General features: G+C 41.2%; 1 protein-coding gene across 1 annotated transcript; it reads right to left on the reverse strand.

Moving 5' to 3' along the window:
* Positions 1-519: 519 nt before the first annotated feature.
* abhd3 (abhydrolase domain containing 3, phospholipase) lies at positions 520-108,821 on the reverse strand. Its single transcript, XM_060824037.1, has 9 exons — positions 108,660-108,821; positions 63,846-64,009; positions 56,552-56,734; positions 48,608-48,653; positions 37,012-37,124; positions 35,984-36,157; positions 27,567-27,615; positions 27,296-27,461; positions 520-698 (listed from the first exon to the last, which is right to left on the reverse strand). The coding sequence occupies exons 1-9, from the start codon at positions 108,819-108,821 to the stop codon at positions 520-522; spliced, it is 1,236 nt and encodes a 411-aa protein (XP_060680020.1).
* Between the last annotated feature and the right edge of the window lie 5,852 nt (positions 108,822-114,673).

Consider the following 114,673-nt stretch of genomic DNA (forward strand, 5'->3'; position numbering starts at 1 on the left):
AGATGTTAAATTTATGTGCAAATGCATTCTCTTCTCAACAATTCAATTATGTTATGAATTGCAAGTACATTGAGAAAAAAATTAACTTAAAGCACTGGACCATTAGTTAAATAATAGCCCTAAGGATTTCAATTTACCATCAATAATGTGGTAATTGTAGAAGTCCTGTGTCAACTGAGTGTACAAAAATGAAGAAATACAATTAAGATGAAGCAATAGATAGAAATTGATATAAAACTAAAACCTGAATATTTCAAATTAACAAAAACATTCACATGAAAGGAAGTAATCCAAGTATAAATTGAGATTTAGTCTGGATACAGTAAATAGTCTTCGCTATGCTATTCAACCTTTTCTTAACTTCTGGACAAAACCAAATGACAGATAGTCAGTTTTAAATGTGTGATGACACAGTAAATGTGTTTTTTACAATATGCTCAAATATATACTTATTATTGAGATATTCCATAGTTTAGACAGTAAATTTGTGAAACAATTGACACAGATGAATTTCAAACTTTATGTATTTTTCAGCTCATCTCTATGCTCAAAGACAGCTTGTGTAAACTGTTTGAAGACTCTGTCCATATAAGTGGCCCATCGAGGAAATATCCCCTCCAGGAAGCCGATGTGACCACCATGTGCAGTTAGTAATAATGCAACATTGGGATTCTGTTTGGCAGATTGCATAGGTATGGCTGAAAGAAATACAAATGTCAGAATAGTCATGCATGAAAGTAATGCAATCAATTCAACAAATGAGACAATCATGAATAGTGAAACCCACTGAAGTGGTCTGCTCATGGGCTCAAATTTAATGTAATAACAAATAATTTCCACATACATGACTGTTTTAAATCACTGCATTGAAATTTAATGGAAATAAATCCTAAAATTAATAGCTCTGCAAATTAAATACATACTTAAAGTTGATTTTGCTTCAGTTCTTTGAATACCATTGAACTACTGAAATTCTTCCATGAGCTAATGAGTATGTAGAAATTTGGTAAATTTTTCATTACTTCCCATCCCTGATATTTTATCTAAAATTAATCTGTTGAAATAAATGAGTTAACTCCTTAATTCTAAAGAATGGGGAAGTAAAATTTCAGATTAATGTATTATTTGTGAACTATTACGTCACAATGCAATCGCAGAACCTAATTGCCCTGAAGTTACTCTCCTCAAGAATAGTTTTGATGGCTATTGGCTTTGGTTGATGCTGTTCCATTTGTCGCCCTCACCAGGACTTAGCCGGTAACTCCACTGTTGGAGGCATCTGCCTTTTTTAAAGACCATGTCATTGGTGAGCAATATCAAGAAATGTGACTGAGCTTCCACATCTGTTTTATAACAATTGGGTCTGTTGAACCTGCCTGAAGTCTACTGAGACACATTTTCAGACTGGAGGCCTGTGACCCGTGGTTTATCATAAGTATTGGTGCTAGGTCCACTTCTTTTCAGTCTTTTATACAATGATTTGGATGTGAACATAGGAGGTACAGTTAGTAAGTTTGCAGATGACTCAAAAATTGAAGGTGTAGTGGACAGTGAAGAAAATTACATCAGAGTACAATCTGCAACAATTTGGGCCAGTGGGCTGAGGAGTGGTAGGTGGAGTTTAATTTAGATAAATGTGAGGTGCTGCATTTTGGAAGGGCAAGTCAGAGCAGGGCTTATACATTAGTGGTAAGGTCTTGGAAAATGCTGCTGAACAGGGACCTTGGAGTGCAGATTCATAGTTCCTTGACAATGGAGTCGCAGGTAGCTAGGATAGTAAAGAAGGCATTTGGTATGCTTTTTTTTATTGGAAAGAGCACTGAGCATAGGAGTTGAGAGGTCATGTTGCGGCTGTACAGGACATTGGTTGGCCATTTTGGAATACTGTGTGCCATTCTGGTCTCCTTCCTGTAAGAAGGATGTTGTGAAACTTGAAAGCGTTCAGAATAGATTTACAAGGATGTTGCCAGGATTGGAGGATTTGAGCCACAGGAAAAGACTGAATAGGCTGGGGCTGTTTTCCCTGGAGTTTTGGAGGCTGAGGGGTGACCTTACAGATGTTTATAAAATCATGAGGGGCATGATTAGGATAAATAGACAATGTCTCTTCCCTGGGGTGGGGAGTCTAGAACTTGAAGACATAAGTTCAGGGTAAGAGGGGAAAAATTTAAAAGGGACCTATGGGGCAACTGTTTCATGCAGAGGGTGGTGCACATATGGAATGAGCTGCCAGAGGAAGTGGTAGAGGCTGGTACAATTACAACATTTAAAGCGTATCTGGATAGGTATATAAATTAAAAGCATTTAGAGGGATATGGGCCAATGCTGGCAAATGGGACTAGATTAGGTTGGGATATCTGGTCGTCATGGACAAGTTGGACTGAAGGGTCTGTTTCTGTGCTGTACATCTCTATGACTCTAATTTAACAAAATGCGCCACTCCTGAATTAATTACCAGATTCTTGGTGACTATCTTATTTATGGCCATGAATTTCTGATTCCTCCACAAGTGAAAACATTTTCTTTACATCTTCTATATTGCAGCACTAAATAATCTTAAAGATATCTGAGGTATACCTCAGATTTCTCCTTTTTTGGAGAAGATAGCCCTTGGGTTGGTCAATTTTTCATCACAGATATAGCCTCCCAGTTCATTTATTGGCATTGTAAATCTCTTTGCACCTTCTCCAGAGCCTCTATATCTATATGTCAAGAACAGAACTGAGTGCAGGATTTAATGTGAGGTCTAGGCCGGGCTTCATGTAAGTTTAACAGAACTTAACTGACTTTGAATTCCATTCCTCTGGAAATGAATCCTAGTTCTTTCCCAGTGAGTGGCTTGGGAAAGTCATGAGTAAAGTCAAGCATTCAGTAAACCGGGATTCAGTAAACCAACATCTTTCTGCCTAACTCCAGGTCACTTGGGGATAATTATCAGTGTGCTTCGGAACATGTGGCCGAAAAAGCATACCAAATCAAAACAGTTAAGAAGCCAGCAAAGAATAATTTTGCGCATGAGATGGAGTTTTCTCACTATGGAATGCTGTATCCCTATGGCTCACTGTGTCAGAAAAACAACAAATTAAGAAAGATGAATGCACCAAGGAAGTATTGAAATCTCATTCCAGCAGTAAAGTGTATTAAACTGAAAAACTATGGGCTAGCCATAGTATAAGGCTAGCACTGCCTTAGACCAACCTAATGAAGCAACACTTTGAATAATTTGCAACAAGCGGAATTTGGTATTATTCCTTTGAGACCAATTGGAAGCTATATAGCTGTATTGACCTTTAATCCAGTGACCTGTGTTGAATTTGATGTGTGGAATTTGTGCTCAAGATTCAGCACTCACAGCATTGTAGTGCGGCACGGTGGCACAGTGGTTCGCACTGCTGCCTCATGGTCCCAGGTTTGATTCCAGCTTTGGGTGACTGTCTATGTGGAGTTTGCACATTCTCCCTGTGTCTGCATGGGTTTCCTCCGGGTGCTCTGGTTTCCTCCCACAATCCAAAGATGTGCAGGTCAGGTGAATTGGCCATGCTAAATTGCCCATAGTGTTAGGTGCATTAGTCAAAGGGAAATGAGTCTGGGTGGATTACTCTTCAGAGTGTCAGTGTGGACTGGTTGGGCTGAAGGGCCTTTTTCCACGCTGTAAGGAATCTAATCTTAAGGAACAGGTAGGTCCAAGGGTTTGCAAATTTGCTTGTTCCAAAATATTTGTTACATTCAGTATTGCCCTGGAACAAGGGAGTTGCTTGTTGCATGGTTTTCAATTGGTCATCTAAACAGTTCAAAGGTTAATGATGACCCATTCTCGAGCTACAACAGGTTGGTATTTGGGGCACACAGATTTCATGCAAAAAGGAGTTGTTGAGCTGTGCTACTGAGGTGACTTTGGACCACTGCTCCTGTGCAGTCAGAATTCAGGAAGAAGTTTGCATCTGTACTTTAATTTGTATGGATTCTCATCTTGCAATGAGAAAATTTAAAAAGTGAGGACTCTTTCTTTGTCAGTCCTTGCTTAGGACATAGGCATGACAATTTAGGATGGTCAGTGATATGGGGATTGTTAGGTCAACACATTGAGGGGGAATGTCATAGTTGTGTGTGATGTCAAAGAATTAAGTCAGAGCCAGGGCACTTATTTGAATGCATCATTACCAAAAGAGTGCTTCAAAGAATGTGTGTGTTGGAGAGGCTGCATGGCACTCACCGTGCCAGATACCAAGAGATCATTTAAGCATTTCCTGCACTAGATCTATGTCCACCACACTATACTCAAGCAACTTAACTCTTCTGTAACCTCCCACCAGAAATGAGTGGTGAAGTTAAATGGCCTCTTTTAGTAATTACCTAGAAAGTAAGCCTGCCTCAGTGCTTTCACCATGAGCCCAAGTCACATGCCTGTGAATTATGAGGCTACTGTTCTCCTTCTGGCATCCACTTTCCTCCTGCTTTTTTATCAGCAAATTAGCAATCCACAATACACTGCACTGCCACCATGAGTGCTGTTGGTGTTTCTTTAAATAATCAGTTCTGATTCAGATTTCTGATGTGTAATACTACCTATTGATTGGCTGCCAATCCTAAACGAAACCTCTTAATTTGCCACACTGGTAAGTTCACCATGAAGGCCAGGTTTGCTGACCTGGAAATAGTCCAGTCAAAATGTAAATTGATAAGATTTCACACTTTCCTCCAGGTGTAAGCGATTCCTCCGAACAAAATGGACTTCCTCACATTTAATCAATATTGACATGTATTTTCCATCCAGGTACCCATTATACACGTTTGTTAATGTCTTCTTACATTTTATCGTAGTATGCATTCTAAAACCCTGCTCTACTTCATTTAATGTTGACCACAAGTTTTGGTATGGCACTTTCCATTCTTATATATTTTCAGGGTCTAAGCAAAACAGAATAAATTATGTGGCTGTTTCTCAGATAATTGTTAGTACTTCATGTCACCTAGCAAAAACTTTACTTTTGTCTTTCTCTATTTTGACATTGACAATAGGAGCTAAGTTACATTCAGCCAGTGACTTTCCTAGCTTGTGCTTTTGAAACAAAATTAATTAATGCCCTGCTTTGCACAAGTGTTGACTGGATATTCTAGAATGTAGTTCTGATTATCAAGTAGCAGTGATCTGTGTACACATTTACAAACTAGAATTGCTTATAACACCACAGTGCAGTTCGTCACCACTAACACTGATAATAAAAACATAGAGTCCAACAGAAAAACAGACAGAGGAAGGCAGAAAAAGTTTTGGGATGGGAGGGTTGGAGGGGGAGGTGGTGGTTACTGGGTGGAGACCAATCTGTTCAGAAGTGACACATTGGTCAATAAATATTTTTAAGGCAGCTATGGAGCTCTATGTTACTAGGACTTTAGTATTTAGTCAATGAAGGATAGTCCAGGAAATCCAGTAGGTAGAAAATGCTGAGAAAGTTCTTGTCCATGAGTTGAATATTTGTAGACATGAAAAGTAGGAGGAAGCAAGAGGGTTTCCTCAGTCCCAACATGCTTATTTCTCTACAGGTCCATTCCCTGGAATCTATGAGTCTCTTCACCTTCTAAGACTCTGTTATCCTCAAATCTCCTGTCTCACCTCCACAATCAACCTATGACTTTCATGACTTCTCTCACAACCTTCGTCTGAAAAGCTTAACCTAGATCGGCTCTCTCCTCAGGGTTTTCACACATTGTACCAAGATCCCTCTCTCTCCCTGCTGCCCTGCTTTCTCTGGCTCAGGAATTGTCCATAGGATGGAGGAAACCCAATTATTGTCCATCACTACTTACCCAGATGCAATTGAGAGTCAGTTATATGTTTTGGGCATGGAGTCATGTGTAGACAAGAACAAGTAAGGAGGGCAGATTTCCTTTCCTAAAGGAGATGAGTGAACTAGATGAGTTTTTATTCAAAACTCACCATCTGGTATAGAGGCATTCGAACCTGTCTCTCTCAAACATTACCCTTGCATTCTGTCTTACTTACATGGTGACATTACCACTGTGTCATCACTGCTCCAAATAGTAATCAATTTAATAGCAATTTATTTAATAACAATCTGATTAAATGATAATCTATTCATTTCAAACTGCTTATATAAAAAATGTGCCTTGCAGTAGTTGCCTAGTGCTGTCTATTTTCTAGCATCTCACTTGTCTTTTTTTTAACTCAGTCATGTGATAGGGGCATCATTGACAATGCCAGTGTTTATCAGCCATCCCAAATTGCCCTTGAGTAGTTGGTGGCAAGCAGTTGTCTTGAACTGCACATTGTGTACACCCATGGTGTTCACATGGAGGGACCTCCAGGATCTCAACACAGTGATAGTGAAGTAAAAGCAATGCATTTCAAATTCAGAATAGTTTGTGACTTGGAGCAGAACTTCAAGTTGATGGTGTTGCCATGCACCTGATGTGCTTGTCCTGCTAACTCATGGAGATGGGGGTTTGGAAGGTGCTAGTAAAGAAGTCTTGGAACTTTGGCTGTTGATGTTCCTTTTGCCGTTCCTCTTGCTGATAATCAGAGGTCAAAGATAAGACTGCATGATTTGCTGATAGGAAACATATGCAAATCAAATTCGAAATCCAAGATAGATGAAATGACTTTCAAGATATTGGCAATCACCTGTAACATCTTGGAGCCCCTAAAGAAGTATGTGTATATGAACTAATGGAATGATGGTAATTTCTCAAAATATGCATCCTCCTGTGAGGACTCAGCAGACTCTGTCTGCTCCAACTCTTCTGTCAGGTTTGATGAATCTGTGGGAGAATAGGCTTTAAAAGCGATGTCAGGACACTGATACCCAGATGAAAACAAATTCCTCACTCAATTAATGGCACTGAACATCACCAGGGTATAAGAGCTGCCTGTGTGGAACAAAGTCAGGCAAAACTATATTGAAAGCTGCTGCTGACAACAGCAGGTGTCTCATGAAAGTACAAGAAAGATAAACACAGAGAATGAAGTGATCATGGATGACAAAATTCAGATTCAGCACCTGACCCAGTACAAATAGACCTTTCAGACGTAACAAAGAAACATTAGAACAAAATTTATTTTGCATCCCAGCAACCCTTACAGTTATACACTAACACCTAGAACATTGTTCAGCTTTGTCCAAACATAAGATTAAAAACCACATTCTTTTTCAGACAGACAACCTCTTAACAAGATCCTTAAGGAACTTGAAGTGCATTCATTGATGGGTTTCCTGGTCCCACCCTCCTGCAGGACCTTTGAAAATTACATCATATTCCAAAGTTGACAGGATCCATAAATACAATTTTCAAATTATGCATACATATGCTCCTGTCCCAGCAGCAATTGAGCATCCAACCCTTGACATTGTGCTTGAATATATGTTTGGGACAGTCTTGCCTTCTGTGTTAGGTGAAAATAGCATGAAATATTTATTTGGTGGCCGGGTTTTCTGTGCCTCCCCTTGAACAGACAGTAGGGATTGACAGCTTCACAGCCAATTACTCCTCCAACTAGGCTACCAAACATCTTCCCACAACCACCAAAATTCCCTCATCCTTGAAACTTACTCCTGGCTTCCAAATTGAGGCCAGGATGGGAAGTGGCAGTCTTATGAAGTTTAGGGTATGTTTTGGGATGAGAGCATGTGAGACCTTACCTGATTCCAAAAAATTGCAGTCACACAGGGAGGGGCTACTCAAGTAAATTTCATAAGCTCCTCTGCCTGAAAACTTGCTGGAAAGACTCCTAAAATTCTGCTGAAATATGCATGACAGATTGCAAATAATTAGTGGAAGAAAAGCACACTATATTGGAAACAACTCAGCTCCATGGAGATTTCAAACTTTAACCCTCCTATTCTTTGCCAATAGTTTTTGGGACACCCTCTTTGAAGGAACTAGGAATTTAATACTATGGGAATCTGCATCTGTAGGTCTGTTTGCTCCTGCCTTATTTATGCACCTCCTTGTTTGCAACCTGCAAAAATGAGTTGGAATTTTGAAACAATCAAAAGAATAAGACCCAAGAAACTACAGATCATAATAACTGATTACATATATGGACATCTTTGAAATTTTACTAAAAGGATTCTTTGAAAAAGAGTATTGATTTGGCAAGATTTATAGGTATAGGTTGCGCATTTCGAATGGATGCGCATTGTAAGCACAGTTGTAAGATAGTCTGAGTAGAAGGAATGAATCTGTGACAGCATACATTGTGTGTCTACTTTGTATTTGGTAATGGGGAATATTTTTACCATGGCAGGTTTTGTGAGATCTTTATGTGGTATTTTCCCTAATGACCAGTCCTGGTATCTTTTGGTATTTACCAAGTCTACCAGCAGGTTGTGCTAGGTAAGGATTGTTTAGGTATTTCAGTGCCACTAGTCCTCCTTGACTTTGTCTTATCTTGGGTCTATCAGTGGTAGAGAATATATCATAGTAGAATACTACAGACGAGGTACTGTTCTTATATATCAATCTGAGATAGACAAAAGTTTGTTAAACAAAGGTAGGTGTATGTTATTAATCCACAACTCAGTAATTACCTCATTAATGCTTGAACAATCTTGAGGAGTTGAATGGCCTACTCCTGTTCATGTGTTCCTATTTAACAAGATGGTTTGTTGCATGACAGCAACTACATTTGGTCAGACATAATTACTAGACCCTTAAGGGGCTAGTACAGCTCCTTAAGGAGCTGCTCCCTCCAAAAGCTACATTAGAACTCCTTGCCTCCACCCGCAGACTGTGTGTCATATCAGTAGAATGCGTGGAGCCAGTATCTTACCTTCAGTACCATTATCTTATACATCTCCACCTAAGAATTTTTTGCCATAGATAATGCATTAAACAATTATGGTATAACTATTTTGCATTTAGAACTACACCATCTAGTAGCACAGTGTCACAGTGATTAACACTACTGCCTCAAAATGCCAGGGAACCAGGCTTGCATGACTGTCTGCACATTCTCCCCATATCTGTGTGAGTTTCCTCCGGGTAATCCAGCTTCCTCCCATAGTCCAATGACATGCAGATGAGGTGGATTGGCCATACTAAATTGCCCGATAATATCTAGGGAGTGTACAGACTAGATGGCTTAGCCCTGGTAAATGCAGGTTTACAGAGGCAGGAGGCTGGGTCAAGGTGGAATGGTCTTTGGAGAATTATGCAGACGTGATGGGCCAAATGGCCTCTTTCTGCAGTGTAGGGACTCTATGATCTCCTCCCAAGTCTGACTTCTCAAATGCAGATGGTCTGAACATTTTACACATTTCTCAGAATGCGCTCTGTTTGAACTTGGAAAAAAATGTTAAGTTACTCTCTTGACATTGGTTCTGATCTGTTGGTCATTTCTCCTCTGAAGGATTTTTCAGCTCTCGGCTATCATTCACAGAGGATGCCTTTATTTGTTAACATTGTTGTGGGTCAGTTACCTTATCTGGAGGACATAGTCTCAATTAATTTCCTTTTTAGAAGACAGCTGCTGTGTTGGAGTAAGTATTTTCTTCCTTTTGGAATCCTGGATTTCTGGATCAGGCAATCAAGCAACTTTTTCAGACTCTTAGTTGTGTTACTGAAAGTTTGCTGCTTACTCAACACTAACTCTGTCACTGGCATTGACTTCTGTTGTATCAATTTGTTCACCAGACTGTTCTGCCGTCTTAACAATATTAATGAAAGATTTCCAAATAAGCTCATTTGAGTTGTGCCGATCATTCCTGCTTTCAGTACTTGCTTCTTGCATACTTTGCTAAGTTTTTTTATGTTCTGTTCTGACTTTGGTGATCACAGGTGTATGCTTTCTAGAAGCCCTACAGTGTTAAGTAAGAGAAATGTTTCAAATAGCTAAGAAGAACTGGTGGCCAGCAAGCCAAAAGAGGCTCAACCAAATTTGACAAGAGCATGGACAACACCTCCACACCAACCCTCTAAAGAGTAACCTACCCAGACGCATTCCATACCCTATTATCTTATATTTACCCCTGAATAATGCACCAAACCTACATATCCTTGGACACTATGGGCAATTTAACATAGCCAATTCACCTAACCTGCACATCTTTGGATTGTGGGAGGAAACCGGAGCACCCAGAGGAAAACCACACAGACATGGGCAGAATGTGCAAATTCCACACAGACAGTCAGCCAACAGTAGAATCGAACCCAGGTCCCTGCCACTGTGAGGCAACAGTGCTAACCACTGAGCCGCCATGATGCCCTCAATCTTAACAATCCTGTGTAACCAAATTTCACAATGAAGTATGAAATCTTTAACCTCTCTTGCGATTTCAAATCACCACTCCACTGAGTAAGCCCTGGCTACACACCTGACACCCAAGTGTCCCCACTCTATCTATTCCAATGTATCTTTCTGAAAGTCTTCAGTTATATAGTAGTAAATCATTCATGATCTTGAAATGGTTTTTATGCTCAACATATGCCTTTTTGGTCCACTCACTGGAATTTTAGTCAATCCATCCTTCAACTCAATCCTCATGAATGTTAGTACAACTTTGCTCACTCTCTTGTCCATGTTCTTGTCAAAATTGGTTGAGCCTCTTTTTGGCTTGCTGGCCACCATTTCTTCTTAGCCATTTGAAACATTTCTCTTAGGTCTTCATTTATGATCTTAACATTTTTCCATTTTTGAGTCCACCATGGATCTAGCAAACCCCAAAAAATCTTTTACTGGTTGTCTCCCTGACCAGTTGGTCAAACATGGTCTGTTTCTGGGCCAGCATTTGAGCAAATATTTGCTTCTGCACCAGTGGTTCGTTTTGAATTATTGGACTTCAGATTTAAGGAAGTTGAGGTCCAAACATGATCAAAAGTGAGGAGTGTTGATTGTGACTATGGAGTAATTTTTAATCCACTTATGCTCCTTGTGTTGCAGTGTAAGTCATAGCATCCTGTTTCTCTTGACATTTAGTTTGACCGTATCATATACAGTTTTATTACTGTAGGCTGTAACCTCTGATTCTTCAGCCTTGGTAACTGGTTTGATTGGACAATAACAATTGCTCCTGTATTTCGCACAAAATCACAGGATGTTCATTGACACCAAATGAAAGTATCTTATCTGATGGTGGTGTGCATTCTACCATGTACAGTGCTTGACATATGTGGTTGTAAGTACTTCTCTTGCTTTGAAATTGTGTCTTACTTCTGGATATGTTAAGTAACCTACACTTTTGAAATAGCATTCCTTAGTGGTGGAAGGATATTGCCAATACCAGTGACCCTTATTGTACTGGTAACTGACACTGGAATTTAATGTAAGGTTTTTGGTTTGCTTTCTGCAGAAACTTGTCATGTGCCTCTCTAGAGTGTCCATATCTTGTGAAGTGAATAGGCTCTGTTGGCCTCTTGAGGTAGTGTGATTGTCTCTTCTCATGATCTGAGAATGAGTCTTTCTGGTTTCAACTTCCAGCACGATTTGAATAGTTTTCTCCAAAGTCCAATCTTCTTTGGATAATAAGAAATCTGACAACTCTTCATCTACTATTCCAGCAACAATCCAATCTAGACTTTTTATGAGTGTTGATTTCAAAGCTTGATATTCACTATGTTCCACGAATCTGCAAAGGTCATTAATGAAATTATTTGCAGATTCTTTGGAAGCAAAATTGTTCTGTGAAATTTGATTTATTCCCAAATTGAAGTAGTCATCAAAAGTTTTCATACATGTTCAAAAATGTTGTACTCTCTTTGACATCTGTTAGTCACATTATTCACAGTTGGATTTATTGAATATGCAGTTAATTATCCTATAACGCGGTTTTCGTAAACGCTATTTGGCTGAATCCAATTTGTGAATTGCGGAATTTTTTAAATAAAGTGAACTCCTGTTCACTGTTACGCGATTCCATCCCTTGTATTACCAGCTGGCTTGATTTACTCTGCTGACGCATCTGTTGCAACAGGCTGTCCTCTGGTTTTTGTTTGCTTCTATATGCAGCTAAGGTAGGGGAAGTAAACATTGGAATATTTTGCTGGAATGCTTATGCATGAAGTGGGGAGTGTGGTGAGAGCCGAGGAGTGGGGAGAGTGAGATAGGGAATGAAAGAAGATGCAAATACAGCGATTTCCAATGAATGTTAGACAGTAAGTAGGGCCTTTTGTTAAGCAAAGGCTCAGTTGCTGCCTATCTGAAGCTTCAACACATGGCGACTTTACAAGAGAGAGTGCATGTGTTTGGTTGGGTGGGGAGGGAGTGTGCAACTAAGGACAGATCACTGGCGACCCTCATCTCTCCCCATCTCACCCAGCCCCAAGTTAACACCTGATCCAAGTTCATCAAGTCTCCGTTTGACAGTGTAGAGGGGAGGATCTGAGAGTTTCAGCCCTTCATTTTCTCTGAAACCTGAGACCCATCAAAATCTCTCGCCATTCAGAGCATACCAGCCATTTAGCCACCCCCTAAAAAAACAACTTCTGGAAGTTTCACAAAGTTTAATGGCAGAGAGCAGGGTTCGGGATAAACTCCACCCCACAGGGAACTGGGAATACAACAATACATTGTGTAATTTCACTTGTAACAACTTGGCAATTCTGTTACTGACCAGAAATGGACAGGTTTGCTGAAGTAGAGTCCCTAATGCTGTTTTTCCCATAGGGCCCATTACTTCTTTCGCACAACATCACACAGGAACACAACTACTGCGTTATAGGAAAACTACCTGTAATAGTCTATGAATTTGCTCAGCTTCAATTTTGGTGTTTAATTTTGAGACAATGCTATATTTTATCCAATTTTGTGTTTGATATGCTCTGACATTTAATTGGCTAGGATGCATTTTTTTCCATTTCTTCTCAATCTGCATATTAATCTTATTACTGTGAAAGTGATATAGCTTTTTAAATCTGTATCATTTTAATGTTGCTTGTATTCTGCTATTATTTATGCTCATATTTTTATATTCACTAATAAATTGCTGTCGAACTTGCTAGGCTGTATTGAGCATTTCCTTTGTTCTAGATTTATAAACCTTGTAATTCCGTAATGCTGTATTGAATTCTTCAGTAAAGCTTTAAATTGTAGTAGTGGCTGTTTTACTACTTTCAACTTTTAAAATTATGTTTCTTTCTAACACTACATACATAGAAACATAGATATTTACACACAGAAGCATATCACTTGACACACTGTGTCTATTCCAGTCAACAAAGATCTGACTACACTAATCCCATTTTCCAGCTTTTAGCCCACAACCCTGGAAGTTATGGCATCACAAATGAACATCTAAATACTGCTTAAATGTTACTAGCGTTTCTGACTCTAAAACCGAGAGTTCTAGACTGTAAGTGGAAAAAAAATGTCTTCACCTCTCCTCTGAGCCCTATTTCTGTGCTGTATGCTGGGTTTTCTGACATTTTCACAGTTTTCTCACCTTTTCCCTTTGAGATCTCTAACTTTACCTGTTGAAGCCTTCCCATGCTCCCTACAGAGTCTCTTTCTCTAAGGCCTCTGTATTTTCTAATAATATCTGGCTTTTCCTCCTTCTCCTAGCCAACACACTTTTGCTCCAGTGCTTCTTATCAACTTTTGACTTTGAAATGTTGAGGAGATTAATTTTGCTGCTTCCATACTGCTCTGTCTCTCTCTCTCTCTCTCTGTCAGTAACTGTGTTTCAGCTTTTGACTGCCTACCTGTGTCTTCTTAAAGTGGTAATGCTTTTAAAAATCATTATCACTTTCTTCTCTTTTGATCCTCTGGATGACTTCTTCTTGGAATGGGGGTCAGATCTACACTGCTGTAACCACGTGGTATTCTTACAGGTGATCACTCCTGGACCTTATAATATTTACCACTCCTACCAGTATGTGGTACTGAGTATGGTTTGTTTGAGGTAGTTGACTTTCACCAATGATGCATTGTCTGTTTGTTTACTTTGTCAATAATCTATTGTTCATTGATAAAGGATGCACTTAGAGCATCTGCAAAAAAGGCACTGTTCTAAGATGACAATAAGATTTATTACATTTTAGGAATAAATATAACAACATTTGGTTAAGCATAATTACTAGTGCCTTTCCTCTGAAAGCTAGAATAGATCTCATTTGTTTCCATTCACAGACTCTAACATCAGTATAACAAGTGAAGTCAATGTAACAGGGACATTTCTCTCTTCTTTCACACTTTAAACATATTATGAAGTTTCTGTGACATCTGTTGGTTGCTGGCAATACTATTTGCGATGCATAACACTGTTGCTCTGTAACAGGGTGACCTGGAGGATTATACCTGTAACTCTCCTCCAGCATATTTCTATCTGTACTTCTGCTTTTGCTGCATCTCCAACTTATGCAGCAATTGCCTACATCCTAGGTATAACTTATATCTTAAATGTGCTGACCATAAAAAAATTCATTTAAGCTATTCATGCAGATCATTAAGTCTCTGCACCAGCACTGAATAATCTCCTAACCTCCTGATTACCAGCCTGTCACATAAAGGGAGTTTATAATGCATCGATAATATGGCCTGACTCTCTCAGAAATCACTGAGACAAAAATTCTCAGTGTAATGTTTCTGCTATATCCAACTGATCAGTGGAAAATAGTTGCTCAATTTTATTTTTTCATATGCATATATTGTTGATTCATATACAAGTTTTAAATAGATAAATTATAAGAAACAGTCCATTGACTTTTTGAACATTAATATATGTTGCCAGATATTTGAAAAGCTCAAGAAATACATTAACATGTTTCATCATTTAACAACAGGAAGAAAAAAAAGCAATGCGAGGCACTTTTCAACAATAGTAGACCTTCAGAGAAAGACAATCTTTTCATATAGTGATTCGACTTGTTAGGGAGTCAAGGCAAGCAAGTTAATTTTTGTTCTACATCAGCAAGAATAATAAGTCATATCATATCCTGCTGCATCTATCACATCTAACATTCTGTATTTTCAGTTTTAAAGGCTAGAATTCTTTTTCTAGGTAATTAATACAAAAATTTGCAGATTCATATAACAGGCTTTTCAAACATATGTTAAAAATCTAAATGAAAAATATAAAAGAAAAAGTGCTGAAACCGCAAAGAGATTGATACTAGGCAATTGAAGAGCAGTGTCACATGAGTATGTCACTGTTGAGAATAGGTATAGATCCCATTTTGGGTCAATAATAGCCTAAATACCTGTACAACCAAAGGTTTAATAGTGTTAGAGAGAGGTTCCTTCACCAGACTATGCCTCTTGTAATGTTTTAAATGCTGAAGGATGCTGTTCTGCATTTTCATTGTTTGAGTGGGTATATATGTTGTGGCACTATAGGCATAGGCAGAAACCTTTAATATTGACAACGTTCAGGCATTTTTGTTAGGGCTACCATTGGGGCATGGTACTTGGTAGGTCGCGGTTTCTTCCAACTGCATGTCCAGGAGTGTTACAACTTCTGAATTTAAATGTTTATTCAGCTTTTAAAAAAGAGGTAATTAGGATATGTACTGCCTCCAGGGATCTTTGCTACTGTAATTCAAATAAATTTCCATAATAGGTACATATGAAAAGAAGCTGTGATTAAATCCTCTACTTGTATCCATTCTTTGTACTGAACCAGCCAATAATCTGCAATTGGTAACATTTATGGAACAAACAGTTCCAAGAAATGCTAAATGGGAAAATTCAATTCTGCTCAATAACTGAGCATCTGTATCTCTGTGGAATAGGGAATCTTTCCCCAACCTAGCAAGCATGTGAGGATGAATCTCCTGGAACCCAAGAATGCAGAATGCATCTACTCAACTAGAGAACTTCACCCTCCCAAATTTGGCTGTGGTTGCTTGCTGTCACAAGCGAGCTGTCCAGCTAACTGAGCTAAGGACTTTACTAAACCAGGTTTTTTTTTCAATGATCGATGCTAGATTAATGGTCATCATTACTGAGACTAGATTTTCAACTCTAGATTATTAGTTGAATTTAAATTCAACTGGCTGCCATAATAGGATTAGAATTAATGTCACTAGACTATAGTCTAGGGTTCTGGATTGATAAACCAGTGATATTATCATGATACCATCATGTCTCCCTAAATGCGATTCCTGCTTATTGGTTAGCTATTCTGACCTCCTTGCACTTAGAAGTAGATTGATACTTTACAGTATAACTATTCTCAACCTAATACCTGTAACATCTTCCTGGGATGTTGGATGTCTTAAGAGTGTATTTATTGGAAACTCGGAGTGCTGACATTATCTCCATGTGTCAATACTTTGTAGCTTCTTAATAAAACAAACAAACAGCCTTTCAAACACGCAAGTTAGGAGCAGGAGTACCTTGAGCTGACTCCATCATTCATTAAATCATGGCATCACACACCTGTTTATCAATAATAACCTTGATTTATCAAGAATTAATCTATCTCTGCCTTATAATTAAACAAAAGGATTGCGTCCACTGGCCTTTTGGGAGGAGATGCAGTCAGATCCTGCTCCTCACCGAACGAGTTAGGGAACTGGAACTGAAGTTGGATGAACTGAGGATTATTCGAGAGGCTGAGAGGGTGATTGATAGAAGCTACAGGGACATAGTTACGCCGGAGAACAGAGGTAGCTGGGTAACAGTTAGAGGTGGGAAGGGGAAGAAACAGGCAGTGCAGGGTTCCCCTGTGGTCGTTCCCCTAAACAATAAGTATACAGCTTTGGAAACTGTTGGGGGGGACAGCCTTGCAGGTGTAAGCTGCAGAGACGGGGTCTGTGGCGTGAGGTCTGGCTCTGAGACTCAGAAGGGAAAGGGGGAGAGGAGGAGAGCGCTAGTTATAGGAGACTCTCTAGTTAGAGGGACGGACAGGCAGTTCTGTGGACATGGACGAGACTCTCAGATGGTTTGTTGCCTCCCGGGTGCCAGGGTCCGAGACGTCTCAGACCGTGTCTTCAGAATCCTTAAGGGGGTGGGTGTGCAGCCAGAAGTCATGGTACACATTGGCACCAACGACATAGGTAGGAAGAGGGGTGGGGAGGTCATTCAAGAGCTCAGGGAGTTAGGCTGGAAGCTAAAAGCAAGGACAGACAGAGTCGTCAACTCTGGGTTGTTGCTGGTGCCACGTGACAGTGAGGCAAGGAATAGGGAGAGAGTGCAGTTGAACACGTGGCTGCAAGGATGGTGTAGGAGGGAGGGCTTCAGGTATTTGGACAATTGGACTGCATTCTGGGGAAGGTGGGACCTGTACAAACAGGATGGGTTGCACCTGAACCAGAAGGGCACCAATATCCGGGGGGTAGGTTTGCTAGCACTCTTGAGGGGGGGGGGTTTAAACTAATTTGGCAGGGGGATGGGATCCGGACTTATAGTCCAGCAAGTAAGCTAGCTGTTTGTCAGGATGTCCAAGAATGTAGGGAGGCTGTGGAGAAGGTAGCACTGACAGGGAATACTTGCAGACACAGAGATGGGCTCAAGTGCGTATACTTCAACGCAAGGAGTATCAGAAGTAAGGTGGGTGAACTTAAGGTGTGGATCGGTACCTGGGACTACGATGTTGTGGCCATCACGGAAACGTGGATAGATGAGGGACAGGAATGGTTGTTGGAGGTTCCTGGTTACAGATGCTTCAGTAAGATTAGGGAGGGTGGTAAAAAAGGAGGGGGGGGTGGCATTGCTAATTAGAAATGGTATAATGGCTGCAGAAAGGAAGTTTGAGGGGGATCTGCCTTTGGAGGTAGTATGGGCTGAAGTCAGAAATAGGAAAGGTGCAATCACCTTGTTGGGTGTTTACTATAGGCCCCCCAATAGCAGCAGAGATGTGGAGAAACAGATTGGGAAACAGATTTTGGAAAGGTGCAGAAGCCACAGGGTCGTAGTCATGGGCGACTTCAACTTCCCAAATATTGATTGGAAGCTCTTTAGATCAAGTAGATTGGATGGGGCGGTGTTTGTGCAGTGTGTCCAGGAGGCTTTTCTAACTCAGTTTTTAGATTGTCCAACCAGAGGGGAGGCCATATTGGATTTGGTACTCGGTAATGAACCTGGGCAAGTGATGGGCTTGTTAGTGGGTGAACATTTTGGTGATGGTGACCACAATTCTGTGACTTTCACCTTAGTTATGGAGAGAGATAGGTGCGCACAACAGGGTAGATTTTACAATTGGGGGAAGGGAAGTTACGATGCTGTAAGACAGGATTTGAGGAGCATAAGTTGGGAGCATAGGCTGTCAGGGAAGGGTGTGGTGGAAATGTGGAACTTTTTCAAGGAGCAGATACCGCGTGTCCTTGATATGTATGTACCTATCAGGCAGGAAAGTAATGGTCGTGAGAGGGAGCCTTGGTTGACGAGGGAGGTTGAATGTCTAGTAAAGAGGAAGAAGGGGGCTTACATAAGGTTGAGGAAAGGGTTCAGACAGAGCAGTGGAGGGATACAGGATAGCCAGAAGGGACCTGAGGAAAGGGATTAGGAGAGCAAAGAGAGGGCATGAAAAATCCTTGGTGGATAGGATCAAGGATAACCCCAAGGCATTTTATGCGTATGCGAGAAACATGAGAATGACGAGAACGAGTGTAGGTCCGATCAAGTACAGTAGTGGGAGATTGTGTATTGAGTCGGAAGAGATAGGAGAGGTCTTGAATGAGTACTTTTCTTCAGTATTTACGAACGAGAGGGACCGTATTGTTGAAGAGGAGAGTGTGAAACGGACTGGTAAGCTAGAAGAGATACTTGTTAGGAAGGAAGATGTGTTGGACATTTTGAACAACTTGAGGATAGACAAGTCCCCCGGGCCTGACGGGATATATCCTAGGATTATGTGGGAAGCAAGAGAGGAAATTGCAGTACCATTGGCAATGATCTTTTCGTCTTCACTGTCAACGGGGGTGGTACCAGGGGACTGGAGAGTAGCGAATGTTGTGCCCCTGTTCAAAAAAGGCAACAGGGATAACCCCGGGAATTACAGGCCAGTTAGTCTTACTTCTGTGGTAGGCAAAGTAATGGAAAGGGTACTGAGGGATAGGATTTATGAGTATCTGGAAAGACACAGTTTGATTAGGGACAGCCAGCACGGATTTGTGAAGGGTAGGTCTTGCCTTACAAGTCTTATTGAATTCTTTGTGGAGGTGACCAAGCATGTGGATGAGGGTAGAGCAGTGGATGAGGTGTACATGGATTTTTGTAAGGCATTTGATAAGGTTCCCCATGGTAGGCTTATGTGGAAAGTCAGGAGGCATGGGATAGAGGGAAATTTGGCCAATTGGATAGAAAACTGGCTAACCGGTCGAAGTCAGAGAGTGGTGGCAGATGGTAAAAATTCAGCCTGGAGCCCAGTTACAAGTGGAGTTCCGCAGGGATCAGTTCTGGGTCCTCTGCTGTTTGTAATTTTTATTAATGACTTGGATGAGGGAGTCGAAGGGTGGGTCAGTAAATTTGCAGAGGATACGAAGATTGGTGGAGTTGTGGACTGTGAGGAGGGCTGTTGTTGGCTGCAAAGGGACTTAGATATGATGCAGAGCTGGGCTGAGGAGTGACGGATGGAGTTCAACCCTGCCAAGTGTGAGGTTGTCCATTTTGGAAGAACAAATAAGAATGCGGAATACAGGGTTAACGGTACGGTTCTTAGTCAGGTGGAGGAACAGAGGGATCTTGGGGTCTATATACATAGATCTTTGAAAGTTGCCACTCAGGTGGATAGAGCTTGTAAGAAGGCCTATGGTGTATTAGCGTTCATTAGCAGAGGGATTGAATTCAAGAGTCGTGAAGTGATGTTGCAGCTGTACAGGACTTTGGTTAGGCCACATTTGGAGTACTGTGTGCAGTTCTGGTCGCCTCACTTTAGGAAAGATGTGGAAGCTTTGGAGAGGGTGCAGAGAAGATTTACCAGGATGTTGCCTGGAATGGAGAATAGTTCATACGAGGATAGGTTGAGAGTTCTCAGCCTTTCCTCGTTGGAACGGCGAAGGATGAGGGGTGACTTGATAGAGGTTTATAAGATGATCAGAGGAATAGATTGAGTAGACAGCCAGAAACATTTTCCCCGGGTACAACAGAGTGTTACAAGGGGACATAAATTTAAGGTGAAGGGTGGAAGGTATAGGGGAGATGTCAGGGGTGGGTTCTTTACCCAGAGAGTGGTGGGGACATGGAATGCGCTGCCCGTGGGAGTGGTAGAGTCAGAATCATTGGCGACCTTTAAGCGGCAATTGGATAGGTACATGGATGGGTGCTTAATCTAGGTTAGATGTTCGGAACAACATCGTGGGCCGAAGGGCCTGTTCTGTGCTGTATTGTTCTATGTTCTATGTTCTATGAGAGTTCCAACTCCCTGAAATTTCTACTGCTAGTTTCTCACAAAAGAGGAAACCTGTCAAGACCCTGCAGAATTTTATAGGTTTCAATCATGTAAGCTGTTACTCTTCTGAACTCCAATGGATATAAACCTAGCCTGTCTAATCTTCTCACACCGCAGAACCCAAAGGTTCTGAATGGTAGTCCAGTAAACCTTGTCTGAATTCATCCAACACATTTGTATACTTCCTTAAATAAGAAGGCCAAATCTGCACATAATACTCCAAAATGGGGTCACACTAGTGATTCTGCTTAATTAAAGCACATCCTCCCTACTTTTATATCCACTTCCACTCACCATCAGTGGAACGTTCTATTAGCTTTCCTAATCACATGTTGGTATTTGTGTCTTAACTTGTGGCTTTTCATGTATGAGAACATTCAGAATCCTCTGCATGTCAAAGCTTTGCAAACTGTCACCAATTAGATAATAATGCTAGTTTTTATTCTTCCTGTCAAAATGGACAATTTCATGTTTCCCCACATTGTTCTCTGTTTGCCATATTTTTACACACTCAATTAACCTGTATGTACCCATTTGTAGCCTCTTATTGTCTTCTTCCTAAATTATTCTCTTGCTGGTGTTGTATTACCAGAAAATATAACTATATTTTCTGGTAATACAACACCTTCTGATTTATAGCTAATACTGAAATGGATTTGAAATTCTCTACAATGAAAACCAAAGCAAAATATTTGTTCATTCATTTGTATTTCCTTGTTATTTTCCCCACACTCCAAAGAACCAACACTCACTTTATTTCTCCAGAAAATGTGAGAGGAACTGAACAGGTCAAGCAGTATCTGGGGAGTGAGATGCAGAGTTAATGTTTCAAATTGGCTGTGACTTTCATTCAGAACTGAAAGGGGCTGGAAAATGATGGTTTTTTTATGTTGATGATGGAGAAGGCAAAGGAGCGAGTGAAACACATGGTGACGGTAAGCAGAACAAAAGACAAAAAGCACCTAATTGTGCTAAAGAAGTGATAGAAATGTAAGATAGGTATAATTGGCAGACAGGAAAAGAAGAAAATGAGTCCTCTCTGCTGAAAGCAAAGACAAGACAAAGCTGAAACATTTTCGACAGTCATCAGCCAACCTGCTGAGGGGATGATCCTTCTCTAATTCCCCCGAAGTCTCCAGCATCATAAATGCCAGTCTTCAGCCAATTTGATTCACTCTACATGATATCAAGAAATAGTTGATTACTGGATACTGCAAAGGCAATTCTGAAGATTTTTGCTCATGAACTTGCTGCATCCCTAGTGAGCTGTTCCAATCCATCTATAACACTGACATCTACCCGACATCTTGCAAAATTGCCCAAACATGTCCTGCATATAAAAACTAGGATAAATCCAGCCCATCCAATTACTGCCCCATCAATCTATCCTCGATCATCAGTAAAGTCATGGAAGTGCCATCAACAGTTGTCAAGCAGCACTTGTATTGCATTACTTGCTGACGTCCAGTTTGGGATCCGCCAGGGCCACTCAACTCCTGATCTCATTACAGCCTCAAGGACAAAACAGCTGAATTGCAGAGCTGAGATGAGAGTGACTGCCCTTGACTTCAAAGCCACATTTGACTTGATGCGGCATCAAGGACAATGAGTACAACCGAAGTTAATTGGGAATCAGAGAAAAGACTCCACTGGTTAGAGTGCATATAAGGTACATGGGAAAATAGTTGTGGTTGTTGGAGGTCATCCCAGCTCCAAGATATCTTTTCAGGAGTTCCTCAGGATAGTGTTTAGCCCAACCAACATCAGCTGATTCATCAATGACCTTTCTTCCATTATAAGGTCAGACGTGGGGAAGTTCCCTGATGATTGTACAATGTTCAGCACCATTCATGATTCCTCAGATACTAATGTACCCAAATCCGGACAAATCCAGCTTGGGCTGGTAACTGACAAATAACATTTGAACCATACAAATGTCAAACAGTGACCATCTCTAACAAGAGATGATCCACCCACCAGCCCTTGAAATTCACTGATTCATTGAATCCCCCACAATCAACATCCTAGGGTTCATCATTGACCAGAAGCTCAATTGGACTAGCCAAATTGATACACTGGCTACAACAATAGATCAGATACTAGGAATACTGCAGGGAGTAACTCACCTCTTGACCCCCAAAGCCTGTCCACCATTTTCAAGGGGGAAAGTTGAACTCGGGAGATCAGAGTTGAAGAATGTGGTTCTGGAAAAGCACAGCTGGTCAGTCAGCATCTGAGGTGCAGGAGAGTCAATATTTCAAGCATGAGCTCTTCATGAAGAATAAGGGGATCGCTGAGTGGGCTAAGAGATAAATGAGAGGGAGGTGGGGCTGGGGGCAAGGCAGCTAAGGAGGTAATAGGTTGATGAAGTTGGGAGTGAAGGGTTATAAGTTGGAGAGGAGGGTGGAGTGGGTAGGTAGGATGGAAGATGGACAGATAGGACAGGTCAAGAGAGTGGTGCCAAGTTGTAAGGTTAGATCTGGGATAAGGTGGAGGAAGGGGAAATGAGGAAACTGGTGAAGTCCACATTGATCCCGTGTGGTTGGAGAGTTTCAAGGTGGAAGATGAGGCATTCTTCCTCCAGGCGTCAGGTGGCTAGAGTTTGGTGATGGAGGAGGCCCAGGACCTGCATGTTGTTGGTGAAGTGGCAAAGAGAGTTAAAGTGTTCGACCACAGGATGGTGGGGTTGTTTTGTGCGTGTGTCCAAGAGGTGTTCTCTGACAAGGCACAAGTCAGAAGTGTGATGTAATACTCCCTACTTGCCTGGATAGATGGAGTTCCAACAAAATTCTAGAAGCTTGATGTTATCAAGCGGAAAGTAGCTTATTTGATTGGCACCACATCCACAAACATTCACTTCCTCCAACAGTGATGTCAGTGTCTACTACCTACGAGATGCACTGCAGAAATTCATTAATGCTTCTTAAACAGCACCTTCCAAAGCAATAACCTCTACCATCTAAAAGAAAATGGCAGCAGATACATGGGAATGTCACTACCTGCAATTCCCCTCCAAGCCATTCATCACGAGCCTAATTCACACATCCAACGAAAAAATTCAGAAAAAGACATCTCAAGTAACATATGACTCCTTTGAATCAAAGTATTACCAAATTCAATGGTGGTATTAGGAGTGTTAGGAACAAAACTGTTGAAACCTATGGTATGTTAGTTTGGAGAGAAACGACAATTTAATCAAAACTTAGGTTGGAGAACTGTATGTCAACCCATTGTGCAATAGTATCCAATATTTTGATTGTAAGCAGGCTCATTGTGAATTAGTGTGCACATTTGAGTTCTGTATTTGCTGTTGGTGATTTCTTTTGCGCTTTACCATAAAAGAGATCCCTGGTATACTTCCATAGGTGGGTATATATATGGAGAACCCTGAATTCAAGGCACAGTGAATCACAGAACTGAGGGCCAGAAACTTGGCATGTATCTTCACTGTTTCTCCCAGTCATCAGAGCTTATATAATTGGGATATTTTAAAACTCTTTTACATTTGGCACATGCATAACTCCAACAAAAGGTGACTGCATTTGTGAGTGGATTTCTCAAAAGAATTGCACCTCTCACAGTGTTCCAAAAAACATTACAGCTAATGAAGTAGGAAACATAGCAGCTAATTTGCTCACAGGATGTTCCACAAATAGCAATCTGATAATGTGTAACATTTGTTCCAGATAGTGCAAGGAGATCCTTGAGAAAGCAGATAGAGGTTGAACGTTTTATGCAAAATACGGTGACATAGCAGTAATCCCTCAGTATCACACAGGAATGTCAGGCATTCATTTTATACCCTTCTCCTGAAGTCTCAAACTTTGGACTCAACAGCTGGATAGTGAACTCATGTAAGCATTGATGAAATGTATTTTGGAGTATCCGTGGAGTAAATTAATCAATGTCTTCCGCTCATTGCATCTGCACAGTGCCATGGATGAAAACATGGATTCAGTGGCAATGAAATGATGGATGTAGTTATAAAATCCTTAGTCCTATGATACAAAAATTTTATGTTCATACATTTTTAATGGTGTAGCATCAACCCAATTATTTAACTGCTCTGTTCGTTTCTTGTTTTGTTGATTACTGATATGGTGTTTTGTGTGATGGCATGAAAAATCTTTTCCTTGGGGTCGGGGAGTTCAAAACTTGACGGCATAATTTTAGAAAATTTTAGAAAAAAACTTTGAAAGGGACCTGAGAAAGTGGTTCATATGTAGAATGATCTACCTCAGGAAGTGGTAGATACAGGTCAGTTACATTTAAAAGCCATTTGGACAGATGAATGAAGAGGAAAGGTTTGGATTGATATGGGCCAAACACGGGCAAATAGGACGAGTTTAGTTTGGTAAACTTGATCAGCATGGACAAGTTGCACTGAAGGGTCTGTTTCTGTGATGTATGACTTCATGACTTGGGAATATGTCACTGTTCCTCAGTATCACTTTGTCAAAACCCTGGAATCCCCTCCCTATGAGTTTACCTCCAGCAGTTCAAGAAGCCAGCACATTACCACCACTTCAAGGGCAACTAGGATGGCCAATAAATCCTGATCCAGTAAGCAATGACCATGGCCTGTGAGTGAATTAAAAAAAAGACATACAGCCTAAAAATGACCCTGAACTTCTGGTTTGCTCACCATTTCAATAAACCATCCTATTCCTATGCTAACATTTCCATCCTGAGCCTGCTACAGCATTCCAACAAAGCTCAATGCAACAACAACACCTCATGTTCTCCCCAGGACTTTATAGCCCTCAGGAATAAAGTTCACCAACCTCAGAGCATGATCCCTGTCCTCCATCTTGAATAAGTGCAGGTTGGGAAGTGAGTAAGTAGGCAGCACATAGGTTAGTTGTGTTAGGGGCTTGGGTTGGTGAGAGCAAATGGAAAATATGTTGCAGGCAGTAGTAACTGTGATAGAGCGTGATTCTTTGTGGGAGGTGGATAGAACAGGAGAGATAGAGTGAGTGCGAAATAATGGAGAAAAGATGGTGGAGTGGAGAAGGACATTTACCTTCTTTCTAGAACGCTGGGCATTTCTCCAGAAGGCTGAGGCTGCTTTAACCTAGGTTGCAACCTTGGGTTAGGCTGGAATGGTCTGATGTCATAGCCTCCACATTTGGCCCTGGGTGGTGGTGGTGGGATGGGTGGGGGGGGGGGGGGGGTGTGTGAAGGAAGCTCTGTTTTTGTACCACCCAAAATGGTTGTATTTTTAGATCCCTGCTTGCACAGTGGTGATGGGTCATTGAAACATAGCCAACAGAAGTCTGGATTAGGTTAAGTTTAGATTTATGAAAAGTTTGTAAAGACCACTTCTTTCTATTGTGTTCTTTGAATTGATAATTGTGAAATGGACACAACTTTGAAAATAAGGCATTTAAGGTGTTCGTTTGCAACTTGGAAAAACAAGAGAAGCCATATGCCTGTGAGACAATGTTACTTTCTACAAAGACTTCAGGAAAATCAGTTGCAGGTTCAGGAGGACTCAGAATAGTAACTGCTAGTCCAATAGCAGTTTTAAACAGAACTTTGAGTGAAATGCAAACAGAAGCCTCTGGAAGATTCAACAATATCTCTCTTGTCCCCTTTTGTCATGTGCTGTCCCCCACTTTTTCCAAAGTAGGAAAACCTACATTCAGAGACACTGAAAGAAAGAATTTTAAAACATAAAGTATAAGGAAAGACCCTGGGTCCAATCAATCATTCAGTGAAATAAAGAATTCTTCATTTTCAGACATTTTCTGATAATTGATAGAAGTCAAGAGGATTGTAAGAACACCTCATTTTTCTTTTGTGAACTGGACTTGAGATGCAGAACTGAGCTTTCCTTGGTTATAATGTTCTCCCCCTATCCATAACACTTGTGTCAAACTGTCTGCCTTTTGTTTTTTTCATGAACAAGTGCATATTTGGGGTAACAGGATAGAAGTTTAGTTTAGTAATAGTTGTATGATTGACTTGCCTGGACAGCATTTTGATTGAAACCCCTTGCTCACCCGTTATTTTCCACTGTTCTCTCTCCTTCAGAAGCAACTAGAATACAAATGCTCCAACCACAATCTGTGTGTCACATGTGGCCATAAAATGCAAGCTACTCCATTCTCCCTGCTGGTTTTTCCTGTCAGAATATTTTAAACCTGAGTGTTTGAAGATGACTGTTTTTAGCACTGTTCCTCATTAATGGATTATAAAACAAAACTACAGTCCAAAAAGAGGCCATTTGGCCCAGTCACTCCTTGCTTATGCACCACTTGAACCTCACCAATCCTCTTTTTTCCAACTTTAGTCAATATAACTCTTTATTCCCTCCTTCCTTAGATGCCCATCAAAATTTTCTTTAAAATGTATCTGTACTATTTGCTTCAATGACTACCTGTGAAGGTGAGTTCCACATTCTTACTGCTGTCTAGCTAAAGATGCTTCTTCTGAATTCCCAATTTTATTCCTTGTTTGCTAAGCTGTATTGATGGCCTCTATTTTTGATCTTTCTCACAACTGGAAATATTCTCTCACTGTCTATCCTATCAAAACGTTTCACAGTTTTCAAGTCTCCCATTCCAAAAATCTAGCCTGTTCATCCTTTCCTGCAAAGTAGAATATTGCAGTTCTAATATCGTCCTTGTAGACATTGTTGCACTCCCCAGTCCCTGCATTTTCTTTTCATAATATCTTACCTAGCCTTGCACCCAACACTTCAAGTGTGGTCTCAGCAAGTTTAATACAAGTTCCTGGGAAAAAAAAGTCAAGGTGAAGTTCTTGTTGTAAAGAGTCAGAGGTGGGATTTTCTGGTGATCATCTTTCCAGCAAAACCATTCACCTTATCAATGAGCCCTCAAAGTCAAATTACAAGCAAAGATATATAAATTTTAGAAATTCTTGACTGAGGAAAACCTGAATGTGAAAATAAGTGAAGGATCGAATTTGGGTAAAACATTCCTGGTCGTCAGCCTAAAACTAGCATGAAAGGTTCATCACTCTTGAAATATAAAATGTAAACTTACCATGGCTTGGTGAAAAGACATCATCTAAAGCATTCAAGCACAAGACAGGAATTTCAATGGACTTTAGTTTGAGGTAAGGACTGGCATCTCTATAATAATCAGCAATTGTTTGGTAACCAAACATCACTGATGTAAACCGTTCATCAAATTCTCGGATAGTTTTTGCCTGTATAAAAATCAATCATGTAAGAATCAAGTGGAAGCAAAAAGCTTTTACTATATCCAATCAGTATTTCTAAAATGTACAGAAAGAAATAAGGAAGCCATTTACCTTCAGGACATAATCTATGTCAAATGATTTTTCCAAAATTGGCCTGTGCCTATAATGCAAAAAGAAATTATTGGATTGTGTGATACTCAAAAATTTTAAAATAGACATAAAAAATACCAAGTAAAAATTGAATTAGAGTAAGTAAGAGAAGGCGTAGTAAGAAAGATGATCAGCCAACATTCCAGCTCCTGAGCTCTGTTAGAATGCATGTCAAGTGTGAATACATGTCAGGCACATTAGAATGAATGTCATGTAAGATTGGATTTAGATTAGATTAGATTAGATTACTTACAGTGTGGAAACAGGCCCTTCGGCCCAACAAGATCACACCGACCCGCCGAAGCGCAACCCACCCATTCCCCTAGATTTAGCTTCAATTTTTCTTCAGTCAAGTAGGTCATTGCTACTCACCATCTGGGTGTTCAAATGATGAATAACCGCTTGGATAAGGTATTGATGATTAGTACCATTGAACGGTATTTCAGTACAAACAACTACTTTTAGAAGCGATGGCATAAATCACAAATAAAAGTGTTAAAAATTATCTAGAGTTTAGAGGTTATAAAACAATTTGTGAACACTTGATCACGACGCTCATATTATAGAAGCACGTAGGCAATTACGAACCTCTTTACTGATTAATAAAAATTACGCTTTGGACCCACATTGACTTAAGTGTTCAGATACAGGCAAAAAAAACACAGACACTTTGCACAGGATCTCCCTGCAGCTACCATGGGGCAATTTACTTACTTTAAATAAAGGCTTTCCATTCAGAGTCAGCTGTTTGTTGAGGTGTTAGTTTCTCAGTAAACATTCTATCTAATACAGAGAATATATGAGCGCCATGTGCATTAAAATCTGAAAATTGTTTCATTATCCTCAGCACATTAGAGATCATACATTTACAAATTAGTTACAGCACTGAATGAGGCCATTCAGCCTATTATGTCCAGAATGATTCTCTTCAAGTGCAACTCTGCTGGTTCCGCTCTTCTGTCTTTTTCCCATAGTTCTGCAAGTTATTATTTCTTTTGCAAGTTCCCTTTTGAAAGTCATAATTGAATCTGCCTCTGCTACAGTCACAGGCAGTGCATTGCAGGTACTAACCACTCATGAGAATGTATTAGAAATGGAAGCAGGAGTAGACCATATGACAAGTTCAGCTCACACTGCCATTCAGAAATAATAATGTGTACTCTTCAGCTTCAAGTCTGCTTTCCCACCTGATACTCATATCACACAATTTCCTGAGAGACCAAAATTCTATCTCAGCTGTAAATATATTCTAGATTCCCAGGCAGGAGAAAATATCACTTGGAAAGATACCCTAACATATCCCTTCAGAATCTTGTATGTTTTATTTAAACTTCAGAAAGTTTGGAGCCATTTAGTCAGTTTCTCATCTTAGGATAATCATCTTACACGAGGGATCAAGCCAATGAAAATTGCAGGAGTACCAATATTGCCTTCTCTCTGCCGAATTGCCCTCCATGCTTTAACAGTATTGGTAACTATTGGGTTATGGCAATATTTCTTAACTGTCCTCATTTTGTTTAAAATAGCAAGCTAGTAAGGGGGCACTTTGCTTGAGAGATTTTGATATCTAACCATATGAAAGAGGATCCCCATAAGCCCAATCACTCACTTAAGATAAAAGCGAGCTTAGTTGATAGTTTTGAATGTCCAGGAGATCCGGGTCACTCACAATGCCAAATAAAAGAGCTGAACCAAATGTTCAATCTCCTGAACATTTGCTTATCGACTATCAGGGGGAGCATTCATATAGGGTACATCAAACAGGGAAAAATATTCATCTTAATAAGAGCTATCTGACCTAAACAGAAGCGATTCCTATCTTTGAAGGTTGTGTTTGATTTTATTGAATAAAATTAGTTTTAAACAACTGATCAAAAACTGGAGTGATGAATATGCCCAAAGCATAAAATCCCATTGTGACCACTTAAATGGGAATCGAGATTCGTCCTCAAGACCTAACATCTTCGTCAAGACCACCCATAGGCATAAGTTCTGACTTTGCAAAATTAATCTTGCACCCCAAAAAAGTGCCAAATCAGCAGTTGCACCGAAAGTGCTGAATTTGACAAAGAAAATTGAGGACATCATTTGTGTACAACAAAATCTTAGGTAATTTTAACCCCACTTCTGGAGGTGATACATTGGGATCCCTCCAAATGGCCTTTGCCAATGGTTCAATCACCAATGTAAAAAGCAATGGCAAAAGGGTCAGCCTTGTCGCCTGCCCCTAAAAATACTAAAATTGCTTGATCGTACCCCATTGGTGATGACCGCAGTGAGAGGATCACAGTGGAGAACCTTTATTGATCTTACAAAGGCTTCGCCCAAGCCAAACCGCTCTACTGTATAAAAAAGGTACGGCCATTCAACTCGGTCAAATGCCTTCTCTGCATCTAGAGAAATCACCAATCTCTATATTGACTGTTGTTGACAGGCTTGAATTACATTAAGCAACCTCCTAACATTATTAGAGGATCTGCAGCCCTTTATGAAGCCTGTCTGGTTCTCTTTAACAATAAAAGGTAACAATTTCCACTCTTAATGCAAGAGTGTTAGAGAGGATTTTAAAGTCAACATTTAAGAGCAAAATGGGCCTGTAAGGACCACAGTCCGCCTTAAGAATAAGCGAAATATTGGCCTCTCTCAGAGATGGCAGGAGACAATCAAGACTGTATGAGTCATTGAACGTGTTGGGCAATGGGCCTGACAATATGCTTATACATTCCTTATAAAATTCACTGGGAAGTCCATAGGGCTGGACTCCTTTCCATGCTGAAGCTACTTCACAGCCTCCTGCACCTCTTGTTCTGATAAGGGGGCATTGAGAAAAGACTCTTGTTCGGGGGTCACACCCGGAACCTCCAGATCGTTGAAAAAGCATTCCATCTTGGCCTGCCTCTCCTCACAACCCTCAGTTTGGTATAATTCAGAGTAAAATCTCTGAAATGCTTCATTAATCTTTTTTGAATCACATGTTAGATTCCCAGTAATGGCTTTAGGGGCACTCTTTTCCTGGCGAGAAAAGATAGGTATTTGCCTAGTTTGTCACCATGCTCATACAACCTTTGTTTTGCGAAAGTGAACTCCTTCTTTGCTGTCTGCATGAGCACGGAATTCAATGCAGACAGCAGTGTCGTAATCCTCTGTAACTTGGCCAATGAGGGCCCATCAAAGTAAGCCTTCTCAGCTGCCTTCAACATGCTACAAGAAGATGTTGCTGCTCACCTTTCTGCCACTTCCTGCTGCCAGAGTAGGAGATAAATAACCCCCGGAATAGGCTTTGGCAGTTTCCCAAAGGACGGATGGGCTACTAACTGAGCCTGAATTAAGTGTCTAGGAACACCCTAAATTCCTTAGAGAAGAACTCCACAAACGTATTATCCTTAAGGATAAAATGATCCATTCGCCAGTGCCTCAGGCCCACTATAAGATCCTTAATCTTAACCAACAGGTACACTGGAGCGTAATTGAAGATGATAATATTGCCAATCATACAAGATGCACCAAGTCCAGGGTTGCTACCCGGAGTCAGAATAATATCAATCCTGACGTGACATCTGTGTGGATTGGAAAAAAAAATGTAAAATCCCTGCCTATAGTGTGGAGATGCCTCCAAGTGTCCACCTCCCCTAACTCCACACACAGATCCACTGATGGTTTAGTTTGTATAGAGGGTATCAGGGTGCCTTTGGGTGACCTGTCTACTGTGGGATCCATAAGATAATTCAAATCTCCCCCTATGATGATATGTCAAGACTTGAGACTGATTAATTTAGAGAACGCATCTACCAGAAACTTGAGGGGATGGGCCGGAGGGCTGTAAACATTTAAAACATCATATTCTTCCCCGCTTATCAGGTCTTTAAGGAATACAAGCCTCCCGTGTGCATCTTTAACACACTTTCATAACTTAAATGGAAGATTCCTCCTAACCAAAAAGCCACTCCTCTACTTCTGGTATGAAAAGATGAAAAGTAAACCCGATCAAAGCCATTCTGCTGTAGTTTTGCATGCTCCCTATCATCCAAGTGTGTCTCCTGTAATAAAACAATATCCACCTTCTCCTTTCTAAGGCTCAAAGTACTTTTTTCCTCTTCATTGCTGAGTGATTGCCCTTGATGTTCCAGGTACACCATTTAATCAAGTCATTAGCCATAACCTTCTGCAGTAGCATTTAGATTCCAGAGAGGAGGAACTCAAATTACAAATCACTGAGCCTTAGTGTTGCAAGAGTCATCTAAAACCACTACAGTTAACTTACCTACAAAGCCATCAAAGACTATGTACAAAAACCAAAAAACAAAACCAACATATAAAGCGCCGATGGCTTTATATAGGGGAACTCACCTCTGACCAAAGTGGGCATCTACACATCCGAAAACCCAACTTCCCACCCCACTGCCAATACAGCAGCCAGAGCATTTAAATATCTGAACCAGGCATAAACTGCCCATAAGTAAGCACCAATTCACCCCAACCATGTTCTCTGCTCCTGGCTAGAGCTGCACCACAAACACAAGAGCAAAGAAAGAAAATACATCATGGAATAACAATGTGAACAAAGAAATTTTGAAAAAAAGTAAGTATCACATCCATCCTTTGGTATTATTTAACTTAGAAATTGAAAGTTAACATCCCAGCTGCCCCCTAGCATACCTGATTATTATGAATTTTAAAAAAAGGAAAAGAAAGCACCAACCGCATTTACTTTTTTTAAAGATAAGTAGGGACATACCCAAACAACACTACTATTTGTGCATACTAAATTGTTCAGGTTAGGTTAATTTGTCCACAAAGTCTCTTGCTTCTTGGACATATCAAGGAGATATACAGATCCATTTAAGGTGATCTGAAGTACCGCTAGATACCTCAGAGAGTACTGGATCCTGAGCTCCCTCAGTTTTCTCCTGATGCCATCATAGGATTTTTCTTTTGCGGATCACCGCTGTTGAGAAGTCCTGGAAGAACATGATCTTAGAGCCTTCATAAACTAGAGCCTCCGGATCCTATCCTGGATTCTGGAAGCTTCCATGATTCTCTCCTTATCTCTATAGTAATGAAACCGCACCAACATAGGAAGAGGACGTAGGTCCAGACCTAACCTCCACACCATGAACAGTGAGCCCTCTCAATTTTCAAATTTCCCATTCCAGCTTCCAAGTTAAGGAATTTCGGCAACCAGTTCTCAATAAATTCCACCGTCGCCCACCTTCCTTATCCTCTGGCAGACCGACAATCTGAATATATTTTCTCCTGCCCCTGTTCTCGAGGTCATCAACCTGGTCAAGCAAATTACCGACCTGCGTCTCCAGGGCCGGAATCCTATCTTTGGAGGAATCAGTACCAGCGTCCACCACCGTGACTCTGCGTTCTACCTCATCCATCCTTTTCTCAAGGTCTCTCAGCTGATGTTCATGCTTCTGCAGCATGATAAAGATTGGTGCCAGCTTCTCCTCTATCTGCTTTCCCAACATCTCGTGAGATTTCACGAACTCCTTTACCAGGACTTGATAGGAAATTAGACGTAACTGCTCCCTTCTTCGTCATCCCTGAATGGCAAAAACTGTTGTAAGATGTTGTCTAACAGTTTCCTGGGACACTATGACCTTTCCTCAGTCCCAGGATATCGTGATGGTCCAGGTCGTGTGAATTAGGACTTCGTCCCACTTGCGATGTGGTGCGGACCTCCACAACGCGATCTTTTTAGATTGCCGCCATCTTGGATCCCCCTAACAATTATATTTAGGAGAGTTAAGTGTTTGACGATTGCACCATTTAACTTTATGAATAAATTGATACACAGAACATACCGTTTCATTTTTCTGTATTTTTGATTATGGACTGAAATGGGAAAAGGAATGTTTAGAACCAAAAAAGCAAGGCACTGCTACCCATTTTAAAAGCAATCACCAATGTTTATTGTAAGTGCTGTTGACACTGTTACTTACTCAAGCAGTGGGGGAAAGTTAGTCGCAGATAAGCTGACAGCAGGATACATGTATATTCTAAGATTCAGCCACCAATAAGTAGCTCATTGGTCTAAACTAATGACCATTTCTTGATGTCAAAGGCCTTCTGCTTTCCAAAAAGTAGACGACTGGTTTCTGGGTGGCTGAACAGCACTTGAACAATATAGCAGAAGCCTTCAGACTTTCTCTCAATGTCACACTCAGCAGTAAAGAATATCTAATACCTGAAGAAAACTAGCTTATTTTCCCTTGCCAGTTGCAGTAAGCAGTGGCTTTTAACTAGTAAATAAGAGACTTCTCAATTTGTGAATCAATCGTTCCTGCAAGAAAGTGAAAATTCCTTAGAGAAGAGAGAGCTATGAACAGAGTCTTGATAAACGAAAGGATCACCTTAGTGAACACTGTGGATGGGGGCCATTGAACTGCTTTCCTGGTTTTTTCTCTTCACCTTAAACAGCAATATGTTTTGGCCTGTCTGTATCTATGTAGGTGGCATTTTAGAAGGAGGTTAGTGTTTTAACTAGTCAAGATACATGTTGGCAATTCATAGTTGTTTCGATAAAATATGGAGCTGGAAAAAGCACAGCATATCAAACAGCATCAGAGGAGCAGGGGAGTTGATGTTTTGGGCAGGACCCTTCATCTGTCCTGAAACGTCGACTCCCCTGCTCCTCTGATGCTGCTTGACCTATTGTTTTTTCCAGCTCCACATTTTATTGATTTTACTTTCCAGCTTCTGCAATCCTCACTATCTCCACATCATAGTTGTTTACCCATAGCTATCATCTATTTATTTGTAATAGCTAGTAATTCCTACTAAGTACAGAAACTAGCAGTATAGCTATTAGGTTCAAGAACTGCAGCCAGCACATTGTCGAAAGCAGGCGATTACATGAAATTATGAAATGCCTCTGAAATGTGAAGACTGTATATCTTGGAGGAGCAAAGCTGACTAGTTCTGTATTAAACTGGCCCTTAACATGGGTGTAAGAAAACAGACAAGTTGAGGAATTTCATGTCATCTGATAACATTTTTAACCTTTGTGGATTCATGGAATAACTAGGCTTGATTTCCAGCACACTACCCCAGTGAGGCCTGATATCTAAAATTAAATAAAGATGAACTTCTTGTCGCCTACTTCACCAACTAGTTGCCTGGAGTTTAATATTAGGATAATTCTTCCCATTCTTCTGAGAAATTTAACAGCAAGAAGTACAGATCAAAGTCAACACAGTCCAAGGTAGCAGAAATCAGCAAGAAAAATGAGAAAGCATTTTCTCGAATAAATCTTTTGAGCGAAAGTCTTTCATTTAGGAAACAAGATAGCTGTTATAATTCAGTAATTAATACACTTCTAACCTGACAATTTCACAATTTCAAAACTCCTTGCTGTGCTCTGACTTTGGTATCATTTGGAAGCTTCAGACAACTTCAGGAAACTCTGCTTTGGTGGGTACAGCTATAATCAACTACCACTTTAAGGTGGCAGGCTCATTTTGGGTATCTGACACTGTAATTTTTTTTACTTTTTAACTCCTCAGCCCTAGCTGCATACACCATAATACACACACATATTAAAATTCTGTTGAACAAAATTCTTTAAACATATTGAAATATATTTCTGCTTTTCTATAGTTTAAAACAATAGGTGTTGCCAAAAATGTTATCATCACTAATCCCTTCCTAAGGATTAACTGCTTCTCAGGTGAAATTAATATAGTTATTGCTTGACTGAAATAAAGTACTTAAAGTGCACTGATAACTATTGAATCTAATTGTAAAATCACTTATAAAACCTATAACAAGAGTCCACAGTGAATTGGTAACTACATGCAACTGAAACAACATAAGAGCAAATTTATGTCTAAAATTCAGGTTTGTTTCACTATAATGTGAGATACAAATTAATGTTAACAATGATGTTGTTTAAAAGCTAACATTATTAGGGCAAGTTGTCCTCCAATATTTTAAAATAACTATGAAAAGTGTTCATTGAATATAGAAAAGCAAGATTTGATACTGATACATTAATCTTTCATATTTCAACAGTAATTTATACATTTTGGCCTCTAAAGAATCACTAAACACCTGACCAGCAGAAAGGATATCATCTCATCAATGATAAAATTGGTTTTCTTGGCTTCATTAGCACATTGAAACATTAAGATAAATGTTCTACTTTAAGACCAGCAAAATAATATTGTATGACAGAACCCTTATGTAATTAACTCAAAATGATTACCTATTAATAGACTTGTATCTAATTCTAACAGTGCTCCATGGCATTATTACGCTTTTAGCATTTTAGTATGTAACAATAGCAAAAAAACCCACTCTAAATGATATAGGAAATACCATTGTCATCATTCATACTGATACCAAGCTTTCCCTGATCCTCAGATACCAACCTGTTGACGGAAGATTGTAGACAATTGGTTAAGTAGTAATTAAACAATATCCAGTTAAGTGGTTTTTCAAGGGAAATCGTGCACTCAAATACATTCCAGCCAATGGAGAAGACTACCGCTGCCTTCAGTGGGGTCTGCTGGCCAGTCTTACCCAGGTAGTTCAACAGGAGCATTCTGTTTTAGGCACGAAATGAAGATATACTTAATAAGTCAGATTAACACTTTACTATTGTGCGTCCTAAACTTTAAGTAACACAATGGATTCCCCATATGAATTTGTTAAGAACAGTGAAATCAATTGTTCAAGGTGATCCTGGTTGCAAGTGTACTTATGGATTGGTAAAAGATAACCTCTTTACTAAAATACTTCTTAAACTCACCTGAAACCATTTCATGAATATTTTTATTCTGATTGAGGGAAAATTAGAGAATAAGGTAATACCAGCAGACTTTCTGTACATCTTAGCAACCAATTCAAAATGATATTAATAGAGGAGTTAGAAATGCTTATGTATCTGTTCTTCTCCCACACTTCGATACAGGTATGAGAACCTCCTGACACTTCCGGGAGACAATAGCACATAAAATTGCATGTTTGCAGCATCACTTTGTTACACCAGAAATTAATGAGCCAGGAACAGACTAATTTGCATCCCAGCTGTACATATTTGCAGATGGATTTTATTGCAGCTGCATTTAAATGGCTGATATTCTTTCTTTATTCTAGCCGTTCCATTTATCTTATTGCTCTTTGTGGGTCTTAATATTTACAAAATGGATGATGCCTTTTGTTTGTTTAAAGTAATTCATTGCAAAACTTTATAATAGCTCAAGTGAGGTGCCAAATAAATACAAGCAGTTTAATTTTTTCTAATGGTTTTTCTTCTCTACTTTTGCCACTTCCCATTCTAATCTGTGTGACGTCTTAAAATCTGTATTAAATCCACCTGCAGTTCCTTAAACAATCTTAATTTCACCTTAGATTATTGCATGTTGCAAATTGTTTTCTCATTTTGATGATAACTCACCCGCCCATGGAGACACCAGCAGCCATTAGTGGAGCTTGTGGAAATGTTTTCTGTACATGTGAAATGACTGTTTCCAAATCTTCTGTGTTCGCTGCACAATATGTTCTGGGAGTCTAGAACAAGCCATACAGAGTGGTATAGTGAGTAATATGGGCTACTGCTTGTGGAAATCAAAGTAAATTATTCTCAGGTGCAACACCTTAAATTAAATAAATTTGGAATTCACTGTTCAATTATAAGGTGGAAATATGAAACAGAAATTTAAAAACTGAATCCTCTTGTGAAAAAAAACTGGAATTTTCAAATTAATTGTTGGGATTGTTCTCCTGAGCCAGGCTCACTTTCCATATTGTCGTGACCACTGGCCAGAATCATTGGAATTTGAGACATAATCCACATTGATAACTTCCTGTTGACCAGAGGCATATCAGCCCCTTGTTCACTTTGTAGTCACAAGAGTTCACAGTCCAATCTGTCCATTTTGTATGTATCAGCCACCCTGTGAAAAACACATTTGGGAATTACAAATTTAAAAATGTCTATAATGTAGTGCATTTCGTATTTATCCCTTTGAAGAATACATAAGAACTGGTTTTTAAAAAAGCTAATTTCAGCTCTACTGGACATTTATTTTATTCTCTCATGGGATATGGACATCGTTGCTGGATCAGCATTTTTTGCCAGTACCTATTTGCCCTTGAAAAGGTGGTAGTGAGCTGCCTTCTTGAAGTGCTGCAGTACATGTGCTAATAGGTAGACCCACAATGAAATTAGAGAGGGAATTGCCAGTTTTTAATCCAACATGAGTGGCTTGATGGGCACCTTGCATGTGGTAATGTTCCCACGTATTTGCTGTTCTTGTCCTTCTCAGTGGAAGTGGACGTGGATTTGGAAGGTGTTATCTAAGAATTTTGTGTGAATTTCTGCAGAGAGAATGAAAGCTTTTGTATGTACCAGCCTGGATTCATTGTTGAAGACCTACCCCCTAGTTACTCCTGTGTTGCAGGTAAAGTTCTTCACTCACTTTGAGTGCTGCAAATCAGTTAAAAAAGGAATCATAACTTCTACAGAATCTCAACTAATCTACAAAACTAAGGATTATGAAACTGATTGTTCAATTACCAATGTCAACATTACCAGTAACCTCAACTGTAACAGCTTTAGTGTTTAACTATCCTTTATTTTCAAATAATTCCGAGACTGATCATGTAGTCTTATTTTTACTTTAATTGTTTGGACTTACTCTTATTTCTAATCTGTGTGCATGTGTGTTTCATTGGTATTTATTCTTGTGTGTAGTAATTAATGCACTCATTTTTTTTTATTCATTCAAGAAAGCCTGGTCAAGTTTTAACATTTAAAAACACTTATTACCGCTGCCAGCATCAATGGTGCAGGCAAAATGCATGTAGTCAAAACGTATTCCTGAAACTGGTACAAGGATCTTTTCATCTCTAATTGAGGAACCTAACATACATATGAGGTCCCTTCTGCCATATTAGTTTAACCTAAGACAGCCAGTCTGGCTGAATGCATGAAAATCAGGTCTACACTGCAAGCAGAATAAAATTCTTGACAGGCTTCCAACAAAAAAACTGTGTTAAAGATACTTACCAGAACATAGAATGAGGAGGAATACACTAGACTACCTCCTGACAACCTTATTTTCTATACCACTGAAAAGTTATATCTTGTTGTGTAGTTTGTTTCACCTGAATAGTTTCAATGCCTCTGAAGGATTGATTTCTTTGTAGAGCGCGTTTCACTGTTGCTTTACATTGAATCTGTAGGCAGCCTTAGCTTTCTTCAGCTGACTAGGTCAGCTTTCGACAAAATGTTTGTGATGTACACCTGCCTTCCTTGCTTGTACCTCACTTTAAACATCTGTGCAAATTGATCGTCATCCTGACAAATCTCTAGCAACCATCTTTATATGCTTGCTTTTCTGCTTTCCAGAAAAATGAGTGCAAAGTAGTTCAATGTTTTTTATTCAGAGCACTGCTTTTCTCATGCTGAACAGGTGTAAACTTTCCATCATGTGGTGTCCTCTATATTTTTAAAAAGTTAATTCAGGGTACATGGGCTTTGCTGACTGGGCCAGCACCTGTTATTCATCTCTAGTTGTCCTTGAGAAGATGGTGGTGAGTTGCTCTTGACCTGGCTAACTCTTTAGGATTAGTGGAGGATTCAATGATGACAATGCCATTGAATGTCAAAGGGTGATGGTTCGATTCTCTCCGTCAGAGATAGCCTTTTTTTGGGATTTTTATGCTATGAGTGTTACTTACTATTTCCCAGCCCAAGTCTAGATATGGACTTCTGCAGTATTGGAGAAGTCATGAATGTTGTGGAACATTATGCAGTCATTGACAATCATTCCATTTCTGACTTTTACATTTATATCCATAACTCTGGTCTTGATCTCTCTGGGACTCTTCTATAAATTGTCCTTTTTTTTCAATTGACCTTTGCTTAGAAGTACCTCTCAGCATAGCACAAAGCCATTGATGTTCTTTAGCTGATGATTAACCACTGCACAAGTTGATAGTTTTGCTGAAAGTAAGTTTCTTTTTTCTCAGCAGATGTTTTCTCACAGTTGGATCATTTGTCCTTTCTTTCATTCATGGGTTGTGGGAGTTACTGGCTGGGCCAGCATTTATTGTTGATTCCTCATTGCCCTTGAGAAAGTGGTGATAAATTGCCTTCTTGAACTACTGCAGTCTATTTGACATAGGTACATCACAAAACTGATAGGGTGGGAGTTACAGGATTTCGACTCAGCGACTCTGAAGTCAGGATGATTTGTGGCTTGGAGTGGAACTTGAATGCCATGATGTTTCTGTTTATCTGTTGCTCTTGTCTTTTGACATGGTAGTTGTTGTGAGTTTGAAAGGAATTCTCTAAGGAGCCTTGGTGAATTTCTGCAGTGCATCCTGTAGTAGTACACACTGCTACTTCTGAGCATTGGTGGTGGAGGGATTGAATATTTGTGAAGGTGGTGCCCAACCAAGCTTTGTTCAGGGCAGTGTCAAGTTTTGAGTATTGTTGGAGTTGTACTTGTCCAGGCAAGTGGAGAGTATTCCATCACACTTCTGACTGGAGCCTTGTAGACGGTGGGCAGGCTTTGGGGAATCAGGACGTGAGTTATTCATCATAGGATTCCTAGCCTTTGAGTTTCTCTTGTAGCCATAACATTTATATGGCTAGTCCAGTTCAGTTCAGTTTCTAGTCAATCATAACCTAAAATAATTTTCTATTTGATTAGATAATCCTTCAGTTGACCAAGCACAAGATTCTGCTAGATGTTTCAGTGAAGTTACATATTGTATAAAATAATAGTTCCGATAGGAATGTTGGCGATGTCTTTAGAATCCATCCAACTTATTAATTTATTACAGTTTTGGTGAGGAATTGGGAATCGCCTTGAATGTTAAAGGAGGTAGATCCATGCTCTCTGTCTTCCAACAGTTTTAACAACAATATGTAACTCATTAATGTAACTTGCACCTAATTGCTATCATACAATAAACTCCACTTTGTTATGATAGTGCTTCCACTTGTTAAGACTCACTTGTGGTTGTTTCTCTTCTACTGCGAACCAAGTAGATTTAGACCCAGTCAAGGAAAGAGAATTGGTGTCAGTATCTTTCAACTGACAAATGTCACATGGTGATTAGATGTGGACATCATTGCTTAAGCAACGATGAAAGAAGATCTATTTCTCATCGACCATGTGAGTTTACAGTTCTACTGCTTGCAGGTTCACTCACACAGAAAGTGAGGTGTTGCAAGTACTGGAACCAGCAAGCTGTCAGTAGAAATTGGTAGAAAGACCAAAAAAAAGGAATAATCAGCATTCCAAGCTAGATTTAGTATGAAGTGCAATAGAAGCAGTGAGAGCTAAAGAGAACTGAAAAACTAGCTGTGCCTAGTGATGACAAGTTTGATTGGGAAACGTGAGTCTGTAGGATTATTCCTGGTTAGGGATTTGGCTAGTAAGTGAACATTAAGGTGCACCTGCCCCCCTGCCTCTATTCCTGATGAAGGGCTTTTGCCCGAAACGTCGATTTTCCTGCTCCTCGTATGCTGCCTGACCTGCTGTGCTTTTCCAGCATCACTCTAATCTAGACTGGTTTCCAGCATCTGCAGTCCTTGTTTTTACCCATAAAGGTGAATATCCCAATCGAGTAGACGGAAGAAAATCTTTAAATTAATAGGATAACAAAATAACCTAAAAAAGGCTTAGCCATATAAAAAGAGTAATCACTGCTCATAACTGCTATGATTGTGAGTAGACACCGCAAAGCATGGCTGTTGTTGGGAAATCGATGGCCAAACACATATTTTACACTGAGGTTGCAGCACTGGAAATTAATTATGGTAACAAAAGCCACTATTTAAAAGCTAACGCAGACATAGTATAACAGAAGAGATAGAAGACTTCTGAGGTTACAACCAAAGAAAGCATAAATTCTGGGCAGCGAAATGTTAATTGCCTACTCACACAAAGATATTTATGTGATAGAATCACATTGAAAAAGTATTACAATACTATCTTAAAAACAATTGGTGATCCAAACATCTCAAGATTAACAGAACCTATTTAAGTGAACAAAGGTCTCCTGAACTATAAGTTTGACACAAAAGCAAGTGCCACTGAATTATCAGAATGAATACCTGACAGAGGAACCTGAAGTTACAATTTGCAGAGATAAATCCATTGGTTCGGATTGCATAACTCAGTATTAAAAGAAAACTAAAGGCAACCCTGCAAGATAAATAGAGTGAAAGTTAAAGCCAGTATTCATTAGAGAGAGAGAGACAATCGGTGGTTTAACCTGAGGGTCACCATGCCTCAGGTGAGGGAGAGGTTGAGAAAGTAGGACCTTTATGATCACCTCAGCTGGTACAGGAATTGAATTTGTACAGTCCAGTCCAGAGGCAGTCCAAAGAATATTCACTATGCTGATTCCAGGTATGGAGGTACTGTCTCTTTTGAGGAGAAATTGAGTCGGTTGGACCTGTACTCATTGGAGTTGAAAAGAATGAGAGATGTGCTTATTGAAAGATACAATATTCTTAGCAGCCCTGACAGGTTAGATGTAGAATAATTATTCTCAGATAGATTAGATTACTTAAATTGTGGAAACAGGCCCTTCGGCCCAACAAGTCCACACCGACACGTAACCCACCCAGACCCATTCCCCTCTTCACCTAACGCTACGGGCAATTTAGCATGGCTAATTCACCGAACCTGCACATTTTTGGACTGTGAGAGGAAACCGGAGCACCCGGAGGAAATCCACGCAGACACAGGGAGAATGTGCAAACTCCACACAGAGAGTCACCTGAGGCGGGAATTGAACCCGGGTCTCGGGTGCTGTGAGGCAGCAGTGCTAACCACTGTACCACCATGCCACCCATTTTTGAATTGAACCCACGACCTTGCCGTTTTTAGCACCATGCTCTAATAAGCTGAGCTAACCGATCTTCTGGGAAAGTCTAGGGCTAGATGGCATAGTCTCAAAGTTTAGATCAGAGTGGTGTTGGAAAAGCACAGCAGGTCAGGCAGCATCCGAGGATGCTGCCTGACCTGCTGTGCTTTTTCAGCACCACTCTGATCTAAACTCTGGTTTCCAGCATCTGCAGTCCTCACTTTTGCCTGGCATAGTCTCAGAGTAAGAGGTTGCCTGTTAAGACAGAGATAAGGAGAACTTTATCCTCCCAAGAGGGCAGTGAATTTGTGGAATTCTTTACAATACAGGGCCGTTGAGGCTGGGTCATTAAGTATTTTGAAGGCTGAGATAGTCACATTTTTAATCAGTAAGAGAATCAATGGTTATGGGGAAAATAAAGGAAACTGGAGTTGAGGTTTGTCAGATCAGCCATGAACTTATTAAATGGTGAAGCAGACTTGATAGACCTAATGGTCTACTTCTGTGACTATATCTTATATTTTTTAAATGAACATTGACATTTTTCATCTTTTAAAGTGTTATAACCATTGTCAGTGACAGGATAATACTTAGTAATCATCAATTCTCCAGTACCACAACTGAAGAGGGGAAAATGTCTGCTGCACCAGAACCACCACAAAGAGAAAATAAAGATCTACAACATAATTATCATGTTAAAGCAAAGTGTTTGCAATAATTCAATATGGATCAATCAGCAGTTTGAAAATAAGGATTCATTTGTGCAAAATGCAGATCAACTACAGAGAAGCTAGATTAACACCCATTGATTTAGGACACAATCAAAAGAAAATAAATACTGGGTTCAAAAATCTAGGTACTCCACTAAGCAGTCACTTCCATGATAAAATTTCATGAGATTAAAGATATCCTAGGTGGGGCAAATTCCTGATTCAACAGGAAAAATATTTTTTAAATTTTCTATTCACTTAAGGGACTTTGGCATGTCTGACTGGGCCAGCATTTATTGCCCTTGAAAAGCTGGTGGTGAGCATTGTTCTTGAACAGTCCATGTTCATCTGCAAAACACATTCAGGAGAGCAAGGGTCCATTAGATTAAGTAACGGACTGGGCAGTTGATTAGCAGGAATGAGGTGCTCCACAAGATACATCCAAGAGACAAAACGTTCTCCAGAAGAGAGATTATTTACAGACCATACCACGGTCAAAAACAAAGTTAGCAATCCCTCAAGTCAAAGTTATAACAGTCTCCCAGGATTTGAAACTTCCAGACTGCCTGAATTTGTGAAGTCAGAGACCAGGTGGGAGATGGCATCATGGTATATGTAATACATACATGAATGTACAATGTTAACTGTGGAAAAAAAACATGGGAAGAGATGTTATACAAGATAATGGTTCTGAAAAAGTTACTGTTGGAGTCTCCATTAAGTTTCACCCAATCTGATGATGCCATATAGTCTTAGATGGCTAAAGGGAGAAAACAGTTTTGGATCTCAGATGCTGGAGAGACAGAGTCAAAAAGTGTGGTACTGGAAAAGCATAGCAGGTCAGGCAGCATCCGAGGAGCAGGGGAATCAACGTTTCAGACATAAGCCTTTAATCAGGGATGTGGAGGGGGAATAGAACTGAGAGGTAAATAGAGGGGTGAGGGTGGGGCTGGGGGAAGGTAGATGAGAAAGCAATAGGCAGATGCAAGTGGAGGGTAATTGTGATAGGTCAGTGGGGAGGGTGGAGAGGATATGTAGGAAGGAGGATGGATAGATAGGACAAGCCAAGAGGGCTGTGCCAAGATGGAGTGCTGGATCTGGGATGAGATGGGGGAAGGGGAGCTTTGGAAGCTAGTGTAATCGATGTTGATGCCTGTGGTTGTATGGTCTCGAGGCAGAAGATGAGGTGTTCTTCCTCTTGTTGGCAGTTGGCTCAAGGAGGACTGATGTGTTTCTCTATATCAGCTAATTCAACATTGTCTTTCAATAGTCAGTAACAATGTGTATCTAACTGCCATTAAACAATAAACTGCATTTTTTAAAGAATCATTAGTGGTTGTTCCTCTGCTTCACATCAAATAGGTTCTTTGACCCAGCCTAAAAGGGTCATATACTTATTGATATTCTCCCTCTATTCCTCAATTCATGGAGTCATAGAGATGTACAGCATGGAAACAGACCCTTCGGTCTAACCCGTCCATGCCGACCAGATATCCCAACCCAATCTAGTCCCACCTGTCAGCACCCAGCCCATATCCCTCCAAACCCTTGCTATTCATATACCCATCCAAATGCCTCTTAAATGTTGCAATTGTAACAGCCTCCACCACTTCCTCTGGCAGGCCATTCCATTCCACTACTGCCCTCTGTGTGAAAACGTTGACCCTTAGATCTCTTTTATATCTTTCCCCTCTCACCTAAACCTATCCCCTCTAGTTCTGGACTCCCCAGCCCCAGGGAAAAGACTTTGCCTATTTATCCTATCCTTGTCCCTCATAATTTTGTAAACCTCTATGAGGTCACCCCTCAGCCTCCAATACAGCATTCAGTAAAAACGTTAGTGTACAGTTCAAATTCAGTATTCAAGACTTTCCAAGGCCTGCTTAGTTGGCATCACATCCACAAGAATTCACTCCCTCCACCAGTGACACTCAGGAGCAACAGTGTGTACCATCTACAAGATGCACTGCAGAAATTCAACATGGCACCTTAGATATCACCTTTCAAATCCACAAACAATTCCATCAAAAAGGCAAGAGCAGCAGGTACATGGGAAGACCAACACCTGCAGCTTTCTCTCATAGAGACTCACTATCCTGACTTGGTAATACGTCACTGTTCCTTCAGTGTTGCTGGGTCACAATCCCGGAATTCCCTCCCAAACGGCATTGTGGGTCTGCTTACAGCACATGAACTGTAACAATTCAAGAAGACAGGTTCACCCCTGACATTTACTTTGGTGTGTTGGGAATCTGGCCTTAGCATAATCATAGAATCGATGAATTGTTAAGGCACAGAAGGAGGCCATTTGGTCCATCATGTCTGCAGGGAGCTGTTCAAATCCACATCATGACTTTGTAGCATTCACTTACCTTTTTCCCATTTCTTTCCATATTCCAACTTAAAATTATTACCCAAGCTCCTATTAAATGACTCAGCTGAACCTGCATCCACCACTTTTCTAGTCAGTGCATTCCAGACTAAGCCACTTACTGTGTGAAAAAAGTTTTACTCAGACCACATTAAATTATAACGCCTCTTAGCCTTCTTCCCAAGGAAAGAAATTCTGACCTCTCTGATCTGTCCTCATGGTTAAAGTTTCTCATCCATTCTTATAAATCTCTCTGGATTCTTGCCACTGCATTTAAATGTTATGCAGATGTAAACAGATCATAGAATATATAACAATACAGCACAGAACAAGCCCTTAAGCCCTCAATGTTGCGCCAACCTGTGAACTAATCTAAGCCCATCCCCCTACGCTATCCCATCATCATCCATATGCTTATCCAAGGATTGCTCAAATGCCTCTAATGTGGCTAAGTTAACTACATTGGCAGGCAGGGCATTCCATGCTCACACCCACTCTGAGTAAAGAACCTGCCTCTGACTTAAATCTATCAGCCCTCAATTTGCAGCTAAGCCCCTTCATACAAGACGACATCATCATCCTTGGAAAAAGACTCTCACTATCCACCCTATCTAATCCTCTGATCACCTTGTATGTCTCTATTAAATCCCCTGTTAGCCTTCTTCTCTCGAATAAGAACAGACCCAAGTCCCTCAGTCTTTCCTCAAAAGACCTTCTCTCAAGACCAGGCAACATCCTGGTAAATATCCTCTGCGCCTTTTCCAATGCTTCCACATCCTTCCTGTCATGGGACGACCGGAACTGTACACAATATTCCAAATGAGGCCACACGAGCATTTTGTACAGTTGCAGCATGACATCACAGCTCCGAAACTCAATCCCTCTATCAATGAAACCTAACACACCATATGCCTTCTTTACAGCACTATCATCCTGGGTGGCAACTTTCAGGGATCTATGTACATGGACACCAAGATCCCTCTGCACATCCACATTACCAAGAATCTTTCTATTGACCCAGTACTCTGCTTTCCTGTTATTCTTCCCAAAGTGAATCACTTCACATTCATCTGCATTGAACTCCATTTGCCACGTCTCAGCCCATTTCTGCAGTTTATCCAAGCCCCCCTGTAACCTGCAACATTCTTTCACACTGTCCACCACTCCACTGACTTTAGTGTCATCTGCAAACTTGCTAACCCATCCACCTGTGCCTGCATCCAAGTCATTTATAAAAATGACAAACGGCAGTGGTCTCAAAACAGATCCTTGTGGCACACCACTAGTAACTGGACTCCAGGCTGAATATTTTCCATCAACCACTACTCGCTGCCTTCTTACAGAAAGCAAGTTTCTAATCTAAACTGCTAAATCACCCTCAATCATATGCCTCCACATTTTCTCTAAAAGCCTAACATGTGGAACCTTATCAAAGGCTTTACTGAAGTCCATGTGCACCACGTCAACTGCCCTACTCTCATCCACATGCTTGGTCACCTTCTCAAAAAGCTCAATGAGGTTTATGAGACATGACCTGCTCTTGATTAAACCATGTTGACTATCTCCAATCAAATTGTTGCTTGCTAGATGATTATAAATCCTAACTCTTATAATCCTTTCCAAAACTTTTCCCACAACAGATGTAAGGCTCACTGGTCTATAATTACCTGGGTCATCTCTACTGCCCTTCTTGAACACGGGCATAAAATTTGCCATCCTCCAGTCCTCTGGTACTAAACCTGTAGACAATGATGACTCAAAGATCAAGGCCAAAGCTCCACCATCTCCTCTGTAGCTTCCCAGAGAATCCTCGGATAAATCCCATATGGCCTAGGGGACTTATCTACTTTCACACCTTCTAGAATTGATAACACCTCTTCCTTATTAACCTCAACCCTTTCTAGTCTAATAGTCCGAATGTCAGTCTTCTCCTCTACAATTTTCTCATTTTCCTGAGTGAAAACAGATGAGAAATATTCATTTAGCACCTCTCGACCTCCACAGGTTCCATACACAACTTCCCACTTCTGTCTTTGACTGGTCCTATTCCTACCCTAGTCATCCTTTCATTCCTCACATACTTATAGAAAGCTTTAGGGTTCTCCTTTATTTTATCTGCTAAAGACTGCTCATGTACCCTCCTTGCTCTTCTTAATTCTCTTTAAATCCTTCCTAGCAAATCAGTAACTCTCCATCGCCTCATCTGAACCATTTTGCCTCAATGTTACATCAGCCTCCCTCTTCTGCTTTACAAGAGATACAATTTCCTTAGTAAGCCACAGTTCCCTTACCTTATCACTTCCTCCCTGCCTGACAGAGACATACCTATCAAGGACACACAATATCTGTTCCTTAAACCAGCTCCACATTTCAATTGTCCCCATCTCATGCATTTTGCGACCTCATTCTGTGCCTCCCAAGTCTTGCCTAATTGCATTATAATTGCCCTTGCCCCATCTATAAATCTTGCCCTATGGCATGTACCTATCCCTTTCCATCGCTAAACTAGACATAACCGAATTATGGTCACTCTCTCCAAGGTGCTCACCTACCACTAAATCAAACACCTGGCCTGGTTTATTACCAAGTACCAGATCCAGTGTGGCCTCCTCTCTTGTTGACCTTTTGACATATCGTGTCAGGAAACCCTCCTGCCCACATTGGACAAAAACTGATCCATCCAAATGTACTAGAGTGAAAGCATTTCCAGTCAATGTTGGGGAAGTTAAAGACACCATAATGACCACCCTGTTCCTTTCACTCCTACCCAGAATAGTCTTGCCAATCCTCTCTTCCACATCCCTGGAACTTTGTGGAGGCTTATAAAAAATTCCCAGTAGTGTGACCTCTCCTCCTGTTTCTAACTTAAGTCCATACCACCTAAGTAGACAAGTCCTCGTCAAAAGTTCTTTCAGCCATCATTGTACTGTCCTTGACTAACAAGGCCACACCTCTCCTCTTTTATCACTTTCCCTGATCTTAATGAAAGATCTAAACCCTGGATCCTGGAACATCCATTCGTAACCCTGCTCTATCCATAACATCCCAGAGTTTTAATGAATTTATTTTTAAAAACTTACCAACAATTCCTCTCCAGACACTCCTCTGTTGTTGAAAATAACAGATCTAAAAGAAAACCAAAAAAATATTTTTGTGCATGTTCCACCAATATTTAATTTCGAAGTCTAAAAAATGAGAATATTTTTCAAGGCATAACATATATAGAGGTAAGTTTCACTAATGGAAGGAAAGATAGCATGGAAGGCCATTGTTGTCCCATTGAAGTGTTGGCAGAAGGTTTTGAAGGATCTTTTCAAGAGAGTGTGTGTTTTCTCACGAGCTCTTAAAAACTGAACAGTTTATGCTTGCTGACATCGGCGGAGCTTAATTAATAGGTTTGACTTTAAGTTACCTCAGAAAATTGTTAAAAAGCTAATAAGCTTAATTTTCAACTTTGATAGGGGATCAAGAACATAAGGTTATAAAGTGTAAGAGTAGAAGTAGACCATTCAGCTATCAGGTCTGGAATACCATTCAGTGAGATTATGGTTGATCTGATAATCCTCAATTCCACTTCTTCCCCATGACCCTTGATTCTCTTCATGATTAAAAGTTTCTCCTCAGCTTTGAAAATACTTAACAGTCAGACCTCTACAGTTCTCTGTGATAAAGAAATCCACAGATTCACCACCTCCTGAGTGAAGAAATTCCTCATTACTTTCCTAAATGGACAACCCTTCACTCTAAGCTACCCCTTATCCTTCTAGTCCTAAACTTTTCCAACAGGGAAAACAACCTTTTTGCATCTACCCTGTAATTTCCCCTAAAACTTTAGTTTGTATCATTAAGGTTCCTTCTCATTCTTCTAAGCTCCAATGACTATAAGCCAACCTACTCTGCCTCTCCTCACAAGACAATCCCTATATACCCAGGATCAACTCAGTGAAATTCCTTCTTTGGACTACCTTCAAAACTAATATTTCTTTCCTTAGATAAAGGAACAACTATTCACAATATTCCAATTATGGTCTAACTAGCGCCTTGTATAGTTTAGGAAGGCATCCTTATTTTTATATTCTATTCCCTTTGAAATAAGGTCAATATTCCATTTACCTTCCTTATTAGCTGCTGAACTTCGAACATAGAACATAGAACAAAGAACATTACAGAGCAGTAAAAGCTCTTCGGCCTCAATGTTGCACCGACCTGTGGAAACAATCTGAAGCCTATCTATCCTACACTATTCCATTTTCATCCATATGTCTGTCTAATGATCATTGAAATGCCCCTAAACTTGGTGAGTCTACTACTGTTGCAGACAGTGCATTCCTTACCCCTACTACTCTGAGTAAAGAAACTACCTCTGATATCTGTCCTATATCTATCACCCCTCAATTTAAAGCTATGTCCTCTCATGCTAGTCATCACCACGGGAGGAAAAAGGCTCTCACTGTCCACCCTATCTAACCCTTTGATTATCTTGAATGTCTCAATTAAGCTACCTCTCAATCTTCTTCTCTCTCATGAAAACTGCCTCAATTTCCTCAGCCCTTCCTCATAAGACTTTCCCTCCATACCAGGCAACTTCCCAGTAATTCTCCTCTGAACGCCCTCTAAAGCTTGCACATCCTTCTAATAATGCAATGACCAGAACTGTACGCAATACTCCATGAGTAGCCACACCAGAGTTTTGTACAGCTGCAGCATGACCTCGTAGCTCCAAAAACAATCCGTTCACCAATAAAATCTAACACATCATATGCCTTCTTCACCACCCTATCAACCTGGGTGGCAACATTCAGGGATCTATGTACATGGACACTGAGATCTCTCTGCTCAACTACACTACCAAGAATCTTACCAATAGCCCACTACTCTTTCTTCCTGTTGCATCTTCCAAAGTGAATCACCTCACACTTTTCCACATTAAACTCCATTTGCCACTTCTCAGCCCAGCTCTGCAGCTTATCTATGTCCCTCTGTAACCTGCAACATCCTTCAGTACTATCCACAACTCCATTGACTTTAGTGTCATCCGCAAGTTTAGTAACCCACCCTTCTACTCACTCATCTAGGTCATTTTTAAAAATGACAAACAGCAGTGGTCCCAAAACAGATCCTTGCAGTGCATCACTAGTAACTGAACTCCAGGATGAACATTTCCCATTAACCCTCTGTCTTCTTTCAGCTAGCCAACTTCTGAACTTGTGTGTTAGTTTTTCATAATTCATTCATGTTGATCCTCTGTGTTGTAGTCTTTCTCCATTTACATAATATTCAATTCCTCTCTTCATCCTGTCAAAATGCATAACCTCACATTTTCCCAGTTATATTGTATCTATCAAGACTTTTCCCCACTTGATTGACCTGCCCATATGCATTCTGCAGCCTCTTTATTTTATTCTCATCATTTGCCTCACTTGGCTATAGTATATTCACTTTCCTCATTCAAGTTATTAATATAAATTGTACATAATGGTAATAATATTTTCAACGAAAGTAAAATTAGGTGAGGTGTTTCACAGAAGGTTGGTCTGCATCAACACTCTAAACATTCACCAGTTTTGATAGTTACTTTTTTGATCTTACATTAAAAGGAAACAAATTTCGAGTGATCTCAACTTACTTTTAATAAACGTTTTGATTTGCAGAGATTTTCTATCTTTACAACAGAGTACAGGGGGATTAAAATTCACAATAAGCTCTGAAATCCCTTCAATGCAGATAGAGGCATATTGGCCCATTGAGTCTACACCAACCCACCAATGAGCACCTTCCGCACATGATCCCCATAACCCACATTTACCATGACTCATTCATCTAATCTGCGCATTCCAGGGCAATTTAGCATGGCCAATCCACCTAAACTGCACAACTTTGTAGGAGAAAACCGGAGCACCTGGAAGCAATGTAACAGACACAAGGAGAACAGGCAAACCCCACACGGAGTTGCCCAAGACTGTAATCAAGCGTAGGTCCATGGTGCTGTGAGGCAGCAGTGTTAACCACGGTGTCACCATTCAGCCCTATGAATTGCTATCAATAATAAAAATAATTGGTTTAGGAACCCAAATAAATTCAAGTTTAGGATTCTCACAGAATGGTGGTGGAAAACATTTTTAGATGCATTCCAAACTGATGGATAAATTCTCTGCCATTTCAGAGTAAAATCCATTTCTGTCCATTTTTCCATCATAGACAAATTTCTCATTTTATAAGATGTACACTTTGTACAATAGCTATAGAAACTGTTAAAGAACCCTATCTGGGATAGATCAGCTACTGTCTAACATTCGAAATTAGTCATTTCACAGCCATTAGATACTCAATTTGCAAATTCAGGAAGCCTAGTCTGTAATAACCAGCTGCTGGAGCATGACACAGACACAGAAAACAATTAGAAATAGCAACTTTAGCTGACAGTGGTTATCCTATTTTGTGGACACTGTGGCAAACTGCAACATATTTATTATTGGTTCACGGTTAATTCATGAAACTAGGGAGCACTGTTGAAAGATTCACTTCACCTTTTTAGTGCAGAGAGTGAGATGGATTTCTTTTCCCTCAGAGGTTTGTGCAACATTGGAACTCTTTATCTCAGAAGGCAGTGGAGGTGGGAACATTAATATTTTTAAAGTTGGAGCTAAATAGATTCTTGTTAGGCAATGGAATGAACATTTATCAGGGTAGCTGAGAAAATGAAACAAACAGATCATCTGTCAACTAATTGAATGGTGGAGCAGGCTCAAGGGACCAAATGGCCTTATTCTGTTCCTAAACTATTTGTATGAGTTTGGAAATGGGATCTGGGGTCTTATATGTTTGATATTTTAGTGACAGATTGGATAACTAGGCAGGACAACTATTTTGATGGTTTTGCTGCAAGCTGGTGTTAAGATAACTAATTGGTATAAGTACTTGATGCAGCATAAGCCCCTTCTGGGATTGTTTTGTTAATTTTATTTATTTGCTTCATGCCCTTGAGAGAAAAAGGCATCAGATGCAGCAAAAGACATTAGTGCTGTGCTGATCATGCAAAAGTAACTGCACCTGACTAAAAACACCTCTCAGCAAATGTAAAATCTAGAATATGACACTTTCAGTTATGTATGGTCAGTTATAAGATACAATACACATCTTCAAAGGTGAGGCTATGCAGCATGGCTGTGAATCAACTTCTTAAGTTAGATTTGTTAAAATAATTGTTTGGTAGTACAGAACTTGAATATTGTTGAAACATGAGACATACAATGGAGCTTTTCATTTTAATTCATCAAAACAGATGCAAAAAAACAACTTCCAAATGAGCATCAAATCATACTGCATGAGAAAAAGGTGCTTATTGGTTAACAAATTTATTCTAATTAGTTGATGTGTCACAGAGAATGGACCAAAGAAGTATTCTCCCCCGCACATTTGTTTAATTCAACCCAAGTGTTATGCTGCACATGTTCCTTTTTACAGCAGAGGACAAGTCTGTACGTCTGAATATGTAGTCTTTTCTTGTTAGTTTATGGGATGTGGGCATTGCTGACTTGACCAGCATTTATTGCCAATCCCTATTTTCCCTGTGGAAAGTAGCGGTGAGCTGGATTTTTGATTTGCTGCGGTCTTTGGCCTCCATGGGCACTCACAGTGCTAATAGGAAGAGAGTTTGAGGATTTTGACCCAAAGAACCATCAACAATAAAGTTCCAAATCAATGCTGTATGACTTGGAGGAAAACATGTTGGGTAGATGTGGGATTGTTGGTAGGAAGGCCACAATCTTTTACAGCACCTCCTGCCTTTCCCAAACACAGACCCATTATTGTGTGGCTATAAAATACCACCCATAAATTGATGATAAGAATTGCAACCAAACATAAAGAAAAACCATATGAGTTATTAAAAGGGGCCACTGGTTCTCTTTAAAGCATTTTACATTATTTCACAAAGTCAAAAAATTAAGTGTGACATGCTTCCTGAAGTTGCAATTCTCCTAGAAAGAGTACAGTGTCCATGGCAATGTGGAATTATAGTAAACAATGAAGTATTTTCTATATTTCACTGAGAATCTAGGCCAGAGTTTTGCTCGTGGGAGTGGATAGCCCATCAGGAAATGTCCTAGCTTGGTATACCCACCTTGGAAAACGATTGTTCTGAATGGCACAATATACACTCTGGGGAAATGGGGCAGGTGGAGTGCAGGTGATCACCGAATGGCATCACCAGATGCATACCTATTATTGTCTCCTGGTTCCCACATCCCTGCAGAATTAGTTTAAAGTCTCCCCAACAGTATTATTATAATATCCCTCAAAAATCTCAGACTCTATTCTGGTGCAGCATATCTGACTTATACAGGTATCACCTTGCCAGTGCCACACCGTGTGTCCCAAGAATTGAAAGCCTTCCCTCCTGTACATCTTTATAACTACATATTCTTCTATCTTATCCTGTTATTTCTTCACTCACTTGTGCGGGGAAATGAGTTGGGAGGTCATGGTGAGTTGTACAGAAATTAGGCCCCTTTTCGAATACTGTGTGCAATTCTGGTGTCCCTGCTATGGGAAAGATGTTGTGAAACTTGAAAGGGTTCAGAAAAGATTTATAAAGATGTTGCCACGATTGGAGAGTTTGAGCTATAGGGAGAGGCTGAATAGGCTGGGACTGTTTTCCCTGGAGTGTTGGAGGCTGAGGGGTGACCATATAGAGGTTTATAAAATCATGGTGGGCATGGATGGGGTGAATAGCCAAGATCTTTTCTCCAGACCAGGGAAGTCCAAAATTAGAGGATGTAGGTTTAAGATGAGAGTGGCAAGATTTAGAATGGACCTCAGCGACAACTTTTACTTGCAGAGGGTGGTGCATATATGGAATGTGCTGCCAGAAGAAGTGGTAGAGACTGCTACAATTACATAATTTAAAAGGCATCTGGATGGATATTTGAGTAGGAAGGGTTTAGAGGGATATGGGTGAAATGCTGGCAAATGGGGCCATGGTATCTGGTTGGCATGGACGAGTTGGATAGAAGGGTCTGTTTCCATACTGTACAACTTCATGATTCTATGACTTCATTCAAAAATCAAATGACACCAGGTAACAGGCTTTCTATGACTATGCAGATGGGAGTTGGCTTCAGTGAGTGCTAAGATGTTAAAAGGCCTGCATTTGTTCTCTGGAACTTCATCCCAATTGTTTTATTATTAATTGGGCCCTCTAGCCTTCACACCTCCCACATTATTACATTGTACCTTCCCTTTGTGCCCTATCCATGCTGGCTCATGCCTCCCCCAAGGCCCAATGTAGCTTCAGTGGTGGGCGGCATGGTGGCACAGTGGTTAGCACTACTGCCTCACAGCGCCTGAGACCCGGGTTCAGTTCCCGACTCAGGCGACTGACTGTATGGAGTTTGCACGTTCTCCCCGTGTCTGCGTGGGTTTCCTCCGGGTGCTCCGGTTTCCTCCCACAGTCCAAAGATGTGCAGGTCAGGTGAATTGGCCATGCTAAATTGCCCGTAGTGTTAGGTAAGGGGTAAATGTAGGGGTATGGGTGGGTTGCGCTTCAGCAGGTCGGTGTGGACTTGTTGGGCTGAAGGGCCTGTTTCCACACTGTAAGTAATCTAATGTAACTTAATACCCCTGCCTGCCAAGATGCCACTCACCAACCTTTTGCCCTTACCATGACCAGCTACAGGAACCATGTTGAAATTAAATACAGTTTAAAAAAATCTATTACAGCTTCTCTAAATAAACATTCTGATTAATGAAATCCCATTCAAAGTTTTAAAAGTTTCTCAAATTTTAATCACATAAGAAGATGCAGACTTGTACTCATAAAATCACATCAATGACAGGTAACTAATCCATTAATAACCTCTGACTGTCAATCAAATTGATAATTTGCAGCCCCCTGCTGGGATAATTGTATGTTGTGGAAAGCAGAATTATTAACAATGATATGATGGTAGCCCTTGAGGTCAGGTCAACAAATGTAGCTGCAGCCAGGGATTTAAGTAATGCTACAGCTCGAGTTATTTTAACTTTTATTGGCAATTGTAGACTTCTTGCAAATTTTTAAAGTACTAGGAATTTAAATAATTTCACAGTTTGATCTTTTTAAACTCTCAGTGACAGAGGCAGGTATTTTCAACTTTTAAATGGTTGAATATTTTAATAGCCTGGCAGATTGGGAGTTCTGTATACCTTATTCATCCTTTATGGTTGTTTACTTCTTATCCATAAAATCATGACTCCCACTTTGCAAGATAAGGTCTTTACTGTGATGGGCTTTCTTCGAATTTAGAACTGAGTTCAAATGGCTTTGCTGAATCTTGGTTTCTTTCAAGTAAGAGCCATACCAACTCCTTCCCTCTACCACCAAACATGTGATCTGTTGGGATTGGTGCGGGGGCGTGGGTGGGGGGCTGGGAGGGAAAGGGGGCAAAGACTTCCAGATCCCTCTCCTATCTGCCATTTTCAAAGGTCAGAGGCTCCATGACATGAAAGTCTGGCGTGAAGTGGATGAGGTGCAACATTCATAATTCCAGGCCAAATGTCTGATGATTTTTACATTGTCTTTGATGTGTGTAAATATGAACTGCTTACAGTAGCTATTGATATTCAGTGTTGAGATCTAACTTGGATTGAATTAGGCATAAGACCTGTCTATCATACTTGTATTTAAATAAACACATAGACATGCTATGCCTTCTGTAAATATTAATAACATCAACTGAGTTAATGCAATTGGGATTAACCTATTTGGCTGATCTAACAAAGATCACATTATTGCTGGAGAGAATAACCTTCTGAGAGTGGTGTATGACCTTAGCTGAAAGAAAGCAAATGGAGCTATACCCTGCATTAAACCATGTTTTACCTATTTTTGGAATGCCAAAAATGGAAATCAGTTCCATTTCCCAGCGCTAATATTTTTGTTTTGAGAGACACATAAAAGATTGTTGTTTGCTCTCCACTGAGTGGAAAATTATGCATGGACTGGAAACAAAAAAATACAAGACTCAAGAAGAGTTAACTGTTACCTGTATCCAAGTATTTCGCTCTGTTTAACCATGTGCAGTATATACGATTCCCTACTTGTTCCCGTAAGTCCAGGTAAGATAAGGATAATAGGTCTTGTAGCAGAGATAGGATACAATGCATTCTCATCACTATCATTCCAGTCCAAGGAAATATGTCCACCATCTGGCGTCTTAATAAGTTCACTGAAATGCAGAGACAATTAGCAAAATAAATATGTAGCAATTTTCAATACACTATTATACAGCAATCTCATTTTCTTCTTTTCTTCAGAACCTCATTAACTGATATAATCATTGGGCCAGATTTTCTGAGGAGCGTTAACAATACTTTGTTGCCACTCTGCTCTTTTTTTATTAGTAGAAAGTGAGGACTGCAGATGCTGGAGATTAGAGATGAGAATGTGGTGCTGGAAAAGCACAGCAGGTTAGGCAGCATCCAGGGAGCAGGAGAATTGATGTTTCAGGTATAATCCCTTCATTAGAAATAAGGCTGGTGGGCCGGGGACTGAGACATAAATGGGGGCGGGGGTGGGAGCTGGGGGGAAGGTAGCTGAGAATGCAGTAAGTAGATGAAGGTGATGGAGAAGGTGATAGGTCGGAGAGGAGGATGGAGTGGACAGATGGAAAAGGTGATGGACAGATGAGGAGGTTGGTGGCAAGTTGGAGGCTTGGGACTGGGATAATGTGGGATGAGGGGAAATGAGGAAGCTGTTGAAATCCACATTGATGCCATTAAGTTGTAGGGCCCCAAAGTGCAATATGAAGCATTCTTCCGCCAGGTATTGGGTGGTTAGGGTTTGACGATGAAAGAGACCTGCATGTCCTTGATGGAGTAGGAGGTGGGGGGGATTGAGGTGTTCAGTCACGGGGTGATGTAGTTGGTTGGTGCAGGTGTCACAGAGATGTTCTCTGATACGATCTGCAAGGAGGTATTCTGTCTCCCCGATGTAGAGGAGATCACAACGGGTGCAACGGATACAGTAGACAACATTGGTGGAGAAACAGATAAATTTCTGTCAGATGTAGAAAGATCCTTTGGCGCCTTGGACGGAGGTGAGAGGAGTGGTATGGCCGCAGGTTTTGCACTTCCTGTGGTGGTAGCGGAAGATGCCCGGAGTGAGGTTTGGGCTGGTGGGGGCGTGGAGGGAATGGTCTCTTTTGAATGCTGATAGGGGTGGAGAGAGAAATATATCTCTGTTGGTGGGGTCCTTTTGTAGGTGGTGGAAGTGGCGGAGGATGATGCAATGTATGTGGAGGTTGGTCGGGTGAAAGGTGAGGACCAGAGGGGGTTCTGTCCTTGCTGTGTTGGGAGGGGTGGAATTCAAGGGCGGTGGTGCGTGAACTGGAGGACATGTGCTTGGAGGGCATCATTGACCATGTAGGAAAGGAATTTGCAATCTTGGAAGAAGGAGGCCACCTGAGATTTTTTCAGGTAGAATTGGTCATCCTGGGAACAGATGCGGCAGAAGCAGAGAAATTGAGAATAAGGGATAGAGTTTTTACAGGAAGTTGGGTGGGAGGAGTTGTAGTCTAGGTAGCTGTGGTAGTTAGTGAGCTTGTAGTAGATGTCGTTGGTTAGTCGGTTGCCGGAGATGTAGGTGGAGAGGTAAAGGAAGAGGAGGGAGGTGTCCGTGATGGTCCAGGTGAATTTGAGGTTGGGGTGAAAGGTGTTGGTGAAGTTGATGAACTGTTCAACCTCCTTGTGGGAGCATGAGATAGCGCCGATACAGTCATCGATGTAGTGAAGGAACAGTTGGTGAACGGTGCCAGTGTAGCTGCAGAAGATGGACTGTTCCACATACCCATAAAAAAAGGCAGGCATAGCTGTGGTCCATGCCGATGCCCAGGGCTACCCCTTTGATTTGGAGGAAGTGGGAGGATTGGAAGGAGAAGTTGTTAAGGGTGAGAACCAGTTCAGCGAGGGTGTTAGTGGAAGGGTACTGGTTGGGACAGGGTGAGAGGAAGAAACAGAAAGCTTGGAAGCCTTCGTCATGGTGGATGACCAACCTATCTTTGGGACACCACCCACACTCTTCACCTCTTCCAAGATTTTCATTTCCCCACCCCCCAATGCCCCATCTTCACCATGGACAGCCAGTCCCTGTATATATCCATCCACCACGATGAAGGCCACCAAGCCCTCCGTTTCTGTTTCTCTCACACCGTCCCAACAGTACCCTTCCACCGACGCCCTCATTGGCTTGGCTGAACTGGTTCTCACCCTTAACAACTTCTCCTTCCAATCCTCCCACTTTCCCCAAACCAAAGGGTAGCCATGGGCACCCACCTGAGCCCCGGCTATGCCTACCTCTTCGTTGGATACATGGAACAGTAAAATCCAGATGGCCTCCTTCTTTCAAGATTGCAATTTCCCTTCCCACGTGGTCAATGATGTCCTCCAGCACATCTCCTCCACTTTGCGCATCACCGCCGTTGTACACCATCCCTCCGAACGCAACAAGGACAGAATCCCGTGGTCCTCACCTTCCACCCCACGAAACTCTGCATACATTGCGTTATCCTCTGCCACCTACAAACGGACCTCACCATTGGAGATATATTTCTCTTCCCACCCCTATCAGCATTCCAGAAAGACCATTCCCTCCTCAACTCTCTCGCCAGACCCATGCCCCTTCCCCCCGCCCCCCTTCACCAGCCCAAACCCCACTCCCGACACCTTCCCCTGCCACTGCAGGAAGTGCAAAATCTGTGCCCACACCACTGCCCTCACCTTCATCTAAGACTCCAAAGGATCTTTCCACATCTGAAGGAAATTTATCTGTACCTCCACCAACGTCATCTATGTGTCAATTGCACCCGAAGTGGTCTCCTCTACATCTGGGAGACAGGACGCCTTTTTGCAGATCGTTTCAGAGAATATCTCTGGGACACCCACACCGACCAACCCAATCGCCCTGTGGCTGAACACTTTACCTCCCCCACCCATCAAGGACATGCAGGTCCTGGGCCTCCTCCAACGCCAAGCCCTAACCACCCGACGCCTGGAGGAAGAACACCTCATATTCCGCTTTGAGACCCTGCAAACACACAGGATCAATGTGGATTTCAACAGTTTCCTCATTTTCCCTCGCCCCACATTATTCCAGTCCCAAGCCTCCAACTCGGCACCACCCTCCTGACCTATCCAGCACCTCTCCCATCGATCCGCACCACCCTCCTCTCCGACTATCACCTACCACCTCACCTTCATCTCCCTACTGCATTCTCAGCCACTTGTCCCCAGCCCCACCTCCCTCCCATTTATCTCTCAGCCCACTCAGCCCACAAGCCTCATTCCTGATAATGCCCGAAACATTGATTCTCCTGCTCTTTGGATGCTGTCTGAACTGCTGTACTTTTCCAGCACCACACTCTTGACTCCATACTTTTTTTTAAGTTATGAAAGAGCTCTGCAATGCTGACAAAGGATTCCAATCAAACCCCTTTAGAAATACGGAGCTGTATTTTAAATCTGACGGTTTCTCATTGTATAGGATAGTTAGGGAAGGCAAACATGTCCCCTTTCTCACATCAATCGATCACTGAATTCTGTGATTTATACATCTAGCTTAACTGACAGCCACTTCACCCACCTCATTGAAAGGGTTGCATCTAAGTTAAATGTGAAGTTAGGATACTGAGAGGGTGGTTGTCAGATGGTAGGTGGGTAAAGTATGGCTAAAGATGTGCCAGGTGACTAGAGTGGGGATATTGGGGCCAACAGTGTGGGAAGGGTTTGCTGCTGCGTACTTTGAGGATGGGGGTTAGGGAAAATGTGTCAGATCGGGTGGTGAGGGAGTTTGTTGACGGATGAGAGGTTGTCCTTTGATGGTGGAGTAGGGTGTCAGATTCAACAGTGGTGGGAAGAGTATCAAGTCTCAGGTGGAGAGGGGATATTGAATCCTGGGAGGAGAAGGGTTGGTCTTATGTTGAGTCCAGTGATGGGAGAGGTCAGATACATCAAATTGAGGAGAATGTCAGGTCTGCTAATGGGGAGTTTTTGGGTCCTAGGAGAAAGGGTTCTGTTGAGTTCTAGGTCGACAAAATTATAAATCCCATGACACCAGGTTATAATCCAACCGATTTATTTAAAAGTACAAGCTTTTGGAGTACTGCTCCTTCATCAGGTAGCTAGTGGGGCAGGATACAGAGGACACAGAATTTATAAGTAATGAATTAAAGTAGCATGGTGGCTTAGTGGTTTGTACTGCTGTCTCATAGTATCAGGGTCCCAGGCTCAATTCCAGCCTCAGGTGACTGTCTGTGTGGAGTTTGCACATTCTCCCCCTGTGTCTGTGGGTTTCCTCCTACAGTCCAAAGATGTGCAGGCCAAGTGAATTGGCTGTGATAAAGTGTCCATAATACTAGGTGCATTAGTTAGAGGGAAACGGGTCTGGGTGGGTTACTCCTTGGAAGATCGGTGTGAACTGGTTGAGCCGAACGGCCTGTTTCCACACTGTAGGGAACCTAAGCTAATCATACAACTTATGTGATGTATTAGACAAACTTAGATGGCTGTTAAATCTTTAATTACTAAGATTGGGGATCCAGGTTTCGATCGATTAATATGCAAGTCTCAGTATTTCTTTCAAGTCACTGGCCCAAGATAACTTAAGGTTTTATCAGTATGTGAAAAAAAAGAGACATCTCAGTTCAATGTATGAAAGGTGTAAGGTTAGACTCTGTCTGTATCCTAACCAAGAGTCAAACTGGTTTTATTTCCAAAATAAGAATTTATAAAATGTCATATTGACTGACTGCCTCCAGATTGTGTGCCTTTTGAACAAAATAGAGTGTATCTGCAAATACAAATTCACCCCATGGACTTATATATGTGTATGCCTACGAGAGAGAGCGAGAGAGAGAGTGTGAATGTGTCCACGTGCACAAGCGTGACTGAGTATATGCCTGTGAGAGGCTGTGTGCATGAATGTGTGTGAGTGTGTGAGAGGGAGTGTGTGTATGAGAGAGCATCTGTGAGAGTTGTGAGTGTGTTTGTGTGTGAGTGTGTGTGTGTGTGAGTGTGTGTGAGTGTGTATGTGAAAGCGTATAGTGTCGTGGGATCACCGGTAGTGTGACATGAGCCCAAGATCCCGGTTAAGGCCATCATATTGGGTACCGAACTTGGTTATCAGCCTCTGTTCGGTGACTCTGCGTTGTTGTGTATCCTGAAGTCTGCCTTGAGGATGTTCACCAAAGATCTGAGGCCGAATGTCCTTGACCACTAAAGTGTTCCACCACTAGGAGGGAACATCCCTGTCTAGCGATTGTTGTGCACTGTCCGTTCAACCAAACTCTACATGGTTTTGCCAATATATCATGCCTCAGGGCATCCTTGCCTGCAGCATGTGATAGATAATGTCGGCCAAGTCACTTGAGCACCTGCCCCAGATGTGGTGGGTGGTGTGTAATGATAATATTCTTGATGATGCTCTGACATGTCTTGTAGTGGTTGCCATGATAGAGTTGTGGTCAATGTTGTGCTCAAGGCTGGATAGTTTGCTGCGAACAGTGTTCTGTGGTTTAGTGGTTGTTGAAAGGCTAGAAGTGGAGACATGAGATGATCTTGGCGAACTGCTCATCCTCATCAATTTTCAGGTTGCCAATACTTCCTGGGAACAGAGAAACTATGCCACGTTCTTCATATCATGCAGATGCTATGACAACAGATACATGGACACTGCACAACAATTGCCAGACAGCTATGTTCCCTCCCAGTGGGGGAACACTTCAGCGGTCAAGGACATTTGGCCTTGCATCTTTGGGTGAGCATCCTCCAAGGTAGACTTCAGGATACGCAACAATGCAGAGTCGCCAAGCAGAGGCTGATAGCCAAGTTCGGTACCCATGAGGATGACCTCAACCACGATCTTGGGTTCATGTCATGCTACAGGTGACTCCACCACACCATACACTCACAATTACATAACACACACAAACACACTCACATGGGCCCTGAAACAAAATTGAGGCCCGTCAGTGCTGGGCCACACTCCCACATGTTGCATTTGAGTGACACGCATCGAGTGGGTGTGGAGTTGGGTTAACTGTTTGCATGCTAAACAACCTTGAAATGAGAAAACAAATTCACAAAAAAGTCCTTCAGACTTTGGAGCTTTTCGGATTTCGGGATTTTGGATAAAGGTTGCCTACCTGTATTAATTGATTGAAACCTTCATTCCCATACTAAGTGATTCAGGACTTAATAGCCATCTAGTTTTGTCTATTGCATCAGCTGCATGGCACTTTGATCTCTTACTTATAAAATCTGTGTCCTACGTATCCTGCTCCACTAACTACTTGAAGCAATGCTTTTAAAGCTTGTACTTTCAAATAAACTTATTGATCCATAACTTGGTGTTGTGTGATTTTTAACTTTGCCGACCCAAGTACAACACCAGCATGTCCACATCACAAGTTCTAGGAAGATAGGGTGTTTGTTGTGTCAGTTTGTAGGAGTTTCAAGAGGTCTAGGAGGGGTGTAATGGTAGAGGGGTAGTTGTGACGGTGGGTTGGTACGTTGGGTGCCTGTTTATTAGTTATGAGGAATTAAACCAGGTTTTAATGCTGAAGTGTTTCCTGAGTAACTATTTACTTGACTATTTATTTACTTAGCTGGAATGGAACTCTCCAAATTCTCCAATTTTAAATGAATGTTTTGAGAGGTGAGTCTGCTACTTCAGAGATTCCTCAGAGTCTCAGTGCACAAATCCCAGCCAAAGTGCAGAAATAACTATTTGGCTGTTTGCAATATCCTGGCACAACTGTAATCCATTATTTTGATTATTATTACTTTTTTGAGTAAATAATTCAGTTGAATGCAACAACTTGTCTGCCAACAAATTCAAAGTTTTTGGATTTAGGTTTAGCTCAGATTAGAATTTTCTGAAACTGTAGTTTGAAAAAAAAAAGCCAATTTTATGCATTGTTTCAAGCCTCCATCAATTTAATGATTTGCTTAGCAATTGAATCAAGAAAGAAAATTTTCAAACAACTGAAATTATAGAATTTGTCAAATACTAGTTAAAATATAAGCTTTTACATAAGCTGAACATTAAAAAAGCAAAGTTTTAATGATTGAATCCAAGTTCTGTGTCTAAACGTTTTGCTTGAATTGGAAATTTGCAAGATCAGAAATCACATCACACCAGGTTATATTCCTGGTGACTATATTGTAATTGGCAAAGATAATTTTAAAGTGATTTTCTATGTGAAATAATATGGTTAATTTCTGAATATGCATTGGTGCAGGACAATGTTAATGTACAATAAACAGAAAACAAGTGAAGCATACTTTCTGTATTTCACCCAAGGTTTGGCGGTGATGAATGGCCTGAGCAGCGTCTGGATTCTTGCTTCCCAGCACCAAAAGGTCGGATAATAAGTCTCTGTTACCACAGGACAATACCTCTGTAGAAACTGAGATAACGTTTTTGCCCCTGTGATAAGCTGTGGCTTCTGAAATAAATCAAGTTATAGCATGTCAGCAATTTCATGACATTTACTGGATTTATAAGAAAAGTTAACAATCATTAGAATTTCATAATAATAGCAAAAAAAACGATTGCGTTTCCAGGTTCATTGGAACTAAGTTTACTGAATTTTCTGTTTTATTTTATATTTTCATTGTTGTGTACATCACGATTTTTAATGTTGAAAATCCAACCTGTTTTACAATTTTTCGAATAGATTCAGAGAAATGTGTTCTATTGTTGAAGCTTTGAGGAACAATTTCTACAATCCTGACTAACAAATAATGCTGAATTACATCGTGTGCGTTGTTGTATGGGTATACCAGCTCATTACACTCAAGAGTTTCATGTTATTAAAAAAGTAAAGTAAAAAAAAGTGTCATTTCTGTCAAGTTTCATGAAGGATCTTCTCTTTCTGAGGTTTGACAAATTTTCTTATGCTATTGCTCTCAGCCCTCAGAATTACTTACCACACCCTATGAAGTCTCTCTTGCATGAAGCTAGCTAGAATCTACTACTCATCATAGGTGGAGGAAATGAGCTGAAAATGTGTTGCTGGAAAAGCGCAGCAGGTCAGGCAGCATCCAAGGAGCAGGAGAATCGATGTTTCGGGCATGAGCCCTTCTTCAGGAATTTTCTGTTTTATTCTCCTGCTCCTTGGATGCTGCCTGACCTGCTGCGCTTTTCCAGCAACACATTTTCAGCTCTGATCTCCAGCATCTGCAGTCCCCACTTTCTCCCATAGGTGGAGGAAATCCCTACCACCCAGATATCCTGGAATAGACCAGCATTCCTGGGGCTGGCAACAACATGGAACTTCAGCCGCACCACCCAGCCCAGTGTTGGTGTCTGGTTGTCCAGATGCCCTTCACTGGCAGACAGAAACCTCCCTTATCTCCATTTAACCACCAGTCCACCCAGCCCAACAATCATTAGCTACATTGCATCTTCCCATGTGCCTAAGTCACTACTAGTTTTCGTTAATACCCACTATAGACCAGTATCTTGTGATTGTTGAGGGTACTACCACCACTGACTCAGAGGCCTTCAAACAATTTAGAAGATGACCTTTTATTTACAAACACCAAAAATGAACAGGAAGTAAACAAAGACAAGCTGCATTTCCCTTCCAGAATGGAATCAAAATGCTTGTATCTTCTGCAACAACTTTTTTGCAGTCAATGAATAAACAGTGTACTCAGCTCCCATCTACACAAAGTGGGTGTGAATTAAATCCAGTGTGTCTTGTAGCACTTGATGCAGCTGCAAATGTCACACATTAAGTGATGTTTCCCCTGTTCAAAATTCTAATTCTCCTCCTTGAAAGACTGTTCCTGTGCATGCACTTTTTAAAATAATCAATCACATCCCCTAATTGTCTACTCAATTGCGCAAAGCAAAGCAAGTTAGGATAATGTGGCGCATCCTGTTTGGAGTATACTATGTGGCCCAAGAGACCATTCCAAGCAACAAAATCTCACCTTTAGCAGGCTAATGTTTGCTTCACCGCATCCCTGGTTGAGGCATGGATAGCATTGTATCTTCGCCCCTTATTCAGGGGGTTGTGAAATGTCATGAGCCATGGTCACAGAGGAATGACCATTCCCCAAGTAACCAGCCTTATTACGATGCTGGACCATCAATCATAGCAGTTCTTCAGGATACAGGAGTCATGGCAGCTGCCGAGGCAGTAGACACAAATGTGGGGCCAGAAATCACAGATCATTTGCACATTGATGAAATAGACTCCCTCCTGTGGAACTCCTCAGTATTGTGCTATGTCCCTCTCAGTGCAATGTGTGGGCATTTGATGGCACCCTGCATCTGTGGGGAGCCAGCAGTGTTGACCAGATCTCCTGCCCAGGCTGCAGCACTCAGTACCTCAAAGGGGAACAAAATGAACAGGTATGATCTTTCACAAATGGCATTGGTGACTATCTTGAAGGATTTGTGGGAGGACAACTGAGAATTCTCACAAGAGTGCCCAATGGCTCCCTGAAAGGAGTCAGTTGCATATATGTGCAATATAGCTGTCACCTTCATGGCCATCAGGATAGCCACCCACTCCTTTAGGTCACAGGTACTGATTCATCAGCTGGCACTGTTCAGTCAGGGTGACTGGGGTATATATAGCCTGTGCCAACATTGCACCTTGATTATATAGAGGAAATAGCACTGAAGACAGAAGACCCTGGCTCTCCTGGGATTCTGATGCAGCATAAGAGGCCCTCCAGCTTCTGGAAGCTCTCGATTCTGTGCCAGTTTGCTGCTGCTCCTGGGCCTCTCACATATCTGTTCCAAATCCATTCCCTTATTTTTTTTTTGCAAGTTAGCTTCTGCAACTATTATACCTCCTTTTGGTCTGGAAACATCAGTGATGATTGCAGTGGATCTGAGCTGGGATCATAAGCAACAGAACAGGTTCTTATTTATGAGGAAAGTCAGTGCTGGTATACTCTACAAATGATGACTGAACCCACTTTTCCATACAATGACACATGAAGCATTCTGACAAGGAGACCCATGTATTGAATTATTATGGCACTTGAGAGATACAAAATTATGTAGAAGGGATGGTCTACTACTCATGTGGCAAATATATAGCAGTGCAATGTAAATGCTGCATGTGTACTGTACCTTCTCTTTACAGCCACACATCAAGCAAAAAGATAATCATTTTCAGTCAATCATGAGTTCTAAATCTACTCCAAACTCTCGTCTGTGGATGTTCCAATCCTACTGCTTCAAATCCTGATAGCAGCCTGCACTGACCCTTTATATTCTATTTGATGTGGTTTTACAGTTGAGTTTTGGGTACTCCTCTCAAAAGTCCATTTAAATTTCAATTTTAACTTTAACTTTGTTCATGGGGTGTGGGTATCACTAGAAGGGCCAGCCAATTCATTAAGTGGCTTGCTTGGCTATTTCAGTGAGCAGTCAACCACATCACTGTAGATGTATGGGCACATTAGGCCAGATTTTCTTCCCTAAAGGATTTTACTAACACTAGTGAGTTTTAACCACAATTGTTAGAGATATTAGAGATCAATTTTCAATTACAGATTTTATGTATTGAATTTCAATATTTCCAGCTTCACTGTGGTTGGATTTGAGCCCTGCTGTGGGATTGAACACTCTGAGGTGCTATCCTGAGCCTCTGGATTACTTGGTGCTGTGATATTGCCATTGTGTAATCACAATCTTTCCAGTTGGATTCTGAACTGTGTTGGAAAGAACTGCACTGCCTGTATCTGTCACTTGTTTTGGCTACCTGGTGGTAGGCTTCTGTTGCACATAATCGGCAGGAAAACAGCACACCCTTAGCAACCTACTATTGCTGATTTTTCACAAGAAAATATCAGCTCTATTGACACCAGCAAAAATCCATCTGAGTTTTTAAAAAGATATTGCTGGAGATTGATGGAATGGTGCTCTAATGGCAAAATCGGATCTGTCTTACTTTATGGTGTTAGTAATAAAGGAAACTATATCCTTGGATTTATAGGCTGAGCTTCTTACCCTTCAAGAGTGACAGCACTTTGCATAGGACCTCAAACTAGAGGGGACTCCAAATGTGATGAAACTTGGAAAGCAAAATGAAATTCACAAGAAGTCACTCGTAAACATTTTATGGCAGATCCAATGCGGAAAATTCCTGGTTTTGATCTTCTGCAAAGCTTGTGGTCACTCTGAACTTCATCCACATAAAGTGTGATGGATGAAAATCTTTATTACAGAAACAAACAGCTCTTTCCAGGATGTGGCGATAGAAACCCTGTACAGACCATGGGGCACGGAACAAATCAATACCCAATTCGTAAATATAAAGGAGGCTCCAGTCAATCATTCCACAGTAATACACTGCACTATACCTGATAACATTATCTGACTTAACCACTTGAATGTAGAATTGGAGTAGTGCTCCACGTCCCCATAAGACAGAAGATGGACTAAGACAGTGGAAGGGTCCCCAATGTGGATTAAAGTTTTTTTGGTAATGGAAGGATGTTGTTAATACTTTACATTTCTTATTTCACTTAAACTAAAAGGTCTTCCTCTTGGACATGAAGTACAATGTGTTATACATTTGCATAAAAGAAAAACTAACTTGCATTCATGTCCCTTTCTAATGTTACCTTCCATACCTAAGACTGTGCTTCCATTCTCCATGTTAAGTCCTGTTGCATTTTGGTGCTTGTGGCATGCATCGACAATTCTGATATGACATGTACCAAACACCAGTTTAGTTCTAGGGTGTAGCTCACATGCAGTTAATGTCTGCTGAAAGTATGCAGAGAAAAGCAGGTGCGATCAGCACCAGAGTTTACAAAGATATCTGTTAGTGTGTGAACACAGGAAGCACATTTTAGTGGTCAATGTTGTCTCATGATTTATTCTATGGCAGTTCGCTACATCAGTTGCGTTTCAGCCTGCATGACATAGCAAAGGGTAACTTTTGGGCCACCAGGCCTAACTGATGATGACAACCCTGAAGAAGCCCTACAGAATCTCTCAATTCACTTGCTGCATTACCTTTGGATTTGGAGCCACTGTCACTACTGGAGCTGAGCATCAGGAGTACAGGACCCAGGCGGAGAGGAAAGATAAAGACAGTCTGCCACTTAGACTACCTCTTTTTCCTGGGTTGTACCTGAAGATCTATCCCAAGTGTGGGTTAATAATGGCTCCTTGCTTCCCTTTTCTCATTGACTAAAACATCTTCCTCTTGACCACAATGAAAAGTTTGAAAGCCAACAAAAAAATACACATTTTAAGCTAGTTTGTAAATCAAATTCATAGCATATGAGATATAAGGTTAACCCAATCACCATTGTGGATTCCCTCAATGCATTTCTTCCATGTTACTGTTTATCTTAGTGCTGCCCCAGTGTAGCAGTGTAGCAGCAAAAAGACTTTCATTGGTGGACACTATACACTGCCTTGTAGGAAGGTCTCCAGTATCTCTGATCTCTGAAGCCCTAGCTGCAGATTGCACCATCTTGGCATGGGCAATAGTAATCTGAGCAGTCTATCTCAGACACCCCCCTGCTCCAGGGGTAGCAATGACCTGGAGGTCGCACCTCAAATATCCTTGTAATCTGCTGGAACAGAGATTGCTGGCCTGGTGGCATCCTGCTGGCCGCTTTGAACACTGGTACTTGTCAAGATTCTCCTGCAGCAGTGCAAGTTCAATTGCAATCTGCTTATGCTGTCACTGAAGCTGAGAAACTGACCATCAAATGTCGCATCATAATTGGGTCCTCAGTGCATTGGTGGAGCTGACCAGCTCTATCATGTTGGAAAGGATGGACTCTAAACTCTGTGCAAAGGGCATATGTCAAATTAACGCTCTTTGACATTGAACACTGACTTCCTGTCGGGCTTCTCAACGTACCAACTGATCAGCCTTCTACTGAGGTATGTCTGACTACAGTTTGTATTTGAGTCCCCTGCAGTAGGTGACATCATATTTGATGTCACCCTCCAGAAAACTGGCACTTGTGGCTACAGCACGTTTGTGTCCAGTGTCTAACCCTGTCTCTCATATATTCTCTGAGACAAGTGTAATTTCAATGGTTGAACTGGTTGCCTAATCAGGAATTCTAAGATAAATGGCCCTAAAGTTCTTCGGACCCTATTCCATTGCCAGTTATATGCAGCTTGACAACTGCCATTTGACTGAAAAGAGCTTTCCTAAATTGCAGGGATGAAGCCACATGAATAGGAGATAGGAGACTTGCCTTACATAGGATTTAGGGTAAATTCTACATGAAGTAGAAATATTGGAGACCTTGGGTCTACTTCAAGTTCTCTTCCATCTTAAGATGACCTGCTTACATTATTTTGTCCTCCCTGGCCCTAGTAACTAGCCTCAATGTATACTAGGTTAAGACAGCACTACTTTCCTGATCTCAATCATGGTTAAGACACATTATAGAAACTGCTTGAGTCTTATTTATTTATGATCTTCCCAAAATGATTGCTTTACACCTTGTCGTTTGACACAGGTATATTGAACTACAAAGTTAAACGTTTGGCCTGCCTTCCCAAAAATATTTTATTTATGCGCTTTGCTCTGTTTCAAAAGATATCTTTTGTAAATCTAAATCTGATCTTGGGACCACAGTGAAAGATGATATAGCCTGAGATATACTTTGATAATCTAAGGGTATATTTTGAATTGCTGCTTAATTGCATCATTCACCTCACTGGAAGTGATTTACAGCTTTAAAAATCACATGACCACCTAAACTGGATTAAAAATTATAAAGCTTAGATTTACATCAGCTCATGTTGATTTTCTTTACAATCTTTGTGTGGGATTGCTGGGCCTTCTTTATTCATGGGTATATGTTTACCCAGAAAAAATAAATGGCATTCTATGAAATGATCATTGGCAAACAGTGTTCCTGATGACAGTTTTTGCATTGCAGCAAATTTGGTAACAAACTCTTTCCTTGTGATTTGAAACATGAAAAAAGGTGAGTGTTTCTTTATGGTTTCTGCTGCTGTGCTAAGGGAAGGATACAGCCATCAACAATTTTTGGTGATTCATTGTATGTTGATGTTTACCTTTGAGACAAGAAGAATTTTGTATTCACATTGCTACTTATCTTGAACTTTATCAACTACCTCGTCTACATGGAATTTAAATTTTTCTTACCTGTTAGTCACTTTGTTTCATTGCAGTTTAACGAGATTGAATTCAACAGTCTCTGACATTAGACATGATTAATTTGTGCATGTAGATCACAATGCAGACAGCCGATCAACTTTGCAATGCCTATTGTTTTAAATGACTGCAATGTTCAGCCCTGTATTGTTGATTAGCTGGGCACTAATTAAAGAGACAATTTAGAAGAATAAGTGTAGGAATCCTTTGTAAAATGAATCTGACCTGAGTAACGTTAAGAAATGGAAGAGGCTTCGACTTTCTTGGATGACTGGGAAACCATGGTGGGGAATGTGGAGAGAAGAGAGTAATTTTTCTGAAGGGGATGCAACAATAATTTAGGAGTCCATGGGAGCAGTTAACTGTGGACATTAGTGCCAGGAATACAATGGAGTTAAAAGATCTGGCTGCAATGCTGCAAAATTTCAATGATCTCACGTAAGTGGTTAAGGTGAGAGAATTCACCTTCACATGCCTCACTGGCTACATAGTTTGCTTTAAGCAATACTTGAATTTATCACACCCATCAGTCACAACCTCTATCAATTACATAGTACTGTCCAACGCATATTAGATCCTTCTATGCTTAGTACTGCAACAAGTCTCATTCCTGGACCCCAAGGATTTGAATGCAGAGCAAAAATGGGCCTTTGATCAAATGGGTCAATGGTCTGAGAAGTGGCATATTGGGTTTAATTTAGACATATGTGAGGTGTTGCAATTTAGTAAGGCAAACCAGGGAAGGATTTATACAGTTATTGGTAGGGTCCTGGGGAGGGTTGGCGAACAAAGAGACGTGGGGTATAGGTGCATAGTTCTTTGAAAGTGGAGTCACAGATAGATAAGATGGCAAAGAAAATGCTTGGTGTGTGTACCTTCACCCATCAGTGCATTTAGCATAGGAGTTGGAACCTCATGTTGCGATTGTACAGGACATTTATTAGGCCACTAATAAATGCTGTGTTCAATTCTGGTCTCCCTGCTATAGGAAAGGTATTGTTAAAATTGGAAGGGTTTGGTAAAGATTTACAAGAATGTTTTTGGGATTGGAAGGTTTGAGCTATAATGAGAGGCTGAATAGGCTGGGTTTTTTTTCCCTGGAGCATCAAGAGGCTGAGGGGTGACCTTATAGAGGTTTATAAAATCATGAGGGGCATGGATACGGTGAATAGCCAAGATCATTTTCCCGGAATAGGAAGGTCCAAACTAGGGAGCATAGGGTTAAGGTGAGAAGGGAAAGATTTAAAAGGGACCTGAAGGGCAACTTTTTCATGCAGAGTGGTGTGTGTATGGAACGAGCTGCCAGAGAAGGTGGTGGAGCTGGATATATTATAATATTTTAAAGGCATCTGGATGGGTACATGAATAGGGAGTGTTTAGAGGGATATGTGCCAAATAGGACTAGATTAATTTAGGTTATCTGGTCGATGCAGACATGTTGGATCAAAGGGTCTGGTTCAGTGCTGTACTCTATGGCATCAGTCACAAAAGGTGTCATTGCATATAAAAGAGCATTTTATAATACTTAGGTAAAGAAGGATTCAGTTCCTTGGCACTCTTGGATATTTTGCAACAACTGAGTTTGTTGTGGACTGAAAATGCTTCTTTTAAGGCATCTGTAATTACTGCTACAGCACAGGGATTACTATCTACAACTTACATGAACCAATGACATGGTGGACTTTGTTGTGGCTAGCAATTTTGACCCTGCCTTTTGCTTTACATGCATTACACATGCATGATGAAATGATTACAAATAATGCAAATCTGTAGTCTACAAGTGTATAATTAATGCAATTACCCCTTGAAGGACCAATGAAGCTTATATTTCTGCTCATCAAATTGATGCACATGCTCTAAGTGCGAGGTTAACGTAGCGCTGTGCTACATATTAAGATGCCGAGCCCTGCACTAAATGCTACAGTCAAGCATACGAAACAACCTGGCTCTGTGTCTGCAATAAAATGCAGGTCAAGACAGATGTATGGTGAGCATTTAAGCTCTGGCTGAGAAGTCAATGTGCTCACATGCTTGGCATGGTAAGGCAACACAAAGCAAAGAAGCGGTATTGTGAGCACCCAGGCAGATGCTAAGTGAATGTGTACTAAACGAAAAAGTGAACAGCCTTGAGGTGCAGACTGAGCCAGTGTGTGAACTAAGTGTCTGTCCTTGCATGCAAAGTTTCTTGCACCTGCATTTCAATGAAAGGTGCTGGTATGCTCCAAAGTGCAACATTAAAGTGCAGAAAATACTGTAAGTGGATCAGAGATACACCATGCTGATGCAGACAGGCTGGCACATGTTGGATTACAATGTCTACGGACATGAGGTGTGTGCAACTGGTGCCCTGGAGTGTACTCCGAAATGTGGCGCTGTGTGTCCATGATGACAATCTTGAGGAGGTAATGGTGAACTGGGGTGGCCAGGTACCTGCTCTGACTTTCATGTCAAGAATTCTTATCATTTAGATTCTATCTGTTCCTTGGTATGATAGGAAGCTGTATACTAATGAGGTGAGATTCGGTGCCAAGGAGCAATAATCCACATTAATAAGCATCATCACTCCCTAGCAAAAATCCTGTTGGGATACTGGAACTATGTTGGAAAATGGAGCAGGGAAATAGTTCCAGCAACATCAAGAAAAACCACATCCAACTTCTCAAGCAATTCTCTCAGATTTTCCACCATAATCCATGTAGTTCAGGGCCCTATTAAAATCCACAGAGTTTATTTATGCTGGCAACCAACCGAGTAACTACCACTCTTCATTCCAGTGCAGCGCTAGCCCTGTTGATAATGACATCCACTGGGGATCACTTCTAATCATGGGCCACGATGCCTTCTTGCTCTTTTGTGTTGCAGGTACAATCAGCATCTTCATCATCTCCATGCACCCCCAGAAGCCCTCTGAGGATGAGAATGCTGAGGCCTCAGAGGAAGTGTGAGAAAGACTGCCTCTTGCATGTGCCCTCCCCTCAGCTCAGATACTGACAATTCATACTTTGAAACTAGCTGATAAACAAACGCCCCCAGGCTGCTTCTAGTCAGAGGACTGCCAAAGACCGAGGACCTGGTCAGCACCAAACAGGAAAGGACTCTGTGTGTCAGCAGTCAGAAACTTCATTCTCTTATACAGGGAGGAACAGGAGCAGCAGACAGGAATGTTACCAAATAGCTGTAGGAGTGAAGTGAGTCATACAAACAACTATCTCGCTGTCTCCATAGGCAGGTTGGGAGCTGCCATTATCAACCATGTCCAGGACCCTCGGACTCTGTTGGAAAGGCACACATACCTCTTCGCCATCACTCCAGCTACTGGTCTTCAGGAGTGATGGTATGGCTTTGCCCTTCAATGCAAGTTTGTGGTTGTGTGTGACCTGAAAGTATCTAATGGTTGTGAGAGTTTGACAAATGCCAGAAGCCAATATCTGTGGATGAAGGATGCATGCAGTTCGTGCCTATTAATCGTGCATTGAAAAGCTGTTTGGTTCTAAGCCACATAGAGGTCCTTTGGAGCAAGCAGCTAATTAAAATATGCCGCTCGGATTTTTAATGTTGCGTTCTCTTTATATTTAGCTCGTGTTTGTAAGATATAAAGTTGGATATTAAAGAATTGAGTTGGGCTTTTAACAAAGCATTTAATAAGCAATAATCCTCCTTAGTTGGCAACTCATTGATGACTTGCGAGAAACTTACCTGGCTGCTTGTGAGTAGTAAAGAAGTTGGAGTGGGATTCACCAGATGTAAAGATCAGCCTCAATGGACTTATTGGTGATCCTGTCACAATTCTTCCTGCAGTTCACAATGTTCACAGCCCTATAGGATTCAGCCCAATGATTCTAATATAATGCATATGTCATCACATATCTACTGGGAAAAAGGAGAGTAAACTAGAATAGACCCATCCATAGTGCTTCATGGATATGTAGAAGGAGTGGATGTCTTGGAGCAATATCAGATTATATTCTTTTATTTTGTGATTCAGCTATATTTATTGGCCACTTTGGTTGCAATCTCACAATATATGACCACTTGGTTTATGTAGAACAGTGTATTGAAGCAGGAGAAATGAAGAGCCAAATGAATAATTATTTGACGTGGTGATCTGTTAATTCTATGGTTTCAAATCAAAGTAAGTGAGAGCTTTCTCACATTTCAAAGTGGTATTCAGCATTTGTAGCATGAAGCACCAGTTACCATTTCAATTGTCATTTCTGACAAAGGCCTACATCTAAAATATAACTTGTCGTCAGTGGCTAAGTGAGCCCATAATTTTCTGTTTAAATCCTTTATCTCATAAATACTTGTGGCTGAATGCCCATCTTTGTGGAGTTATCCTGCATTCCCACATCTCCACCATTCCCTCATTGCATCAGGAAACTGAAGGCTAACTTGAAGATCTCAGTTAACCTCCTTTAACTACATTTAACACGGGTTTGAGAGCCTGGTTGGCTGCCTGCTTTACAGAGACAGATAATGCTGCTAGCCCCAAACATGCCTTCACGGAAATAACTGGCTTAGGAATGGGGTCAGGAGACTGGCATGCCGTTTGGACATGTTATTTTCAGGCCCCAATCATGTCTCTTCCTGCCTTAAATGGGGCCCTAATACCCAACCCTATATTGCAAAACAAAATTGAGGCACTTTATTGCATTGCTTTAATGGAAATCAGACTGACTTTTCTGTCCTTCTATCTCTATGAACAATAAAAAATGTTATTATATTTTTTTCTTAACAAGTTTGAAAAACATATTATAATCAGGATTGTATCCTGGCACATCCCAATCTTGAGGTAATTTTGATAATTCCTGGTCTCATCGTTCACTACTGACTGTGTGCTATATAATTATTGTATGCTCAATGTGTTACACACGCATGCACACACAAACACAACCACACAACTCTCTCTCTCACACACATACATACACCCTGTCTGAACACACACACATGCACTTTCTCACACACACACACACACACACACACACACACACACACACACACACCCGCATACTCCTCTCTCATACACACTCTCACACCCTCTATCTCTCTCCCTCTTTATCACTCACACACACACGTATAAGTCCACGGGATGAATTTGAATTTGAAAATTTGTGTTTGTAGATACATTCTATTTTGTTCAAAAACCATACAATTTGTAGACAGTCAGTCAATGTGGCATTTTTATAAATTTCTACTTTGGAAACAAAACCAATCTGACTCTAGGTTAAGACACAATCACATTCTAGACAAGCCCTCACACCTAAAATGCATTGACTGATCTGAGATGTGTCCTCTTCTATATTGATAAAACCTTAAGATATCTCAGGGAAGTGACTTGAAAGAAATTTTGGGATCTGCATATTAACCTACATCTCCATTCTAACTGGTTAAGGATTTAACAGCCATCTTAGGTTTGTTCAATACATTTGCATGTTATATGACCCTTTGATCTTTTACTTATGAATTCTGTGCCTGATGTTGCTTCTCTCACTAGCATCAGAAGGAGTGATGCTCCAAAAGTGATGCGGTTTCAAATAAATCTGTTAGACTATAACCTGGTGTAATGTGATAACCACCGGTACATCCACGTCATTGCTACCTGTGCAGCCCATCTTTCAATCATAATGAAAATGTTGTCATATGTCCATCATTCATTGTAACATCATAATCAATCACCACAGCTGCCATCCTATTATGGCATCATCATCACTAATCTCTCAGGGCTAATAAATACAGTAAAATGCACTAAATAGTATTAACCTCAATTTGATAAGAGTAGATGATTTTGGAGTAGGAGCATACCATTTGGCTCCTTGAGACTGCTGCAGCCTTTGAAAAGACCATGGTTCATCTGATTCTTCTCTTTACTTTCCTATCTACCCCCATACCTATTGACTGCCTTACTAATTAAGAATCTATCTAATTTAGTTTTAAAGATATTCAATGACATTATTCTGAGAAAGAGAATCCTGTCAATTAGGCAAGAAACCACTCATTCAATGTGGAGCTTTCTGTATCTAGTTATCCCTGGTTCATCAAGTTCATCGCTTGTACACATAACCACTGAGTTATATTAGAATTAATACCACACCAAGCTGTGAATTGACAAATTATGAAGTAGATTCATAAAATAGACTCAGGAGCATAGCAATGATGAATTAAAAAAATGTGAATGATCCAAAATAATATTCATACCAGATCAAATCCTAGCTAAAATAATCTAAGTGAATGCTTTCTAAGATCATTTGCTATATTGTCACAATCACATTTAGTTTTGTAACACATCTTGAATTCACTTCTACATGATGCACGCATTTACAGTTGCAGAACATAAATTGCTATCAGGAAATAAATGACACAATAAAATACTTAAATATTAAATGAAGTCAATAAATAGAAGTTGTAAATCTCCTTACCTTTGATATTAAGTAAAAATAAATATAGAAGTAGAGAGCACTGCATCCTAAAGCCAAAAGAAAACTAGCCCTGGAACCAAATAGATTGATACCTAAATAAATTGATAGTTCTTTGATCAATTCATTCATATTACATGCTACATTAGCAATTGCTGTAAGAAGGTTTTCATTTTTTTAAGTGAAGGGTTGGCTGCAGGCACCTTGCTGCAGAGGAACAGGAAGCTGTCACGTGAGACACTGTTGACATACAGTTCAGATTCTGGCATAAGCATCTTCTGCTTTGCCTTATTCGTGACATCATTGCAGAAAGCTGGAATAGGCATTGGGGTCAGAGGTCGACAATTGTTGCATAATGAAAAGTCACTTGCTGTTTTTACATAATGTGAAAGTGTCAGTATGATTGGGTGTGAGGTTTAAAGTTCATTTCAGGGTTGAACACATGCTAAGGCAAGACACTTTCAGCCAGGAAAGCTGATAAAATTAGAACAGGAGGGACATAGATGCTGGCAAGAGTCATCTTGTTGATCTGTAGGAAATTTCAGTTCATCCAGCACTCAGAGAAACCAAATAGATGAGATGCAGTGAGACCCAGGAACCATTGATTGGTCTAGGAAGGAGCTAGAAACAACTTAAACAATGGGAGAGGCTTGGGGTTAGAAATCCATGTGATATTTGGGGGCAGGGGCCACAATTTGTATCAGGTCCCTGTCCATTTGTTTTGAGGTCTGTACTATCTTAATTAGATTACACCTAGAGTACTGTGTTGGCCTTCTTTTTTAAATAGAATTTATGGGAAGCAATTCAGAGAGGCTTCACTCATCTGACTCCTGAGATAAAGGGGTTGTCTTTTGAGGCAAAGTTGAGCAATTGAGATTATGCCCACTGGAGATTAGAAGCTTGAAAGGTGATCTGATTGAAACAGGCAAGATCCTGAAAGGGCTTCATTCCTGATGGAGGGCTCCTGCCCAAGGTGTAGATTTTCCTGCTCATCGAATGGTGCCTGACCTCCTGTGCTTTTCCAGCACCACTCTAATCTTGACTCTAATCTCCAGCATCTGCAGTCCTCACTTTTGCCTAAGATGCTGAAAGGATTTGACCATCAAGATGACTGCAAAAAGGGCAGGGAAACAATTAAAAAATTGGGGATCTCCAATTTAAAATGGATATGGTATTGTGGAATTCTCTTCTCCAAAGATGTGGAAGCTGGGTTATAGAATACAATCAAGACTGAATTGGATTCATTTTGACGAGCAAGAAAGTCAAGGATCATAATGGTTTCAGACAGGAAAATGAAATTGAGGCCACAGTCAGAATAACTATGATCTTACTGAACATAGAACATAGAACATAGAACAATACAGCACAGAACAGGCCCTTCGGCCCACAATGTTGTGCCGAACATCTATCCTAGATTAAGCACCCATCCATGTACCTATCCAATTGCCGCTTAAAGGTCGCCAATGATTCTGACTCTACCACTCCCACGGGCAGCGCATTCCATGCCCCCAACACTCTCTGGGTAAAGAACCCACCCCTGACATCTCCCCTATACCTTCCACCCTTCACCTTAAATTTATGTCCCCTTGTAACACTCTGTTGTACCCGGGGAAAAAGTTTCTGACTATCTACTCTATATATTCCTCTGATCATCTTATAATCCTCTATCAAGTCACCCCTCATCCTTCGGCGTTCCAACGAGAAAAGGCCGAGAACTCTCAACCTATCCTTGTACGACCTATTCTCCATTCCAGGCAACATCCTGGTAAATCTTCTCTGCACCCTCTCCAAAGCTTCCACATCTTTCCTAAAGTGAGGCGACCAGAACTGCACACAGTACTCCAAATGTGGCCTAACCAAAGTCCTGTACAGCTGCAACATCACTTCACGACTCTTGAATTCAATCCCTCTGCTAATGAATGCTAATACAGCATAGGCCTTCTTACAAGCTCTATCCACCTGAGTGGCAACTTTCAAAGATCTATGTACATAGACCCCAAGATCCCTCTGTTCCTCCACCTGACTAAGAACCGTACCATTAACCCTGTATTCCGCATTCTTATTTGTTCTTCCAAAATGGACAACCTCACACTTGGCAGGGTTGAACTCCATCTGCCACTCCTCAGCCCAGCTCTGCATCATAACTAAGTCCCTTTGCAGCTGACAACAGCCCTCCTCACTGTCCACAACTCCACCAATCTTCGTATCATCTGCAAATTTACTGACCCACCCTTCGACTCCCTCATCCAAGTCATTAATAAAAATTACAAACAGCAGAGGACCCAGAACTGATCCCTGCGGAACTCCACTTGTAACTGGGCTCCAGGCTGAATATTTACCATCTACCATCACTCTCTGACTTCGACCGGTTAGCCAGTTTTCTATCCAGTTGGCCAAATTTCCCTCTATCCCATGCCTCCTGACTTTCTGCATAAGCCTACCATGGGGAACCTTATCAAATGCCTTACTAAAATCCATGTACACTACATCCACTGCTCTACCCTCATCCACATGCTTGGTCACCTCCTCAAAGAATTCAATAAGACTTGTAAGGCAAGACCTACCCTTCACAAATCCGTGCTGGCTGTCCCTAATCAAGCTGTGTCTTTCCAGATACTCATAAATCCTATCCCTCAGTACCCTTTCCATTACTTTGCCTACCACAGAAGTAAGACTAACTGGCCTGTAATTCCCAGGGATATCCCTATTCCCTTTTTTGAACAGGGGCACAACATTCGCTACTCTCCAGTCCCCTGGTACCACCTCCGTTGACAGTGAAGACGACAAGATCATTACCAACGGTACTGCAATTTCCTCTCTTGCTTCCCACATAATCCTAGGATATATCCCGTCAGGCCCCGGGGACTTGTCTATCCTCAACTTGTTCAAAATGTCCAACACATCTTCCTTCCTAACAAGTATCTCTTCTAGCTTACCAGTCCGTTTCACACTCTCCTCTTCAACAATACGGTCCCTCTCGTTCGTAAATACTGAAGAAAAGTACTCATTCAAGACCTCTCCTATCTCTTCCGACTCAATACACAATCTCCCACTACTGTCCTTGATCAGACCTACCCTCGTTCTCGTCATTCTCATGTTTCTCGCATACGCATAAAATGCCTTGGGGTTATCCTTGATCCTATCCGCCAAGGATTTTTCATGCCCTCTCTTAGCTCTCCTAATCCCTTTCTTCAGGTCCCTCTGTCTGAACCCTTTCCTCAACCTTATGTAAGCCTCCTTCTTCCTCTTTACTAGACATTCAACCTCCCTCGTCAACCAAGGCTCCCTCACACAACCATTTCTTTCCTGCCTGATAGGTACATACATATCAAGGACACGTCGTATCTGTTCCTTGAAAAAGTTCCACATTTCCACCACATCTTTCCCTGACGGCCTATGCTCCCAACTTATGCTCCTCAAATCCTGTTTTACAGCATCGTAATTTCCCTTCCCCCAATTGTAAAATCTACCCTGTTATGCGCACCTATCTCTCTCCATAACCAAGGTGAAAGTCACAGAATTGTGGTCACCATCACCAAAATGTTCACCCACTAACAAGCCCATCACTTGTCCCGGTTCATTACCAAGTACCAAATCCAATATGGCCTCCCTTCTGGTTGGACAATCTACATACTGAGTTAGAAAAGCTTCCTGGACACACTGCACAAACACCACCCCATCCAATCTACTTGATCTAAAGAGCTTCCAATCAATATTTGGGAAGTTGAAGTCGCCCATGACTACGACTCTGTGGCTTCTGCACCTTTCCAAAATCTGTTTCCCAATCTGTTTCTCCACATCTCTGCTGCTATTGGGGGGCCTATAGTAAACACCCAACAAGGTGACTGCACCTTTCCTATTTCTGACTTCAGCCCATACTACCTCCAAAGGCAGATCCCCCTCAAACTTCATTTCTGCAGCCGTTATACCATTTCTAACTAGCAATGCCACACCCCCCCTCCTTTTTTACCACCCTCCCTAATCTTACTGAAGCATCTGTAACCAGGAACCTCCAACAACCATTCCTGTCCCTCATCTATCCACATTTCCATGATGGCCACAACATCGTAGTCCCAGGTACCGATCCACACCTTAAGTTCACCCACCTTATTTCTGGTACTCCTTGCATTGAAGTATACGCACTTGAGCCCATCTCTGTGTCTGCAAGTATTCCCTGTCAGTGCTACCTTCTCCATAGCCTCCCTACATTCTTGGACATCCTGACAAACAGCTAGCCTACTTGCTGGACTACAAGTCCGGATCCCATTCCCCTGCCAAATTAGTTTAAACCCCCCCGAAGAGTGCTAGCAAACCTACCCCCTGGATATTGGTGCCCTTCTGGTTCAGGTGCAACCCATCCTGTTTGTACAGGTCCCACCTTCCCCAGAATGCAGTCCAATTGTCCAAATACCTGAAGCCCTCCCTCCTACACCATCCTTGCAGCCACGTGTTCAACTGCACTCTCTCCCTATTCCTTGCCTCACTGTCACTGGCACTGGCAACAACCCAGAGATGACGACTCTGTCTGTCCTAGCTTTTAGCTTCCAGCCTAACTCCCTGAGCTCTTGAATGACCTCCCCACCTCTCTTCCTACCTATGTCGTTGGTGCCAATGTGTACCACGACTTCTGGCTGCACACCCTCCCCCTTAAGGATTCTGAAGACACGGTCGAGACGTCTCGGACCCTGGCACCCAGGAGGCAACAAATCATCCGAGAGTCTCGCCCATGTCCACAGAACCGCCTGTCCGTCCCTCTAACTAGAGAGTCTCCTATAACTAGTGCTCTCCTCCCCTCCCCCTTTCCCTTCTGAGTCTCAGAGCCAGACCTCACACCACAGACCCGGTCACTGCAGCTTACCCCTGCAAGGCTGTCACCCCCAACAGTTTCCAAAGCTGTATACTTATTGTTTAGGGGAACGACCACAGGGGAACCCTGCACTGCCTGCTTCTTCCCCTTCCCACCTCTAACTGTTACCTAGCTACCTCTGTTCTCCAGCGTAACTATGTCCCTGTAGCTTCTATCAATCACCCTCTCAGCCTCTCGAATAATCCTCAGTTCATCCAACTCCAGTTCCAGTTCCCTAACTCGTTCGGTGAGGAGCAGGATCTGACTGCATTTCCTGCAGACGAAGTCGGCAGGAGTATCGGTGGTCACCCCTACCTCAAACATCCTGCAGGAGGAACATTCCACTGCCTGCGCTGCCATGACTGTACACTTTGTCTCCAAAACAAGAACATTGAGTCAATAACACTGAGTCACTTACCTGTCGATTTTAAAGTTAGGTTAGAGGAGGAGGATGGGAGGGAGGCCCTACGAAGTAGGGCCTTGGGTCTAGAACACACCCACTCAAATACCAATCACTTACCTTCCCGACCAGCTCTGTGCTCCAACCTCACTTCCGCCCAGCTCGCGCCGCTCTCTGCGGTGAAAAGACCGTTGGCGTCGAATGGCATAAGGGTTGAGGAGTGGACTGGTCTACTCACGCTCATAATTTTAAGTTCTTATGAGAGGGGTAGGACACAAATCCATTCTATTATTTCAGCATAATTTGAGAGAAAGATCAGAGGAAAAAATGTGGAGTGATAGATCTGAAATGTATGTATACATACGGCACAGCGTTGTGGGCCAAAGAGTCCATTTCTGTGCTGTATTGTTCTATGTTCTAGACATGTGGATATATAAATTAGAAGCCAGAACAGGCCTCTCAATCCATATGTTTGTAATCTCTAGCTTTACTTATTAACTTACTTTTAGGTTTGTACTCTCCATCCCTTCCTACCATGGTTTGTTTATCATATCCTATATTCATATCTTTCTCTCTTTCTTTGTCTCTATTTTGTGATTTTCCACATCTTTCCAAAGTTTATCCCTGACCACCACTATTTAGTTTAAAACCTCCCCTATTTACCTAGTTACACAGTAGAACATTGGCCCCAGCACGGTTCAACATTGGACTGTCCCATTACTCCAACACGACTTTCCCCAAAACTGGTGTCAGTGTTCTTTGCACCAGAATGCCCTTCCATTGTGCCAGTCTTTCAGCTACATTTTCATTTCTCTAATCTTATTTGCCCTATTGCACCTTGCTGAGGTCATAATCCAGAGATCTTTGAAGTTTTGATTCTTAAGTTAGTGACTAGCATTTCATATCAATGATGCTGCATTCCATTCCTTGTCTGGCCTGTTTATTTGGTAACGACATAGAACACAACAACTGGATCCTTCCCTTCTCACTGTAAGTTGTTTGTCAAACCTAAGCTGATGTCCCAAACTGCTTTCTGGCTCTTGCCGTTTGTGGCAGAGAACAGTGGCACTCCCCTCACTATAGTGTACACCACGAACAATAAATTTGTTTTGCTGCCCCTACTATAATATTTTCAGTTAGTTCACCCCCCCTGCAACACTAACTCCTATTCAGACAAGCTGAAAGAACCTGTTGGACAATTGCAAAGGCTGAGGCTCCTGCTGTCTTGTCCTCTGGCATCTTTTACCTGCTTCAACTTCAGCGACACTCCCCTGTTCTGGGACAAAATATCAAGGAAATAGCCATAACCCTGGATATATCACAAAATCACAACTCAACCTTAAGTGCAATGACTCTGAGCTTCCTTGAGATGCCTTTGTTTACTTTGGTCACACTAACATCGAAAAGCTCTTAGTTGCTATGGTCAAGACGCATCACCTGTCCTGCATTCCCTAATGTTTTCAATAAATTATTTAATTCAATTATTTTTAAAAATTTTAATATATCTTTATATAGGTGTGTGTGTGTGTATATATTTAATTAATTATAATTTAATTTAATTGTTATAATTATAATTAAGATTTAATTTTATACGTGTGTGTGTGTATATATATATATATATATATATAATTAATATTTATATATTTAACTTTACGTCAAGTTCCAATGCTATTTTAAACTTTTGGAATAGAACCAATACGTGTCAGGTGAAACTGTTGGAAAAGGCGAAGGAGCACTCCCTTTCCGTCTTCACCCAGCACCCCTACTCACACAACTCTCAGCATGCTCTTCAAAGTCATATTTTGTCACTTTGTGAATGAATTTGTAAGATTTAACCTACGTAATTTTTATATATCTTGTTTTAGTCTCAGTAGTTTTTAGTCTTGGTAATTCATGTGTTATTTTTTATTAGTGTCCTATGATGAGACAACACTCCAAATTAAATGTGCTACCACCAGTGCCTTCTAGGAATATATTTCTCCAGGGCTTGTGTGGTTGAGTGTGGTTCGGAATAACCTCCCTCTTGTCTAACTAGAAGGGTCTTTTGTAGTAAGCAAGATATAGTTTTTTTTCAATTGTTGTCCCTGTGTTTTTGTGCTACTTCGTACAGTTTCATGTTGGTATACATTAAGACACACGCTTATGTTATTATCACTGCATCATAGTAAAGTGACCTGAGGGCATAAAGGTCTCATTTCAGCTTGGGTCACCTGAAGTAAGACACCCTAATGGAAGCATGCCACACTTTATAACTGAAAGCTTCATTTCAGTTGTGTGCTTGATAATGTAATATCAAGACCCTTCAGAACAACATTTTGGCATAGCTTTGTAATTAGATACTCATTTGTAGATGCTTTTTGACTGTGCTGTATGCAACAGGGATGAATGAAGGGTGATTGATTAAGGGATGATGGTAGTGATGACTGAAATGTACAACAGAAAGCCTTGTGATTGTTGCTTAGCTGGACAATCTAACGTTGAAAAGATTTGTTTCCTGTCATAAACACTTGCTGTTTTTCCAACTGGGCCTAACAGGACAAGGCCTGAAACTATTTAGCTTTAAGAAGACCTTGGAACTAGTGGGAGAAAGTCACAAGATGGCTAGTGGAAATAGTTAATTAGTTCCCTGGCAACTACCCCAGATGAGAGGAGATTAGATAAATGCATGTGCCACCATTCTCTGACATTCCGGAGGCATGAGTTATACTTCACACTATAAATATCTGGAGCTTGAGATGGTCAGAGTAATCATCAGGGAAGAATGGTCTGGTCAACTACTGAAGTTGTGAAAAAGGCTTAGCAGATCAATCATCCAAGGATGGAATTTTGCACACGGGAAGGCCAATTGATGGTCTTAATAAGTATACTTGTAGTGAACATATATATTCAATAAAGAAGCTTGATTACATCACATGCTTGTTGTTTACCAAAGGTAAAACCAGAACCTGAACAGTGTACTGCAGGCAAGGAAAGGGCTCCAGAAGTGCCAACAACATGGGGACAACTGCTGATGCTCTTCATGTAATATACCCCTGGTCTGAGGTATGTCATTAAGTTACTGACATTCAGATAATAATTCATCGCTAACTCACTCTGATTATCCAACATGTTGTGTTGACTGTATATATGTCACTTTATATGGAGAGAAACTTTTGGTGAGAATGATAATGAACATCTCTAGCCTGTTAATATGTACACTCATTTTGGGAAAGACTGTGAGGTAAATTGGATGGAATGTGTCAGCTGCAGCAGCTCATGTCACATTGACTGGTCGATAGGTCGCTTAATGTTGGAGGGAATCAGGAGCTGTGAGCTGTGTGCAATGCCTAATTCATCTTTGTGCAGATTAGCTCCCTTTTGGGGTGGGACGGTCAAAGATTCAAAACAACAAAGTTACTTAAAAACAAGATATTTCCTAATAACTGAGTGATCTTACCAGAGAAGCAATTATTGCAATATTAATATTCAGATATTTAGTTTACTTGTGTGCTTCCATTATGATGTGTGCAGGAACCAGCTTAGCTTACTTCCACAGTAAGTGGATTAAGAGCTAAATATGAAAGCAACTCATGTAATCCAGTAAAATGTACCACTGTATTAATAGTTTGGCATTTAATATTAGATTGCCATTGATAATGGGAGTACTTCACATCTGTGACTGATAGTATTCTCTCAGTATAAAATTGCCTATAGTAGATGCCATTTGTTTGGTAATTCTGCATCTCCGAGCATAGCATTTCTGGTTCTGAAGCAGCCTAACCTTTTATACAAAATCCTTCAGCTATCCAGAAAAAACATAAGTTATCTGGATAAATAATTTGGACAGTGTGGGGGAAAACAAAACTGCATTATGTCCCTGGAGGCATCTTGCTGTTCTATCATCTCCACAATCTTGTCTACATACTTCACATTCTTAATATTATTTTATATCTTAAACTGGCCAGATTAACTCATGTTAATTGTTTCATTGCTGAAGTGTTTATAAATTATTTACTGGAAACCCAAGCAGACATGGGGAAAATGTATAAGCGCACACAGTCACGCGAGGTGGGAATCAAACCCGGATCCCTGCCTCTGTGAGGCAGCAGTGCTAACCACTGAGTCACCGGAATGCCCATAGCCACCATACTGCCCATGGCCACCATGCTGCTCATACTAATATACTTTAGTAACATTAAGATACTGAGGGTATTAGATATCTGAAGATGAAAAATTCTGGGGAAAAAAGTCAGCAGTAGTTTTGGAGAGAGAAGTAAAGCAAAGGTTGATGATTGATTTGAGCAAAACGCTTAACTATTAGTATCAATGGGTGGAATTTATTATGATTTTTTTCATGATGTGGGCAATGGTGAGAAATGTGGCAGAATCACTCAAGAAGTCTGGAGAGGACTTTCTCAATATAATATAATGCCTGGGCAGCGTGGTGGCACAGTGGTTAGCACCGCTGTCTCATAGGGACCCAGGGTATGGAGATTGCACATTCTCATCATGTCTGCGTAGGTATTCTTTGGGTGCTCCAGTTTCCATCCATGGTCCAAAGATGTGCAGGTTAGGTAAATTGGCCATACTAAATTGTCTGCAGTGTCCAGGGATGTGTAGGCTAGGTGGATTAGCCGTGGGAAATGCAGAGTTACAGGGATAGAATAAACAGGGGCTGGGTCTGGGTGGGATATTGTAGGATGTTCGCTGCAGACTTGATCGACTGAATGGCCTGTTTCTGCACTGTAGAGATTCTATGATTAGAAGCAACGCACTGCATCTCTTCTGTATCGGCTGTGCAGCAGAGTGAGTTTCTCAGTGGGCAGCACAAATTGCCAATTATTGGGTATTCTAGATTGTTAAATGACTTTATTAAAGCCACAACTTGACTCATTAATATTAAGCTGTCTACCTTACCAAATGCACTGAACAAATGAGATGCTGAGAATTCTTGACATGCAAGACAGAGCAGTTACCTGGTGATTTCAACTTATTACTAGCTGTGAAAAGTCTCCATGTTGTTCAGCACTGAATAGCGTGTCAGGGCATAATCCTCACAGGTCCTCTCCATTGAAAGGATATATAGCAAACACAGACCTGCATTGCAGAGTGCACCAGCAACTAATATTGAAAGGCTGCTGCAAGGACACTTTATGTGCAGGGACAGGCACCCAGCTCATAGGTTGTAACAGATGACATTGCAGGACACTTATTTGCTCCATTAGCAATGGTTCACTTAATGATTATCTGCATACTCATAACATTCAGGTCTTACTTTAACATGCCATACCTGGTATTTGATTTATTATTGTCATATCTATCTAGGTACAGTGAAAAGTTTTGTTTTGTGTGCAGTACAAGCAGATCATACCATACAAAGTGCATTAGGGTATTAAAATGGAGTGAGGAGTACAATGTTACAGCGACAGATGTTCACAGAGCAAGATCAAGATTAAAAGAAAAATTTGAAACATCCATTCAGAAGTTTAATAACAACAGGAAAGAAATTGTTCTTTAATCTGTTGGTACTTGTGTTTAAGCGTTTTGTCTTCTACCTGATGGAAGAGATTGCAACCGGAGTGGGAGGGGTCTTCGATTATGTTGGCTGCCTTCCCAAGGTAGCGGGAAATATAGATGGAGTCAATGGATGAAAGGTTGGCTTGCGTGATAAACTGGAATGTGTTCACAACTCTCTGTAGTTTCATATGGTCCTGGGCAGAGCAATTCCAGTATCAAGCCATGATGCATTCAGATAGAATGCTTTCAGCATTGGCAAGAGTCTTTAAGGGCATGTCAAATTACCTTCACTTCCTGAGGAAATAGAGGCCCTGTGTTTTCCTGACCATCGCATCAATGTGAGTGCACAGGATAGATTGTTGGTGATCACCACTCCAAGGAATTTGATGCTCTTGACCATCTCTACCTCAGCTCCATTGAGGAGTGTGTCCTCCACTTTGCTTTCTGATCAGCTCTTTTGTTTGCCTGATTATTAGCTTTACACCATTCCACTAAGCATTCTGTCTCTTTCCTGTATTCTATCTCATCATTCTTTGAGGTACAGTCTAAGCGGTAGGGCCGTTAGCGAACTTGTAGATGAAAATAGGATGAAATTTGGGCACAGAATCGTGAGTGTATAGGGAGTATAGAAAGGGGCTAACAACACAGTGTTGAGGATTATCATGCAGGAGGTGTTGTTGCCTTTTCTCATGGATTGTAGTCTGTGGGTCAGGAAGTCGATATTTAGTTGCAGAGAATGGAGCAAACTCCTATGTTTGGTTGGAATTATTGAAGGCAGAGCTATATTCAATAAATAGGACCCTGATATAGGTATCCTGTTATCCAGGTGTTCTATTGCTGAATGTAGGGCCAGAGAGTGGTGCCTGCCATGGATTTGTTGAGATACTAGGCAAATTACAAGGGATCAGGGCAGGCTGGGAGTCTAGAACTGATGAGCCATGAAGCACTTCATAATTGTGGAGGTGTGAGCCAACAGTTAGTTGTCATTGAGGCATGCTGCATGAGATTTCTTTGCTACTGGGATGATTATGATCTCCTTGAAGCAGGTGAACACTAAGATCATAGGAAGGGGAGGTTAAAGATGTCAGCGAATACTTCTGCCATCTGGTACACATAGGATCTGAGTGTATGGCCAGGACTCCATCTGGACAGTCGCTTTCTGTGGGTTCACTCTCAAAAAGGCCAACCTGACGTCTGCAGCAGAGACTGAGGGGACAAATGTATCTGAGGCTGTTGAGGTAGGTGACATTGTTTCACTGACCTTCTGTTCAAAGCGAGCGTAAAGTGCTTTGAGTGCATCAGGGAGTGATGTATTTTTGTCCGTTATTCTGTTCTGTTTCACTTTGCAGCCCATTATGTTGTGTAGGCCTTTCCACAAATGGCACGTGTCTGTATGGTTAGTTTGGATTCTAATTTTGTCTGGTATTGCCTCTTGGTGTTTCTAATGGCCTTACAGAGGTCATTTCAGAATTTCCTGCAAAGATCAGGGTTGTCTGACAGAAATGGCACACACCTGGACTTCAGTAGGCAATGGATCTTCAGTTTCATCTGTGGTTTCTGGTTGGCGAACATTTGTATTGACTTCTTTGGCCCCACCCCCCCATCACCAAACCATCATTTCCCAGACCATACAGAACCTCGTCACTTCAGGAGATCTCCCACCCACAGCTTCCAAACTTATAGTTCGGGAACCCTGCACTGCCCGGTTCTGCCTCCTTCCCAAAATCCACAAGCCTGACCACCCTGGCCGACTCATTGTCTCAGCATGCTTTCCTGCCCCACTGAACTCATCTCTACCTACCTCTACACTGTCCTATCTCCCCTAGTCCAGGAACTCCCACATACGTTCGAGACACCACCCACTCCCTCCACCTCCTCCAAGACTTCCGTTTCCCCGGCCCACAATGCCTCATCTTCACCATGGGTATCCAATCCCTCTACACCTCCATCCGCCATGACCAGGACCTCCAAGCCCTCTGTTTTTTCCTGTCCCGACGTCCCCAACAGTACCCTTCCACCGACACACACATTCGTTTGGCCGAATTGGTCCTCACCATTAACAATTTCTCCTTCGAATCCTCCCACTTGCTCCAGACCAAAGGGGTAGCCATGGGCACACGTATGGGCCCCAGCTATGCCTGTCTCTTTGTTGGCTACGTAGAACAGTCCATCTTCCATAATTACACCGGCACCACTCCCCATCTCTTCCTCCGCTACATTGATGACTGCATTGGTGCCACCTCGTGCTCCCGCAGAGAGGTTGAGCAATTCATCAACTTCACCAACATATTCCACCCTGACCTTGAAATTTACCTGAACCATCTCTGACACCTCCCTCCCATTCCTGGGCCTCTCCATCTCCATTAATGACGACCAACTTGACACTGACATTTTTTTTACAAACCCATCGATTCCCACAGTTACCTGGATTACACCACTTCCCACCCTACCTCTTGCAAAAATGCCATCCCGTATTCCCAATTCCTCCGCCTCTGCCGTATCTGCTCCCAGGAGGACCAGTTCCACCACAGAACACACCAGATGGCCTCCTCCTTTAGAGACCACAATTTCCCTTCCCACGTGGTTAAAGATGCCCTCCAACGCATCTCGTCCACATTCCGCACCTCCACCCTCAGACCCCACCCCTCCAACCGTAACAAGGACAGAACGTCCCTGGTGCTCACCTTCCACCCTACCAACCCTCGCATAAACCAAATCATCCTCCGACATTTCCGCCACCTCCAAAAAGACCCCATCACCAGGGATATATTTCCCTCCCCATCCCTTTCTGCCTTCCACAAAGACCGTTCTCTTCGTGACTACCTGGTCAAGTCCACGCCCCCCTAGAACCCACCCTCCCATCCTGGCACCTTCCCCTGCCACCGCAGGAATTGCAAAACCTGTGCCCACACCTCCTCCCTCACCTCCATCCAAGGCCCTAAAGGAGCCTTCCACACCCATCAAAGTTTTACCTGCACAACCACTAATATTATTTATTGTATCTGTTGCTCCCGTTGCGGTCTCCTCTACATTGGGGAGACTGGACGCCTTCTAGCAGAACGCTTTAGGGAACATCTCCGGGACACCCGCACAAATCAACCACACTGCCCTGTGGCCCAACACTTCAACTCCCCCTCCCATTCAGCCGAGGACATGGAGATCCTGGGCCTCCTTCACCGCCGCTCCCTTACTACCAGATGCCTGGAGGAAGAACGCCTCATCTTCCGCCTGGGAACACTTCAGACCCAGGGCATCAATATGGACTTCAACAGTTTCCTCATTTCCCCTTCCCTCACCTCACCCTAGTTCCAAACTTCCAGCTCAGCACTGTCCTCATGACTTGTCCTATCTGCCTATCTTCTTTTCCACGTAACCACTCCACCCTCCTCCCTGACCTATTACCTTCATCCTCTACCCCATTCACCTATTGTACTCTATGCTACTTTCTCCCCACCCCCACCCTTCTCTAGTTTTACTCTCCACACTTCAGGCTCTCTGCCTTTATTCCTAATGAGGGGCTTTTGCCCGAAACGCCGATTTTACTGCTCCTCGGATGCTGCCTGAACTGCTGTGCTCTTCCAGCACCACTAATCCAGAATTCTTTGGTATATAGTCTACTACACATTTGCTAATGAAGTCTGTAAAGGTAGTGGCATGCTCATTTAGGTTGGCTGCTGAGTTCTTGAATAGGGACCAGTCAACTAATTCAAGCTGTCCCGTAGAAACTTTTCTGCTGCCTCTGACCAGTACTACTTTCTGTATTGAGTCCTCATGTTTTAATTTTTTTTCTTGTAAGCTAGGAGGAGGAACACAGCATTGTGATCTCACTTTCCACAGTTCAAACGAGGTATGGAGTGGCAGCAGTAACGATCGCCATTTGTTCTCGCTAAAGTGCCATGGTGCTGTCAGCACTGCCATATTGACATGCTCTTTTGTGCAGATACTGTCAGGGTGCTTGCAGTCTTTATCAATAGTGATCTCTCTGGGAGTGGGCAATAACGTCTTGCTGTGTGACACACCAAATTGTCAATCTCTCACATACAGAATGTATAAACTACCTTTATAGAAAATGATGGCCTTGGAAAGTGGGTGGGCAGGGCTAGTCTTCCATCCAAGTCAAGGGTTTGGAGCTATCAGTGAGGGGCCCAAGTGCTGTCAGTCACCAGTAAAGCCTACACACGGTCCAGTGGCTCTGGGAGGGTATGGTCAGCAGATATGTCTGACAACAGACTGGGGAATGATCAATGGTCAGTCTTATGGGGCCATCACAGTCAGGTGAATTGAATACCATCAGTTGGGGAACTGCAGGCACAAAGTCAGTTGAAGTCTAATGCAAATAGATTGCTCGAGGTCCTTGTGTTGATCATTAGGGAGGGTGCTGGGGAACCTGTAGGGGCAGCATGGGGATCACTGTCAAAAGGGGTGAGAGTCAAAGTTGGGAAGTGGGAAAACAGAGCCTGTTTGGAGGTGAGGACAAAGGTAGTGATGGCATGGAATCTCCGTTGCATAGGGGCTAGGTGAAATAACATCAGAGGGCATGGAAGGCAATGAGGGGGACAGGGTGATGGAGTTGGTTATTGGCAGTGACCACTACCATGGCTTCCATGGGTGAGCATAGAGGCACAAGGTAATTAGAAACCCAGGGATATGGAGGACAGTCCGGGCCAAAGGTCAAGTGGTGGGTCTCCATATGGGTGGCAGGGGGGTGAGAACTGGTGGAAATGGACTGTTGGACATAGTACAAGTTAAAAGGGGACATGGAGATTTGGGGGATATCTGGTGATCAGGTGGAGCTTAGTGCTAACTGTCTGCTGTGAGTTCCATTCTCTGGAATCATTTGCTGTTCTCTAGACTTTATGTGCAATTGGAAAATGCCTAGGACGGGCAGAGGCATTGTCAGTTCGACAGTCAAATGTGCAGGATCTACATCTGCTGAATTTTCGGACATTGAAGAAAAGAAATTCATAAAATACACATTTGCAAACTCAGGCAGCCATCTTTATAGGTGTGTTTCTTTTTTCTAAATATATAGGCAAAGGTTTTCAGCTTTTGTTTTGCAATTAGAGCATTGGCTTTCTCATGCTGGATATCCTTGTGGTTCATTGTTGCCTGCAATATCTATATCCTGTCCTCTGGTCTTGAGCTTTCTGTTTGGATTTTCTGCAAATATTTCTTCTTGCACTCATTGGAAAAGGCATTGTCAATTGTTCTAACCAGAGTCTAATTGTCAATCAAACTGCAACCTCCTTTCCATTAATATAAATGCAGTGGAAATTCTTTTAATGAGTGAAAGAATGAAAGCTTCAACAAAACGTGGCAATAATTTTCTTGAGTCTGTTCTTCCTCTCTCACAGCTGGATCCCTTTGGCCTAAAACAGTACTATTTCTGATGAGACCATCTTTCAGTTGTTCAAATATACAGGTAAAACCATAAGATTTAGGAGCAAAAGTAAATCATTTGACCCATCAAATCTGCCCTGCAATTCAATGAGATTGTGCCTAATCTGATAATCCTTCATGGCTTATTCCCATAACCCTTGATTCCCTTAGAAATTCTCTCCATATCTGTGATCAACTTCGTGAACTTTCTCTGGATTGCCTCCAATCCCAGTTTCTCTTTCCTTAGGTAAGGAACTGTTTACAATATTCTTGGTATGATCTAATTAGTGCCCCTGTAGTTTTACCAAGACCTGTATTCTTACCCATTGACATAAAGACCAGCCTTTGTTTTGCCTTCTCCATTAGCTGCTGAACTTGTAATATAGCTTTTTGTGATTCATGGACGCAGACTCCCAAATCTCTCTGCTTTCTGCTGTCTTTCTCCATTTAAATAATATCCAGCTCATATATTCTTCCTGCCAATGTGAACAATATCATAGCTTCCCACATTATATTGCATCTGCCAGTGTGTGCCTAGTTGCTTAATCTATCTGTATCCCTCTGCAGTGCCATCCTCATGACTTGCTCTTCCACGTACTTTTGGTGTCATCTTAAATGATTATAACACATTCACACTCACTTTCCTTTTCTGAGTCAATATATATTGCAAATAATTGTGGCCCCAGCATTGATCTCTGTGACACTCTACATGTTAGACGTTGCCATCCTGGAAATGCTCACTTTTATTCTAGTTTTCTGTGATCTATTATCTAGCCAATCATCTAGCCATGTTAATATACTATCCCCACACCATGGGTTCTTGACTCATTGAGTTTCTTATTAAACACTTTCTGAAAATCCAAATAAAATATCCAGAATCATGGGTGCCAGTCTTCAACCAATTTGATTCCAGTGAAGATACTGGCAATAGTACTTAAGATACGTGCTTCACAACTAGCTGCATTCTGAACTAGCTGTTCCAGTACAGCTATAACAGTGGCATCTGCCTAACTATATGTAAAATTGTCGTTATCTTCTGTACCTAAAAGGCGGGACAAATCGACCCCAGCCAATTACTGCCAATCAGTCTACTCTCAATTATCAATGAAGTGGTGGAAGGGATTGTTGACAATGCAATCGATAGACACATGCAAATGAATAACCTGCTCATTGATAATCATTTTGGTTTCCACCAAGGTCAATCAGCTCCTGATCTCACTACAGTCCTTGTCCAAACATGGAAGAAATAACTTCTAGAGATGAGGCAAAAATGACTTCCCTTGACATCAAGGCAACAATTGAGAGTTACATTAAGCAGACCTAGAAAAATTTGAATAAATGGGAAACAGAGGTACAGCATTCTAGTGGTCAGAGTCATCCTAACACACAAGATTGTTATGGTTGTTAGAGGTCCAGAATTTCAGTCCAAGGCAATCACTGCAAGAGTCCTTCCAGATCATCTCCAAGGCCCAACCAGTTTCATTTGCTTCATCAATGAGCTTCTCTCCACCATGAAGTCAGAAGTGGAGATATTCACTGATGATTGCACAATGCCTTTCATTAGTTGTCATTCCTCAGATACTGAGGCACTCATATCCACATGCAACAGCCTTGAACAATGTCAAGTCTTGGGCTGACAACTGGAAAGTAACACTGCCTGGACTTTAGGGTCATAGAATCCCTACAGTGTGGAAACAGGCCATTTGGCCTAACAAGCCCACACCAACCCTCTGAAGGGTAATTGGTCCAGACCCATTTCCCTACCCTACATTTTCCCCTGACTAATGCACCCAACCTACACATCCCTGAACACTATTGGCAATTTAGTATGGCCAATTCATCTAACCTGCACATCTTTGGATTGTGGGAGGAAACCAGATTTCCTGGAGGAAAACCATGCAGACACTGGGAGAATGTGCAAACTCCACACAGACAGTAACCCAAGACTGGAATTGAACCCAGATCTCTGGTGCTGTGAGGCAGCAGTGTTAACCACTGAGCCACTGTGCCACTACTTGTGTGACATCAATGAGCATTTGTAACAAATTGGAATCTAACCATTGTCCCTTGATGGTATTACAAATATTGAATTAACACTATCACCATCCAAGTTGACCATGGACCATAAACTGAGCTGAATCAGCCATAAAAATGCAGAGGCTACAAGATCAGGTCAGGGACTAGGAACCCAGCAGTAAGTAACTTGCCTTCTGACTCCTGACAAAGTCTCCCCACCATCTACAAGAAATACATCATGAGTGGGATGGAATATTCTCCATTTGTCTGGATTAGGGCAGCTGCAAAAACATTTAAGAAGCTTGACACCAGTCAGGACAAAGCAGCCCACTTGATTAGCAGCCATGCATCACTGTAAATATTCATTCTCTTCACCACTGACTCACCATGTCAACAGCATATATCATCTACAAGATACACTGTGGTAACTCACCTTTGACTGCACTTCCCAAAGCCATGACCCAAATTCTTAGGAGGACAAACTGCACTTCAAATTACTCACTATCTTTACTTGGAATAATATTACCTTTCACAGTTGTTGGGTCAAAATCCTGGAACTCTTTCTAAAGCACTGAGAGTGTCCCCATACCCTAAGAACTACAGTGATTACAGGAACGATAGCCACATTAATAAGAGACTTGAACAATAAAATGTTTTGAACAGAGGCAGTAATTGATATGGAAGGACATTTTGATACCTACATGGCTGCAGTTTCTGTTAACTTGGGACAGTGCTTGGTGTTCTACTATTCCCACACACTGTGTGGCTCCTCAAAATATGACAGTCTTGGCTGCATTCATTATCTTAGATATGTAGCCACCCATTTGTGCCTTGAAAGGAGGTGCAATACTGATGGATGATAACCTCACACTATTTCTGACCTCTGTGCTCCCTCTCCCTTTCACCTGTACAGTGCCATAGGCATTTCCTATCCATTGCTGAGTATCCCTTTGCCCTCTTACCCCTTCAATTGGACTGGGGTGATGTCCGATGACAGCCATGACTACTCTCTCCTCTTTGTATCTATCTCCCTTGATGATATGGGACAGAAAAATGCTGAAAACCTTACGCCCCCTTCAAAATTACAATACTACCCTTAAGTTCTTAACAAGCTTTTTAAATATTGTAATTGGCCTCAATGATGGAGTGAGTGTGGGACACCTGTCCTGCCCTCCCCTCATCCAGGTCAATGCTGTAGTACTGGGAATGGCACCCTGAGACAGATAGTATCTTCAGCAAACCTGTCTCTATTCTTGATCTTGGGAGAACCCATAGCTAGAATTTTATGGCCTGTGGGGCAAAACCATTTTAATCCATAAAATTAGATATGTACCAGCAGTGCCATCTACCAAAGCTCCCCACCAACTTGTGAACAAATTAAAGCTACTAAATAGCCAATCAACGATTTAATACCATAGAATGTAAAGCCAGTGACGACCATAACACCACAGAGAGCTACCATTGTTCTTTCATTGTCCCAAGTCAGTGTGAAGGAGGCAACAACTCTGTAAAGCTCTTCTTTGTGAATAATAGCTTCCTGAAGCACTGCTGCTGGCTCAACTTCCATATAGTGGTATGAAGATCTATTGTGGATATGGAATTCTATGGAGATCTTTCTTTCTCCTCCCTTCTTGCAAAGCTTTAACTCTTCGATCCTCCCTTCCATGACTTGCACTTGCTGTAAAGCAAATGGTGCTGCAACAACAAAACTGCACCATTGAGTGAGCCTTTCCTTTCTTTCAGCAGTCAGCAGAAACCTCTAAATTGCTGCAACAGCTTGCCACAATGCTTCCAGAAACTTTGCCTCAGCAAAAGTAAGTCAAAAGTACCTCGACTGCAACTTGTTTAGTGACCCTTTAAACATGCTCAAAACAGCATCCGTCAGACTGGACTTGAAGTATTGACTCTATTTTTCTCTTCACTGATGTTACTAGACCTGCTGAGTATCTCCAGCACTATCTGTTTTGTGTGTTCCATAGACTTCATTGCAATTTGATTATTATTGAAGTGATTATCAAAAGCACTGTCTGTACATGCAATGACCAAATGTTGGCACCCTGGTGTTGCGATAGTTCATTCAGGTCCCATTTATTCAAGATGTTTGGTCGGAATAAATCAGAAAAGCATAAGCTTGAGTCTAACATCTGTGGTAGGGAAACTATTAGAAAGAATTTTGACAGACAGAATTAATCTCCAATTGGACAGGCAAGAATTAATCAAGGGTAGTCAGTATGGCTCTGAGAGGGGGATCACATCGGACAAATTTGATTAAATCTTTCGTGGAGATGGTTGGAGGTAGAAGAGGGTAGTGCAATTGATATAGTCTACGTGGAGTTTTGACAAGGTCTTGCATGACAGACTGGCTAAGAACCTTTGAGCTTCCAGGGCAATTTGTCAAGTTTCATTCAAAATTGACTTCATGAGGTGGTAGTTGAAGGCTGTCTTTTTTTATGACAGCAAGCCTGTGTCCAGAACTGTACCACAGCCTTGCTGTTTGTCGTGCATAATGATCCAATTATGACTGTGAAGAAATATGATCATTAAGTTCACAGAAGATATGAAAATTGGTGGTGTGGTAAGCAACAAGGAGGAAAGCGTTTTGACTACAGGGTGATATTAGGCACGCTGGTCAGAGGAGTTAACAGTCAGAAATGGAATTTAAGTCAGAAAAATGTGAGGTGAAATATTTTGGGAGAACTAACAATTAAAGGGAGTACATGTAGAAACATAGTAAATACAAGCAGAGCAGGCCTTTCAGCCCTTTGTACCATATTCAAGAACAGGAGAAATTTAAATGCAAGCCTACTACTTCCTGAATTGTCATATACGTCGATGTTCTTCTAATGTAGGTGATTTATTTTTCTCCTGAAAATCCTGTCATCAGGTTTTAGTCATCAGAAAATCCTGCCTGCAATTTAGAACTTAAGGTCTGTTAAGTTAGGCACAAAAAAAAATCAAATGTTATTGAATTAATTCTCTATACATGTCTTTTTTACAGAAATATTTATAGTACATGCACCTTCTTTCTTTGCTAATGAACAACCAGGTTAAACTGACCCAGTTTAATAAAATGGACTTTAACTACTCATGCAGAAAAAAAACTTGTGTAGATATTCAATGTCCTTTGAACCTCACTAAACCATTAAAAATGAACTCCACATTGAATGCCCTTTAGTACTTGAACCAATTCATTTCTGTTGCATCAGACTCTCTCATCCAGTTATTTGTCGACTAAAACATATTTGCAACATAACAGTATAACTTGCACATCATCTTATTTGGTCTATAACTTCTAAAAGAACTTTGAATGCACAGAAGAGCTGTATGTACTTCCTGTTTTTGCTTCTTTTTTACAATTTGTTTTAAGGGACTGAACACGTGCAAATTTGTAGCTATCAACTTCGTGCAATAAAATCATCAGCATAAAGGTAAAGAAAACCAACTGGTTAAGAAGCAAGTTTTCACAGTTCACAAGTCTATAAAATATTAAGTAGCAGGAAGTATTGATGAGGATTTCCACAACCCTCCTATGGAGTGCCTCTACCTTCCACATAATGTTTTCAACAAATGTAGAGAATGTCTATTAATTTATAAATCTCCTTTTCATTCTAAAGATGATACTACATCCAAAAATGGGTATTTTTAAAGTTATATTCCATACTTATCCATTTGTCAGTTATATATAACTTGATTTTACATTGATAATCATGTAATAATTCCAAATCTACAGCAGTGTCACTTATTTGCACTCTGATTTAATACATTGAGATTTGTGCATTGATATAATAGATTTCAGGTCTACCACCTTTTGGACCAGATCACCTGGGTTCAAGTCCCTCCTGCTCTAGACGTGTGCATTAAAATCTCTGAACAGGTTGATTAAAGTAAATAAAATACAATTTCAAATATATAGTAGACTGTAACAAACAATTTATATTATCTGGTGTCTTTGGAAGGAAGAAGTGTTTTAAAAAGCATTTTATCTAATTGGTGAGAGATTGCAGAACTCTGATAGGTAGAGGGATCTGAATGCCCCAGTACATTAATTGCAAAAAAGACTAGAATGCAGGTACAGAAAGTAACTGGGAAATTTAATAAAATATTGATTAATTCTCAATGGCATTAAGTAGGGAAGTTATACTTTAGCTATGTGAGACACTGATGAGACCACATCTTGAGTATTGTATATAGTTTTTTTTATATTCATTCATGGGATGTGGGCATTACTGGATGGGCCAACATTTATTATCCATCCCTAATTGCCCAGCGGGCAGTTGAGCATTACCCACATTATTGTGGGTCTGGGGTTACATGTAGGCCAGACCAGGTAAGGATGGCAGATTGTCTTCCCTAAAGAATATTCATGAACCAGATAGGTTTTTCCTGACAGTTGACAAAGGTTTTATGGTCACAATTACACACCTAGTTCTAGATATTCATCACATTCAAATTCCACATGACCATGGTAGGATTTAAAACCTGGCTCTCGGAACATTACCTGAGTCCCCATATTAGTAGCCTAGCCACTAGACCATCACCTCAAATGTCACTCTATCTAAGCAAGCATGTAAATTTGATGGATGTAGATCAGAAAAGATTTACCAGACTAGTACCTCTGATCAGTGGGCTATTTGAGGTAAAGTAAGAATGTTAGGCTTGCATCCGCTGGAGTTTGGAAATGCAAGAGGTGAATTGATTGAAACATATAACAAACTGAGGGACCTTAACAGTGATGGTTTAGGAGTTCCCACTTATGGGAAAGTATAGAACTAAATGTCATCATTATTTTTTTAAAAAAAAGCATTGCCCATTTAATATAGGTGAGGTGAAAATTTTCTAAGTGGCATCAGTCTTTGGAAATTTGTTCCTCTCTTCCATACTAAATGGAATGATGAAGGAAGAGCTTTTGCTCGAAACGTCAATTTTCCTGCTCCTCGGATGTTGCCTGACCTGCTGTGCTTTTCCAGCACCACTCTAAACTTGACTGTGATCTCCAGCATCTGCAGTCCTCATTTTCGCCTAGCATATACCCCACTCAACCATTACCATCAAGACAAAGATCAACCTTGATTAAATTAAGAGTATAGGAGGTCATTATAGGAGCAGCACCAGGTGCACCTAAAAGAAAACTTACAAAAAAGGACTCCTTGCGTGCTGAACAGCATAGGCAGCAAGTGATAGACAAAGCTAAGTGATCCCATAAACTACAGTTCAGACCTAATCTCTGCAGTCCTGCCACATGCAGTTGTGAATGGTGATGACCAATCAAACAACTCACTGGAAGAGGAGGCCCCACAAATATTCCCATCCTCATTGGTGGGGGAACCATCAGAGCAAAAGATAAGGCTGAAGTAATCACAATAATCTTACTCCGGAAGTGGTGAGAGAATGATCTATTACAGCCTCCGCCAACATTCCCAGATCACAGATGCCAGCCTTCAGCCAGTTTGATTCACTTCATGTGATATCACAGAATGACTGGTGCTACTGGAGATTGCAAAGGCTAAGGGCCCTGACAATATTTCGGCAATAGTACTGAAGACTTGTGCTCCAGAACTTGCCATACTTCTAACCATGCTGTTCCAATACAGCTACAACACATGGCATTTACCTGGAAATATGGATAAATTGTTCAGTTATGTCCTGTACACAAAGCAGGATAAATTCAACCAAGTCAATTAGCGCCCCATCAGATCATCAGTAAAGTAATGGAAGGTGTCATCAATATTGCTATCAAGCAGCACCTGTTGCTGCTGCTCAGCGATGTACAGTTTATGTTCTTCCAAGACCACTCCATTCCTGACCCCATTCCAGCCTTATCAAATATGGACAAAAGAGCTGAATTCACAATGTGAGGATAGAATGATTGCCCTTGGCATCAAGGCCACATTCACTTGAATGTGATATCAAGGAACCGTAGCAAACCTAGAGTCAATGGGAATCAGATGAAAAATTCTTGGCTGGTTGGAGTCATACCTGGCACATTTGGAAGATGATTTTTGGTTGCTGGGTCAGTCATCTCAGCTGTGGGACATCTCTTCAGGTGTTCCTCAGAGCAGTGCCCTAGGCTGAACCATCTCAGCTACTTCATCAATGACGTTCTCTCCATCATAAGGTTAGAACTAGGGATGTTCACTGATTGTACAATGTTCAGTACTATTAACTCAAGTACTGAAGTAGTTCAAATGCAGCAAGACCAAGACAATATTCAGGATTGGACTGACAAGTGGCAAATAAAATTCCCACCATACAAAGGCCAGGCAATGACCATTTCCAATAAGAGACAATTTAACCATTGCTCCTTGATACTTAATTGCACCAAATCCTCAACTACCAACAATGTGGTGGGTATCATTATTTAGAAGCTGAACTGGATAAGCCATATTTCCTCCATTACAGCATTGTGTGTCTACTGACAACACATGGACTGCAACAGTTTAAGAAGACAGCTCACCTTCTCCTCCGGGGCAATTAGGGGCAGACAATAAATGCTGGCCCAGCCAGCAAAGCCCATGTCCCGTAAATGAATAAGCAATATATCTAAATATAGGTGGTTACAAGAACAGATCAGAGACTGGGAAAAATGCAGTGAGTAGTTCATCTCCTGAATCATCCTGGGTGGCACAGTGGCTCAGTCATTAGCTCTTTTGCCTCACAGCACCAGGCAGCCAGGTTCGATTCCAGCATTGGGTGACTGTGTGGAGTTTGCACATTCTCTGTGTCAGCATGGATTTGTTCCAGTTTCCTCCCACAGTCCAAAAATGTGCAGGTTAGGTGGATTGGTCATGGGAAATGCAGGGTTATAGCCTGTGGATTTGATGGGCCAAGTGGCCTGCTCTCACCATAGGAATCCCCAAAACCCTTCCAATCTACAAGGCTTAAGTGAGGAATGTGATGGAATGCTCCTCATTTGCCAGGAAAACTGCAGTTTCAGCAACACTCTTGTCACCATCCTGACAAAAAAGCCTGCTTGCTTGGCATCACCTTCACAAGCATACTGAATCTTCATTGTTAATGCTTAGTAACAGCAAAGTGTATCATCTACAATATGCACAAAAATTTGTCAAGGTTCTGTACAGATGGTAACACCGCCATCTGTACATTCCCTTCCAAGTCCTTCACCATCCTGACCTGGAAATATATCATCATTGCTTCAGAGTTGCTGGGTCAAAATTGTGGAATTTTCTCTCTAATAGCGTTGTGAGTGTACCTACACAAAAACTGTAGTGGTTCAAGAGTGCGGTCACCACCACCTTCTCAAGGGCAATTAGAAATGCGCAATAAATGCTGGCCCAGCCAGTGATACGCATATCTCATGTACAAATAAAAAAAAATTCTGAAACAGCTGGTGGGCTCTAGATAGTTTCAAATTGTTAAAGGTCATTAGCTGGGAAAAAAAAAATCAATGCTGTTGAAGACTGTAGGTTAATTTAGCCAGGTCAGATGTTCATGAGATATACCATAAATGATAACTCAGAAGCAATTCCCATGTCTCTGACAATGAGCTGAAGAAGCAAATTTGACATGGAGTTTGCTACTTACAGCAGAAACTCTCTCTCTTCTGTCTTCACAGCTGCTTTGCCTTCTGAACAAGTGCAAGTAAATGAAACTACAGACAAGATTTTTCAGTTTTGAATTTGCACAGGAGTTCAATGTACACTCCCACTATGAGCCCAACAGGTCAACATGAGAATTGTAAACTGTATCTTTTTTCTATAACTTTTATGTTCTATTAGAATATCAATGTCAGCGTCGGTGTGCCCTATGTCTGTTTGCATTTATAACCCGTAAATGTTGAAAGAACTGGCTGACTGCAATATTTTGCAACTAATATGACTCCGAAAATGTGTTGCTGGAAAAGCGCAGCAGGTCAGGCAGCATCCAAGGAGCAGGAGAATCAATGTTTCGGGCATGAGTCCTTCTTCAGGAATGAGGAAAGGGTGCCAAGCAGGCTAAGATAAAAGGTAGGGAGGAGGGACTTGGGGGAGGGGCGTTGGAAGTGCGATAGGTGGAAGGAGGTTAAGGTGAGGGTGATAGGCTGGGGTGGGGGTGGAGAGGTCAGGAAGAAGATTGCAGGTTAGGAAGGTGGTGCTGAGTTCGAGGGTTGGGACTGAGACAAGGTGGGGGGAGGGGAAATGTGGAAACTGGAGAGGTCTGAGTTCATCCCTTGTGGTTGGAGGGTTTCTAGGTGGAAGATAAGGCACTCTTCCTCCAGCCATCGTGTTGCAATGGTCTGGCGATGGAGGAGTCCAAGGACCTGCATGTCCTTGGTGGAGTGGGAGGGGGAGTTGAAGTGTTGATGGTTGGGTTGGTTGGTCCGGGTATCCCAGAGGTGTTCTCTGAAACGTTCCGCAAGTAGGCGACCTGTCTCCCCAATATAGGAGAGGCCACCTGCAAACTTCTTCCTGACCTCTCCGCACCCACTCCCACACCAGCCTATCACCCTCACCTTAACCTCCTTCCACCAAAACACTTCCAATATCCCTGCCCCAAGTCCCTCCTTCCTACCTTTTATCTTAGCCTGCTTGGCACACTCTCCTCATTCTTGCAGAAGGGCTCATGCCCAAAACGTCGATTCTCCTGCTCCTTGGATGCTGCCTGACCTGCTGTGCTTTTCCAGCAACACATTTTCAGCTCTGATCTCCAACATCTGCAGTCCTCACTTTCTCCTAACTAATATGACTCTTTCCATTGGGTGTTTTGGCAAACTCAATCCCTAGATATTTTACATTGGAAAAGCAGTTGTAAGATTTACTTCAGGATGATTTCTCTAAAAGAAGAAATTCCTTCCCAAATTGAAAATAATAATGCAAGGTTTGGGAGAAAAAAAATCTTATCAATAATTTCACTAAGAACATAATGGTAACAAAGAACTAAAAATTACAGAACTGCATGGTCTAACAGAAATCTCTCCACAGTTGATTCTGACTTTACCAGTGACCGTGGCAAGTATCGTATTTGCTATTCTAAGAGCAGGCGCCTGTATCCCAACACCTGTATCTCGATAGGCTTACTTTAGGTGCTCACATGTCACAGAAATCATGATCTACATATACTGTATGGTGGGAATTTGTCATACTGCACGCAACCCACCTTAAAGATATATGTTGCTTTAATATTTAAAACTAAAAGCATAGCACATTGAATGAGATGAGGTAATGGAAATAGGCTCATCTGGATCGTAAAACTTGTATAAAACCAAACATTGTCCTGTAAATTGTTTAGAATTCTGTTACTATGCTTTTTTTGAGATTTGTTATGTACCCAGTATAGGCCACCAGCTAGGGCCCTATAGACATTTATTATAATAGGATTTTGTACTATGTTAAGTAATCCAAACTTTTAAAAATGTAAGGAGATGATTTGGAGTCATGGAATCATACAACATGGAAACAGACTCTTTGGGCCAACTTGTCCATGCCAACCAGATATCCCAATCTGACCTAGTCCATTTTCCAGCATTTGGCCCATATCCCTCTAAACCCTCCCTATTCATCCTGAAGAAGGGCTCATGCCAGAAATGTCGATTCCCCTGCTCCTTGGATGCTGCCTGACCTGCTGCGCTTTTCCAGCAACACACTTTCAGCTCTGAACTCCAGCATATGCAGTCCTCACTTTCTCCTCCCTATTCATATACCCATTCAGATGTCTTTTAAATGTTGTAATTGTACCAGCCTCCACCACTTCCTCTGGCAGCTCATTCTTTACATGCTCCACTCTCTCTATGGAAAAAGCTGTCCCTCTGGTCCTTTTTAACTCTTTCCCCTATCACCTTAAATCTATGCTTTCTAGTTTTGAACTCCCCACCCTGGAGAAAAAGACTTTGGCTATTCTCCCTATCCATGTCCCTCATGGTTTTATAAACCTCTATAATTTTTGGATAAATTGTAAGATGCTTTCATTCTGATATCTATTCTGTTATGTGTTAAATTTTTGTTTGAAATTATGGGGAAAGAGAATGAACTACCATTTGCATAATGCCTTTCAATGTCATACATTTGAAGTGTGAATACTGTGGTAATGCTGCAGCCAATTTACACACTACAAGTTTACATTGATAGCAAGCAATGTGATAACAGCAGATAGTCTGTTTAGTGACATAGGTTGAACATTAGTTTCCCTGTCCTCCTTCTAAATAGTGCCATGGGATCTTTTACGCTGACCCTTAAAAGACCAAATAGTGTCTTAGTTTAGTACCTCAGCTGAAAGGCAACATCAATGATAATGCAATACACCCTCATACTGTGTTGGAATGTCAACCTACGTTTTTATATTTAAGTTGCGACTAAAGAGGGGTGAGTGGTATCTGCAAATTTACAGCTTATAATTCCTTACATAGATATAGCTGTCTAGTTGGAAATAAAACCGACCAAATGAAATAGGGAAAAAAAACTGATATTGACTTTGTTTAAGAGATTCATCTATTTACAACAGAAAGGGCAGCACTTATGAAAATAACTTTTGAAATGGAGCAGTAGAGGAGTTCCTGTTCCAAGGCATCCTAAATGAGAAATGAGCTACTACTGTCTATTAAAATCCTATGTGCACTGATTCATATGTTTTGGGATTCCTTTGGTTACATGCACTATAATGTCTTGGCAACCTGGGACATAGAGCTATCCATATGTTAACTGTAATGCTGAAATAGGGACATTGAAGTCTTTCTGCAGGATAATGGCTACCCTGACTAGGCATTGTATACCCTGGAATGTTAAGTAATTTCAATGGTTTGAACAATGGATGAAGCTAGCAGTTATTACTATGTAGTTGCAACACTAACAGGATGTAAACATTAAGCCAAAAGGATTTTCTGCCTATCACAACAGGAGATGGTGACATAGTGACAAAGGGATTAATCCAGAGCCCAAGTCTAATGTTCTGGGGACATGAGTTTGAATCTCCCCATTGCAGAAATTTGAAATTATTAAAATTTGGAATTAAAAGCTAGCCCAATATTGACCATATAATCACTATCAATTGTCATAAAAACCCACCTCATTCTTTAATGTCCATTTAGGAAGGAAGTCTGCCATCCTTACCTGGCCTACATGTGATACCAGGACCATAGCAATGTGGCTCACCCTTAACACTGGCCAGTGATGTCAACATTGAAGTTTAAAAAAATAACTCAAGTAATAACAACATTATATGAGCTGTTGTGATGCTGGTTAGGTAGGCCATATGCTCCAAAGAATGGTAGATCATGTCAAATTGTATGTTCTTTCAGCTGTTTATAGCAAACAAGATACTGTCCATAGAGTAAAAAATGAGGTCTGCAGATGCTGGAGATCACAGCTGCAAATGTGTTGCTGGTCAAAGCACAGCAGGCCAGGCAGCATCTCAGGAATAGAGAATTCGACGTTTCGAGCATAAGCCCTTCATCAGGAATAAGAGAGAGAGCCAAGCAGGCTAAGATAAAAGGTAGGGAGGGGGGACTAGGGGAGGGACGCCCCTCCCCCTAGTCCCTCCTCCCTACCTTTTATCTTAGCCTGCTTGGGTCTCTCTCTTATTCCTGATGAAGGGCTTATGCTCGAAACGTCGAATTCTCTATTCCTGAGATGCTGCCTGGCCTGCTGTGCTTTGACCAGCAACACATTTGCAGCCAAGATACTGTCCATACCCAAGCAGTTTGCACTTGCGAAGCTCACAACAGTGTTCAACATTAGATGTGATTCTGCAAATGGCAACATTTCTGAATGTGTGAAGAATTATGCTGACAACCAAGTCAAATCATCAGTTGGGCTTGTAATGTGATGCCCTTGCACGTACCAGAAGCTACATGTATTAATACAAAATGCCCAATTCTTTGTAGAGAGAAAGAACTTATAATCACATTATGTTGCTTCAACTCAGTAAAATAGGAGGCAACTCTTCCTCTAGCTTATTTCTCATGGCAATGCCTTGATTATTGTCAACTGCCTGGTTTAAAATTTAATGCCTAGCAGTTAGTTGTCTCAGTCATTAACTGGTGCATTCTTCCACCAATTTGTCAACTAAGTAACGTTCTCTTTTCATACACTGTAAATGTTGTTTCCCCTTTTTATATTAGTATTTCTTGTGAAATGTCCTGATGAGCGCAATATGAAAAACTAGACAAAATGTGTCTTTTTTTTCAGCAATATACTAGTTCTCTACCACCAAATAAATATGTTGTCCTAGCACACAGAGGAATATGGAAAGCATTTAATATTTTGCACAAGGCCTGACTGTATCATATCAGAGACACTTCTTTTTAAAATTACCATTTATTATTTGACATTTTATTATCTATATTTCCACAGACAAGACTTCTGAGTGTGAAAACTTGGGAGTCGGCAACATATATTAATTTGACTTGGTTCAGGTGCAATACCTCTTGTGTTATAGGTTGTGCAATGTTGTCAATGTGTTCTGTTTACTGGATTTGAGTGAAGTTATCGATCGTTTGTCTTTTATTGCTGGTCACATGTAATAGATGAATAACTATCATTAAATCGTTTAATTTTAATAATGATCACAATTACTCATATTGCTCAAGATTGCAATTTAATTTTCTCAAATATTTTGAAAGAGCATTAACAGTCATGAATAAGAAATAGATACTATGAAGTATGTATGATTAGTAATTAAAACAGTTATATTAATATATCTGATAATTGTCTGCCTATAGGTATGTACTTTTTCATTTAAAAAAGCACACAGAAGATATAGCCAAATAGATTAACTCAAAACTCATCTCAGTACAATAACTATCACACTGCTAACTTAATTGCTGACCAGGTTAAGGCTGTGTGCTCAAAACAATAGATTCCTGAAATTAAGGCAACTGGAATTTTTAAAAAATGGCTATGGTGTCTGCCTAATTGCAAAGCAGTTGTTACTTCTGAAAATGCAATTCAAATAAGGCTAACAACAAATAAAAGATAGAGAAATTAACAGAAAAGTTCACATTGATATTGAAAGAATGAGATTGCACAACAGAAGACATGTGGTTGAACATATTGGCCACAGGCCAATGGTGTATTAAGGTAACAAAATTAAAGAATGGAATGGAACAACGCACATTAAGAAATCGAGCTTGAGAAGGTGTCACTGACTTTAGTACAGATATGTATTACAGATACATCTGGAAGCGACAACTTTGACCATTCGATACAATAGTAGAAACCTATGATTGGAGATTTTAAAATAAAATGCAATCAGTTATAATAACACCAATGTCTGCAGCAGAGATTTAATCACTTCATCTTATCCTGACAGGAATCGAATTAGCGGCAAACCTTTTTCTGGCAAAGTAAGAGACAGCTTAAGATGTAGAACATGAGAAAATATGTAACATTACTGTAAATCATTAACTTTTTTTGCTTTTTGGGACCTGATCAGGCAGACTTTACAACAGACTGATAAATAAAAAGCAATAAACCTCTTGCTTACCTTTGCAATTGAGTTCAGATAATAACAGATGTAGGCAGCACCGAATCCTAAAACAAGAGACAAACCTACCCCTGAACCTGGCAGATTGATTTTGACCTGATTTTCTAAATACACTCTCAGATCTCTGGTCAATGTGTTCACATTGTGTCTCAGATCGATCATTGCTGTGCTACTGGTTACAAATAAAGACCAGTCACTAGCACTGCTCATCAGAAACAGAGGCTGTAATGCTAGATTTTTGCGTCCTTCAGCCCAACCCTCATACACCAGCACAATCCTCTTCTGCTTCTATTTATAGGTTTAAGGCATCTACTCAGCCATTTAAATGCCACCTACTGGAGAGATAGCATCACACATTACATTCCTTCCTCACTTATCCAAACTACATATAATTTGTTGAATAGAATCTCTACATTGTGGAAGTAGGCTAATCAGCTCAATAAGTCCACGCTGGCCCTCCAAAGAGTATTCAAGTCAGACCCAACCTCCCCACCCTCTAACCCTGCATTTCTCATGGCCAATCCATCTATCCTACACATCCCTGGACATTACCCATAATGTAGCATGACCAATCCATTTGAACCTGCACATCTTCGGACTGTGGGAAGAAACCAGAGTACCTGGAAGAAACCCATGCTGGCACGGGAGAACTGACAGTCGCCCGAGATGGAATCAAACCTGGGTCCCTGGTGCAATGTGGCACCAGTGCTAACCACTGAGCCACCATGGTGCCTCATTAAGAGCTTGTTTTATTCCCAGGACCATATTAGTTTCGCTACTAATGAATCAAGTATGAATTAAATTCTTTCGGAGAAATGACTAAAGTATACATACAACAGAATAAAGTAGGTGTTGCACTTTGCAGCTTACTCTACATAGCAAGCAATGCAGAAAAGGAGTAAAGAGCCTTTAGGAGCTTGATGTTTAATTTTTTATCATATCTAATTTTGGAGATTATGCCATAAATTAAACTGAGAGCTCATCTTGAAAAGAGCCACAAGTGATCACGCTGCATGTTCATTGGATTTCCAATATTCTGCACAACCACAGTCAGCTTCAGTATTATTCATCCAGGTCATGAACATCAGGACAGAGGAACATGTTTAGGTCATTTGTCATTTGAGTCTGTTCCACCGATGCATGAGCTTATGGTTGATCTGTAACTTAACTCTGTATACTTGCCTTTCTCCCATGTTGGAAAGACTGAAGCCACTGATTTTGGTCCCCACTTCATACTCCATTCACTAGCTACTGACTCTAACTTTATTCCAAGCAATGAGGTCAGAAATTAAGCCAATCTGTTTGTAATGAAAGTGATCCCATGATAAGCTTCCAACCTTCTTTCTATGGGGTCAAAATGTTTTGATGTGAATATAGGAGGTATGGTTAAGAAGCTTACACATGACACCAAAATTGGTGCTGTAGTGGACAGCAAAGAAGGTTATCTCAGTGTACAACTGGACCTTGATCAGATGGGCCGATGGGCTGAGGAGTGGTAGATGGAATTTAATCCAGATAAATGTGAAGTGCTACATTTTGGTAGGGTATTATATGTATACTTAATGATAAGGTCCTGGGGCATGTTGCCAAACAAAAAGACCTTGGATTGCGAGTTCATACCTCCTTGAAAGTGGAGTTACAGGTAGACAGGATCGTGAAGAAGGCATTTTGGTATGCTTGCTTTTATTGGCTGGACAGGATATTAATTAGGCCACTTTTGGAATATGCTATTCAATTCTGGTCTCCTTACTATAGGAAAGATGTTGTTAAACTTGAAAGGTTCAGAAAAGAATTGCAAGGGTGTTGCCAGGTTTGGAGGGTTTGAGCTAGAGGGAGAGGCTGAATAGGGTGGGGCTATTTTCCCTGGAGCATCAAAGGCCGTGTGGTGACCTTACAGAAGTTCATAAATGCATGAGGGGCATGGACAGAGTAAATAGTCAAGGTCTTTCCCCCAGGGTAGTAGAGTCCAAAATTAGTGGGCTTAGGTTAAAGGTAAGAGGGGAAAGATTTAAAAGAGAACTAAAAGGTAACTTTTTCAGACAGAACATGGTGCATGTATGGAATGAACTGCCAGAGGAAGAGGTGGAGGCTGGTACGTTTACAACCTTTTAAAAAGCATCTGGATGGGTATATGAATAGGAAGAGTTGAGAGATATGGGCCAAATGCTGGTAAATGGGACTAGATTAATTTAGAATATCTGGTCAGCATGAATGTGTTGGACTGAAGGTGTGTATTTATATCCAACTCTATGACTCTATCACTCCATTAAGACCATCTATAACCTGTTCTGTAACACGTGTCACAATCAGAAAAACTGTTAATATATATTTTCTACATTAACCATATACATTTTTATATATTTTAATGGTTGGTTTAAACACTGTAGACAGACCAACAAAAATGGTTGCTATTATTGGATTTAGCAATAATGTTTGGAAGACTTTCCAAAGTCAATGTCCGCTAGATTTTCAGCACTCTGCCTACCTCCAGATGGATCTGGAAGGCTCACTGTTGTGTTTTAAAATGCTACAGAGATGTCTCCAAGTAAAAAATAAGGTTGCAGGTTACAGTCATCCTGACATGGAACTATATGCCATGAGGTTGTTGAATGGACAGCCAAGGAGAATCCGATCTATTGCTTATGAGGACATGCACCCAATTGCATGGTCTCAGTGCACTGGTCGTTATGTGGCACCTGTACTTCCCTCCAAGTTCCTTTCCTTTTCAGAGGTAAATGAAGATGCCTCTGTGCATGACGAAGGAGGAGTGGCATGTACCAGCTGCATTGTGGGTATCTTCTCATGGCTTCTCCCAGGGTCAGCAGAGATCATCGTCTCCATTGACAATGGCACTAAAGCCTCCAGTGGGGGAGTCTGAGGAGGGTGGTCATCATTCATGTAGAGAGATCCAGTAGATCAGAGCTCAGCCTATTGGAGCATACATGGAACAGGACATTGATATCAGCAATTGCTCCCTCATTGCTGCTGATTTGGAGATCCACCAAGACGTGATGGGTGTAAGCAAAACATTAACACATAACACACCGGGCAAATGTTTCTATGTTTCAAATTGTATTACAAGTATTACAAACTTAATAACATTCTGCATTATAGTTTTGCCATGACCAGTACCAACATGTCATTTTACAAACTTACAGATGAGGCTTTTAATTATAAGACACACAACGATGAGATGGTTGCCTTAAATCATTTTTTTTAACTGGCCTTTGGACGACAGACAATATCATGTCCCTGGCAACCACCTGATTAAAAATGGACATACAGGGATTTCACACATCTTTTTGTTTAAAGATGGGCAAACGCAGAAGGCTATGGCGTTTCCCATAGCCTGCCCCCATGTTTGTACACAGCAAAATGGAAATCCCAAAAACAATTTGTAGCAGATAGAAATGAATGGCCATGATCAAACTGTTATGTAATGTAACGGGTTGTCCGATCCAAACTTGACTGAGTGGATCTAAGAAGTAAAAAAACCAAAAGAACTCTGGATGCTAGAAATCTGAAACAAAAACAGCGATTGCTGGAATATCTCAGCAAATCTGGCAGTTTCTGTAGAGAGAAATCCGAGTTAACGTTTCAGGTCCAGTGATCCTTCTTCAGAACTGGCAGGTAGAGGATGGAGGAACAAAGATAGGAGCAAAAGTGGAAGGCAGAAAAAAACAAGGTGACAAACAAGTGTTGCTATAGTGCAAAATAAAGTCAAAATGACTAACAAGGTTAAAAAATGTACATCTAAAAATGTGTCTTAATGTGCAGAGCATTTATAATAAGGTAGTTTAATTAGCAGCCCCAAATTAATATAAACAGTTAGGATGTAGTTACAATTACAGAGAAAAGGCTGCAGAATGACTAAGGATGGGAACTTAACATTATTCATTATTTCAGAACAAAATGGGAAAGGATGCAGAGTAGCATATTAGTAAAGGACAACATTAGTGGGGAAGGTTATTGGAATAGTATTCGATGCAAAAGGGAGACATTTAACATTGCCAGAAAAAGCAGCAAACCTGCGGATTAGAATATTTTAGAATTCAACAAAAGAGGACAAAAAGTTTGATCAAGAGGAGGATGATAAAGCATAAGATTAAGAGTACACAGAGCATAGAAACTGCCTATAAACTTTTCTATAAAATATAAAGTAGTTAAGACAAATGTAGGCCCTCTACGTTAGAAATGGGTGGAAATTAATAACTGGGAACAAAGAAATAGCAGAAGAATTGAACACATACTTTGGTTTTCTCTTCACAAAAGAGGTCTATGGATAACCTCCCAGAAATGTTTAGGGGACCAAGGGTCCAGAGAGCACGGAATCGAAGGAAATCGTATTAGTAAGAAAATACTGCCTGGGAAGTTAATGGGGTAAAAGGCTGAACAAATCATTTAAGGCCTGGTTATCCACATCCCTGAGTGCTAAAGGAAGTAGCCCTGGAAATATTGAATGCACTGATGGTCACTTTCTGAAATTCAGTAAACTCTGGGACAGTTCTTACAGGTTGAAGGAAATGTAACCCCACGAGTTAAAAAGGGAAAGGGAGAAAAAACAGAATTACTGACCAGTTGGCTGAACATCAGTAGTGAGAGAAATGCTACAATCTATTATAAAACATAAGATAACAGAGCATTTAGAAATTAAAACAGGATTGGCCAAAGCCAGCATGGGTTTATGAAAGAATTATCATTATTTTTAAGGAATTTAATGGAGTTATTTGAGAATGTATGTCATAGAATAGATAAGGGAGAACCAGTAGATATATGTTTGGATTTTCAAAAAGCTTTTGATAAGGTCTCTCATAAGTGGTTAGGAGGAAGAATTAAAGCACAAATGGCATGGATTAAGATTTGGTTGACAGGCAGGAAATGGAGAAGGGGAATACCTGTAAACAGGTCTTTTCCAAATTGTAGTGACTAGTACTGCAAGGATCACTGCTTGGGCCCCAGCTTCTCATGATTATATGACTTAGATAGAGTCATAGAGATGTACAGCATGGAAACAGAGCCTTCGGTCCAACCCGTTCATGCCAACCAACTATCCCAACCCAATCTAGACCCATCTGCCAACACCTAGCCCATATCCCTCTAAACCCTTCCTATTCATATAACCATCCAAATGCCTCTTAAATGTTGCAATTGTACTAGCCTCCACCACATCCTCTGGCAGCTCATTCCATACACTTACCACCCTCTGCATGAAAAAGTTGCCGCTTGGGTTTTTTTTATATCTTTCCCCTCTCACCCTAAACCTATGCCCTCTAGTTCTGGACTCCCTGACCCCAGGGAAAAGACTTTGTCTATTTATCCTATCCATGCCCCTCATAATTTTGTAAACCTCTATAAGGTCACCCCTCAGCTTCTGACACTCCAGGGAAAACAGCCCCAGCCTGTTCAGCCTCTCCCTGTAGCTCAAATTCTACAACCCTGGCAACATCCTTGTAAATCTTTTCTGAACCCTTTCAAGTTTCACAACATCTTTCTGATAGGAAGGAGACCAGAATTGCATGCATTATTCCAACAGTGGCCTAACCAATGTCCTGTACAGCTGCAACACGAACTCCCAACTCCTGTACTCAGTACTCTGACCAATAAAGGAAACATGCCAAATGCCTTCTTCACTATCCTATCTACCTGTGACTCCACTTTCAAGGAGCTGTGAACCTGCACTCCAAGGTCTCTTTGTTCAGCAACACTCCCTTGGACCTTACCATTAAGTGTATAAGTCCTGCTAAGATTTGCTTTCCCAAAATGCAGCACCTCACATTTATCTGAATTAAACTCCATCTGCCACTTCTCAGCCCATTGGCCCATCTGGTTCAGATCCTGCTGTAATCGGAGGTAACCTTCTTTGCTGTCCATGACCACTCCAATTTTGGTGTCATCTGCAAACTTACTAACTGTACCTCTTATGCTCACATCCAAATCATTTATGGAAATGACAAAATGTAGAGAACCCAGCACTGATCCTTATGGCACTCCTCTGGTCACATGCCTCCAGTCTG

The sequence above is a fragment of the Hemiscyllium ocellatum genome, chromosome 4 (assembly GCF_020745735.1).
Source record: "Hemiscyllium ocellatum isolate sHemOce1 chromosome 4, sHemOce1.pat.X.cur, whole genome shotgun sequence".
Lineage (NCBI taxonomy): Eukaryota > Metazoa > Chordata > Chondrichthyes > Orectolobiformes > Hemiscylliidae > Hemiscyllium > Hemiscyllium ocellatum.

Excerpts from the sequence above, each read along its gene's own strand:
- abhd3 (XM_060824037.1), bottom strand. The coding sequence starts at position 108,821 with ATGATCGATCTGAGACACAATGTGAACACATTGACCAGAGATCTGAGA. Across the intron at positions 36,158-37,011 it reads GCTGGTGTCTCCATGGGCGG|AATGCTCCTGTTGAACTACC; the intron begins GTGAGTTATCAT and ends TGCCTAAAACAG. Across the intron at positions 27,616-35,983 it reads CTACAATCTTCCGTCAACAG|GCACAGGCCAATTTTGGAAA; the intron begins GTTGGTATCTGA and ends TTTGCATTATAG.